We start from the raw sequence: 108,464 nt of genomic DNA, 5'->3' as shown, positions 1-108,464 counted from the left end.
CTGCTTCACAGCTCCAGGGTCCCGGGTTCGATTCCCGGCTCGGGTCACTGTCTGTGTGGAGTTTGCACATTCTCCTCGTGTCTGCGTGGGTTTCCTCCGGGTGCTCCGGTTTCCTCCCACAGTCCAAAGATGTGCGGGTTAGGTTGATTGGCCAGGTTAAAATTGCCCCTGAGATGCGTAGGTTAGAGGGATTAGTGGGTAAAATATGTGGGGGTAGGGCCTGGGTGGGATTGTGGTCGGTGCAGACGCGATGGGCCGAATGGCCTCCTTCTGCATTGTAGGGTTTCTATGATTCTATGATTCTATCCCTGTAACCTTGTGCATTTACCATGCCTAATCCACCTATACTGCGCATTTGGGGTAATTTAGCATGGCCAATCCACCTAACCTGCACATCGTTGGACTGTGGGAGGAAACTGGAGCACCCGGAGAAAACCCACACAGACACGGGGAGAACGTGCCAACTCCACACAGTCACCAAGGCTGGAATCGAATCTGGGTCCCTGGCACCGTGAGGCAGCCGTGCTAACCACTGTGCAGCCATTACTTGTCCAGATGATACAATTTGCTGCGGATCCTACACAGAAAAGTGTGGTGTTAGTAGTATCTGTTCACTTTCTCTCCCAATTGAAGTCCAGTAATAAGTAATTACTAACTGCAGACAAGCCTGGATAAGGCGCGACAGTAAAAATGCTACTAATTTGAGTAATCTACAGTGGTGGGGATATCTCTGCTATCACACTGCGGGAGAAGATCCCGGGTTTGATCTCTGGTCTTCACACTGCAGAGGAAAGGGAAAAACCAGCCACAAATGCTGCTCCCGATTGCAATCCCGACACTCCTTGATTATGCGTGGAGCCTTGATTGTGTGTGGATACCAGATAAGGATAAGGAAAGGCTGATCCTCACAACCCAAAGGTCAAGCAACCATTTAACACTTGTAACCGCACCTGTGCATGAAGAAAGGCCACTTTGTTCATGGCAGCTTTTAGTTCCTTTACCCATCACCTGAAGAGGAAATTGAGACCTTTTTAAATAAATACAATTCAGTCCCAAGGTTTTTTTTAAACAAATTTAATGTCCTTTCAAGTTACAATTAGGCACTGCCTCTAATTACAAACAATAAATATACTAAAATAACTAAGTGCTAAAGATGCATGCAAGCATAGCGCAAACAATTGTGATGGAAACTGGAATGTGCTTTTCAGAACTGACTTCCTTTTATAAAAAAAATAACTGGAGAAAAGAACGTAAGGCAAATAGTTTAGATCGCGCTCTCAGATGTCTACGTTAAGCTGGTTAACATTCTCACTCTTCCTGGAAAGGGTTGGGGACAGGAGGAAAGACACACCTACTAAGATGAACTAAGTCTTGATCTATCAAAGCGGCGATGCACTCAAAAGATGTCATTTGGATTCCAGCTTCAGTCTGTGCCGAAATACTTCTGTCCAAAGTGTGTGGGTGCCACTGGATGGACCTCTGTCGCTAAAATTGTGATCTCGGGAAATTCTTCTATAATAGATTTTGCACCTTTTGAAGGGGGTGGAAGAAAAGTTAATGAATTGCTGAATTTCACATAAGTTGGACAGAAATCTGCTCTGTCCTATTCGCTATAAAGAACACTAAATATATCTTTGCACAACTAACCTCTGTATATTAGTGCTTTGTTTGGGTTGTAATGTCTGCAGTGATTCACTTTAAAGAACCAGCCCAGTGTTACAATTCTGGAGGGACACAAGTCATCACAACAGAAAAGTCAACACTTCCCCAACAATATGCATGATCCGTACCCTCGGCTGCTGAAAACCGATGCACCCACTGGCCAGGTGAATCCCTCAATTGTGTTGGAAGAGTCAGATTCCAGAGTGTGGAGTTGGGTTGGCTCAGACAACGGCTGTTAATGCTGGGGTGAAGGGTCAGGGAGAAACACAAGAGTTTGGATTGGGAGAAATAGAATAGTTTGCTGAGATGGGGAGTGGCAAGTCATAGGGAGAAATTAAACAAGCTGAGGCACTGGGAGGTCAGGGCCCAATCTAAGTCAGTGAGGACAGATGTGCTGGGTGACTCTGACTGGATGTGTGATAAGATGCAGGCAGTAGGATAAAAAGTAAAGTTATAAAGTTTATTTGTTAGTCACAAGTAGGCTTACATTAACACTGAAGTTATTATGAAAATCCCCTAGTCGCCACACTCCGGTGCCTGTTCAGGTACACTGAGGAGAATTTACATAGAACATAGAACATAGAACAGTACAGCACAGAACAGGCCCTTCGGCCCACGATGTTGTGCCGACCTTCATCTGAAACCAAGATCAAGCTATCCCACTCCCTACCGGAGTTCCGGAGGATTGGAGGATTGCGGATGTGGTCCCTATATTCAAGAAAGGGAACAGGGACAGCCCGGGAAATTACCGACCGGTGAGTCTAACCTCAGTGGTTGGTAAGTTGATGGAGAGGATCCTGAGAGACAGGATTTATGATCATCTAGAGAAGTTTAGTATGATCAAAAGTAGTCAGCACGGCTTTGTCAGGGGCAGGTCGTGCCTTACGAGCCTGGTTGAGTTCTTTGAAAATGTGACCAAGCACATTGACGAAGGAAGAGCGGTGGATGTGGTCTATATGGACTTCAGCAAAGCGTTCGATAAGGTCCCCCATGCAAGACTTCTTGAGAAAGTGAGAGGGCATGGGATCCAAGGGGCTGTTGCCTTGTGGATCCAGAACTGGCTTGCCTGCAGAAGGCAGAGAGTGGCTGTGGAGGGGTCTTTCTCTGCATGGAGGTCAGTGACCAGTGGAGTGCCCCAGGGATCTGTTCTGGGACCCTTGCTGTTTGTCATTTTCATAAATGACCTGGATGAGGAAGTGGAGGGATGGGTTGGTAAGTTTGCTGACGACACCAAGGTAGGTGGTGTTGTGGATAGTTTGGAGGGATGTCAGAAGTTGCAGCGAGACATAGATAGAATGCAAGACTGGGCGGAGAAGTGGCAGATGGACTTCAACCCGGATAAGTGTGTAGTGATCCATTTTGGCAGATCCAATGGGATGGAGCAGCAGTATAAAATGAAGGGTACCATTCTTAGCAGTGTAGAGGATCAGAAGGACCTTGGGGTCCGGGTCCATAGGACTCTTAAATCGGCCTCGCAGGTGGAGGATGCGGTCAAGAAGGCGTATGGCGTACTAGCCTTCATTAATCGAGGGATTGAGTTTAGGAGTCGGGAGATAATGCTGCAGCTTTATAGGACCCTGGTTAGACCCCACTTGGAGTACTGCGCGCAGTTCTGGTCACCTCATTACAGGAAAGATGTTGAAGCCATTGAAAGGGTGCAGAGGAGATTTACAAGGATGTTGCCTGGATTGGGGGGCATGCCTTATGAGGATAGGTTGAGGGAGCTTGGTCTCTTCTCCCTGGAGAGACGAAGGATGAGAGGTGACCTGATAGAGGTTTACAAGATGTTGAGGGGTCTGGATAGGGTGGACTCTCAGAGGCTATTTCCAAGGGCTGAAATGGTTGCTACGAGAGGACACAGGTTTAAGGTGCTGGGGGGTAGGTACAGGGGGGATGTCAGGGGTAAGTTTTTCACTCAGAGGGTGGTGGGTGAGTGGAATCGGCTGACGTCGGTGGTGGTGGAGGCAAACTCGTTGGGGTCTTTTAAGAGACTTCTGGATGAGTACATGGGATTTAATGGGATTGAGGGCTATAGATAGGCCTAGAGGTGGGGATGTGATCGGCGCAACTTGTGGGCCGAAGGGCCTGTTTGTGCTGTGACTTTCTATGTTCTATGTTCTATGTTCTATCCTGGTGTGCTCCATGTGCCTATCCAATAACCGCTTAAATGTTCCTAAAGTGTCTGACTCCACTATCACTGCAGGCAGTCCATTCCACACCCCAACCACTCTCTGCGTGAAGAACCTACCTCTGATATCCTTCCTATATCTCCCACCATGAACCCTATAGTTATGCCCCCTCGTAATAGCTCCATCCACCCGAGGAAATAGTCTTTGAACGTTCACTCGATCTATCCCCTTCATCATTTTATAAACCTCTATTAAGTCTCCCCTCAATCTCCTCCGCTCCAGAGAGAACAGCCCCAGCTCCCTCAACCTTTCCTCATTAGACCGACACTCCAAACCAGGCAGCATCCTGGTAAATCTCCTCTGCACTCTTTCCAGCGCTGCCACATCCTTCTTATAGTGAGGTGACCAGAACTGCACGCAATATTCCAAATGCGGTCTCACCAAGGTCCTGTACAGTTGCAGCATAACCCCACGGCTCTTAAACTCCAACCCCCTGTTAATAAAAGCTAACACACTATATGCCTTCTTCACAGCTCTATCCACTTGAGTGGCAACCTTTAGAGATCTGTGGATATGGACCCCAAGATCTCTCTGTTCCTCCACAGTCTTCAGAACCCTACCTTTGACCCTGTAATCCACATTTAAATTAGTCCTACCAAAATGAATCACCTCACATTTATCAGGGTTAAACTCCATTTGCCATTTTTCAGCCCAGCTTTGCATCCTATCTATGTCTCTTTGCAGCCTACAACACCCCTCCACCTCATCCACTACTCCACCAATCTTGGTGTCATCAGCAAATTTACTGATCCACCCTTCAACCCCCTCCTCTAAGTCATTAATAAAAATCACAAAGAGCAGAGGACCAAGCACCGATCCCTGCGGCACTCCGCTAGCAACCTGCCTCCAGTCCGAAAATTTTCCATCCACCACCACCCTCTGTCTTCGATCAGACAGCCAGTTACCTATCCAATCGGCCAACTTTCCCTCTATCCCACACCTCCTTACTTTCATCATAAGCCGACCATGGGGGACCTTATCAAACGCCTTACTAAAATCCATGTATATGACATCAACCGCCCTACCTTCATCAACACACCTAGTTACCTCCTCAAAAAATTCTATCAAATTTGTGAGGCACGATTTGCCCTTCACAAATCCGTGCTGACTAATTTAGTATGGCCAATCCACCTGACCAGCACATTTTTCAGATTGTGGGAGGAAACCCACGCAGACATGGGGGAGAATGTGCAAACTCCACACAGACAGTGACCCAAGCCAGGAATTGAACCCGGGTCCCTGGCGCTGTGAGGCAGCAGTGCTAACCACTGTGCCACCGTGATAAGTTGAAGTTTAGAGAGAGGGAGAGAGAGCACAAGATGGGAGAACAACCAGAAAAGCATTGCGGTAATCAAGTGCAAAGGTGAGAAAGGATATGATCGTCAATATCATACCACTCTGTCCGCCATGGAATCGGAGCGGGCGAGGGGCGGATAATGGAAATGTCCATTGACCTCGGGAGGGTTTTTCCGGTCTCGGGTTGAGCAAGGCCGTAAATCTGCTCGATATCTTTATATCTTAAGAGAGGATACGAGATCAAAAACCAAACTCAAGATCAAATTAGGATGCTGAGATTGCAAACTGTCTGGATGGGCCCAAGTGATGGTTTGGAGTGGGGAATGGACTAAAAGAGAATGCAGCTTGTGGCAGGGATGGAATACAATGCGTTTGGTCTTCGCAGTATTTCCCATGCAGGAAATCACAGCTCATTCAAACCTGCACCTGGATGTCGGACAAGCAATCTAATGAGACAGAATCAATGGATGAGTGAACATGGGACATTGACAAGTCATCGATTCCCGGCTCGGGTCACTGTCTGTGTGGAGTTTGCACATTCTCCTCGTGTCTGCGTGGGTTTCCTCCGGGTGCTCCGGTTTCCTCCCACAGTCCAAAGATGTGTGGGTTAGGTTGATTGGCCAGGTTAAAAAAAAAATTGCCCCTTAGAATCCTGAGATGCGTAGGTTAGAGGGATTAGCAGGTAAATATGTGGGGGTAGGGCCTGGGTGGGATTGTGGTCGGTGCAGACTCGATGGGCCGAATGGCCTCCTTCTGCACTGTAGGGTTTCTATGAATTCTATGAATTGACCCCATACCGTCAGATAATGTCACCAAGAACTAACGTGAATGAGGAAGGGAATCAGGAATGAATCCTTGGGTGAGTGCTGAGGTGACAGTGGGAAAATAAGCCATTGTCAGAGATACTGTGGCAACAAGTGGATAGGTAAGCCTGGAAACAAGGGTTGAATCAGTTTATTTATTAGTGTCACAAGTTGGCATATGTTAACACTGCAATGAAGTGACTGTGAAAATCCCCTAGTCGCCATACTCCGGTATCTGTTCATAGAATCATAGAAACCCTACAGTGCAGAAGGAGGCCATTCAGCCCATCGAGTCTGCACCGACCACAATCCCACCCAGGCCCTACCCCCACATATTTACCTGCTAATCCCACTAATCTACACATCTCAGGACTCTAAGGGGCAATTTTTAACCTGGCCAATCAACCTAACCCGCACATCTTTGGACTGTGGGAGGAAACCGGAGCACCCGGAGGAAACCCACAGACACGGGGAGAATGTGCAAACTCCACACAGACAGTGACCCAAGCCGGGAATTGAATCCAGGTCTCTGGCGCTGTCAGGCAGCGGTGCCAACCACTGTGCCACCGTGTCACCCAAAGGTGCTTGAGAGGAGGGTGGTGTAGTTGATCACAGGGAAGGTAAACCCAGCATGACTGGCCTAAAGGGATAAAGGCCTGCTCTCAATGGGCCCACTTCTATAAGAAGTTAAACATTTAGCCAGAGCTACGCTGGAGTCTTCCAGGCCTGAAAGTTCCATGGGTTCCACATCCACCAATCCACAGACACGGATGTCATTTTCTTCCTGACATCATGGTGGTTAAGTGGTGAATAATCTGGCATATGACACCATTGCTGCCTTCTTTTATGCCCTTTTAAGGTTCTAAGGAATGTCACAGGTCTAATGTAGGAACTCCCAAATAATATCTGAGAGGGAGACTTGGCGTTGCTGAGTGCTGCTTCACTCAAGCCCTGGTCCGTTACTGCTGCGTTTGAAAAAGATTGCGTTATTTAACTCACATTGTGAAATTAAAATTTCAGCTTGGGACACCTTTTGCACCAACTGTCTGGATCCAGAATAGATATCAGAGGAAATGGAAATGCCTGTCTGTCATACCATCCAATCAAAAAAAAAGGACAAACTGAGGCTAATGCCTGTTAAAATCTCTCACATTGTAACTACTTTCACACCTCTCACTTACCATGTGGAGTTGAGAAAAGGCTGAGTAAGATTATGTGGTTTGGCTGCACTCCATGTTCAATAAGAACCTTCACAGCTTCAATAACGGTGTTGCCTGTACCTGCAGAGGAGATAGAGGATCTGCAATTATCCAGGGCGGTGTTGGGGGGACACTCACTTTGTGATACAGCTGGGGTTTTACAATAATCCGAGAGCTTCCCGGCCACTTATACTGATACCAGCTCTTTATTTGCCCATTTCCGGCAGTGGTTAGCACTGCCGCCTCACAGCGCCAGGGACCCGGGTTCGATTCCCGGCTTGGGTCACTGTCAGTGCGGAGTCTGCACGTTCTCCCCGTGTCTGCGTGGGTTTCCTCCGGATGTTCCGGTTTCCCCCCACAGTCTGAAAGACGTGCAGGTTAGGTGCATTGACCCGAATAGGCGCCGGAATGTGGCGACTCGGGGAATTTCACAGTAACTTCATTGCAGTGTTAATGTAAGCCTTACTTGTGACGAATAAACAAAACTTTAACTTTGTTTTGTTAATATAAACTAAATTCAAATTCACTGCTGGATAAGTCATAAACCCACATTCTTTATATTGCTAGTCCGGCAAACTGACCATTAAGTTACCACACCCAATCTTTAAAACAAGCATACAGTTTGCCTCAAAACCAGACTGTCCTTTTGCAAGCTAAAAACAATGATCTTTACTCTTGATTGCAATCTATACGACACTTGGCATTGTTTGACATGTCTGTGGCTGTACAGAGTATGACCAGTCATCTCTAGAATAGCTGGTGGTTGCCTCTCCTGCAGATTTCACTGCTACCCATCATCCCCCCCTGACAGGGAAGGTGTAAGTAGCCCATGCACATGTCACCTGAAGCTACAGTTCAGCATCACATGCTGCTCTCAGATACCTGTTTATCACACTAAATAACTGGGAAGTTTCGAGTGAAGGATGAGATCTGAATTTGGCCGGTTTTTGGGAAGATCAGAATTTCTGATCCAAACTTAAATGCTTAAAGAATGTTCCCGATGGTGGGGGAGTCCAGAACTAGGGGTCATAGATTGAGGATAATGGGTTAACTTTTTAAGACTGAGGTGAGGAGAAATTTCTTCACCCAGAGAGTGGCCAATCTGTGTAATTCATCACCACAGAAAGTAGTTGAGGCCAAAACATTGTGATTTCAAGAAGGAGTAAGACATAGTTTTTGGGGCTAAAGGGATCAAGGGATATTGTGGGGAGGGGTCAGGATGTAGAATTTGGTGATCAGCCATGATCAAAATGAATGGTGGAGCAGGCTCGAAGGGCTGAATGGCCTCCTCCTGCTTCTAGTTTCTATGTTTATCAAAATTACTTTTTCTCTCCCATCCACCATCCGCCACCCCCCCCCCCCCCCCCACTTCCCCCCGCCCCCCCATCCATCATTGGCAGTAAGTTACATCAAGATGTCAACCTTGGCTCAGCAGGGAGTCTCGCCTGAGTGAGTAGGCGAGGATTCCAAATTCTTGAATACAAATTCGAAAATGGAATTGTAGTGCAAACTTGGGAGTTTGCCTCTGAGAATGATTTGTCAGTACGATGTCCAACTATGTGCCAAAATGCAATTACTTTCTAAATCAGTGCAAAGGTTTGTGCTCTCAATAAGGAATCCTGCTTTACATCTTTCCATTCCCAGGTTTCTACAGAAATGAGACCATGTGGTACCTACTCAGTATGGGGTACATTAGAAGCACTTTCCTGCGATAGATGTCAGGTGGGAATTTTGCATAGTACACCTTTGCTTTCTGGGTCTCTTCGTCACTTTGGATGAGGATTTTTCCGATGCGTATCGATCGACAGCAATCTCGCAAACCTTGCTCCATTGCTTCGCCTGCAAGGAGATGAATCTGCATCAGCAACTTCTTCCTCCCAAGGGAGAAAAGTGGAAATATTCATTTTGAAAGACAGTCACACATCAGCCAGCCAGGTTAATTACAAAGGACAAGAACAGTACAGCACTAGAACAGGCCCTTCGGCCCACCAAGCAAGTTGTCCTACCTAGACCAACCGCCTGTATCCCTCTATTCCCCGTCTGTTCATGTGTCTATCCAGATAAGTCTTAAATGTCGCTAACGTATCTGCCTCAACCACCTCACTGGGCAGTGCATTCCAGGCCCCCCCACACCCTCTGTGTAAAAAACATCTCCACTGAACCTTTCCCCCCTTTACCTTGAACTTGTGCCCCCTTGTAATTGGCATTTCTGCCCTTGGAAAAAGCTTTTAATTGTTCACCCTATCCAGACCTCTCATAATTTTATAAACTTCTATCAGGTCACCCCTCGGCCTCCATCTTTCCAGGGAGAACAATCCCAGTTTATTCAATCTCTCCTCATAGCTGATACCCTCCATACCAAGCAACATCCTGGTTAAACTTTTCTGTACTCTCTCCAAAGCCACCACGTCCTTCTGGTAGTGCGGCGACCAGAATTGGACACAGTATTCCAAATGTAGTCTAACCAAAGTTTTACACAACTGTAACATAATTTGCCAACTTTTGCCCCAACCGATGAAAGCAAGCATACCTTATGCTTTCTTCACCACCTTTTCCACCTCTTCTGTCACTTTTAAGGATCTGTGGACCTGTACTCCCAGATCTCTGTATTGTAACTGTTAACACGCTCCTTCCAATAACAATCTCCCAAACTGAAGTGTAGATATTTGTAAACACCTCATGAATTTGTATAAACTTATCCAGCCTAAATATATTCAGCCACTTCTAACAGAGGGTATTTGGTAGGCTATGTAAATAATAAAGTAGTTCAGGAACCACCTGCCCTCGTGGGAAAGTGTGAATCAATTTTCTGGGGAATCTGAATGCAGGTAAAATGCACTGGTAGATGACACAAGATGAAGATATAGCTTTGAGTACAGTACTAGTGGCCGCCCAGCCCCCCACCCCCTCTCCCCCACCCCGCCGTGGCAACAATGCATTGTGTGGAGATCCCGTGAGTGGCCAACAACAAGCCACCTCGACCACTGGGGGGGGGGGGGGGGGGGGGGGGGGGTGGTAGACAGGGATGCCACCCTATGGCTGGTATTTTCCGGCTGTTCCCAAACACACAACGGAGGGCTCAGAAAGTCCCGCCCTAAGTCTTTGTATATATAGTTCAGGGCATCGCAGTGGAATTACAAAAGACAACAGAGAGGAACAGGATAGAGAGCTTGGTATTCATATTTGGCCTCTTTTTGAGGCTGCCATCTCCTCCACTTCTGAGGTTACGCACCGAAATATTCAATATCTCCATTAGGCTAGCTTAATTAATACAAATAAAACCATGTCACGGATGGCAAACACCTTTAATACTCAACCAATGGTGACTTACCACTTCTCATAATACTAACGCCACAGTTTCCCTTCTCAAACTTCACTCCATCGTACTTATGGCCTGTATAAAATTAAATATTAATTGAGGTTAGCATAGCATTAGTGGTCTAAATTCCTCCCACTCCCCTCGAGCACCTCACCTCATCCCATCCATAATGGCAAAACAGACACCACATTGCTTGACCTCTGCTTATTTTCAGCAGGACACTAGGAATCAAGTTGTGCCCAAGCAACACTCAAGTGCTTCATTCTCAACCTCTGAATTAACATGCAGTGGTTTCCTCGAGGGACTGACTCATGAGGGGAAACTGTAACCTGCTTAACCCACCCACTCTCTGCAATGAGAACACACAAGGAGGGTCAACCAATTCAAGATGGCTCCTTTTAAAGCTGTCCCCAACTCATTACTTTGATAAAATGTCTTTCAATCTTAGTGGATGAATCCCCTTCAACTTGCAACCGTTCCTCAAAGGAAAAGCCGTGGGCGACTGTCTTTGGAGTCTGCACGTTCTCCCCGCGTCTGCGTGGGTTTCCACCGGATGCTCCGGTTTCCTCCTACAGTCCAAAGGTGTGCAGATCAGGTGGATTGGCCGTGCTAAATTGGCCCTTAATATTCAAGGATGTATAGGTTAGGGGGCTTAGCGGGGTAAATGTGTAGGGTTACAGGGATAGGTTGGATGCTCTTTCGGAGAGTTGGTGCAGACTTGATGGACCAAATGGCCTCCTTTTGCACTGTAGGATTTCGATAGTTCTATGAAAAAGAATGACCTCTACTTATTTTCAGCAGGACACTAGGAATCAAGTTGTGCCCAAGCAACACTCAAGCGTTTCATTCTCAACCTCTGAATTAACATGCAGTGGTTAAAATAAATTCAGGGTCTCTGAAGGGAACGAGTATTTTGTATTTGAGTACTGTTCCACTGAGTACCTGCCCTTTAAACGACAATAAAAGCACCCTATTGGTAAGTGTTTGCCTCGTCCCTTGCACAGTAACACATTAATGTGGAGTTCAGTGTGCCCTGATTACTGCATTTATATTGTGTAACCAGTCCACACTTTGGTTTCCAGGCTGCAATACTAAACAAAAAAAAAAGCCCATAACTGCATTGCAGGGTCTGTTCTGCTGATACAGCAGCGTCAACAATCTGGCTGTGAATAAAGCCTGACCAACATTCAAACATCTCTACCATGTTCGCCGGTATTAAGCCCTGACAAGTCAGCCAATAGATTACATTTCCTCTTGATTAAATGGCTTAGTCTCGCTCAAAAATAAAAATGGGTCAGTGCGATTACACATCTAGCCTCCTAAAGAAAGAATTCAAAAGGATCCACGATTAACTAACACCCATGGTTTTGTCAAGGATTGTCAGTGTTCTGTTTTCCTTCTAATTCTCACCCATCTCTTTGACTGTGCACGCCCCATGTCTGCACCACTTCTGTGCATTGTCAAAGTCCCATGGAACCATTCTATGATTCCATCTGAGTGTGGCAGGTGCACTGAGGGCCATTTCGACTAACTCTGTTGCTGCCTGCAGGACGGATGGCAAACGATTGGAATGGCAAATGTTTCACCCCTCTTCCTCGTTCAGCAGCTGTCCCCAGCTGCCACCTTGGCTGTTGGACACAGCATTCCTTCCCCTCCCGGAGTCATTTTTAATAAGGTATTCGTAGACAGTTTCCTGTATCTCAGTCAAGCGTAAGTGTGTGCGAGCAGGCCGCTTCTATACAGTTCTGGGGACACCCTCCCCAACCCTACCCTCAGCCAATATTAACCACACAACATATACACTTCCAGAACCAATCAGCAGCAGGAACTTTGCATGATCTTTCCCTGCCTAACCTGCAATTACTGAGGCCAATAGTTCCACCTCCACAGGGTCTGTGAGCATCAGCAACTCATTGGATGAAGGCAATAAGTAGAGTCATAGAACAATGCAGCTTGGAAACAGGCCCTTCGGCCCAACCAGTCCATGCCAGTCCAACCAGTTTTGCACTGGTGCTCTCCCAGTTAGTTCCAATTTCGCACGTTTGGCCCATATCCCTCTAATCCTTTCCCATCCATGTACTTATCCAAATGCTTTTTAAATGTTGCTATTATACCTGTCTCAACCACTTTGTCTGGCAGCTCATTCCATATGCGCACCACACTCTGCATGAAGTTCTTTGCACTCTTTCCATGTTATCAATATCTTTCCTAAAACAGGGTGACCAAAACTGTACACAATACTCCAACTGTGGCCTCACCAATGACTTATACAACTGTAACATAATGTTCCAACTCCTATACTCAATGCCTGACTGTTGAAGGCCTTCTTCACCACCGTCTACCTGTGATGGTGCTTCCAACGAACTATGTACTTGGACTCCTAGGTCCCTCTATTCCTCAACACTCCCCAGGGCCCTACCATTCACTGTATAGGTCCTACCCTGGTTTGACTTTCCAAAATGCAACACCTCACAGTTATCTGTATTGAAATTCATTTGCCAATCCTCGGCCCACTTCCCTAACAGATCAAGTTCCCTCTGTAATTTCTGATAACCTTCTTCGCTATCAATGATTCCTCTTAATTTGGTATCATCTCTCTCTTACTATCATCATTCTCTCTTCCACCTTCTTCCATCGGGAAAATGATACAAAAGTCTGAGGTCACGTACCAACCGACTCAAGAACAGCTTCTTCCCTGCTGCCATCAGACTTTTGGATGGATCTACCTCGCATTAAATTGATCTTTCTCTACACCCTAGCTATGACTGTAACATTACATTCTGCACTGTCTTGTTTCCTTCTCTATGAACGGTATGCTTTGTCTGTATGATGTGCAAGAAACAATATTTTTTACTGTATGTTAATACATGTGACAATAATAAATCAAATCAAATCAAATCTGCGAGTAAGGGAGCTCACAGGACACTGCTAAGTATCTTCATTTAATGCCGGGGGTGTCATGGTGGCACAGTGATTAGCACTGCTGCCTCACAGCACCAGGGACCTGGGTTCAATTCTGGCCTCGGGTCACTGTCTGTGTGGAGTTTGCACATTCTCCCTGTGTTTGCGTGGGTTTCTTCTGGGTGCTCCAGTTTCCTCCCGCAGTCCAAAGATGTGCAGGTTAGGTGGATTGGCCATCTAAATTGCCCCTTAGTGTCAGGGGGATTAACAGGGTAAATATGTGGGGTTACGGGGATAGGGCTTGGGTGGGATTGTTGTCGGTGCAGACTCGATGGGCTGAATGGCCTTCTTCTGCACTGTAGGGATTCTATGATTCTTTCATCTGCTGATTTTGCTGCCAACTACAGACTCACCAACTCCCGTAAAAATCTGTGATATCCATTCTTAACTTAAACAAAAGTGGTTTTCAACCATCAGCAGAAATTAACTGAGAAATCAAAGGAAATCGAACTGAAGATCTTTTTCATGGTCTCGATAGAAATGGAATGGAAATGATACTACTGCCCATCACACCAACATCACTGAGTGGCTGACATAGGTTTGCAGAACAGGCAACATTATTTCTCCCCAACCCTCCCCGAAAAAGTGCCGTGGCCACTCCTTCAAAGAGCTAACCTCTAAATTGTCCAAATCAACACCTTGGCAAGGTAGCTCACTTGCCACCATTACATACCTGAAAATTCAACCACAATGAATGGAAAATCGCAAGCAATGTGCCTCAAGATTTTTCCATATGTGCTAACAATGGGGAAGGCATCCCGCTCCATTATGAACTCAGGAAATGTATCCTGTTGTTCTTTCCATTTCTGGAGCCTGGAGCCTTGCTGCAAACAAGGGGGACAACTGAGAGGGGGAAGATGGCCGTTTTTCACTTCTTAGCTCTAAGACTCTGAGATCCGCCCTATATCCGTCTGCTGTGATCCTTTCAAACGACTGGGGGGGTGGGGTGGGGGGAGGGGAGGGGGGGTCATTCTGACTTTAAGTGACGATGCACGATGCAGGACCAACAATATCAGATCAGATGCCTATTTACATCTCTGCCGACTGCTGTGGAAAGAAAAATCAAGAGAGATATATATACCAGGCGGCTGATTCAATAACACCCGATATATACACCATCACCGTCAAGATAACCCCTTTGATTGCCAAGAAGGTAATGATTGTGGTGCTCTTCGAGGTTTTTGGTCAGTATCTGGCAAAGCAACAAACCTTGTACCAACAGAGGGCCATCTAATTGCTTATTATTAAGGCAAAAAAAATCCCTTTTAATCTGCAGCTTCCGAAATGGCATCTACGCAACAAAACATTTGTTATTTCTATTGTGTGACAGGCACAGTAGTGAAGCAACCAGATTACTGCAGCATCTCTGTTCCATGCTGTATATCTAACCTGTAGGGGTTGTGACTGTACATTCAGTGTACGGTAGCTGGTTCAATCCTTCTTCGACAACTAGTCTGATCTGTAACATAATATTCCCAGTTGAAGGAATGAGTTTGAGTTGTACATATGTATCACAAATGTAGAAAATATTACCCTTTCACTGCGTAATAAATATAAATTAAGCAACAACATCCATTTCTTCTCTCAAAGATTACTGAGTCAAACAGAAGTACCATTCTTATTTCTTTAAAGGCTGGTTACCCTTTGAAATATTATAACATCATTCTAGTAAACCCCACCAAAGTCCTCCTCCTCAACTTTCCCGTGGCGCGGTAGTTAGCACTGCTACCTCACAGCGCCAGGGATCCGGGTTTGATTCCCGGCTTGGGTCACTGTCTGTGTGGAGTTTATATGTTCTCCCTGTGTCTGCGTGGGTTTCCTCCGGGTGCTCTGGTTTCCTCCCACAGTGCAAAGATGTGCGGGTTAGGTGGATTGGCCATGCTCAATTACTCCTTAGTATCAGGGAGACTAGCTAGGGTAAATGTATGGGGTTGTGGGGATAGGGCCTGGGTGGGATTGTGATCGGTGCAGACGCGATGGGCCGAATGGCCTCCTTCTGCACTGTAGGGATTCTATGGCCTTTCCTTTCTTGGGGGAACCTTGACCGAGGAGGAAGTTTGATGGTTTACCAAATTAAAAACACAAATAATGACAGGTTTGTTGTAGCTACTCACCAAGCGATCAGCACAGAATACAAAGTCCCCTCTGCTTGTTGTTCTGGGGGAGGGGGGGAGAAAATAAAGGAAAGGCTATTTAGTAATGGATAAAAACATTCAAAATTTCAGGTATTTGAGCTCATCAAAGTGAAGGCTATTAGGGTAAGGAAATGGAATACTGTCCCATTTTGGCAGCCCTGTCAAAGTGAAGTATCGATGTGGAGAAGCTGGCGTTGGACTGGGGTAAACACAGTAAGGAGTCTAACAGCACCAGGTTAAAGTCCAACAGGTTTATTTGGTAGCAAACACCACTTTTTTTCTTAAGTATCCACAGGACAGCATGGTCGACTGGAGAGTGAAGTCACTTTCCACTCTGCCCCAGCAATGTGCTTCATCTCCAACCTTACAACTCCCCATTGTGCCAATGTCAATGTTACCATTTCTCACTGCAGCTACTCCACGTCTTCTCTGATGTAGAACTACCAACTAGTTCCGAATTAGAGAAAGTTAAGAATTGTGCATTCACGCCACTCAGGAAGTGAGTTAACAGCCACATAGGAGAGACTTTCAATTTATTAGTCCTAGTAATGGTTTTCGTTAAGTTAATTTTTGCTCCGATCTTCTGGGTCAGACACCATTCCTTGTTGAGAGTGTGCAGAGGTGACCTGAGATACCTGCCCATGTTGCACGAATGTCTGCAATTGTGGAATTCCCAACCTAAATCTCTCCGTCTCTCTAACATTCCTTATGATGCTCCTCAAAATCCACTGCCCTTCTAAAGCCGTGGGATCCAAGATGGCTTGGATTTGACATCTCATCTGAAAGATGACGCTTCTGACAGTGCTGCACACTTGCTGTTCTGTATTGATGTGTCAGCCGAGATTATGTCTTCAGGCCTCTGGAGTGGGACTTAAGTCCATGACTTCTGGCTCAGAGGCTCAAGGCTGGCACCTTATTATGAAGCACTGGCACGGTAACAGTGTTAGCACTACAGCCTCACAGCGCCAGGGACCCGGGTACCATTCCCGGCTTGGGTCACCGTCTGTGTGGAATCTTCATGTTCTCCCCGTGTTTGCGTGGGGCTTCCCCCGGGTGCTCCCGTTTCCTTCCACAGTCTGAAAGACGTACTGGTTAGGTGCATTGGCTGTGATAAATTCTCCCTCAGTGTTCCTGAACAGGCGTCGGAGTGTGGCAACTTGGGAATTTTCACAGTAACTTCATTGCAGTGTTAATGTAAGCCTACTTGTGACACTACTAAACTTTAAACTTCTAATTTGGCATGTCAACCAAGACTCTCACCAACTTTTACAGATGCACCATAGAAAGCATTCTTTCTGGTTGCATCACAGCTTGTTATGGCTCCTGCTCTGTCCAAGACTGCAAAAAACTACACAAGTTTGTGAATGTAGCCCAATCCATCACTCAAATCAGCCTCCCATCCATTGACTCTGGGCCCGATTTTACCAACACTTTGCACCCGTTTTCGGGCGCGAAATCGCGGTAAATTCGGGCGTCGGGCCTTTAACGTGATCTGCACCCGAATCCGAGCAAATCGCGACTTTACCGACACCCGATTCGGGCACAGATCCAGTGCGCGCCCGAATCGGGCGGCCCGACAATTTAAATGCATTAGCATGCATTTAAATCGATTTAATGAACCGCGCGCCCAACTCTACCGCCAAATCCCACTTTACCGTCTTCTGGTCCGTTCCGGATCCGTGCTGTAAGCAACCTGCAAAATAAAAATCCGAAGCGGATTTCTATTCTGCAGGGGAACCTCCGAAGCTCTCTCTGCCCTTGTGAAGTCAGTCTGCGGCCACCATCCTTCTCAGAGCGCCCCGATATCCAGCCCACGCCCCCCAGCAGTGGCAATCCCTCCACCCCCCTCACTCTGGCAGACCCCCCCGCTAACCACCCCAGCAGACCAACCCCCTTCCCCTGGAGGCAGATCCCCCCCGATGGGAGGCAAACCCCCCGGCAGAGCACCCCACCCCCTGCTGACACCCCCGGGATCAGACCCCCCTGGGAGGCAGGCCCCCCTCAGCAGACCACACCCCCAACCTGCCTCGATCGCTGGTCTCCCTCCACCATCCTTCTCGACCAACTTCAGTCCTTTGAGAGCCTGCAGCACCTTCCTGGCCACAGACTTGGAGCCACGGCTAAAGTGACCGGGCTTCACACCGTTCCGCTGGCGTCCGCCGTAAATCTTGGTCATGGCGCCAACTCCAACGCCACCCCACAGGTACAGGTGACGCACCGTGGAGGCAGCTCGGGAGTAGAAGGAACACCATTGGAAGCAGTGCAGTGAGGTTAATTTTGGATTGGTTTAGCAAATAACTGGCGGACAGGATGGGGAAAATGTTCTCTGTCTGTACTTTTAGTGCCTGTGGTTCTAAGAGTTAATGATAATTTTAACTGACGATATCAGACAATACTCCAAGCCAGAACTCTCGATGGTATCATACAATTGTGGAATTGGGAACATAGAACATAGAACAGTACAGCACAGAACAGGCCCTTCGGCCCACGATGTTGTGCCGAGCTTTATCTGAAACCAAGATCAAGCTATCCCACTCCCTATCATCCTGGTGTGCTCCATGTGCCTATCCAATAACCGCTTAAATGTTCCTAAAGTGTCTGACTCCACTATCACTGCAGGCAGTCCATTCCACACCCCAACCACTCTCTGCGTAAAGAACCTACCTCTGATATCCTTCCTGTATCTCCCACCACGAACCCTATAGTTATGCCCCTTTGTAATAGCTCCAACCACCCGAGGAAATTCTCAACAGGTGGATTATTTCAAGCTTATCTCTGAGGGTTTAATACTGTTCTGTTTTCCCATCCCCTTGGTTTTGTCTCAAACCAACTACCCCAGAGGGCTCCTTCCGAGTTATCTTTGCTTCCTCACTTTTACTTTGTAGATCTGGTGATCAGAGCTCGTTTTTATTAAAAATGTCTTTATTTTTTAAAAAATAAAAGAAACAACTTTAACCAAGAAGAAAAGCCCAGTAAAGATATATGTTTTAAAAATGATTTTAGTCAATCAGGGTTTGATAGGAGGAATGTGAAGCCGGCAGTGGGTTTGAATGAGGCAGGCATCAGTAGGTAGCAGGTTGACTTGTCCACTTTTCCGCTTTTTTTTTTCTTTCCCGCCTGGGCGCGCTGCTTCAGATTTTTTTTCGAACTGCGCATGCACGGATTGGACCAGAGCCGGCAAAAAGCGTATGGGCGCGCTGCAAAGAGGAATCCGGGCTCAGATCTGCATTACGCCCGGATCTAGCCCTTAGACTCCAAATGGTAAAATCGGGCCCCCTGTCTCCACTTCCCGCTGCCTCGGCAAAGCAGCCAGCATAATTAAGGACCCCACGCACCCCAGACATTCTCTCTTCCACCTTCTTCCGTCGGGAAAAAGATACAAAAGTCTGAGGTCACGTACCAACCGACTCAAGAACAGCTTCTTCCCTGCTGCCGTCAGACTTTTGAATGGACTTACCTTGCATTAAATTGATTTTTCTCTACACCCTAGCTATGACTGTAACACTACATTCTGCACCCTCTCCTTTCCTTCTCTATGAACGGTACGCTTTGTCTGTATAGCGCGCAAGAAATAATACTTTTCACTGTATGTTAATACACGTGACAATAATAAATCAAATCAAATTATTGCACAGAGTTCCGTAAATTCATTTCAACTCAACTCACCCAGAAAACGGGCAGGAAAACCTCCCGTTTTCCCATCCATTGTGCACTTAGATTTATTTTGGGAAAATCGCACCCAAAGTGTTGATGACAATAGCACAATACTTTTGACAAGAAGGTGTCCATAGCCACAGCCTCAACATCAGCGGCAGCAGAGAGGCACAACACAGGTTCCAGAACTTCTCAGTCCTCCTGGTCGGGAAGTATGTGGTGTTCCTCCTGCAGGAAGCCCAGCCGTGTGGCGATTGCAGTGGCGAGGTGGAGCCTACATGAGTCAGCTAACCCTTAATTCTGACGGGATGGCTACCTTGTTGGCCCCACCATCAACACCATTTCAGGTGGCTGGCAGAGAGACGGGCTGTGGATGCTGGGGTGCCCAGGGTCAAGGACGTGATGGGTGGCAGAGGTGTGGGCTGGATGCCACCCCATAAGTTGGCTCAGTGCATGGCAGTGAGTGTCCAGACCACGTCGAGTGCCATCCATGACTGCAAAATGGTCGTGCTTGGACTCGACGTCACTCATGGTCTCCAGGAGGCACAGCTGTGTGGTGCAATCCCCTCTGAGCGTACCCCAAGCCCCGAACCCCTCCCCCACGGTCTGGAGCCCCACAGTCTGAGCCGCCTCATGTAAATGCCCTCCGTGCCCTTTGCCACTGCACGGAGGCATTTCCTGTATGGGCAGCTGCTGCACACCTTCCACTTCCGTGCCCTCACCCTTGGCAGCAGAGATCCTCAATGGAGGTCTCTCTACGGAGGGGTTTTCCCCTTTAACATCGGGGATCTCGGGTGGAGGGTGCTGCATACAGCAGTCCCACACAAACGCAGGTTACATCGGTTCACCAACTTCAAAGAAATCTGCCCTTTTTGCGATCTTGTGGAGTCCGTTGACCATGTTTATAAAGAGGGTTTTAGGCTGCGCTCCCTTTTCAGTTATTTAAAAAATCTTTTTGTTACTATTTTGTTTGCACTTCAGCCCCACACTCCTGATCTATGGGCACCTGGTGCGGAGGGGTTGGAAAGGCGGAGAACCTCCTCGGGAACCTGTTCCTCAGCCTGGCCAAATTTGCCATCAACAGGTCCAGGCAGCGGGTGACAGAGGGCGGGGTTGTCCGACTGGACTGTCTGCCCCTCTACTGCGGCTACATTCGCGGCTGGGTGTCACTGGAGAAGGAGCATGCGGTATCCACGGAAACCATCGAGGCCTTCCATGCCTGTTGGACATCGCCAGGGTTGAAGTTATTGGCCCCTTTTGGTTTGATGTTTTAAGTTTCAGTTGTACTTTATTTTTGTTTCGGGCGGTTCTGCGTTCAGGGGCTGCCCTTCTTGCTTTGTCCCTCAGTTCATTTAATTTAGTTTAATTGGTTTAACTCAAAAGAATGGCAGGGACTAGTGTGTGTACACCCGGTAATGGTTTTACATTGCGTTCTGTAAATAAACTATGTTCCTTTCCAGTCAAGCTTCCTGAGTTATTACAATGCTCCTTGTGTAAAACATCTAATTTATCATTCAATTTTCTTCCAACACTACCGACACCAATGATAGATTTGTAACTACAAGCACTCTAATCCAGTGTTACACTGAACAAACACTGCCTTTCCTTTCCAGACACAACACAAATTTGGAAGCGAAAACCTAAATTTATTACACCAACGTGTTTTCAACTTCAAAATGGGTGTAAGTATCTTACACAACCACCATTACACTTTACTGAAATCCTAGTCACAGCATTAAGATATGATCAGTAAATGTTTTGAACATGTAATTACTTATATATAGGCCTGGTTGTCATTAATAAATGCTGCATTTATAATGATCTTTAATGACTTCATACTCTAATTCTAATGCAGTAATGAAAGTTAGAACAGAAAATAAAACTGGCTGAGTTTACAGCACCTTGGCTCGGAGAGTTCCTATCATCCGGAATGACGAATTAAAATGTCAAAAGGAAAATAAATTGCAAATACTAAAAATCTGATTTATAAAATAGAAAATCTGAAAATACTTAGAAAACCTTACAATTATCTGTAGAGAGAAATATTGACTATTAACCTTTTGTATATGTGTCATTCCACAGACCATATTCCAAGGAAGGATCGAATCATAGAATCCCACAGTGCAGAAGGAGGCCATTCAGACCATCGAGTCTGCACCGAACACAATCCCACCCAGGCCCTATCCCCATAACCCCATACATTTACACTAGTTAGTCCCCCTAACACTAAGGGGCAATTTAGCATGGCCAATCCACCTAACCCGCACATCTTTGGACTGTGGGAGGAAACCAGAGCACCCGGAGGAAACCCACGCAGACATGGAGAGAATGTGCAAACTCCACACAGACAGTGATCCGAGGCCGGAATTGAACCCGGGTTCCTGGCACTGTGAGGCAGCAGTGCTAACCACTGTGTCACCGTGCCACCCCAGGATACATTACCAAAGCCTCAGTTACCTCCCTCTTCTCTTTTTTTTTATTCATTTGTGGGACATGGATATTAGTAGATTCCTAATTCCAGATATTTTTTAATGAATTCAAACTCCACCACCTGCCATGACAGGATTTGAACCCGGGTCCCCAGAACATTAGCTTAGTATCTAGATTAATGCTGGTACAGTGGTTAGCACTGCTGCCTCACAGCTCCAGGGACCTGGGTTCAATTCCTGGCTTGGGTCACTGTCTGTGTGGAGTTTGCATGTTCTCCCCGTGTCTGTCTGAGTTTCCTCTGGGTGCTCCAGTTTCCTCCCACAGTCCAAAGACGTGTGGGTTAGGTTGATTGGCCATGCTAAATTGCCCATTGTGTCCCAGGATGTGTAGGTTAGAGGGATTAGCAGGGTAAATCTGTGGGGTTGTGGGGATAGGGCCTGGGGTGGGATTGTTGTCGGTGCAGACTCGATGGGCCAAATGGCCTCCTTCTGCACTGTAGGGATTCTATGAATAGTCTAGTGATAATGCCACGAGGCCATCACCTCCCTCCCTTGACAGATGTTGGCTGTCCTTCAAAAAAGAATATCCCTGTTCACGAGTTATTACAGATAATCAGTGAATTCACCATCCACATGACTGTCAATTCCAGAAACTGTTAGCATGGAACTTGTGATACTCCTGATCAGCACATCACCATGATTCCTGTAATATTATGGTCTTAATTTCCAATGTTTCAGTCACCACCCCAAACTCCAGTCCCTAGCCAGTGACTCCATCCCCCTCTCTGGCAATTGTCTAAGGATAAGCTAGACTGTTCGCAAGCTCGCCATCCTATTTGACCAAGAATTGAGCTTCCTACACCATATCCTTGCCGTCACTAAGACTGCCTTTTTTTTGTTAGTGTCACAAGTAGGCTTACATTAACACTGCAATGAAGTTACTGTGAAAATCCCCTAGTCATCACACTCCAGCGCCTGTCCGGGTACACCGAGGGAGAATTTAGCATGGCCAATGCACCTAACCAGCAAGTATTTTGGACTGTGGGAGGAAACTGGAGCACTGAGAGGAAACCCACACAGCCATGGGGAAAATGTGCAGACTCCGCATAGACAATGACCCAAGCCGGGAATCAAACCCGGGTTCCAGTGCTAACCACCGTGCCATCTACGTGCACCTTGGTAACATACTTGCCTCAGCTTGTGGGCTGCTGAAAACCTTGTACATGCCTTTGTTACCTCCAGACTCGACTATTCAATGGTGTCCTAGTCAGCCTTCATCAGCTTGAGTTCATCCAAAACTCTAGTGGCCGTATCCTAACTTGCAACAAGTCATTCTTCTCTCACCCCTGGTCCAGAAAAGCCTCAATTCTAATCATTATGTTTACTATGACTACACTTGAAAAAGTACTTCATTGGCTATGAAGTGCCTTGAAACATTCAGTGGTCATGAAAAAGATAATAAAGCCATTATTTTGTTTAAATCACAATGGCCTCACTGTTCCCTATCTCTGTCACCTCCTCCAACCCTACAACTCCAGGAGCTTTCTGTAATTCTTCAAATCTGGCCTATGAACATTCCTGATTTTTATCACTCCACCACTAGCAGCTGTGCTTTCAGCAGTCTAGGACCCAACATCTGGAATTCCCTCCCTCAAGTTCTTTCTATCTTTCGCTATCTTTCTATCTATCCCTCTATCTTTCTCTCCCACTTTGAGTCACTCATTTAAACCTTGTCTTTGGCTAAGTTTTTACCTACCATCTGCTTAGGTGGCATGGTGTTAAATTTGACTGATTACACTCCTAAAGTAAAGGCAAAATACTGCGAATGTTGGAATCTGAAACAAAAACAGCAAATGCTGGAAAATCTCAGCAGGTCTTACAGCATCTGTGGAGAGAGAATAGAGCCAACGTTTCGAGTCTGGATGACCGTTTGTCAGAGCTGTGCATCTCTCCACAGATGCTGTCAGATCTGCTGAGATTTTCCAGCATTTTCTGGGTTTTTTTATTAATTCATGGACATGGGTGTTGCTGGCTGGGCCAGCATTCATTGCCCATCCCTAGTTGCCTGAGGCCAGTTGGGAGTCAACCACATTGCTGTGGCTCTGGAGTCACATATAGACCAGACCAGCTAAGGTCGGCAGATTTCCTTCCCTAAAGGACATTAGTGAATCAGATGGGTTTTTCCGACAATCGACAATGGTTTCATAGACATCAATAGATTCTTAATTCCAGATTTTCTTTGTATTGAATTCAAATTCCACCATCTGCCGTGGTGGGATTCGAACCCGGGTCCCCAGAACATTAGCTGAGTCTCTAGCGATAATACCACCAGGCCATCGCCTTCCCCTTTTTGTTATGCTCCTGAAGTGCCTTGGAACATTTTTAGTGCATTAAAGGCACTGTATAAATGCAAGTTGCTGTTATTTCTAACCACTTCAATCACTTAATTGTGCATATTAGGATTGAAAATTGGATAAAAGAACTAACATTGGTACAATGCTAGATCACACCTTCAGAATAACTCGGACTGCTTCATGTCAACAGACTACTTTTGCTGTGCAGTCGCTTATAATAAAGAAAAAAAATAAAGAATGGTGTATGGTAATTTGCATGGAGGGAATTTGCAACTCTTGGTAACAGAGTGCTGAAACTGTATATCCTGCCACTGGAAACCACCAGTGAACTATTTTTGTTTCCGCTCTTCTACCACTATTAGGCTCACACGTGATAAATCATACTTCTCCCTCATGGGCCATGATCTACTTCTTGCCATCACATTATTGCTGAATTGGGGCCACTGGAGGCAGCATCCACATTCTCCCCTTTGCCAATTTCACCCACAGAGTGGGTAAATGACAACAACAGGTCATCATTTACTTTTCACAAACACACACATCCCCTGGTGTGTATTTCTCCTGGGGAAACCCCCTGTTGATAATTTCAATCAAAGTGATTATTGATTGTCATTTACACCAAAAAGGAAAAGGATTCAAATTTTTTTTTACACCAACAAATATTAATTTTCTGGAAAGCCTGAATGCCATTCTAAAGTATCATGATTTTGACTTTTTTCGATTAATAAAATTTCCTTCAGACCCTGAACCATCCATTATCAAAAAAACTGCTGAAAAAAAATGACTTCAAACTAAACACATGTAATTTCAACTTCACAAAATTGTTCCAATAGAATTCCAAAAATTGGTGGGGGAACGGGAGTCAGACTGTGGTCTGGTATAACAACAATAACAATTTGCATTTCTCTAGCTTCTTTAATGTATATAACCATCCCAAAACATTCCACAATAATAGTCCTTTGTATTTTGTATTGATGCTGCAATTCTAGTCTAGACGCAGCTTACAGCTAGTGTAAGAATGGGTTTCCCTGATACGTACCAGCCAACTCAAGAACAGCTTCTTCCCTGCTGCCATCAGACTTTTGAATGGACCTACCTTATATTAAATTGATCTTATCTACACAATAGCAACACTATATTCTGCACCCTCTCCTTTCCTTCTCCTATGTACTTTACGAACGGTATGTTTTGTCTGTAACAGCTCGCAAGAAGCAATACTTTTCACTGTGTCCCAGTACATGTGACAATAATAAATCAATTCAATTCAGTTTCCCTGACAACTCAGGTATAATAAAGTAACTGAATCATGCCGACCAGAAGGCCCCAGGTTGCATTCCTGATCTGCATTGTTAGCCATCTCAATCAGGACTAGAATGGCTGTTAGTGGTGGGCAGCACATGAAGGAGAAGAAGCACATGGTTCTTGCTCTTGTTTGCTAGCTCCACTGAGCTCTGCTGGAACTGTACCTCTCTCAAGGAAGCTCTCCTGAGAACAGCTTCAAACTCAGCTATGCTGCTCATTCTCCTACCCTTTGCTGGAATACTAAGTGGCATGGTGGCACAGTGGTTAATACTATTGCCTCACAGCGCCAAGGACCTGGATTCGATTCCTGGCTTGGGCCACTGTGTCTGCGTGGGTTTCCTCCGGGTGCTCTGGTTTCCTCCCATAGTCTAAAGACACGCTGGTTAGGTGCACTGACTATGCTAAATTCTCCCTCAGTGTACCCAAACAGGCACTGGAGTGTGGCAACTAGGGGGTTTTCACAGTAACTTCATCGCAGTGTTAATGTAAGCCTACTTGTGACAGTAATAAATAAACTTTTTACTTTACTGAATAACCTACAATGGCTCAATGCCTGGGCTTTGCAATATGAAGACTGTCCACCTCTGGGTGAGATATTGGAGGGTTCTTGATGCCCAGTCAACCACCTCCAGCAGAGTAGAAAACTGACAAAGGAAAAAAAGAGGGGTGCACAAAAACACTGACATTCCCAACAAAATGACTCAAACGTGAACAATTATTTTTTGTTTCAGATTCCAGCATCCACAGCATTTTGCCTTTATCTTATGAACTACCGCTAGGTTCAGATAAAATATTGGGCTGATAGCAGGGGTCAACTTTTAAACCAAAATACCCCTGGATTTAGATAAGCAAAAATAAAAACAGTTAACCTCCAAATAACTTTAAATTTATAAACAGAAAATGCTGGAAAGTCTTAGCGGGTCTGACAGCATCTGTGGGGAGAGAATAGAGCCAACGTTTCGAGTCTGGCTGACCCTTCGTCAGAGCTCTGGATGGCACATTAGGTGCTGCCCCACAGTGCCAGGGACCCAGATTTGATTCCCGGCTTGGGACACTGTGCGGAGTCTGCATGTTCTCCGCATGTCTGTGTGGGTTTCCTCCGGGTGCTCCGGTTTCCTCCCACAGTCCGAAATGCGTGCTGGTTAGGTGCATTGGCCATGGTAAATTCCTCCTCAGTGTACCCGAACAGGCACTTAAGTGTGGCGACTAGGAGACCTTCGCAGTAACTTCATTGCGGTGTTAATGTAAGTCTACTTGTGACACTAATAAATAAACTTTTTTCAAAGTAAAATACAGAGGAAAGGGGGGTATCATTTATCCAAAGTGTTTATCAAATAATTCTACCCAAATAAGTGCATGGATCTCTAATGCTGCACATGTACTGAATTCAAAAGGGAGGGGGGGAAAAACCCTGATAAAAGGTGTGATCTCTGAAAACACAGTTAACCGGTCAATCATCACAAGACAGAAAAGAACACACATACTCACAAAAACAGCAAACGGTGCAATAATAAGACAAAAGTACTGGCAAGGACAAGCAGGTCTACAAAGCATGGGATGGGGGAAGAGAGATTTCCAGCAACCACTGAAGGGTGATTCTATATTCAGGATAATAATATCCCCTGTTCCAGCGACAATAAAATGATTGTGGATCTCCCCAGCCGCGCAACAATGAGGAAGAGACATTTGTCAAGGACTTTCTGGCTGGCCTCCTGCCAGCGATGTATGGGGGCTATAAAGTCTCTTCTCCCTCCAGCAGCCTGTCCTGTCCCCACTGAGAGGAGGCCTGAAGCACACACACTACACACACACACAGGGAGAGAAAGGCCAGCCCCGGCATTGCCTGTCTCCTCCACTTACTTGTCCCTGATGATGGTCTGCAGCTCCCTGATCTGATCGTTCATGGGCAGCAGTTTAAGCTGCGCCGCGATGGGCTCGGGCTCCGCGCTGCCAGCGAACCTCACTTGCTTGGGCAGCGGCGAGTGGCTCTGCTCGGAGTTGTTGAGCTGTTGCTGCTGCTGCTGCTGGGCATTTTGGCAAGGCATGATGCTGCTGGCAATGGGAAAATCAGTTTCCATAGACAGGAACAACCTTCCTGTCTCGCCCCCCCCCCCTCTACCACTCACTCACCACCCCCTCAACCAACACACGTTTAATCCCCAAATCTGTCAGATTAAACCAGAGTCCGGACCCAAAGAAACACTCCACGTTTTCTCTGCTGCCTTTGCCCCTTATTTCCTGGCTCCACCTGCTGGCTCCAGTGATATAACGAGTCGGTGACTCATTCACTGCAGCGTCACCATAAATACAGCGCATTTCCTGGAGATCTTTTTTTTTCTCAGCACGTTGATTACAGTATTCTTGATGCCACTTCTTTTCTCCCTCAGTATGGGCCATCCAAGGGTGGCACAGTGGGTTAGCACCACTGCCTCACAGCGCCAGGGACCCGGGTTTGATTCCTGGCTTGGGTCACTGTCTGTGCGGAGTCTGCACGTTCTCCCCGTGTCTGCGTGGGTTTCCTCCGGGTGCTCCGGTTTGCTCCCACAGTCCAAAAGAAGTGCTGGTTAGGTGCACTGGCCATCCTAAATTCTCCCTCAGTGTAACCCGAACAGGCGCTGTGTGGCAACTAGGGGATTTTCACAGTAAATTAATTGCAGTGTTAATATAAGCCAACTTAAATAAACTTTTTAAGTGAACATGATCAGCAGTGGCTTTTTCTCTAAAGGAAAAGATTTTAAAACTTGTAAATACTGAAGAATTTTTTGACTAATGCAGCCTAATTGTTGTTACTGTGTTCAAATCTTTTGTTTGATTTGATTTATTATTGTCACATTAATTAGCATACAATGAAAAATATTGTTTCTTGCGTGCTGTACAAAGCATGCCATTCATAGAGTACATAGGGGAGAAGGAAAATAGAGGGTGCAGAATGTAGTGTTACAGTCATGGCTAGGGTGTAGAGAAAGGTCAACTTAATGCAAGGTAAGTCCATTCAAAAGTCTGACAGCAGCAGGGAAGAAGCTGTTCTTGAGTCGGTTGGTATGTGACCTCAGACTTTTGTATCTTTTTCCCAATGGAGGAAGGTGGAAGAGAGAACGTCCGGGGTGCGTGGGGTCCTTGACTATGCTGGCTGCCGTGCCGAGGCAGCGAGAAGTGTAGACGGAGTCAATGGATGGGAGACTGGTTTGTGTGACGGACTGGGCCACATTCACACCCCTTTGTAGTTTCTTGCAGTGTTGGGCGGAGCAGGAGCCATACCAAGCTGTGATACACCTGGAAAGGATGCTTTTTATGATGCATCTGTAAAAATTCACACATTGATTGTATTGATATATTGTAGTTCATTGAATTAGTAAATATGGATTATTATTATATCCATGGAACAATATTAACATTAATTCTTTGCTTTACTGCAAAGTAGAATAGTTGGGGAGGTGGTGGTGTAGTGGCACTACTACACCATATGGTCCCATATGGATGGCTGATCTAAATGTTTAGAGCCCATGGGATCCAGGGCAAGTTGGCAAATTGGATCTAAATTGGCTTCTTATTAGGAGGCAAAGGGTGATGGTGGATGGCTGCTTTTGTGATTGGAAGTCTATGACCAACAGGGATTGGTGCTGAAACCCTTATTGTTTGTTATATACATTAATGGCTTGAATGTGAATGTAGAAGGTATAATTCGTAAGTTTGCAGATGACATGAAAACTGGTGGTGTTGTTGATAGTGAGGAGGATAGTCTTAGGCTACAGACTGATGCTGATCGGCTGATAAATTGGGCGGAGCAATGGCAGATGGAACTTAATCTGATAAGTGTGAGGTTTTGTATTTTGGGAGGTCTAATAAGAGTCAGATATTCACCATGGAATATTGAGGAATAAAGGGACCTTAGTGTAAAAGTCACTGTGTGTGCGGAGTTTGCACGGCCTCCCCGTGTCTGCGTAGGTTTTCCTCCGGGTGCTCTGGTTTCCTCCCACAGTCCGAAAGACGTGCTGGTTAGGGTACATTGTAAGAAGTCTCACAGCACCAGGTTAAAGTCCAACAGGTTTATTTGGTAGCAAATACCATAAGCTTTCGGAACGCTGCTCCTTCGTCAGATGGAGTGGAAATGTGCTCTCAAACATTGCACAGAGACACAAAATCAAGTTGCAGAATACTGATTAGAATGCGAATCCCTACAACCAGCGAGGTCTTAAAGGTACAGACAATGTGGGTGGAGGGAGCATTCAACACAGGTTAAAGAGATGTGTATTGTCTCCAGACAGAACAGCTAGTGAGATGCTGCAAGCCCAGGAGGCAAGCTGTGGGGGTTACTGATAATGTGACATAAATCCAACATCCCGGTTTAGACCGTCCTCATGTGTGCGGAACTTGGCTATCAGTTTCTGCTCAGCGACTCTGCGCTGTCGTGTGTCGTGAAGGCCGCCTTGGAGAATGCTTACCTGAAGATCCAAGGCTGAATGCCCGTGACTGCTGAAGTGCTCCCCCACAGGAAGAGAACAGTCTTGCCTGGTGATTGTCGAGCGGTGTTCATTCATCCGTTGTCGTAGCGTCTGCATGGTTTCCCCAATGTACCATGCCTCGGGACATCCTTTCCTGCAGCGTATCAGGTAGACAATGTTGGCCGAGTTGCAAGAGTATGTACCGTGTACATTGGCCATGCTGAATTCTCCCTCAGTGTGCCCGAACAGGCGCTGGAGTGTGGCGACTGGGGGATTCTCACCGTAACTTCATTGCAGTGTTAATATAAGCCCACTTGTGACACTAATCAATAAACTTTAAACCTTCCTGAGCTTGCAGCAGTGCTGGGTGGGGTGATGTTGAGGTCACTGCTGCCTGGTCAGCTGGTGCTGGGGGTTTCCCACAATGCCGCGGGGCGGGGCTAAGATGGCGGCGCTGTGGCTGTCTGCGCGCTGTCGGCTCCAGCTGCAGAGGCGCCGGCTCGCTGTGCTGCTGCACTCGGCCAGCTCCCACCCCGACCTGAGGAAGCACGGGGGTCCCGCCGACAGGCACCGGCAGGTGAGCAACTCCGGAAGGGAGAGAGAATGGGGCGGCGGGGTGGGAGAGTGAAGGACGGTCAGTCATTGAGTGAGTGAGAGGGGACCGACAGCAGCAAACTCCCAGTGACCCCCACCAGGCAGGGCCACCCGGAGAGACAGGTCAATAACCGTGCCCTCAGCCCCAGGAAGCACTGACTGAGGGGTGGGGTTGGGGGGATGGGATGGGGGAGGTTCAAACAGAAGTTCCTTTCAGTTTTTGCCTATGTGCTCTCAATCAGGTTTCTGTCCAACAAACTCCTCCTCCACTGGGCAAGGTTGGGAATTTCCACTCAATGGCTAAGGAGGTGGAAAATTACAGTGTGATCATTGAGCCATCAACATACTAAGTTATCACGTGCAATATGTTCTTTAAAATCAATCTTTTTTTATCTTCTATCTAGAGGGTGTGTTTAAAATGTGTGTGGTATTCCCAGATTGTGCAAAGTGTTGTGTATTGTGTGAGTTTTTAAAATGGATTTGTCACAACTAAGACTTCCTGTGGTTGTCATCAGGAAGTGCTTGTAATCTGGCTCATTTTATCTTTTAAAAAAATTACTTTTGATAATCTTCCGAGCAGATACTTGGCTGTGTTTACTTCTAAAATTTGGTGTCCTGAACTTTTATATTTTGTTCAGTCCTGATGGCTGAGGAAATGGCTTGCCATGAATGCACTGCCTGTTACCTAGAGGCGATAATGTCAAATTTGTACAAAATGCCCAGTGATAGATGATAATGTATGACAGGTTATTCTCAAAAACAGATGGAGCTGTATATCTCTTGGTGACATCACTCAGTTGTAATTTGAATGTGTCCCTTTGCAGGTCAAAGGCTAATATAGTGGGTTGAAAGATCACAAGTTAGGAAATAATTTTCCTGTTCTCCATAGCTGCTGATATTTTGTGGAAACCTTTAATACACAGCAAAATGTCATTATTGAAACTTGTAACTTGAGAATACCTTTTTCTTTCAAATTTGCTTTTAGAGTAGTTTTGTTATAAAAGATTTTCATAGTCTTGGTCAACCTTTTCTCTTTGAGCATAGAATCATAGATTCCATCATGCAGAAGGAGGCCACTCAGCCCAGTGAGTCTGCACCAACTCTCCGACAGAGCATCTTACCCAGGCCCGACCCACTCCCCAGCCCTATCCCTGTAACCCTACATATTTATCCCCCTAACCTACGCATTTCGGAACACCTAAGGGGCAATTTAGCACAGCCAGTCCATCTAACCTGCACACCTTTCGACTGTGGGAGGAAACCCGAGTACCCGGAGGAAACCCATGCAGGCACGGGCAAAAGTGCAAATTCCACTCAGTAACCTTATCAAGATCTTATACGATAACCGTATAAGATCAGTGATCTTATAGAAGTCTATAAAATAATGAGGGGCATAGACAAGGTAGATAGTCAATATCTTTTCCCAAAGGTAAGGGAGTCTAAAACTAGAGGGCATAGATTTAAGGTGAGAGGGGAGAGATACGAAAGTGTCCAGGGGGGGCAATTTTTTCACAGAGGGTGGTGTGTTTCTGGAACAAGCTGCCAGAGGTGGTAGTAGAGACGGGTACAATTTTATCTTTTAAAAAGCATTTAGATAGTTACATGGGTACTTTGGGTATAGAGGGATATGGGCCAAATGCGGGCGATTGGGATTAGCTTAGGGGTTTTAAAAAAATAAATAAGGGCGGCATGGACAAGTTGGGCTGAAGGGCCTGTTTCCATGCTGTAAACCTCTATGACCTGAGGTTGGAATCAAACTCTGAGTTTGTGTCTTTATATGCCCTGTTTGTGAACAGAATTCCCACTCACCTGAAGAAGGAGCTTAAGGCTCTGAAAGCTTGTGGCTTTTGCTACCAAATAAACCTGTTGGACTTTAACCTGGTGGTGTTAAACTTCTTACTACATTTTCTGCCATATTGGAATAGGTGATTTTTGGTTTCAAGAGAATGTTTTGCTGGAAATATAGTAGCTGAATTAGAAGGTGTGGCGTCCTTGCTGGGTACTTTGAAGTGGAATAATAGAACGGCGGGCAGTCTGGGAACCGGACCATGGATGAGAGGCAGAGGAGGAGGGTGACAAGAGGGTGAACTATCTTTAGCTCTATAGAAAAATTGAGAACAAATCAAGCTAATACACTTTGGTCAATAGACAGGCTTTGAGCAGGACAGGAAATTTAAGTGGGGAGTTGTAAGAGAGGTAGGCACATGACTGAAAGGTTGCTAGCACATTTTAAGGGAAGAGGGTCAGTGATTAAGCAATACTGGGAGAGAAGTTAAAGGAAACCATTTGAAGAGGGAATTAATAATGGCAGCTTTGAAAAAGAGAGGCAATGTGGTTCAGTAAAAGGAGACTGAGCAATGTTGGCATCGGGAGAGCTGGGAAAATGATGAACCACATTCTCAACCTGGAATACAACCTTCAATGATTTGTGCATGAATACCTCCAGTCTGTGGGAGGATATGATCATGGAGAAATGGTATATGAATTAGGAGCATGCCAGTTTGTCCCTGGAGCCTGCTCCTCCATTTGATAAGGTGGTGGCTGATCGGATTGTGGCCAAAACTCCACTTTGCTCTCTACCCCCTATATCCATTGAGGAACGATGTCCTTGCTATAGAGGGAGCGCAGCAAAGGTTTACCAGGCACATTCCTGGGATGGCGGGACTAAGTTGGTTAGGATTATGTTCGTTGGAATTTGGAAGAGTGAGAGGAGGATAAAATTCTAACAGGATTAGATAGGGTAGATTCAGAAAGAATGTTACTGATGGTGGGTGAGTCCAGAACTAGAGGTATTAGTTTGAGGATAAGGGGTAAACCTTTTAGGACTGAGGTGAGGAGAAATTTCTTCACCCAGAGGGTGGTGAATCTGTGGAATTCACTACTACAGAAAGTAGTTGAGGCCAAACTGTTGTGTGATTTCAAGAAGGAATTAGATATAACTCTTTGGGCTGGGGGGGAATCAGGATATTGAATTTGATGATCAGTCATGATAATGAATGGCGGAGCAGACTCAAAGGGCCAACTGGCCTACCCCTGCTTCTATTTTCTATGTATGTACTGGTGCCCATGAAATTAAAACCCCATTTCTCCCACCATAAGACATAGAAGCAGAAGTAGGCCGTTCAGTCCATTAGATGTGTTCGGCCATTCAATGAGATCATGACTGATCTGATGAGGTAATCCTCAGCTCCATTTTCCTGCCTTGTTCACTAACTGATTAAAAATCAATCTATCTCAGCTTGAACATACTTAGCAACGCAGCCTCTACAGCCCTCTATGATAAAGAATTTCACAGATTCACTACCTTCTGAGAGAAGATATTCCTCCTCCATCTCTGTCTTAAATAGAACATAGAACATAGAACATTACAGCGCAGAACAGGCCCTTCGGCCCACGATGTTGCACCGACCAGTTAAAAAAAAAACTGTGACCCTCCAACCTAAACCAATTTCTTTTCGTCCATGAACCTATCTACGGATCTCTTAAACGCCCCCAAACTAGGCGCATTTACTACTGATGCTGGCAGGGCATTCCAATCCCTCACCACCCTCTGGGTAAAGAACCTACCCCTGACATCGGTTCTATAACTACCCCCCCTCAATTTAAAGCCATGCCCCCTCGTGCTGGATTTCTCCATCAGAGGAAAAAGGCTATCACTATCCACCCTATCTAAACCTCTAATCATCTTATATGTTTCAATAAGATCCCCTCTTAGCCGCCGCCTTTCCAGCGAAAACAATCCCAAATCCCTCAGCCTCTCCTCATAGGATCTCCCCTCCATACCAGGCAACATCCTGGTAAACCTCCTCTGCACCCTCTCCAAAGCCTCCACATCCTTCCTGTAATGTGGGGACCAGAACTGCACACAGTACTCCAAGTGCGGCCGCACCAGAGTTGTGTACAGTTGCAACATAACGCTACGACTCCTAAATTCAATCCCCCTACCAATAAACGCCAAGACACCATATGCCTTCTTAACAACCTTATCTACTTGATTCCCAACTTTCAGGGATCTATGCACACATACACCTAGATCCCTCTGCTCCTCCACACTATTCAAAGTCCTCCCGTTAGCCCTATACTCAACACATCTGTTATTCCTACCAAAGTGAATTACCTCACACTTCTCCGCATTAAACTCCATCCGCCACCTCTCGGCCCAACTTTGCAACCTGTCTAAGTCTTCCTGCAAACTACGACACCCTTCCTCACTGTCTACCACACCACCGACTTTGGTCCCCCCTCTATGTCATCTGGTCCGTGACACGCTCACAAGGGAAACAACCTCTCAGCATCTACCCTGTCAAGCTCCTGAGAATCCTATGTCTCAATAAGGTCGCCTCTCATTCTTCTAAACTCCAACAAGTATGGGCTCAACCTCTCCTCAAATGAAAATCCCTCCATTCCTGGGATCAACCGACTGACTCCTCCAATGCCAGTCTATCTTTCCTTGGATAAGGGGACCAAAACTGTTCACAATATTCCAGTTGCATAATAATTAGTGTCTTGTGTGGTTTTAGCAAGACTTCTCTAATTGTATACTCTATTTCCTTTGAAATAAAGCCTAATATTCCATTTGCCTTCCCTATTATCTGCAGAACTTTGTGATTTGTGCATGAGACCACCCCTCCCCCAAATCCCACTTGTGCTGCAGCTTTCTCCATTTAAATAATATTCAGCTCCTTTATTCTTCCTACCAAAGTGCATAACTTCTTGTTTTCCTACATTTATATTCCATTTTCCAAGTTTTAGTCCACTTACTTAACCTGTCTATATCCCTCTGTAGACTCTCTGTCATCTTCACCACTTGCCTTCCCACCTATTTTTGTGTCAACTGCAAACTTGGCAATAGTACACTTGCTTCCCTCATCCAAGTCATTGTGGCCCAGCACTGATCCCTGTGGCTCTCTACTGGCTACAGGTTGCCATCCTGAAAATTCCCCTTATTACAACTTTCAGTCTTCTATCAGCCAATCCATTGCAAGTTCCTCTCCAGAGCAAGTGTCCTGAACCCTGTTACAGGCCACACAACTTTCAGGACTCCCACTCTTGGTTGCAGAGAACTGTGTCTATTCCTTGACTGTACTGTCTCTTGCTACCACCGCATTCCTATTTACTTGAATAGCTTCCTGTATCATGGTCATTTGCTTTCCCACCTTCCAGCTCCCACTCTTATCCATTTAAGATAAAATAACCTCAAACCTGTTGGACAATTGAGAAGGCTGAGGCTTCTCCACTTCTACCATACTTGCCTCACTCGCAGTCCCATCCTCCTGACAATAGACCAAATCGGAAGACCCTAACCTAAGGGATGTACTGCCTCCTGGAATAAAGTGTCTCTCACTTTCCCCCTCATTAATCGCTAACAATTTGTCCAGGAATAGATTTAACATGGACTGACAGTTTTAATTGACAAGAACAGAGACATGGTGCATAAAAAAACTGCACTGTCGACAACTATGTGCTTTTGGAGGTTTGTAATTCTCCTAGTCTGGCAACACATGCTTGATGATATTGTTACATCATGGTTGCATTATCAGCATGTGACATGATGCATGAGTTTTTTTAAACAAAGCACCTAATTACTGTATTTAATGTCAGTGTTTAAGTTGTGAAGTTGATTGTAGTATGCAGATGCAAGGTTTTTAATGGGTTTATGTTTTAAAGTGAGAACTTTTCCTATATTTTGAGTGAATTTTATGTGGATATATTCCTTGTGAAAATGTACTTTTTTGAAACCACTTTTGTTCTACTTCATCTACACACTGCTCCTTAGTGACGTCATTCAAAAGCACAGCATTATTTTTCACATGTATGATAACCTCCAACTCAAACCTCACCACCACCACCCTGTAAAGTTATCCACTTTAGTGGCAAAAATTGGAAGGCAGATTACTATCTGGCCATAAATTGAGAGGGGAATGTGCAACAAGACCTGGGTGTCCTCGTACACCAGTCACTGAAAGTAAACATGCTTGTGCAGTGAAAAAGGCAAACGGTATGTTGGCCTTCATAGTGGAGGAGCAGGGGTGTCATGTTGCAATTATACACGGTCTTGGTGAGGCCACAACTGGACTATTGTGTGCAGTTTTGGTCATCTCCTCTGGGGGATTTGATTTGATTTATTATTGTCACGTGTATTAACATACAGTGAAGAGTATTGTTTCTTGCACTATACAGACAAAGCATACCGTTCATAGAGAAGGAAAGAGAGAGTACAGGATGTAGTGTTACAGTCATAGCTAAGATGTAGAGAAAGGTCAACTTAATGCAAGGTAAGTCCATTCAAAAGTCTGGCAGCAGCAGGGAAGAAGCTGTTCTTAAGTCGGTTGGTACGTGACCTCAGACTTTTGTATCTTTTTCCCGAAGGAAGAAGGTGGAAGAGAGAATTTCCGGCGTGCATGGGGTCCTTGATTATGCTGGCTGCTTTGTCGAGACATCGGGAAGTGTAGACAGAGTCAATGGATGGGAGGCTGCGTGATGGATTGGGCTACATTCAAGACCGTTTGTAGTTTCTTGCGGTCTTGGGCAGAGCATGAGCCATACCAAACTGTGACACAACCAGAATGAATGCTTTCTATGGTGCATCTGTAAAAGTTGGTGAGAGTCGTAGCTGACATGCCAAATTTCCTTAGTCTTCTGAGAAACTAGAGACGTTGGTGGGCTTTCTTAACTATAGTGTCAGCATGGGGGGGACCAGGATAGGTTGTTGGTGATCTGGATATCTAAAAATTTGAAGCGCTCCACCCTTTCAATGTTCTTGTTCTAGAGGGAGTGCAAAGAATATTTACCAGACTGATTCCTGGGATGTCAGGGCTGACTAATGAGGAGAGATTGAGTTGGTTAGGATTGTATTCGCTGGAGTTCAGAAGAATGAGGGGGGATCTCATAGAAACCTATAAAATTCTAACAGGACCAGACGGGGTAGATGCAAGAGAGATTTTTAAAAATTATTCACTCGTGGAACATGGGCATCGCTGGCCAGCAATTATTGTCCATCCCTAGTTGAGAGTCAACCACGTTGTTGTGGCTCTGGAGTCACATGTAGGCCAGACTAGGTAAGGACAGCAGATTTCCTTCCCTAAAGGACATTAGTGAATCAGATGGGTTTTTCTGACAATCTACAATGATCTCATGTTCAACAGTAGATTCTTAATTCCAGATAGTTTTTTAATTGAATTCAAATTCCACCATCTGCCGTGGCAGGATTCGAACCCAGATCCCCAGAGCAATAACTGAGTTTCTGATGGCACTCCACGCCGCCGTGAAACTCATGCACTGGCAGCAGGACCTGAAAAACCCGCTAACACGAACTCCAGAATTCCCCCTGTACGTTTTCAAGAAGATGGAGCATGTGGGGCAAAGAAGATCGAACAATAAGGGAAGGGGGGGAATCAGGCTATTGAGTTGGATGATAATGAATGGTGGAGCAGGCGCAAAGGGCTGAATGACCATTGAAGGATAGATAGTTATACTTCCAGTCTGTTTGTGTGCCTGTTCTTGCAACTTGCTTTAAAATATTAGCTTTGGTTTATAATAAGGTTTGGTAGATAATAAATCAATCACTGAGTTTATTGAACGCAGAGTGTGGTGAATTTGTGGAACTCGCTGCCCATAGCGTGGTAGAGTCTGAATCATCTAATAGTTTCAAGGAGATGAATATATTTCTAACAAAAGAGGATAAAGGGATATGGGGAACTGGTGGGGAAGTCGATTTGAGACCAGGGAGAGATCAGCCATGATCTGATTGAATGACGGAGCAGGCTCGAAGGGCTGAATTTGCCTACTTCTGTTCCTATGGAAGACATTAGGTTAAAAGTATCTTTATTCTGGCTTTAACAGCAGTGAAGGTAAACAATTGGCCATTTTGCTGAGTGATTTTAAACTAATGGTGTGACCTGTGAAGTAGTGGGGTTGGATAAACTGCACACTGCTCCCATCCCACTCGTAATGGTTTTTATTTTCCTGTAGCATTTTTCTATTTACTCCCATATTTATCAGTTGGGGAGCTAGTGTTTCTGTGCAGATAAATGGCATATGGAGATTTTAATTTAATCAGATGGCAATGTGTCTGTCTGATCATTTCATAGTAAGAAGTCTCTCAACACCAGGTTAAACTCCAACAGGTTTATTTGGCAGCACTAGCTTTCGGAGCCCCAAGCCCCTTCTTCAGGTGAATGAGAACTCGTGTTCACAAACAGGGCATAGAAAGACACGCACTCAATTTACAAGATAATGGGTGGAATGCGAGAGTTCAGCAGTCATGGGCATTCAGCCTCTGATCTTCGGGTAAGCGTTCTCCAAGGCGGCCTTCACGACACACGACAGCGCAGAGTCGCTGAGCAGAAACTGATAGCCAAGTTCCACACACGTGAGGACGGCCTCAACCGGGATCTTGGGTTCATGTCACACTATCTGTAACCCCCACGACTTGCCTGGGCTTGCAAAATCTCACTAACTGTCCTGGCTGGAGACAATACACATCTCTTTAACCTGTGTTTAACCCTCTCTCCACTCACATTGTCTGTACCTTTAAGACTTGATTGCCTATAAAGACTCGCATTCCACCCATTATCTTGTAAATTGAGTTTGTGTCTTTATATGCCCTGTTTGTGAACATGAGTCCTCACTCACCTGAAGAAGGGACTTGGGGCACCGAAAGCTAGTGCTGCCAAATAAACCTGTAAGACTTTAACCTGGTGTTGTGAGACTTCTTACTGTGCTTACCCCAGTCCAACGCCGGCATCTCCACATCATGATCATTTCATAGCATTGGTGTGAAATTTTAATGTGGAAATTCTAAGCTTTATGAACAGCCCTGTGTAAATATGCGAGGGTGTGTTTGGAGGGTAGATATCTTCAGGAAGAAAACTAGCTACATTGAAATAAAACAAAAGATAAGGAAAACAAGAAAATGCTGGAAATACTCAGCAGGTCAGGCAGTGACCTTGGCAAGAGGAACAGTTAACATTTCAAGTCAGTGACTTTTCATCAAAGCACAGGGATGATCAGTTGTAATGATTTGGCAATTCCCAATTTCTGCATTAGGAATTTTCTGGCAACTCGAATTAGATTGAAATTCATATGATACCCTTACCCCCACCCCGCCTCAAGAAGTATGTCGAAAAGCAGCCAACTTTGAGCATCCACCTAAATGTACAACAAGTACCAGCTGATCAGATATTTTGGACTGCCACATTGCCATTTTGTGGCACTTCAAACAATTCCAGGAACTGCATACAGGTAGGTCTGCACTGCAATAGCGTTTTGAACCTTTCTTGTGCCTTAAATCAAAAATCTAAGCACTAATATAACATCACTGACCTCAGCATTATATTTTCTGGGCACAAAGGACATTCAACATCTTACTGGATTTTACAAAATAGCATTGCTAGTTTGAAAACTATTTTGTTCAGATTTGTTTAAACAGGTCTCTTTCATTTACCTTTTTTGAACAGATGACGGTTGAAGTATTCTCATTTGATGCCTTTGCACCTGTGTCGAAATAATCCTTTTCACTTGGTGTCTGCAGTTTTAAACTAACTGTTCCGTCATGTTTTTTGAACATTGTAAAGCAATTTTAATGTAAAGGTCATCTTAAATGCAGTATTAAACTTTGCAATCAAATTTGCTTAAAAAGTTCCATTTCACTTTTCCATTAGTATAACATCTACAGGTTCAGACTTCTAATGAAACCACTCTTATTTTTGATTCATTGCTCTATGCTTTATAGATTGGGATGAGTTTTAACACAGGCTATGAATCTATATTGAGAAAATGCATTTTTCCCTTGCATAGCTACCACCACTGAAGCTTCACAATCTACTGATGGGAATTAAGTTTCTGGTATTGACAGATTTGTTTTTTTCCCTGCTATTTCAAATATTTAGATAGTTTGTCTTTCCATTATATTTTCTCTAGTAAATTACATTCCTGTAATCCTTGGTATTGGCCTATGGCATTGCTTTTGGCACATTGTGGATGCCTTTGTGCACCAACAATATAGCCTTTAGAAAGGAATAAACTCATTAACGATAGTCAGCATGGTTTTGTGAGAGGGAGGTCATGCCTCACTAACCTGGTGGAGTTTTTTGAAGAAGTGACTAGAATGGTTGACGAGGGAAGGGCCGTGGATGTCGTCTATATGGACTTTAGTAAACCATTTGACAAAGTCCCTCATGGTAGGTTGGTGCAAAAGGTTGGATCTCATGGGATAAAGGGGGAGGTGGCTAGATGGGTGGAGAACTGGCTTGGTCACAGAAGACAGAGGGTGGTAGTGGAAGGGTCTTTTTCCGGCTGGATCCCTGTGACTAGTGGTGTTCCGCAGGGCTCTGTATTGGGACCTCTGCTGTTTGTGACTTATATAAACGATCTGGAAGAAGGTGTAACGGGGGTGATCAGTAAGTTTGCGGACGACACGAAAATAGCTGGACTTGCAGATAGTGAGGAACATTGTCAGAGGCTACAGAAGGATATAGATGGGCTGGAAATTTGGGCAAAGAAATGGCAAATGGAGTTCAATCCAGATAAATGCGAAGTGATGCATTTTGGTAGAACTAACGTAGGGGGGAGCTATACGATAAATGGCAGAACCATAAAGGGTGTAGATACGCAGAGGGACCTGGGTGTGCAAGTCCACAGATCCTTGAAGGTGACGTCACAGGTGGAGAAGGTAGTGAATAAGGCATATGGCATGCTTGCCTTTATAGCACGGGGCATAGAGTATAAAAGTTGGGGTCTGATGTTGCAGATATATAGAACGTTGGTTTGGCCGCATTTGGAATACTGCGCCCAGTTCTGGTCGCCACACTACCAGAAGGACGTGGAGGCTTTAGAGAGAGTGTAGAGGAGGTTTACTAGGATGTTGCCTGGTATGGAAGGGCTTAGTTATGAGGAGAGATTGGGTAAACTGGGGTTGTTCTCGCTGGAAAGACGGAGGATGAGGGGTGACCTAATAGAGGTGTATAAAATTATGAAAGGCATAGATAGGGTGAACGGTGGGAAGCTTTTTCCCAGGTCGGTGGTGACATTCACGAGGGGTCATAGGTTCAAGGTGAGGGGGGGAGGTTTAACACGGATATGAGAAGGACGTATTTTACACAGAGGGTGTTGGGGGCCTGGAATGCGCTGCTGGGCAAGGTGGTGGAGGCGGACACACTGCGAACGTTTAAGACTTATCTAGAGAGCCACATGAACGGAGTGGGAATGGAGTGATACAAAAGAATGGTCTAGTTTGGACCAGGGAGCGGCGCGGGCTTGGAGGGCCGAAGGGCCTCTTCCTGTGCTGTATTGTTCTTTGACTCCGATGGTAAACTTCGAGAAATTGCTGTGGCACAGAGCCATACAAACTGATAAACTCTTTCATTACATACTTGTTTACTAGAAATAATCACTAACCCAACTTTGATAACCAGGACTCTGAACTTTAAACTCGGGTGATGTCTCATTGCAGGTACTGGCGATACTTCACTATATTTGAGAGAAATTCCATATTGCCTGGCTTCCATAAGTTCTTAACTACAGAATTCCTTCTGTGAAAGAAACACTTGCATTCCTAGAGTACTTTTCACAGCCACCAGATCTTATTGAGCACTTTTCAACCAATTAAGTGCTACAGAGTAACTGTAATGTAGGAAGGAACAGCAGCCAATTTGCACACAATGTGATAATGATCAGATTATCTGTTTTTTATGTTGATTTGAGGGATGAATGTTGGCTAGGACACAGGATAACTTTCCTGTTCCTCTTCAAAATAGTGCGTGTAATTTTTCTATACCCATCTGAAAGGGCAGATGAGCTGGACCCTCAGTTTAATGTCTTATCTGAAAATGGCATCCCTGGCAGGGCTCCACTGGAGTGTCAACTTTGATTTCTGTGTACAAATCCTGGAGTGGGACTTGAACCCGCAAATTTCTGACTCAGGCAAGAGTACTTTCCACTGAACCACAGATTAAGGAAGTATTTCGAACTTTACTGAGTAAATAGCAACACAACCCCTGTATTAAAACATAATAAAGAAATTATGCTTGGAGAATTACGAAGTATTAAACTGCGGTATACCATGAGCAATAAATGCAGAAGATGATATCTCAAATGTTCATACAATCTGCTGCAAATAAAAAAATTCTATAATATCGAAATGATTTAAACTGCAGATTTTCTAAATGTATAATGCAGATTTCTGAAAGGAAATTGTAGATAATTCTTCAAGAACCAAGAAATATTGGAATCAGCATCTGCAACCTCTGAATGAGTCTTTGTCACCTTAACCAAAACCACTTTGCTGTAGCAAAATAATGCTCTGTGTTGTATAGTATTATACTCCTCCCTGTCAGCTATCATTTTGATTTGATTTATTATTATCACATGTATTAGTATACAGTGAAAAGTATTGTTTCTGCATGTTATACAGACAAAGCATACCGTTCATAGAGAAGGAAACGAGAGAGTGCAGAATGTAGTGTTAGTCATATTAAGGGTGTAGAGAAAGATCAACTTAATGCAAGGTAAGTCCATTCAAAAGTCTGACAGTAGCAGGGAAGAAGCCGTTCTTGTGTCGGTTGGTACTTGACCTCAGACTTTTGTATCTCTTTCCCAAAGGAAAAAGATGGAAGAGAGAATGTCTAGGGTGCGTGGGGTCCTTTACCGAGGCAGCAGGAAGTGTAGACAGAGTCAATGGATGGGAGGCTGGTTTATAAATGCGAGGTTATACACTTTGGAGGAAATAATAACAAATGGGATTACTATCTCAATGGAAACAAATTAAAACATGCTACCGTGCAAAGGGACCTGGGGGTCCTTGTGCATGAGACGCAAAAGCCCAGTCTGCAGGTACAACAGGTGATCAAGAAGGCAAATGGGATGTTGGCCTATATCGCGAGGGGGATAGAATATAAAAGCAGGGATGTCTTGATGCACCTGTACAGGGCATTGGTGAGGCCGCAGCTGGAATACTGTGTGCAGTATTGGTCCCCTTATATGAGGAAGGATATATTGGCATTGGAGGGAGTGCAGAGAAGGTTCACCAGGTTGATACCGGAGATGAGGGGTTTGGATTATGAGGAGAGGCTGAGGAGATTGGGTTTGTACTCGTTGGAGTTTAGAAGGATGAGGGGGGATCTTATGGAGACTTATAAGATAATGCGGGGGCTGGATAGGGTGGAGGCGGAGAGATTCTTTCCACTTAGTAAGGAAGTTAAAACTAGAGGACACAGCCTCAAAATAAAGGGGGGTCGGTTTAAGACAGAGTTGAGGAGGAACTTCTTCTCCCAGAGGGTGGTGAATCTCTGGAATTCTCTGCCCACTGAGGTGGTGGAAGCTACCTCGCTGAATATGTTTAAAGCGCGGATGGATGGATTCCTGATCGGTAAGGGAATTAAGGGTTATGGGGATCAGGCGGGTAAGTGGTACTGATCCACGTCAGGTCAGCCATGATCTTATTGAATGGCGGGGCAGGCTCGAGGGGCTAGATGGCCTACTCCTGCTCCTATTTCTTATGTTCTTATGTTCTTATGTGATGGATTGGGCTACTTTCACGACCTTTTGTAGTTCTTTGCGGTCTTGGGCAGAGCAGGAGCCCATACCAAGCTGTGATACAACCAGAAAGAATGCTTTCTTATATCATGACCAGATTATCTGTTTTTGTGTTGATTTGAGGGATAAATGTTGGCTAGGACACAGAATAACACTCCTATTCTTCTTCAAAATAGCGACAATAATAAAATAATGTGACAATAAATCAAATCAAAATGATGGTTGACAGGGAGGAGTATAATACTATACAATATGTAAATAATTTTTCCTCTTCAAAATCTTTTTTCATATCATCCACCTTGCTATGAGTGAAGCTAGTAGAGATCCACAAGTATCTTTACTATCATATTACATCCATTGGAGTCTGCATCCTCTCTCACTGCTGGCTTCCTAACACTTCTGTCATCCTTAAACAAATGCCAGGATAACGCATACATCTAAACTATCCATACCGACAAAATTACTTGCCTTTCAATCACTCTAAGACTAGATAGTACTGCTCTGCCCTTTCAGTAGTTGCTCAATTTTATTTTAAATTTAAAATTGCTTAATAAATTTTAAATGCAGCCTTATGCCTGGTTTAACCCTGTGGGAAGCCATCTTTCTGGTTGCTTTTACCCTAGTCACATAGGTTAAAGTCCCCAATTACTTCTCTCATTGGTATGCTAATTTTTGTATCAAAATACCCCTTCAGACAACTTATCAATCCCCCTTTTGATAAAATCCCAATTTAATTTTTTAATCTGAATTTTCCCCAATTCTTAACAGCATTGGCATGAATAGAAAATTGGTTAGCAGACAGGAAACATTAGAAACAAATGGATCTTTTTCAGAGTGGAACACGAGGCCATATGAACCATATAGCCATATGAACGGAGTGGGAATGGAGGGATACAAAAGAATGGTCTAGTTGGACCAGGGAGCGGCATGGGCTTGGAGGGCCGAAGGGCCTGTTCCTGTGCTGTATTGTTCTTTGTTCTTTGAGGTGACTAGTGAGATCCTGTAAGGTTTAGTGCTTGGGCTGCAGTTATTCGCAATATATATCAATGATTTGGAGGAGGGAATCAAATGTAATATTTCCAAGTTTGCTGATGTCTTAAAACTAGGTGGAATTGTGAGTGGTGAGGAGGAAGTAAAGAGGCTTCTAGGTGATTTAGATTGATTAAGTGGGCAAATACATGGCTGATATAACGTGAATAAATGTGAAGCTATCCACTTTGGATGGAGAAACAGAATGATGAGTGTTATTTAAATGGTAATAGATTGTGAAATGTTGATGTACAAAAGGACCTGGGTGTCCTTGCACACGAGTCACTGAAAGCAAGCATGCAGGTACAGCAAGCAAGAGGGCAAATGGTATGTTGGCCTTCATTGCAAGAAAAATTGAGTACAGGAGCAAAGATTTCTTAGCTGCAGCTGTACAGGGCCTTGGTGAGACCACTCCTGGAGTAGTGTGCGCAATTTTGGTCATCTTTACTAAAAGGATATAATTGCCATAGAGGGAGTGTAGCGAAGGGTCACCAGACTGATTCCTGCGATGGTAGGATTGGCACATGTGAGAGTTTGGGTCAGCTAAGCCTGTGTTTACTGGAGTTTAGACGAATGAGGGGACTTCATTGAAACATATAAAATTCTGATATGTCTAAACAGACAGGCTGCAGCAATGATATTCCCCCCTTGCTGGGGAGGGTTCTAGAACAAGGGCTCAGTCTCTGGGTACAGGGTAGGCCTTTTAGGCCTGAGATGAGAAGTTTATTTACTCAGTGGGTGGTAAACCTGTGGAATTCTCGACCATGAGGTGGTGGTGGCCAAGTCACTGAATTATATTTAAGAAAGAAATAGATTTCTATATACTATGCTCTAATAGTTATAAATACATTTTGCTCTTAAAGGTATAGTCCTTGCTTCTGGCTCCCAGTGTAGCCTGCTATCTCCCAGCCGATTTTTAAAAAGAGGCTTTCATTTAAATAGCAGGTTTCACAACCACAGGACATCTCTCAAGTGCTTTACAGCCATGGCAGTACTTTTTGAAGTTTAGTCACTAATGTAATATAGGAAACATGACGGCCAATATGTATACAGCAAATACCCAGAAACAGCAACATGATAAGGACCAGATAATCAACAATTGGGCATGGGGTAGGGAGAGAAATGTACAGCATGGAAACAGGCCCTTCGGCCCAACCCGTCCATGCCGACCAGGTTTCCTAAACTGAACTAGTCCCATTTATCTGCGTTTGGCCCATATCCCTCTAAATCTTTCCCATCCCTGTACCTGTCCAAATGTATTTTAAATGTTGCAATTGTACCCACCCTCTACCGCCTCCTCTGGCAGCTCAGTCCAGTTACACACCACCCTCTACCGCCTCCTCTGGCAGCTCAGTCCAGTTACACACCACCCTCTACCGCCTCCTCTGGCAGCTCAGTCCAGTTACACACCACCCTCTACCGCCTCCTCTGGCAGCTCAGTCCAGTTACACACCACCCTCTACCACCTCCTCTGGCAGCTCAGTCCAGTTACACACCACCCTCTACCGCCTCCTCTGGCAGCTCAGTCCAGTTACACACCACCCTCTACCACCTCCTCTGGCAGCTCAGTCCAGTTACACACCACCCTCTACCACCTCCTCTGGCAGCTCAGTCCAGTTACACACCACCCTCTACCACCTCCTCTGGCAGCTCAGTCCAGTTACACACCACCCTCTGTGAAAAGTTGTTTTAGATTGGCCTTTTTAAATATGTACTCTTTGTTTAAAAGTTGTGCTTGTGTATTGCATGCTTTTTATAGTTGTAGTCAATTGCCTATTGGTCTTGCTAAATCCATCATTCTTTACTGTAGAGGACAGAAAATGCAATTGTTGTTGGAAAAATATAGGCGCTATAACTTACAAAATGGAGTGGTATCCTTCCATAATATCTCAAATAGTATGCTATGCTGCAATAAGCTTTTGTTCACCCTTGTTAACCTGCTAGATATTAACATTGCCATTTAATTTTGTGACAAGTATTGCTACCATCACTTAATTTGAGTGATATTTAGCTGGTTAATTTTCTGGCTGGTTTTTTTAAAAAAGCCGTATCTCTATTTACTAATAATTTTGGTGAACCTTTGGGGCAGCAGCAAGGTTTAAACTAATAGTTTCTGTGTATGAAAATTGTTGATTCTTCTTTTGTGTTGTTCTTTAGGCTTCTCCGGCATATTTAAGATATGGGACCTTGCAAAATTTGGGAGGGGAAACTGGAAGGCACATACTGGGAGCTGCAAAGGTTGGGTTTTGATCTGTCATTTATCCCCAGTTACTGTTAGGGAGAATATCTTGTGATTGGTTATTGTAAATGTATATGATTTGGCCAGCGGCAGCAAGTCGTCTTTAGGAGAATTAAAAAGTTTATGTTTTGCAAGCAAATTTAGCTCATTTAGTTACGTAATTTATTTTGACCTATTTTCTTCTTAATACATAATTTAGTTGCTGGCTGTCTGCAAAGTACAATTTTTTAAACCTGGAAAGATGAGACTCCCTATGGAATTTTCTACCTTTTCCAATTACTTCTCATCACCACTGAACTCAATTACTCAAATAACTTGCACGCAGAACTCCATTAAGTTTCACTGACATTGGGCAACAAGGATAAACATGAAGGCAATCCAGGCTAATGATGGAATGGTATAACCATCAAACCTGTGCTGGTTCTTATAAAGAACAATCTAGTTAATCTCGTTTTTCCAATTCCTTTTCCAAATACCTGTTTTTTTTTGGAAGCTGCTACTGAATCAGCATTCAGGACCCTATCAGTGCATTACAAATCTTAACCACCTGTTCCTTGAAAATTAAGTCCCCCATGTCATCTCGAATTCCTTTGCCCAGTCACCTTAATGCTCTGTCTAATTATTTTTCTCTTCTGCAAAAATCAGCACCTCTTCAGTTTGGCTGAGATTTGAGGAAGGGATGTAGTGGACTGTTCATGAGGAGAATGTCCCATTCCTTCAGGAATTGGTCTTAATGTTGGGGATAAACCTCAGAACCTATAAGCCAAACCTTGTCACCTAGTCTTTTTATTTTATTTGACTAATTCACCTTTCACAACATTCCTCAACCATGGATAAGTACTCTTGTGTTATATTGAACTGCACAGAATGGGAAGGTTCCAGTCAACCGAGTTGGTTGAATTTAAGTGAGGCAGCAGCACACGTGTTATAATTGGCTTCAATGGTTAATTCTTTGGGCTTGCATATTTTGAATGGCTTGGATGAATTCCTGAAGGCCTGCCAGCATTTGCAGATGTTGCACTCAAATGTGAATTGGTTTCTTAAAGGCAAGGGAATATGACACAAAAGACAACATCTTAAAGCTTTATTCTACTCAACCTTGCAAAATACGTACGATTGGAATTCTCTTGCCCGACTGCTGGCATGTCAATCAATCTGCCATGTCTAAGCTACCAAGATTCAATCTAATCATTTGATATAAATAATTTATGGCATTCATTGCAGTATATTGCTTGAAACATTTTCAGGAAGGAGGAATTTGATTTGCAATTTTCACTAGTTGACCTTTAAAATCAATAAATTACTAGAATTTATTCAGTGGGCAACTCATATATTTCCAATTATATGGCAAGGAATAATGTGTCTCACTGCAACTGGAGGATAATAGTCTGAGGTTGAATAACCACAAATAAAAGGAAGACATGAAGGTGTTTATTCATTCTCAAATTTTATTGACTAGTTCAGAAGTAATTGTGTGCAAACTTGCTGGGCAATTGTTGTATTTGTTAAATTACTATAAATTAGTTTTCAATCAGACGTCGATATACAGGTTTAGAATATGGCTACTTAAAAACCACCTGATGGGTAAATGTGTAATAATTTCCCTGTCTTAAAATTGTTTTCTCTGATCTTTACAAATAAAGTTGAATTTTGCCTCCTTGTCCATCAACAAAACGAAACCTACTCCTGGTTTTTCAATTTTGTGTAAACCATTTTTGAGCTGTTGTATGTTTAAAATGGTTTATGATTCAGAGATGTTCAGACACATGGGACAGAATTTTACCATCCCGCCCACCACGTGAATTGTAGTGGACACGGACCATGCAACGGTCTGTTGGCCTTGGGGCAAGTGTGGCCGGAAAATCCTGTCTGCCAGCTCTATTCATCCCTTGAATTTCTTTTGTCACCCGTACTATCGGTCAACCTAGACTAGTGTGTGCCACCTCCACACACACCCCCCCCCCCCCCCCCCCCCCCCCCCCCCGCTTCATTTCAGTGGGCCACAAGAGTGAAATTGGGTGTGTTCGCTAACTATGACCCTTGAATAAATTTAATATACACCAAATATTTCGTAAATTATAGAAAATGCTTAATCATTCATACATTAAAAGAACTGTCATTAACTTTAAGCGGTTAAAAACAAAATATATATTTACATTTGATAGGACGCAGAGGGAGCGCAAGGCTTCCACAGTCAGTGTGTGCCGTCAGCACACACATCACTTGTGTGTCTTTGCTTTAAGTGTGTATCACGTTAGCCAAGCAGTAGGGAAAAATCTGCACGAATGGAAACCAGTGGAATCTGGCAAACCTGTGTGTGGGCAACAATTGGCAAAGTGTCTCATGGGCCACATGTGGCACCTGGGTCGTGCATTGCCCATCACTGCTATGGATTGGACTTGGTCTGGAGACAAAGGGCGACAGGAGGAATTTTTCCCCAGGGTATCAATGTATAGTCCTGGCAGTTCAGAACAGCATTGGCATAGATTAAACTACTCACCCTCCTTTGGGCTGTCAATGCTTTGGAAACTGGAGGGGAGGCAGTGATCTCTAACCTCACAATATTAATCTAGCCATTCTAAACATAATAAGTGCTGCCACTGCTGATGCTGGAGGGCGCCACAGTCACATTCATTGCAGTGAGAAAACATGGGTGAGGCCTCTGTCTTGCCCTCCTGCTACTTTCTCACCTTCCCTCTAATAGATTGTAACTGAATTTGCCATCTGTTAAGCTTCTATACACATTGTATTTTTTTATATAAAAAGGAGCTGGAATGAAGTGCTTTCCTTGTTTAAATTATGCATGAGCAGCACTCCCAAGTTAATTTTCATTTTTTTCCCTGATTTGTTTAGCTCCAAGAAAATGAGCTAATTAAAAACCAATCCCTATCAAAATCACATTCAAGGAGGGCGAAGCAATGGTTGGGTGCTAGGATGCCAATGTTTGACCTTATTTTTCCTGCTGTTGTCATTGTTTTTCTCCGTTACTGGTTAAGCAGTGAGCAAGGTTTGAAAAGCAGGAGCTTCTGCATCCTTCCACCATGGATGTTTCGGCTGTAGATTGGAACGTAAATGATATGCAAGACGTTTTGTTGCAAGTCTGGTGTCCAATGTGTACATCATCAATGGTTCTGTCCCTAAACGTACTTCAATACAAAAGTCAATACCTTGAGTGTTATCTAATTTCGTACTTGTGCCTTTGCGTGTTGTAAAATCTGCTTGTATAACTTGCTTTACTTTTGTTTTCAGGGACACCAGTGGTTGCAGTTGATGAGTAAAAGGACAGGCTGGCATGGACATGCTGGTGGAGGCCTTCACACCGACCCCAAAAATGTAACTGTTGTGTGTTTGTGGTTGAGCATAAACTGTCATTGCAATTTTATCTTCAATTCTGATGCCCAAGTCTTATCTGAAATAGGTATTGTTTTCATGAAAGGGTGTTTGGTGTGTAATTTGCATCCTTGTAAACACGTCGGATTTAGTTTAATGATGTTTCCATGAAGTAACTTTTGTTATGCTAAAGGTGCTATAATTCCCATATCGCGATCCTTAACAGCATAGATTGTATAGATGAAATAAGAGTGTAATCTCTTAATTAGACTAAAAAAGATGGAGGGGAAGGACAACAAATAAGAAATAGGATTTTAGTCATGAAACTGTTTTGGTGCAGTTAGTGGATTTGATTTAGGAGGAAGGCTCGCCTGAAAACCTGGTTTTGCAGATCATGTTAGCGGGTAGGAGAGTGCAGCATATGCACCAAAATACTTCTCATTTTCATTGTAAAGACCTAATTCTAGCATTATTGTAAAATCCAAACTCCAGCATTACTTGAGTTACTGGCAAAGCAGTTGGATTTTGTTGACCACAAATTGGATAAGACAATTTAAGAAGGTGCATAGAACCATTGAGGGTTTATGGCACAGAACGAAGCCACTTGGCCCATCGGGTCTGCACCAGCTAAAAAGAAAAGTTACCCACCATCATCCTATTTTCCAGCATTTGGTCCATAGCCCTGCAGGTTACAACACTGAGGTACATTTCCTGACACCTTTCAATGAGTTGTTGCTATCCTTTGCAGATAGTCAGAACCCCACAATCCTCTGGGTGGAAAGAAAATCTTCATCTCCCCTCTAATAATTCTACCGATCACTTTAAATCTATGCCCCCTAGTCACTGACCTCTCTGCTAAAGTATATTGGCCCTTCCCATCCATTCTATCCAGGTCTCTCTCAATGTTATACATTTCAATCAAATCTGCCCTCAGCCTCCTCTTTCCAAGGAGAGCAACCCCATACTATCCAATCTTTCCTCATAGCTGCAATTTTCCAGTCCTGACAACAACCTGGTAAACCTCTTCTGTACCCTCTCTAATGTAATTACATAATTTCTGTAATAAGGTGACCAGAACTACATGCACACACTACTCCAGTTGTGGCCTAACTAATGTTTAGAATAGTTCCATCATAACCTCCCTGCTCTTATATTCTACACCTCTCAGCTAATAAATGAAAGGATTCCATATGCCGCCTTAACCACTTTTATCAATCTGTCCTGCTATCTTCAGGAATCTGTGGACTTTGCTCCAAGGCCCCTCACTTCTTCTACACCCCTTCAGTATCCTCCCATGTATTGTGTAATCCATTGCCTCGTTTGTGCTCCTCAAATGCATCACCTCACACTGCTCTGGGTTGAATTCCGTTTGCCACTTTACTGCCCACCTGACCAGTCCATTGATATCTTTCTACATGCTGGTATACAAATGCTGTTCTGTTGCTCACACTTAAAATTCCTTCTATCTTGTGTTTCTTCTCTTCCTCAGTGAGCAACTTTACCCTTTTGCTGTGGCCTTATAAAGTCTACCCATGAGTTTCAGGCTGGTATTCAGTTTGTTTTCTTCATTCTTGAATGGAGGCATTATATTCGTAACCCTCCAGTCCTCTGGTACAACATTTCTATCCAAGGATATTTGAAAGACTTCATTCTGAGTTTCATCAACATTTTCAGCAGTGCTTCCTTATCTATAATTATTCCATGTAATTGTTTCAACTCCCTTATGTATCTTTTAATTCACACTGAGGCATGCTTCTGTGAAAACCGTGAAAAAGCATTCGCTACCATTCTTCCTCCATTAGATTCTTCTTTTCTCTCAATTATGTTATTCTTTTTAACGACTTAACATTGTTGATAAAATCCTGTCCTATTTCCCTTTTATATTCCTTCCCAGTCTGTCTTTGTGCTCCCCTTGGCCTCTCTAATCTTTTGCTTCTCCTTTTCTATTTTCTATTTTCTTTTATGTTAATCCTGCAATTAATATTACAATTCACCCCCCTCGCAACCACAAATACACACGCACGCACATGCACACACACACACACACTTCCAGGTTTATTTATCTGGCTTGCTCCAAGTGTTACCATGGAAGATCTGTTCGTTTAAAGCACAAAAATTCTTAAAATTGACAGTTCCAAAAAAGCTTGTTTTTAAAATCAGAGAATGTTCCAAAATGTTCCAAAATATTAAACTAACTTAATCCAGATTTCATGGTCTGTGATGAAGCAGCAATGCTTGTAGTTGCCTTAAAGGACGCTGTTCATCTTGTGATCTCTAGCATGGATTTCCCCTTTCCCAGTGCAAGCTTGAATTTGGTACCAGGTCTTTAGGTGTCCAGTGCCTGTGGTGTCATCAGGGAGGGCAAGCAAGAAATCACACAACAAACAGAGAAGTAAAAATCACTGAATTTCTCATTTTGATCAAAATTTAAAATAATTGGGACAAAAGTAGAAGCTTCAAATTTTAAAAAATTAAAAACATTTTTAAAAATAAGAAAACATCAAACTGGAGAAATTTGACATTCCACAAATATAAGATTAGGTTTTCAGAGACACATTGTTCAGCAAAAACAGAAAATGCAGGAAAACCTGATGAAGGGTCATCCAGGCTCGAAACGTTGGCTCTATTCTCTCTCCACAGCTGCTGAGATTTTTCAGTATTTTCTGTTTTTGTTTCAGATTCCAGCATCCGCAGTGTTTTGCCTTTATACACATTGTTCATCAGTAGTTATGACCTTAGTACATCATTAAAAATCCAATTACACTTCATTCAACCAGGTGTAACTTTTTCAAAGGTTTTAAACCTCAAAACTAATAGCGTAAAGGAACAGATTTTTGGCAGCTTGGTGCCTTCTACTTCATCGCAGTATGTGGGACACACCGTGTGGGGAAATATAAAGTCACTGACAGTTACTTCTGGGTTTCTGTGTTTAATCGAGTGTGCAGGCTCCTGAAGTTACTGAGAGTTTCAGAGGAGTAATGACAGTGAACGCTGACAGTTCATGTTGTAACTACTACAAAATCCAGGCCATAGTTAGTTAGTATTGCTGCACATTATTTTTAAGTCTGTTAGTTAAATTTTTGCCATTTCATACAGAATATGGTAAATAGTTCCTGTGCAAATATAGAAAATGTTATACAAAGTGTAGGTTTGTGTTGTTTTTGGCAAAGATGGGCAGCACAGTGCTTAGCATTGCTGCCTCTCAGCACCAGGGCCCAGGTTCAGTTCCCCGCTTAGGCCACTGTCTGTCTGTCTGTCTGCACATTCTCCCCATGTCTGTGTGGGTTTCCTCCGGATGCCCACAGTCCAAAACACATGCTGGTTAGGTGCATTGGCCATGCTAAATTCTCCCTCAGTGTACTCGAATAGATGCCGGAGTGTGGTGTCTATTTTCACAGTAGCTTCATTGCAGTGTTAATGTAAGCCTACTTGTGACACTAATAAATAAACTTAAAGCTGACTATGAATTTTTAAAATCACTATAAAGGACTACCATCTCTCAATATCCTAGTATTTTTAAGATGCTGTGTCATTAGATTCCTTTTTTAAAAATTGTATGATTAAAAATAATTTTAAATACTTTGTTTAATTCATTTTTGATTATTTTTATACCTATTGTGCTGCAACATGACTTGCTGAACCCAACTATTAGTTAAATTTGCAGTGATACAATTCTATACCACAAAAATGACTTAGCAGCTGCAGCTTCTGTTAAATAAGATCATTTAGATTGTCCGCTCAGTCACCCTTGCAAACTAGAAATGCTCGTGACGTCATTAGCCCTTGCTAATCCATTATTTAAGTTTGAAAATGTCCTAATTTTGTAAAATTTATCTTTCAGTTCAAAGATGTTGATACAGGAAAAATCCTCACAGCTATGTTTACACATGTTTGGCCAAAAGATAGGCCTGATCTTCGTGCCAGAGTGGCCATATCTCTTGGTCTTTTAGGTGGGGCAAAGGTCAGTAATTTGTCGTATTTTAAGAATATGCTGTGCTTTGTAACAATTTTTATTGTGCCCTCATGCCCTCCAGCTTCTTTGTGAATGTATAGCTTTTTCAATAAATTCCTTTACAGTAATGCCATTTCATATTTTATTAATCCAGCATAGTGAACAGCTTGATCTTCTCTTTTATGTCGGTTTAAATTGAGGGAATTTAGTCCCATTGTTAGCAACAAAGCCAGAATGAGACTTCTCTTTGCCAAGGGTTATGTTGCACATTAGTGGAGTTGTTATAACTCCATTTCCACAACTAAGTAAATTATGTTCACTTCGCAATCTTGCTGTTTGCATTTGATCAACTTTGAAATGGGTAGGTTGACATTTTAATCTCCCAACTAATATATCAGGTTGGGAGTTCAAAATGGAAGATCTGATTTGATTTATTATTGCCACATGTTTTAGTATAGTGAAAAGTATTGTTTCTTGGCATGCTATACAGACAAAGCATACCGTTCATAGAGAAGGAAAGGAGAGAATGCAGAATGTAATGTTACATTCATAGCTAGGATGTAGAGAACGATCAACTTAGTGCGAGGTAGGTCCATTCAAAAGTCTGATGGCACCAGGGAAGAAGCTGTTCTTGAGTCGGTTTGTACATTACCTCAGACTTTTGTATCTTTCTCTCTTCCACCTTCTTCCGTTGGGATAATGTTCGGGGTGCGTGGAGTCCTTAATTATGCTGGCTGCTTTTCCGAGGTGGGGAAGTGTAGACAGAGTCAATGGATGGGAGGCTGGTTTGCATGATGGACTGGGCTTAGTTCACGACCCTTTGTAGTTTCTTGCGGTCTTGGGCAGAGCAGGAGCCATACCAAGCTGTGATACAACCAGAAAGAATGCTTTCTATGGTGCATCTATAAAAGTTGATGCGAGTCGTAGCTAACGTGACAAATTCCTTAGTCTTCTGAGAAAGTAGAGGCATTGGTGGGCTTTCTTAACTATAGTGTCAGCATGGGGGGGGCAACAACTTATGAAAATGAAATCTAAAAGGAAGTGGGTGATTGCTACTTTTGGTCAGAAAAACAATCCATGTTTTGTTTGTGGGGTGGGGGTTAGGTGGCGGGGGTGGAAATTGTGTTGCTTCTCAGTTCTCCTGCAGAAGGTTATGCTTTAAATGCAGCTTTAAATTGTGATTTTTTTTTTTTTGCCCAGCCAATAATGCAATGTGTTCTCCATCACAAACTAATGATTTGTGCACAAAGATGCACATTAACTGTTCAAGGTGTGTGGGAAAAGGAATTGTTGTGATTGTGAGCAGAACGGCAGAGGATAAAGCTCTTGATCTTGTCTATTGCCCATCATAACTCTGTCCTCCCCACTCCCCAAAGTTATTAATAGAGTTTAGTATGGTGGTTGATTTTCTGATCTACGTGTTGAAGCATCATTTCTCGTAGCTAATTAATGAAGGCATATTGGCATCCATTGTTGTCAAGTCTTGGCCTTGTTTGCCTTGTTCGACGAAAGTACTTTGTGGAGGCCGGAATCTGAAAAATAAAAAGGCGAGGGGGACAAATGTACTTACAACTCTCCACAGAAATAGGATTTTATGGAAAAGTTCCATTCGTGCCGCAAAGGCATAGAAAATAGAGTCTGCCTAAGACAACCTTTTCTCACTCTGAGAGAAGGCTGGGGAGCGACACTAGGTAAATTGCTCCTTCGGATAACCAGTGTAGCTATACCAGACCAAATGGCCTGTACTGTAAACTATGATATGATTCCATGAGACACAAATGTTAGAAATATACAGTGCGAGTTGTTAGCATCTGAATTAAGAGAGGTGAATGTTTCAAGTAGACATCTCTCCTCGGAACCCTTAGAGGTCTATCCACAATGTTAATCTCTTTCAGAATCTCAGAGTGACTTTAAACGGGGATGTTTACTTTTGACAACAAATGGAGTCTTAATTTTTAATTATGTATTAGAAGATAGTGCACTATATTTGCCAAAGTTATCCTGATCAAAATAGGAATTATAATTAAAATCTGCAGTCTGTCCAATTATTGCTGAAACCTTTTTCCTGTGCTTTCATGGTAAAACGCAATTTTTCTCATTAAAGATGCGTTCCAAAATGATGCTGGTATTCTATTTACAGTTATCAAGTGTAGTTATTTGAAATTAACTGTATACCCTGTGCCCTGAAATACTAACTTTATTCACGTGGGAATGTAATTTACATAATATCCACATGACTGCATTGCCCCTAGGCAATTAGGTCTTCAATCCTCATGGAATAAATCTCATTATACGATGCACTGTGGCATTCTCTGTTTTCTACATGTATGGAATCTTTTTATTACAAGCTCTATGGTGATCCTAATTTTAAATGTTAATCTGAATTGATGTGCAGGTTTAAAACTTGTTTTTTGTTGCTGTCCTGATGTATATTTTATTTATAACTTGATCTCTAATTTAAGGAATACAGTCTCTTCCACTTGAAAATGCATCACGTGATTTTAGCATGTGACTATTTTTCTCATCTGTTTCTATGGAAGCTTGCTCTCTTGTGTATATTAAGTATGCGTCTGGCAATCTATATGCACAGTAGGTCTTTTAATCTGTTAATTGTTCAATTAAGCAAGTTGACTACTGTGTACCTCACTAGCGAGTGTTAAATTTCATCATTGGATTAGTTAACCAAACAAAAATCCAATGCTTCTTGACATTCCCTATTAATGCCACTGGTAGTCTTTAGATATTCCAAGAATAATTCATGGTTTCAACCTTTGCCATTAGCTATCAGCAAGCTTGTTATTGGGCATCCATTCTACTGAGCTTTCAACAACGAGAGCTTATATTTGTATAGAATCTTTAATCTAGCAAAACATCTCAAGGTTTCTCTCAGGAGTGTTATCAAACACAATTTTTGACACTGAGCCACAAGGAGATATTAAGACAGGTGGAAGTCAAAGAGGTAACTTTTAATGAGAATCTTGGAGGAAGAGGGGCTTAGGAAGGAAATCCCAGAGCTCTGGGCCTTGACGGTATGGCCACCAATTATAGATCAATTAAAATTGGTGATGCACAAGAGACCAAAATCAGAGGAGCGCAGATATCTTGGAGGATCCTAGGGCTGGAGGAGATTAGAGATGGGTTGGGGCAAGGCCAGTGAAAGATTTGAGAAAAAAATGAGAATTTTAAAATCTAAACACTGATTAACCTAAGAGCTGGTGTCGGGTCGGTAAGCACATGAATGATGGGTCTGGGTGAACAGGGCTGGGTCTGAGTGAGGACCATGGGCATCGGAGTTTTGGATGTCTTTTACTGCAGATAGAATGTGGAAGGCCAACCAGGTGCACGGTGGGATAGTCCAGAGTTATAGGATGTTAACCAAATTTGGGTTCCAGCATAAACCTGTTACTCTTATTTCATGTCTTGTAATGTGAGCCAGGGCTATTTCTGGCTGCATTTAACAGTTGAATGGAATCCATTAAAATACAACTATTGGGGTTTATTTTCCTCCTTTTAAGCAGTATTGCCTGGCCTTTGTTACCACCCACTGTAGTCATATTTAAAGTTAGGAACTTGCCACATTTCAAATTTGCTGCCATTGAGGCTGCCATTGAATCACTGGTGATATGTTGAACATTTCTTGAGAGTTGTCTTTAAGCAAGGCATTGTCTGGGACTTGGTCATCAGTAAATGATAGAGTACTGTGGCTTTATGGAGTTTTACATGGGTTGGATGGAAGAGATGTTCACTTGAGACTTGCAGGAAGTGACTGTTTTCCTTAGCTTGTGTTTGATGTACTAGAATTTAAAAGCACAGAAGTGCTATTCAGCCTAACAGTAGATCTATGCTCTCCCACTTCATCTCCCCCTATCCTACATCTTTTTCTCCCTTCTGTATTTACCTAGCTTCCCCTTAGATGTGTGATTTCTCTTCTCTCTCTTCATGGCACGTTTTGCTATTTTCTCTGCTGCTTGTTCCTGAGAATTTTGAGAGAATCTGAAGACTCAGCTTATAACAGGTTCTGCTGAGGCAGAAGGGCTTTTGAGTAATGTTGCCACTCAGTAATTCAATTAACTAGTGTGATTCTGAAGTGGAATGTGTCAACGTTTATTTTCCAAAATCGCTTTTCTCACTATCAGAGGCAGCTGGTAATTCCTAATTTACCTGGGAAAATCCTGATGTGAAAAATTTTCCAATAATTTCACATCGCAAGCGGCATCCCTACAGATTCTGAAGTGTTTATTTTTGCTTGCTTTTAAAATCATGCATTATGCTCTTGTTCATATCCTATCAGCAAAAGTGGGTGGGAACATAGCAAGAAATGAGTCCAACATCTGTGCCTACAGCTTACTGGGCGACTCCTATCACTGACTACATCTGCAGAATGTGATCACATGGAGTTATTTTCTTTCCACCATAGGCCTCCCAAAGTTTAATTCGTCTGGCACTATTAGAAAATGAGTGACTGTGCGCTTTCTAAAAAATCAAAATCCACAGCTGCCATTTTCTGAGTTCCTGTTGTGAAGTAAATACAGAGGAACAATAAAATTCATCATTTCTCTTTTTTTTTAAATTCTTGCCTCTTTCTGGCCTAACAGTGATAGAATGATTCCAGCATAAAATTCCACCATTTGGCCCATCTAATTTATGATTTCTGAAACTTGGAGGGAAACTGAAAGAACTTGGGGGAAATAGACCTGGATCTACTGAATATTGCCCTTGGGCATCTGTTGGTGACATGATAAGGAATGGCATTAGCAGAGGCCTGTAATCTGTAGGGTTGGTGGGGGTTACAATTTTGCCCTGATTTAGCAGTATACAGTAGGTACCTGCATCAAGCTGTGAGATTTTTTTTAAATGTAAAGACTGGCATTGTATTTTTATGATTGTATTATTTGTTTTAAAATAGGACAACCAAGGTGCAACTGTGTACTTTAATACATATTAAAGAAGCTGCAGCTGTCAGCCTCTTTGTTGTTAAACGCAGACATGTAAATACAGTGAAGCAATGATAATACTAGCATCAGCTGCCAGCTATTAGATGTTACAGTGAATTAAATCTTCACTGCCAACTTTCTACAGCACTAAGGACTTGACATTTCAAAGTGCCTCCAGGACCTTTATTCAGGAAGCTGTAAATCAGTCAAATTATTCACTAGGTATAGTGTTCAACCTTTTGTAATGTTTGTTCCTGTGTCTTCGCAGCTCATGAATATAATGGTTCCCTTCATGTTTAAATATGCAGTAGATGAACTCAACCAAATGTCAGGTAGTGTTTTGAACCTGAATGATGCAACTAGTACAGTCATCACCATGGCAACAGCTGTCCTTATTGGCTGTAAGTAAAATATTTTAATTTGCTTGACAGATGTTGACTTTCTTACAGTGCAGGTTGCAATGAGTAGCAAATGTTTCTGGCAAGAGAATTGCAGAGATTTTGTTTTCACTTTGCATAAATTTATATTATAATGTGCAGTAGGATCTTGATGTAGTGATTTGAGTTTACAGATTATATCAAAATACATGTAAATCATGTTGCTGTTGCGAAAAGAAGAAAGCGAGGTAATGTGGCAGGGTGCTATATCTGAAAGAATAATGGTTTTGCAGTTTAAAATGTGTATTCTCAAACAAACAAGTAGGGTGGGACCTTGAGTCCACTTCAGGATGACTCATTACTTAGTTTTGCTTCTAAGATCAAGTGTAGTATCAACATGCTGTATTTGGTTGAAGTCATTAGGTTACATTTTAGCTTCATTTGAAGCAATTTTTTAAAGCGGCATCTCGGCCTTTTGGCTAAGATGCAAATGAGATCAAGCCTTGGAGGAGGTGCAATGCCTACCCCAATCAGCTTGGATCATGTAGATCAAGCCCAAGACAGGAGGTGAGAGCCCTGTCTTGTCAGCTTGGATCGGGAATGTCTCAACTTGTTGAGACTCTGAATTGGACTTGATTTGATTGAATTGGATTTTTTTTTTAAATTACTTAGTTTGTTTCGCTGTTGTGGTAGAAGCCGTAATGGTGTTGGAGAACCATGTAGAATAAAAGCAGGTTTTTCCACCAAATAGCTTGTGTTGGCTTTTTGCTAGAGCTATCCAATTAGCCCACTCCCCTGCTCTTTCCTTAGAGGCCTGAAATTCTCCCTCTGTCAAATGGATATAGACAGAATTGGATAATATGGAGAAGCAAAATAGGTAAAAAATGCATGAGGCTATTGCAGCACAACATGGAATTTACAGCACAGACACTGGCCATTCTGATCATTTCACTTTGCTGGATCCATTTTTCACACAGAATCAGCAAAGATCTTGACCAAATGTCTTCTGTGCCAATTATACCTTCATTTTGACTGAATGCTTAGCATTTGTCATTTCTTCTGATATTTCTCCCTTAAGGGTTTTGTTGAGATGCAGTTACCCACTTGCAAGTTGTCCTCCGGTATCTTATCCAAGCCGCAGTTAGTAACATATGAATTTTAATGGGGAATATTGGTGGTCTATTCCAATAAAAGCATTTGAGATAACAGTTATTGATCAACATGAGCATATTATTGTCGGACTCCCAGGGCAGTGCAGAAATACTTCTCTTTGTTCTTTGGAAAGTACAGCACAGGAATAGGCCCTTCGGCCCTCCAAGCCTGTGCTAATCGTGATGCCCTAGCTAAACAAAAGAAAAAACCTTCTGCCCTTACTTGGTCCATATCCCTCTGTTCCCTCCCTGTTCATCTACCCATCCAGAAGCCGTTTAAATGTTGCTAATGTGCCTGCTTCCATCACCACCCCTTGCAGATCGTTTTAAGCACCCACCACTCTCTGCGTGAAAAACTTCCCCCGCACATCTCTCTCAAACTTTCCCCCTCTCACCTTGAACCTGTGTCCCCTTGTAATTGACAATTCCACCCTGTGAAAAAGCCTCTGACTATCCACCCTGTCTATACCTCTCATAATTTTGTAGACCTCACCCTCCATCTTTCCAGTGAAAACAATACTAGTTTATTCAACCTCTCATAACCAACACCTTCGAGTCCAGGCAACATCCTGGTGAACCTTCTTTGCACTCTTTCCAAAACTTCCACGTCCTTCTGGTAGCGTAGTTACCAGAATTGCAACAATACTCCAAATGCGGCCTAACCAAGATTTTATATAACTGCAACATGATTTCCCAACTCTTGTACTCAATGTCCCAGCCAATGAAGACAAGCATGCCATATGCTTTCTTAATCACCTTGGCCACCTGTGTTGCCACTTTTAGGGAACTGTGGACCTGAATGCCCATATCGCTCTGTATGTTAATATTCCTAAGGGTTCTGTCATAAGGAGAGGCAATGGCCTAGTGATATTATTGCCAGGAATCCAGAAACTTAGCTAATGTTCTGGGGACCCGGGTTCGAATCCTGCCACGACAGATGGTGGAATTTGAAAGCAATAAAAAATATCTAGATGACCATGAAACCATTGTCAATTGTCAGAAAAACCCATGTGGTAATGTCCTTTAGGGAAGGAAATCGGCCATCCTTACCTGGTCTGGCCTACATGTGACTCCAGAGCTACAGCAATGTGGTTGACTTTCAATTGCCCTTGGGCAACCAGGGATGGGCAATAAATGCTGGTCAGTCAACGACGCCCATGTCCCACAAATGAATAAAAATAAATTTACAGTATAATCCACACCTAAACTTGATCCTCCAAAATGCATCACCTCACATTTGTCCAGATTAAACTCCATTTGCCATTTCTGTGCCCAAGTCTCCAATCTATATCTTGTTGTATCCTCTGCCGATCACAGGTATTATCAGAAACTTTCCAATATCTATTCTATCCTGTGATGAGGCCATTTGTAATGTACTCCTTGTGACCCCACTGGATCAACTAAGTTAACGGTTTTTGAAATTGTGTTTCTTTTAGTATGTGGCGTTCAACAATCAGTAAAATAATGGTTATGCTGTATTTTTGCAATGCATGTGTGACAAAGACCACAATCTCTCCATGTAGGAAGTAACCTTGAAATGATATATGTTTCAAAAAGCCAATTCAAATCTTCTAAAATTCCTTTGCAGATGGTGTTTCAAGAGTTTGTGCAGCCGCCTTCAATGAACTTCGGAATGCTGTCTTTGGCAAAGTAGCTCAAAGTTCTATCAGGCGAATAGCCAAAAATGTCTTCCTGCACCTGCACAACTTAGATTTGAGTTTCCATCTCAGCAGGCAGACGGGTGCACTCTCAAAAGCCATAGACAGAGGGACTAGAGGTATCAGCTTTGTGCTGAGCGCCTTGGTGTTTAATCTAGGTCCCACCATCTTTGAAGTACTGCTTGTCAGTAGCATCCTGGTAAGTTTTGCAATTGTTTGATCTGGTTTTGGTAATGAAATAGTGCAAGGGATATTCAGCCACTAATGTCCTACTGAATTACAGAAACCATTTCTTGGGGAAGATGAGAAAATGTTTTGTTAAATTTCTTTGCACCTTTTGCAACCTCGGCCATTGTGTACTCCCGGCTGACAAGAAGTGAGTAGAAAATCTCCTGGATCTTCTGCCAATATTGTCATATTTTTGATCAAGGAAAGTAAAATGAAAGAGTGAAGGTTCATAGGCAGGCGCTGCCAAGGTTGAAAACTAACTGGGTAAATCAGAAATTTGTGTATCGATGACATTGAGTTTTTGGGAACCGAGGGTTTTGCAGGAGGAAGGAAAATTGAATGAGACAAGGAATGCTGTTGGCTTGAGGTCCCAGCAAAGAATGAGTTAAAATAGATTGTGATTATTCTTAATTTCAATACAATTATAATGTAAGAGGAAGGAGAAGATGCAGATTTTTTTAAGGAATGAGAGGAAAGCTTAGCTGAAGTTGGCAATACCAGTTTTGATGCAAAATAGAGGGTGATTAAAGGTAGTCACGGAGAGGGAAATTGGCTAGAAATTCAAGAGCAATTGCCCATTTGGAAAACTAACTTCTTTGAACTCCAAGAATGTGAGGAAAAAAATAGGACAATTGTTCCTGATATGATTGCAAAACTCTAGTCTTAGGACAATTTATTCAGACTGGCAAAAATGTTGGACATAAACAACGGAGCTAAGCTGCTGGAAATCAGCTTTAGAAATGGAAATTTGCTGTCAGACAGGGATGGAGCGACTGTTATTAGCTGCCAGGTGACATGCAAAGCTGGCCTTGGATGGCGTCCTTTTCCTAGGTATAGATGTTGCTTGGACATTCAAGTTGGAAACATAGGGCGCATAGGGAATTGCAGGCTGACTCTTCATTCTCCCAGTCCACAGTACACCATTGCCCACGACCATTGACCATTCCTGCTGATACAAACTGGGAAATTAGTCTGTGTCTGGGGAAACATGAATGTGATTGCTTTCATGGTGTGGAAAGCAACTTTTTAAAAAAGGTGTGCGATGTTTAAAAATGTTTACCGAATACAAAATACCTTGCATCATCTTAAGTGACTTCCATCACAAACTGAGAGTAATTGGTGACTGGAGGCCACTTCGCTTCTCAACTCAACCGTTGTGAGACAGTAAACATCTCCATTTTAAAAAATACAGATAAAATAGATGGGGAAGATTAGTATTACGGTAACAACTGAGGTTGGTCAGCATGTTTTCATGATTCAGTTGTGATTTTCAAAAAGAGAATAAATTTGCTGAGCCACGGGTAAAGGGCAGGGCAGCAGGACTAATGGAGTTGCTCTTACAGAGGTGACACAGGCACAACAAGCTGAATGGCTTCATTCTGTGCTGTAACAATTCTTCTATCCATTCTATGATGTTAGCCAATCCATAGCATGAAACTAAATTTTGGTCTAGAACTATTGTGCAGTCAGTAACAGTTTATATTAATCGTCCTGAAGGAAGAAAGATCTTGCGTTTATATAGCACCTCATCACATGCTTTGGAAGTACCAAAGTACTTTACAACCAGTGGATTGAATGAAGGTTTTTTTCCCCAAAATAAGAAAGAGCTAGGTCCAATTCATTGACTCTTTCTCACTTGCATCGAAATACAATAATCCGGCACTTGTGTCTAATAAAAGTTTATTCATAAACACAGTGGATCAAATCAGTGTTTATGTTGGAATACATTATTCAAGTTTGTATGCAAAAATCTGCAATTTCCAAAGTTTTGTTTTGTTTTAATTATAAATGTGGGATATGACTATAATAAATGCTAAATTCTGAGCTGGGAATGTTTCACCTTTTTAAATGTTTCTTACAGTATTATAAATGTGGTGGACAATATGCATTGATAACGCTGGGGACTTTAACTGCGTATTCAGCTTTTACTATTGGCATCACACAGTGGAGGTACTACAGTAATGTTAAATTTGTTAATTTCACAGTTTCCTTCATGCCTGCCAGTGCCTTTACTCGGTAACTTTGCAATATTAATGTCTCATTTGCAGGACTCGATTCCGAATCAAAATGAATGAGGCTGATAATGATGCAGGCAATGCTGCAATAGACTCACTCCTGAATTATGAGACTGTGAAGGTAAGATGTACTGAATTGTGCGTTTTTACGATTTTGGACAGTCTTGTATTGAAAACAAAAGGAAAATCCAGCTTTAAGATGACACAAATTGGATTGTTATATTCCCCTTTTGTTACAGTTCTCAGTAATGTAGAAGTGTTGTAAAATAATTAACACCTCCAGCATTTCCTCCAGCATTAATAAAACTGTATAAATTGAGTTTGCATTTCATTTGACTTCCTTATGAACTCTGGGCTATTTAATTTGTGTATTTCAAAGTTTGTGATTGTTAGAATGTCCAGAAATAGATATTAAACAAAGTTGGTAAATTCAGTTGTTGCAGAATCTCCAGAATCAGTGACTGTTTTGGATGCAGGAGTTATACAGTGACCTCGCTCTGCAATGTAGGGATTCTGTGAGAGGGTCAACTTTCTTGGGGAAGATGAGAAAATGTTCTGTTAATTTTCTTTGCACCTTTTGCATCTTCAGCCATCGTGTACTACTGGCTGACAAGAAGTGAGCAGGAAATCTCCTGGATGGTCTTAGTTCTTGTCCTTAGTTTTTAGATTGTTGCCAGACTGGTGGATGGAAATGGCTGGTCTTATTGCAATCTATCTTTAACAAATGTTGGTACAGCATTGACCAAAATGAGCCCTCTCTCTGAACAAGGTTCACCAGTAGACCTGTAGCAGGACATCTACACCATTCCACAAACTGCTCTCCTTTAACGATGACAATGCATTGGCTGTAAACCTCTATGACCCTGTAACTAGAGCTCTGGCAGGAAGAGAACATTTGGATTCTGTGCATCAATGTTGAGGAAGAGAAAATTAAACCAGGTTCCTGCTGCCGATTGTTATGCAATGAATTCTAAAGCTGGTCATTGGATGACAAAATTGGTTTTGGCCATGATGCCCCTGTAGTTAAATTGCCCTGTAGCCAATGCACAAGTGAAAAATTTGGAAGGCTATTAGAGACTGACATCCATAACATATCCTGGCAAAGATCCAATGCCTTTGGGAAAAGAACAAAGCAGAAAACCAAAGAATAGGTGAGAGTAACTTTAGTGTACATCATTTGGAAGAGGCATTTCTTTTTGAAGAAAGCCTGTCATAAAGTTATGCTTCTAAATATGTTTCTTGTTTTCTCTAAACGCAAGTTTTTTTTTATTGTTCAAAACCCATTCTAAATTAACATGAGTGCCATGGTTTAAATTTCTCACAGTATTTCAACAATGAGAAATATGAAGCAGAGAAATATGATGGATACTTGAAGACTTATGAAGCTGCATCTCTGAAGACAACCTCAAGTCTTGCAGTACTGAACTTTGGTCAGAATCTTATCTTCAGCTTGGGTCTGACTGGAATCATGTTACTTGCAAGTCAAGGCATCCTCTCAGGTACTTCAGTCAAACTGGCTAATGTATTTAAAGATATATAGCCTGCACTTTTGGATGAGTTGCCCTTTGGCGTAATGTTCTTCCCTTTCCTGTTAGTTAATGTATGATTTGTACAATTCATTGACAATGTGTTGGGTCCAAGCCAATAGCTTCTTGAGTATTTTTGGAGCCGCACTCATCCAAGCAAGTAGAGAGGATTCCATCACACTCCTAACGATGGTGGACAGATTTTTGAAAAGTGAGTTATTCGCCTTGGAATTCCCAGCCTCTGACCTGCTCTTGCAGTCACAGTATTTATATGGCTGGTCCAATTTCGATTCTGATCAATGGTAACCCTCAGGATGTTGATGGTAGAGGACTCGGAGCGAGAGTAATGTCATTAAATGCCTTGGAGATAGGGATGGGTTCTTTCTTGTTGGAGATGGTCAATGCCGAGTGTTTGTGTGGAGTGAATGTTGCGTGTCATTTATCAGCCCAAGCCTGAATGTTGCATTTTGACATGGACTGCTTCAGTATCTGAGGAATTGCAAATGGTACCGAATATTGTGAAATCATCAGTGAACATCCCCATTTCTGCCCAGTTAAATTCACCACCGTTGAGCTGAATAATGCAAACATTGTTATGCACTATTAAGATCATATTCATATTGCTTATATTTCTTCAAGTTGAATTGAATTTAAATCAATATAAAACCCATTCTTTTATAGGTGCGCTAACAGTTGGTGACCTGGTGATGGTAAATGGACTGCTTTTCCAATTGTCTCTTCCCTTAAATTTCCTGGGCACAGTGTATAGAGAGACACGACAGGCGCTAATAGACATGAACACTTTGTTTACCTTGCTGAGTATTGACTCAAAGATCAAGGTAAAGTGATACAGTTCTTGAAAGTCAACAGTATAGTTCTCTTAACTCTCAGCTTTTTAGCCAGAAATTGTGCATGTATTCCATAAATTAATTTGAAAATCTTTAACTTGAAATTGTTTGTTCAGTTTTTATAAATGTTTCGATGGCAAATTGGATGTGTGTCACCTTATGTTTTTAATTTGCCCTGAGTGTTGCTCCTGACTCAGTAAAACAACTTTTTTGGGGGGGCTTTTTAGGATATTGCAAAGGCTCCAGAACTTCAGATTTCTCCTGTGAAATCTACAATCACTTTTGAAGATGTTTGCTTTGAATATATCAATGGTCACAAAGTCCTTGATGGAGTCTCCTTTGAAGTTTCTGCTGGGAAGAAAGTGGCAATTGTCGGTGGCAGTGGTTCTGGGTAGGTGATCATTTACACTGGCAATCTTGGCATTTTAAATTTTTGTTTTTTCAGTTTATTCATCTCTTGAATTTTGAATGCTTTCCTGACATGTGCGCCCCCCCCAGCCTCACTAATGGACAGGAGTTGCTCAGTAATGATCGGTAGTGGGGCCCTTTTTTAACAGACTTCTTGTCTCACTAATACTGCTTAGTTCAATATATCTAAGAAGTTGAACCAGGGACTTCTCTAACCAACGGTAGTCTGTAGCTGCTGCAATTTTTCTTGTTCCTTTTAGTTTTCCTTTCATTTGAAAATCAACCTTTTAAAAATGTTGTTTTGGTTATTCATTTATCAATAGTTGGCCTCTGACCAGCAAAGCATTGGTGATTTCATCTGCTAGCATAGGGGTGTCAGATGTCTACGTCATGTTCTGAATACGTTTTTTTTTAAAAACCCAGACAATTTGGAAGGCCAAACCTACGGTATTTGGCTTCCGCAATTAACTCCATAGAATCCCTACAGTGCAGAAATGGCCATTTGGCCCATTGAACCGGCACAGACAACAATCCCACCCAGGCCCTATCCCTGTAACCCCACATATTTACCCTTCTAGTCCCCTGACACTAAGGGGAAATTTAACATGGCCAATCAACCTATCCCACATACCTTTGGACTGTGGGAGGAAACCAGGGCATCTGGAGGAAACCCACGCAGACATGGGGAGAATGTGTGGAGTTTGCACGGTCACCCAAGGCTAGAATCGAACCTGGGTTCCTGGCGCTGTGATGCAGCAATGCTAACCGCTGTTCCACTGTGCTGCCCTAACTCCATTGATTCCAACCCTCTTCCTGACCATTTTCACAATTTGAACTAAGTCATGCAAAATCCTTGGTATTGTCATCTTTGTAGAAATGAGCTTCAAACTCTATTACCTAGTGTATTAATTTTTACCACCTGAGTATCAATATCCTGCGTCCTTACCTCATTTCTCGTACTATCAAAGTTTTTATTTGTGTTTCTTTCACTTCTTGATCCAATTTCTGTAATTTCCTCCTTGGAAAGTTTCTTTTATCACCTTTCCTGAACTCCCAATGTTTCACAAGCACATAGCATATCTCCTGCTTCGCACTGAGACACTCTTGTCCTTGGGTGCCTCTTTGTTCTTAATCCCTAAAATGCCCTGGTCTTATAATCACTCTAAGAAGTTTAACAACACCAGGTTAAAGTCCAACAGGTTTATTTGGTAGCAAAAGCCACACAAGCTTTCGGAGCTGCAAGCCCCTTCTTCAGGTGAGTGGGAATTCCCACTCACCTGAAGAAGGGGCTTGCAGCTCCGAAAGCTTGTGTGGCTTTTGCTACCAAATAAACCTGTTGGACTTTAACCTGGTGTTGTTAAACTTCTTACTGTGTTTACCCCAGTCCAACGCCGGCATCTCCACCTTATAATCACTCCACAGTTGTTTAACCCTTTGCCTCTGGCCTTTTGTGCACCCCACTGTCTTTGCTCCAAAATTGATGTCAGAATATTCAGCTGCCTTGACCCAACATACTCATTCATTAAACCTTTCTGCCTCGCCACTTCTTTCTCCAGTTTCAAAATCATCTTCAAAGTTTATCTTGTTGACCAAATTCATCCAAAATTTTAGGCTTGAAGGATATCCAGAAACAGTTTAATTTGCCGGGTAATTAATTTACATGAGTAAAAGTAATTCAAAATTTTGAAAATGTGTTCTAAGTAAAGTACTGGTCTACCTATCCCTATCTTGTAAGACTGTACTGAGACAGCAGTGTACTAATGTTCATAAAACAAAGGTTTTTTAAAAAAAATCTGAAACAGAGTTCCCTAATACTGTTAGGCATTATATTGAACCATTTATGTTGTTTTCCTTCAAATGTCAAATAATGTTATGCAAAGCTGTACATTACATAGTCTAATGCACAGAAAAAGACCTCTTGGCCCACTGGTTCACATGAACTCTCTCCTACCTCTTTTTCGAACTCTTATCCGTTCTGTTTGAAGGTCATCGACCTGAAAGGTTTACTGCATTTTCTCTTTCCATGAATGCCGGTCCTGCTGAGAATTTCATTGTTTTTCCGAGCAGCATATCTTTCTATTCCTTTCCCGTCTAACTTAACCAGTTTCCTCTTAAATACATATATGTTGTTTGTCTCAGCTACCCTCTCTGGTAGTGAATTTCATAATCTTGCCACCTCTTGGGGAATTCAGAGAAACCTTCTCTGTGCACTGCAGAGGCCACCCGCAAGAATATTATTAAAATCTATTGCTGCTGGAGAGGCTGAAATCAGCACACTGAGCGAGGGCCACTGTGCAAGCACTGATCTGTCAGTGCCAAGACCGGTGCATGTGCAGTGGCCCTGCACTGACGGCCTCCAGATTGCCGGCCAGCTCAATCTCCTGGCCCCCTCCCCGACCATTCCTGGGCCCATCCCGGCCCGATCGCCAGTCTCTTCTTCTCCCCCCCCCCCCCCCCCCCACCGATTGCCTCCTAGGCCCCGCCCTCCCCATCAGGCACTGCCCCATGCCTGATGGGCAGTGCCAAGGTACGCCCTGGGCATTGGCACTTTACCCTGGGGCAGTGCCAGGGGGCACAGGCTGGCACTGCCAGGGTGTCAATGCCTTTGGGGGGCATCCCCATTCCCCCGGCCCCTGAGCCGTGAATGCCCCCCCCCCCCCCCTTTCACTCCAGTGGGATCTGGCCGCTAGTTCCCTGAAAGTGGGGAGTTACTGTAAACCCCGCTGGAGTGAAATGCTCCCAAAGGCGGGGAAGAGGCTAGCAGGCCCATAAACTTCAGTCTCGGCCTGCTAATTCCATTTAAATCACATGCAAAGTAAGATTAAAATTATTTCCGGGTCTCCCCACCGATTTCCAGGGCAGAGTAGATGCCGCTGGAAATCTGGCACTGGGAGACACTATGCTGCATGCCACCCGCAGTGAGATTCTCCTGGCCTGCTGTGCTAAAATATTGGCGCAGCAGGATGGGAGAATCGCAGCCTTTGACTCTGTCCTCACCCCGTCAAACTCTTCATATTCTTGAAAACCTCTAGCGGTACCCATCATTCTCCTCCTTTTCCAGAGCAGAGTGCCCCAGCCTGGTCAACCTTTCCTAATACAAGTATCCTCACGGTTTGGTATAATTCTAATCTTTTTTGTGCCTTCTCCAGTGCCTCTGTACCCTTTTTTTTTTAATCATATGGAGACCAGAACTGTGCACAATATTTCCAAGTGTGGACCAAGGTTCCATTCAAGCTTAATGGAACTATTCTGATTTTTTTTTAAATCTATTCTACTGGAAGTGAAGCAGAGTGCTTTGTTTGCCTTTTTTTAAATGGGCTTATAACCATGTCATTACTTTTAGCAATCTGTGTAACAGTACACCCTAGATCCTTTTGCTCCTGTCATTTGGACAAAGCAGTCCAGCCAAAAAGCATCACCTCACACTTAACTATATTGACACTTATTTGCAAATTACAGGGCTATTCTCCAAGTTTAAGGCTTGTTTTTTGTTGTATTCTTCCTCCGTATTGACTATGTCCCAAAATGGTGTCACCCGCAGATTTTGAAATCATACTTCTGATTCCCATGTTCAAAACATTTTATGTAAATTGTGAACAGCAGTGGTCAGTGTGGAATGCTCCTTCCTACTTTTTGCCGATCAGAGTAATTACCCATAATTGTTTTCTGTTTTGTAGCTAACTTTCTATCCTCTCTGCTATTTATCCCCTGACTCCACATGCTCTTGCCTTAGTCATAAGTCTATAATGCAGTACCTTGGTGAAAACCTTTTGAAAATCCAAGATGTATCCACTGAACTAGTCTGTTCATCTGTTACTTCAAAAAGTTCAATATAGTTGGTCAATCCCTGTTTTATTTTAATTTTTATAATCAGATGTTCTATTGTATCTTTTAGTCAATAATCCATTATTTATTACACAAATGTTAAGTTAACTTATCTTTAGTTCCCTGGGCTTAGATTCATATATTTTAAAACCGACAGAGAATATTATCCATCTCCCAGTCTTCTGCACTATTCCCTTTTCTAAGTTTTAATATTTAAAGTTTATTTAATAGTGTTGAAAGTAGGCTTCCATTCCAATTGTCCTTGCAAAACGCTGCATTGAAGTTACTGTGAAAATCCCCTAGTCGCCACACTCCGGCACCTGTTCGGGTACACTGAGGGAGAATTTAGAATGGCCAATCCACCTAACCAACACGTCTTTCTTCTATGGGAGGAAACCGGACCACAAGGAGAAAACTCACGCAGATGCCCCCCCAAAGGCATTGACACCCTGGCAGTGCCAGCCTGTGCCCCAGGCACTGCCCCAGGGTAAAGTGCCAACGCCCAGGGGGCACCTTGGAACTGCTCATCGGGCATGAGGCAGTGCCTGATGGGGAGGGCGGGGCCTAGGAGGCAATCGGTGGGGGTGGGGGAAGAGACTGGCGATCGGGCTAGGACGGGCCCAGGGAATGGTCGGAGGGGGCCAGGAGATTGAGCTGGCCATGGAAAACGTGCAGACTCTGCACAGACAGTGACTCAAGCTGGGAATCGAAACTGGGTCCCTGGCGCTGTGAGGCAGCAGAGCTAACCGCTGTGCCACCAGATTTGTGTAATTGTCTGGCTCCAACTATTTAGATGCATGAATGCAATCCATCCGAGGTTTAATTCTCTCAAGTTTGTATTGATTGTCCCCATCACCGCCCCCTTCTGTCTTAAATGTCTTTAACTTCTTTGATCTCTGCTAATATTTAGTCCATCCTGCATGCATCAGTATTTACCAGCGAGACTATCCAATTTATAATTCTATAAAGTCATGGGAAAAAAATCCTCTAATATTGATCATTTAATTTAGTAGATTCATTTCATGTTATGCCAAAAATTTGTCTTATATATTTGTACAAATTTTACATGGTTTAGGAAAAGCACAATAGTGAGGTTGCTGTTCCGTTTCTTCGAACCTCAGAACGGGAACATTTACGTGGCTGGTCAGAATATTAAAGACATCAGTTTGGAAAGCTTGCGCAGAACCATTGGTGTTGTACCACAGGTAAAAATAATTGTCTGCTAATGTTTTTCAGCGTTATTCATTCAGCAAAATGCATTGGGTGATTTAAATGTTTATGTTTAATGCTATTGCGAATATCTAGTTCATGGTTCATATTAAACTATTAGAAATAATGTTTAGTTCTGGGAAGATCATTCTTGTAAAGGCAAGGTAATTAAAGGGTTGGGCTTTAGTAGTTACCAGAAAACCTAAAGAAATGGCAGTTCAGAAGATTATCGATTTTTGTTTAAAGTCAAAATAGAAGAGATAAGAGTTATAAAACATCAAGTGGGCTTCCCACTTAGCTGGAGAAATTGTATATAAGGGGTCATTAGCCCAAAGCAATCTATGTTGTGACAGAAACCAAAAGAGAAAATGCTGGGAAATCTCAGCAGGTCTGGCAGCATCTGTAAGGAGAGAAAAGAGCTGACGCTTCGAGTCCAGGTGACCCTTTGTCAAAGCTAAAGGGCATAGAAAGTGGGAGATGTTTATACTGCCGGGTGAGGGAATGGAAGATGAGTCATAGCCGCAGAAACCAGGGTAAAGGGCTGCTAATGGCAGTGCATAGAGAGAATAAAGGGTGTGAATGGCCAAACTCACAGATAAGTTGGCCCAGACGACCTGCACGGTAAGCAGAGTAAAACCCCAGCTTCATCGACTGCATGGAAGGCAGATGAGGCTTAATCTCAGTTTGAATCTTGAGGAACAAAAACTTGAAGCTTGCCGAGTTTGAATGTAGTGGGAGAATTTACAGTGGACTTCCTAAGTGCCTCGTTGCAAAATAAAGTATCCAGCTGATTAGCTTGGAAGTATTGGAAAAGTAACCAAAATAAGGGACTGAGGCATCCGTAGTCAAGTGATGGTAAATGAAAGTTTTACTTCTGAGAATGACTGGAACTGAGAGAGGTTCTCGAGAGGACCGTGGCAAACTTGTGGATGGCCCCCTGTAGAAGTAAATAACTTGATTGATGTGTCTTAAAAGAGAATTCTGCAGAGGAAGTAGAAAGTAAACCAGAATGCATAACATATAGTTCTAAACCATATTGTTGTGCAAGTCTTTTATGTACAATAAAGTTTTTTTTTAAAAAGTGAAATCTTGTGGCATCGTTCTATTGGCAAGGTATTTGGATTTATTTTTAATCCTAACCCGATTTGATATACATGGACAGTGGTGGGGGGTGAGCACAACTGCCATGCTAAGAATTCACAGAAGAATTGTCATACTCGATGATTAAATAGCATATCATTCATTGCTTTATGAATATTGTCAGCCAAGTTGTTGAATGTTTCTAGTTGCACAGCAATGGTCTGAACGATTCTTGCTTTGGGCTATCCTAACTTCTGAAGCCCAACTTGAAGCTGAATACAACCACAGATGGTAGGCTGCTTTTTTTTTCTGGTTTGGAATAATTTAACTGCATAAATACATTAGTTATGTTGCATTCTTGTGAATTTTGTCTTGCATGCTAATCTTCTGAGGTTTCAAAAATGTGTTGGCTATATGCAACAATTCTTTGATTTAGTGCATCTTTTAGTTAGGAACCATTTTGAAGTCTTGGCCGGGCCACTAGATGGAGTGTTTAAATGCTGCAGGCTTTGTACAGAAGCTTGTCTCTAATGGGCTTTGCCGTTTGAAGAGTTCAGAGATAATGTTGGAAAAGCTAAGACCTGCTTATTGGCTCTTATCATTTCAAATGGTAGCTTCTTTGAACCATTTTGGAATAGCTTTCTACGTTAGAGGTGCTATGTAACTTCAAATTAATTTTGTTTTCAAAAATTTACTTGATAGGTGTGCAATGTCTCCAAGTAGCTTTTTCATTCTGAGCTCGGTGTATCTAACACATTGATTACACTAGGAATCCTGTGATCTGGAAGGTACCCACTTAGTCTCTTGTATGGTACATGACCAGACGGGCCCATATAGTTCGAACTTCCATCACTCGTGTTTGCTGAATTCACTGATTGTGGCAAATAGATTCTTCAAATAATGTCCCTAGGGTGTGAAGGAAATAAACCAGCCAGGATTTCTGTTCCTAATCAGTGTCCAGTGTTTGCTGGAGAAAGCATGGGTGAGGACAGGGTTGAGATTTATGATCAAATATCCTACCAGAATTCATAATGTATTGTTTGCACAATGGCCATTTGGCTTTGCTAAAGGCTTGTTGAAATCTGCGGAGCCATGGCTTAGAAGAGAGAACATTTTCAAGGAAAGAAATAGAGGGGACTACAATTGATTGAAATTTCAATGAGCTATAAGAACCACTCGGAAGAGTACACTTGAATATACCACCATGTCTTTCTCGTCGCTGCTGCTACAAGTGACATAAAATCTGTAGAACGAGCAGCGTATTAAGCAAAAATTGGAAAAACAATTTTAAATTTGAGTAAGTTCTTTATTTCAGGACTTCTTGAAATAGTTTTAAAACTATAAAGGAAGATTGGTATACAAAATGCATTCCATTCTATCCCATTATGGTCTCGGTGGAGGCATTTAAAGAGAAGTATGCATGTCCAGTAATTAACTGAAAGCGCTACAGCACAAGATTGCACATTTTTAATCAAAAACAAACTTTGTGTGTTTTATGTGTGTATATATGTATTAAAGCAAACTCCACTGAATCCAGTTTTACCTCAACCATCATCCCCCAATCTTCCAAGAGTTCCTTTACCTTATGAAATCTGAAAGCTCATTCACTTTTATTGGACCAACCCAAAAATATGTCACAGCCCTTTGACATTCACCTTAATTTCTCCTTCTTGTTCCAGCTATTCTGTGATGTGACATTTCTTAGGAATCCTTCCATTAGTTTTTAGCTGAACGATCCTCCAACTTTTCTTCAAAACGCATGACTGTGGACTGCTTAGCTGAAACTTGGGCTTCACTGCACTCTTGCTTAGACTTGGGGATTTAAATATCAGAAACACCCCTGGTTTCTAATGACCCTTGGTACTGCTGAGTGTCTGTGCAGATGCTGGTCTCACAGCTGATTCTCAGCTCTTGGCAGATGCTTTCTCTCTGCCTGTTCCAAGCTGACTGACTTTCTGCCACAAGGCTGACTGCCTTTCACTGCAAGAACTACTGTAGATTTCTTCCACGAGCTTCAAGCTAAGTAGATCTTCCTGCTGCTTTGCCCCTCTCAAATTCCAAAGCTGCAAACTGAGCTCAATCCCCCACCTGCATTCTGTGCAATGAATGATAAAGTTAGCATTTTCTCGGCTTGATGTGGTTGCTGGGCTAACGTTTATCATCTTTTGCTCTCCAACTCGGACTGCAGCCTACACAAGGACAAAACTGCAACTGGCTTAGTTGAGAAACAACCAGATAAATTAAACACACAAACTTTCTAAACCCCATGGTCCATTTCCATAACAATATAACATAATGTTTCAAACAGAAATGATTTTTTTTACCTCCAGAACAAATATTTGATTATATGATTCATTTTGAAAAGTTTATATCTCTATTGGAGTTTTATAACCCTCTTTCCCAAAATTGCTGACCCCATCAAGAAACGCTCTTCTTTATGAGTTTTTAAACTTTTTTTTAACTGGGAACTATGTAAATAATTTAAATCTTTTGTTGATATGTGTAGACCTTCTGGCTCCATTTAAGCTTAGAGGTGGGTCATCTATTGTTCAGTATTTTACCCTTCTACTTCTGACTTGGTAAGATAAACCATTGGTTAGCTTGTAACTGTAATTAACCCAAGTTTCTTTGATTTTCATTTATTCTGAGGTTGTTTATCGGTTTCTCAGACATTGCCATTTATCTTGCATTTAACTTTTAGTTTTAGTAACTTCCAAAACACATGCATTATGAACTAGATATTTGCAACAATCCTTTCTCAGTAAGCACTTTCGAACTACTGCAGGAGTAAACCAAAGCTGTCTTGTACGTGAATTAGTGTATACGTCCTGATCAATTTATTTTGTCTTTCACCCCACTGGGTATCCAAAAGGCTTTCTGTTTAGACAACAAAGTGCTTCCTTTGACCTCCATATATGGTTCATTGTATAACTCAGTAAGAGTTTTAACATCACCAGGTTAAAGTCCAACAGGTTTATTTGGTAGCAAATACCATTAGCTTTCGGAGCGTTGCTCCTTCGTCAGATGGAGTGGAAATCTGCTCTCAAACAGGGCACAGAGACACAAAATCAAGTTACTTGATTTTGTGTCTCTGTGCCCTGTTTGAGAGCAGATTTCCGCTCCATCTGGCAAAGGAGCAGCGCTCCAAAAGCTAATGGTATTTGCTACCAAATAAACCTGTTGGACTTTAACCTGATGTTGTTAAAACTCTTACTGTGTTTACCCCAGTCCAACGCCGGCATCTCCACATCATTGTATAACTGCCATGGGACATATACACAGAAGGAGCACACTTGAAATGTGTGTGTGTGTGTGTATTATTATATATGCAAAAGCTAGATGCAATGGAACACTACACAATTTGCAACGGTTATGAGTTACAAGTTTGGGTCTGTGTTGGATGTATATTGCATGTATTTGTTTAGTATTTCTGATAAAACCAAATGACAAAATTAGATGCTCATTAAATGAAAATAAACAACAATCGGCATTTCGGAGATTAATATTGATGGCACTATCTAAAATGAGTGCAAAAATTAGTATTTCTCATTGTGCCTGAGTGCAGAGACCATTTTGATTGGTTGTTTCCTGGTAGTCACATGAGGTCAAAGACAGCGTATGTTTAGTGTGTTTTCTGTTTTAATAGTTGAAGGTTAATAGCTGTTGGAGATTAAATATTCAGTGAGGCATTTCTATCTATTTTATCGCACATGAATTTCATTAGTTTATAGTCATACATGTTTAATACATAAAAATGCATAATAATATTCATTAGTAACTGAAACGTAGCGCCAATCCTCATCAAGTGAAAACTCTTGTGTAACCTCTTGTGGCTTTATGCTTTATAGGGAGCCAAATGGTATTTTAAGAATTATTTATTTGTTTCTGTTGCAATTAATTCAGAAATTAGCTATAGCTCTTTGGGCTAAAGAGATCAAGGAATATGGGAGGAAGGGGAGATCATGAGATTGAATTTCATGATCAGCCATGATTAAGATGAATGATGGAGCAGGCTCGAAGGGCCGAATGGCCTACTCTTGCTCCCAGTTTCTATGTTTCTATCTGCTTGCTGCTGCATGGATTTCTCCAATGCATCTACCTGACAACATTCCTGAAAAATGCAGTGGAGACTATGCCAAATGGTCTCTTAGCAGAGAATGAGGAGAAAAGTTTATATGACCTGGTCAAACATTCCTTCCTATTTGCAGAAATAGTGAACCCCAATATATATTATTTCTAAAATGTATTTTTGGAGATCAAGGAATCACTGAAAACAATGAACACTTGAAGTTAATTTGGGTAGGGAGAGATGGAGATGTTTATGGTTATTTGTGTTATGCTCGTGATACAAATGTATTTAACTATCATTCAGTAGTTATGTACATTTGGATTTATATTGCTTTTTTCCATTGATTTCTAGGATGCAGTCCTGTTCCACAACACCATCTTTTACAATCTTCAGTATGGGAACATTAACGCAACGTTGGAAGAAGTGTATAATGTGTCTAGGCTTGCTGGCCTTCATGACTCCATTCTCAGGATGCCTAATGGTTATAACACTCAGGTTGGTGAACGTGGACTAAAGCTTTCAGGTGAGTTAAAGGAAAACTGGAAATTGTGATTGGAGTGCGTAATCTTGTGCTTGAGTTAAATTGCTGTTAATACTTGTAGCAGTGCATTGGTGATTTGTTGAATATGCTTTCTGAACTCATGTTCAGCCAGGCCAGTAGGTGGGGCTCCCTACCAGCATGACAACTTGAATTGGCTGTCATATATATGTGGAAGTATTGCTACTTTTGACTGACTAATAATTGGGAACCATATTATTCCAGCTTCCATTGGGCATAGCTGTCATCATAAGTGGTGATGAATAGCTAGAAAAGAATAAATGGGTGAGGTTGGAAAAATAGTGGGCCAGCAGTTGAATTGGATACCAAGGGTTAAGTCATTTTGAATTTTTCTGTCGGTTATGTTCAAATAAATGTGTTTGCAGCCATGGCAATGTGAAGTATAGATTGATTGCTGCCAGCTCTGGTTCATGCTGTGAAGCTACTGCTTTCTGCTCCTAGTGTGCAATCCAACTGAACCCTGAGTAGCTTTTGAAGCCACTTTGGTTGCATACTTGAGAACAGCTCCCCAAAACTGGAGTTTGATTGTGACCTCGCCTCAGAGTTAAGCTGTCATTTTGGCATCTCTGAACCAGGAATCACTTTGCATAATATGTCGATTTAGACAAACTGCCAGTAGAATCTGTACTGCCGGCTGATTTTAAAGTTCATTTATTAGTGTCACAAGTAAGGCTCACATTAACACTGCAATGAAGTTATTGTGAAATTCCCCTAGTCGCCACACTCCGGTGCCTGTTCGGGTCAATGCACCTAACCAGCACGTCTTTCAAACTGTGAGAGAAGATGTGTAGTATTTAGAACTGTTTAACTGCATTCAAAAAAGTCGAGAATTTGAATTTATGTATTTACGAATGTATTTTGGGAAGCTATGTCATCATTGGCGAATTGAAGGAAGTTGAGTTAGCTTTTTTCCAATTTTTTTCCTTCCTGCTTGACACTGTTTTTCTTCTTGGTAGTATTGTAAATGATGAAGGGGACAGTGTAGAATAGAACTTCAAAAGGACAAGATGGTGGAGTGAGCAGATAGGAGGCAGATGAAGTTCAATGTGGAGAAGTTTGAGGTGATGCATTTTGGTAGGAAGAACATGGAGAGACTATTCTTAAAAGGGATGCAGAAGCAGAAGGAGCTGGGTGTATAGAGCAGGACAGGTGGAGAGAGCAGTTAATAAAACATGGTATCCTGAGTTTTATTAATAGGGGCATAGAGTACAAGAGCATGGAGATTATGCTGAATTTATACAAGTCACTAGTTACATCTCTGCTGGAATATTGTGTACAGTTCTGGGCACCAGACCATAGGAAGGAAGTGAACGCATTGGAGACAGTACAGAAGAGGTTTACAAGCATGGTGCCAGGAATGAAAAACTTCAGTTATGTGGATAGATTGGAGAAGTTGGGACTGTTAGAGAGAAGAAGGTTAAGAGGAGATTTGATAGAGATGTTCAAAATCATGAAGGGGCTGGACAGTAAGGAGGATCAAAAATGAGGGGGATCAGATTTAGTGATTTGCAAAAGAAGCAAATGTGGTGTGAGAAAAAGCTTTTCACATGACGACTGGCTTGGGTCTGGAAATGTGGTGGCGGCAGGTTTAATCGAGGTGCTCCAGGGACATTAGATGATTATTTGAATAGAAAAAACATGCAGGGGTATGGGGGTGGAAGCAGGGGGATGGCACTAAGTCATGATGCTCGTTTGGCAAGCCAGTATAGACACAATGGGCCAAATGGCATCCTTCTGCACCATAACTCTGATATCTCTTCTACCCTTCCCAACCCCAGTGCAAGTGCTATTAGATAATTGACAAGATTTTTAAGCTCAACATTCCAAATAAACTTTAGAACTCCTATAGAAAAGGTTGGTTAACTAATTAAACCTATTAAAAACATGGAAATATGTTTGTGCTGGGGAGGAGATGGCCTTTCTGATTTGATAGTTTTCCAATTTCAGAAAGATCTTTTTGTATAAATGTTATATCAACTAATTTCAGTATTTGTGAAATTTGTAGCAGCCACAACTTGCTAATATTTATCAGTCACCCACATTGCTGTGGATCTAGAGTCACATATAGGCCAGAACAGATAAGGATGACAGGTTTCCTTCCCTAAAGGACATGAGTGAACCAGGTGGGTTTTTCCGACAATGGTTTCATTAGACTTTTAATTCCAGGTTTGTTTTTTGAATTCAAATTTCACCATTCTGGCCTGGTGAAATTCAGTCCCAGGTCCCCAGAGCATTGCCCTGTGTCTCTGGATTACTAGTCCAGCGCGTGTACAATTATGCCACTGCCTTCCCTTTTTTTGTGCAATAAAACCATGCAGTGCAGAAGGAGGCCAATCGAACCACCGAGTCTGCACCAACTACAATCCCACCCAGACCCTATCCCCACAACCCCATGCATTTACCCTAGCTAGTCTCCTAACACGAAGGGGCAATTTAGCACGGCCAGTCCACCTAACCTGCACATCTTCGGACTGTGGCAGGAAATCGGAGCACCCGGAGGAAACCCACACAGACATGGGGAGGACGTGCAAACTCCACGCAGACAGTTACCCAGGCTGGGAATTGAACCCAGGTCCCTGGTGCTGTCGGGCAGCAATGCTAACCACTGCTACAGTGCTGCCCAATAGTATTTTAATATGTTTAGTGAAAATGTGAATACAAGATGCTGATCCCAGTCATTTTCTTATTTGGAATCTTTTGCACTTGGATACAAATCAGGTCATAAAAACTACCTCAGATGCATTATTTTTATGAAAGCTTAAATTAAACCAGGAAAAGTGCAGTTCAACATGTAGCTTCACACTGCCAAATGTAATGTGATGCCTTGTTTTCTTTAAATGAAAAGGCAATTGTAACCATATTGTCTTTTTACTCATCTCTTTACACAATCAACTGTTGTATTTATTGTACCTGATGATGTGGGAAAGCATTACACTTCAAATTGTCACAGGAAATCTCTCCTACATTAAGCAGTGACTACACTTCAAAAGTATTTAATTGACTGCAAAGCACTTTGCGACATCCAGTGGTCATGAAAGGTGTTTTTTAAAGTTTATTAGTGTCACAGGTAGGTCTACATTAACACTGCAATGACGTTACTGTGAAAATCCCCTAGTCACCACAGTCCGGCGCTTGTTCAGGTACACTGAGGGAGAATTCAGCATGGCCAATGCACCTAACCAGCATGCCTTTCGGACTGTGGGAGGAAACCGGAGCACCCGAAGGAAACCCACGCAGACACGGGGAGAATGTGCAGACCCCACACTGACAGTGACCCAAGCCAGGAATCGAACCCAGTTCCCTAGTGCTGTGAGGCAGCAGTGCTAACCACTGTGCCACCCCTTGCTATAGAAAAGTAAGCCTTTTCTGTCTCAAGTGTGCTGGATTTGCAAAATGTCAGTGACATGTGCAAAAGTGTTCATTAACCAAACATTTTTAACTGTCTCAAATATATTCATAAAATAAATCACTATTTTACCTTAAACTGACTACAACTTTCTTATCTGACGATTTGAAACTCGAGGCCATTTGCAGAATTTGGTTCATTCAAGCATTCCTGGGCTTTAGTTTCATAAACCCCAATCTCAGTGCCACTACAAAATGGCTCCTATCTTGCTGCAGGATCAAAAATAGCTAAATGTGTATTACTGGAACTTGTGAAAACCATTCAGATGGATGGTAAGATTTACAGGAGAGCAAAAATTGAAAAGAGCAGACTTGCATGAACAACGATTCTAGACAAGAAATAAATAAAATGGAAAAAAGCAGGATCTTTTTTTCATCAGCATTACCTTGTGCGAGCCGAAATTGTTTCTTTAAAAACTGGATCTCTTGTCCTTTACTCAATATTACACTCACCTAACATAGACCCCAAATAACAATTAATTGCAATGAATTTGCTCTCCTTGCTGAAGCACAGGTTGGGCCCACAGTAGAGTACAGAAAATGTTTATCTTCATTTCTCAATAAACAGGGCGGCACAGTAGCACAGTGGTTAGCACTGCTGCTTCACAGCTCCAGGGACCTGGGTTCGATTCCCGGCTTGGCTCACTGTCTGTGTGGAGTTTGCACATTCTCCTCGTGTCTGCGTGGGTTTCCTCCGGGTGCTCCGGTTTCCTCCCACAGTCCAAAGATGTGCGGGTTAGGTTGATTGGCCATGTTAAAATTGCCCCTTAGTGTCCTGAGATGCGTAGGTTAGAGGGATTAGCGGGTAAATGTGTAGGGATATGGGGGTAGGGCCTGGGTGGGATTGTGGTCGGTGCAGACTCGATGGGCCAGATGGCCCCTCTCTGCACTGTAGGGTTTCTATGATTCTAGATTCATAGAATCAGCAGAACCATTTTGTGTTCTTCAGTAGTCTGAATGTCTTGGATTGACCATTTTTCCTCCAAATTATCTAATTCATCCAGAATATGTGACTCCAAGACAAACTCAATTTACAAGATAATGGTTAGAATGCGAGTCTTTACAGGTAATCAAGTCTTAAAGGTACAGACAATGTGAGTGGAGAGAGGGTTAAGCACAGGTTAAAGACTTGCATTCCAACCATTATGTTGTGTCTTTATATGCCCTGCTTGCGAACAGAACTCCCACTTACCTGACAAAGGAGCAGCACTCCGAAAGCTCGTGGCATTTGCAACCAAATAAACCTGATTGACATTAACCTGGTGTTGTGAGACTTCTTACTGTGTTTACCCCAGTCCAATGCCGGCATCTCCACATCATGACTTCCTAATCAACCCACATTTTTCCATGTGATTTAATTCTATCCTAATAATTGTTTCTAGAAACCTGCCCACTATTGAGGTTAAACTGACTGGTCTGTGATTGCTGGGGTTATCCTTACAACCATTTGTAAATGAGGGCATAACACTTGCAATTCTCCAGTCCTCTGGCACCTCCCTGGTATCTAGAAAAGACTGGAAGAGATTATGGCCAGTGCCCCTGCGATTGATATCTCCCTTGATACCAAGCAATGGAGTATAGCCTATATTCTTCCCTTGAACACTTCACATTTCCAACTTTGACACTTGAAAACAATAGGAAGTAGTGTTTGGTATGCTGAACTCTTTGGTAATATTTTAATCATACCCTGCCAACCATTGAGAGAAACCTTTATTTCCAAAGCAAATGCTATGGATGCTGCAATCTGAAATTGTAACAGAAAATACGCCAAATACTCAGCAGCTCTGGCAGGAACTGTGGAGAGGAAAACCAGCTTGCCATTTCAGATTGATAATCTTTTATCAGAAACCTTTATTTGCTTGATTATGATCAATAACTCTGCTTAGTTCTTTCAGTTGAAGCAGCGCTCTCAATTTCAAACCCTAGCCATTTACACCATAAAGTCTACCAGGTTAAAAATGCCAATTTTGTTAGTGTTGGGTGATACATTGCTGTATATGTAAAACACTACATCCTTGTCATTCCTTTCTTAGTCCAATCTGGGGATCCAGTGACATTGTTCACAATGCAGCATAAATCCATGCTGATTGTAACTGATAAGAATGGTAAATTATTTTGTAAAGTAGTTTAACCTTCAGCACATTAAAATGTGGCATTATATGAAACCAACGGGGAATATGATGACATTTCATAGTCTTTTAACTTTTTATTCATTTTTTTTCTCTTTCTCCAACCTTGTGCATAATGCTTGTGGAAGAACTGAACCATTGTAAATGGACCTTTTGTCATTCATACCCTGAGGTAAATGTAAACCGATGTTTCTTTCAGGAGGAGAAAAGCAGAGAGTTGCAATTGCTAGGGCAATTCTGAAAAACCCTCCAATTATCTTGTATGATGAAGCTACATCATCTTTGGATTCCATTACTGAAGAGGTATGCCTTTGTTTCTGGTCAAATGTCGCTCTAAAACAAAATCACTGCTCCCCAGTTACAGCACATTTCAACTCCACAGTATTTGAATCAAATGTCCATTTTAGCACAGTGGGGTAGCATCCCCACCTCCTGGAGTAGAATTTCTGGGTTAAGTCCAGTACCAGGACTTGTTAATGCAGTTCAATGGGCTGATAATCAGCTCGGGAATCCTTCCACCACTTCTACTATTCCTCAAAGGGAAAAAAGTGCGTGTGTGAGTCTGTGTGCGTGCATGTGTCCGTGCCTATGTGTATGTGTGTGTGTGCGCGCATGTATAGATAAGCTAAAAATAAGCTTTACAATATTGAAAATAATATTGAAAATATTGTAAATCAACATCAGGAGTAAATGACATAAGCTAAAAATAAGCTTTACAATATTGAAAATAATATTGAAAATATTGTAAATCAACATCAGGAGTAAATGACAAATAAATTTAAACTTCTCCATTTTATTACAGATGTATAGATTTCATAGTTAGTCTTTGGTTTTCAACTGTCTTTACAATGTTAAGGGATTAAATTTCTGCTCTTCTCCACAGAATATTCTCAGTGCAATGAAAGACTTGGTGCACCAGCGTACATCTGTGTTCATCGCTCATAGGCTCACTACAATTGTTGATGCAGATGAAATACTGGTTCTGGATAAGGTAGGGAAACAACCATTTTAGAATATTTCCCATAACTAAATTATCTTTGAGTAGAGTTGCTCACAAATACCAAGAGGATCTTTGTAATGCTACACAATATGATGGGACATTCCTTATTTCAAGTGACTGTCCAGCAGCCTGACTGAAAGGCTACCCAGAGGAAGAGGAGGGGAAACCACTACAGGAATGACTTACAGGTCCATTAAAACAATTGAACCTGCAGTTTTAATAAAGCCTTTAGTACCTGTTTGATGCTTGCGTAGTCTCGCTTCCTTTACTCTTTCTCACTATGAATTCCAGCTCTGGCAACATCCCATGGTTTGCAGGCTGTGAATCTTAGATCTGTCAAGCTGTGAAGGAGGCAGACTGAAAGTGGCCACCTGTGGCCACAGTATGAGTGAATACCATTGCCCTACAGTGTTTTTTAAAAAAGTATACTCGGGTTTCTTTTTACATTTCCTTTTTTTTTGCAGGTACCTTCAGAGGCTATGGCACCTGCTGTGTAGTGTCACTTAGCTAAAATGGTCACGTTAATTTTCATAATATCAACTAATGTATTTATATTTGGATTTTGTGCACTTTGGTTATAGGGTGCTATAATACTTTTATGTGCATCATTTGCAAATATATTCTGAATAATGATTATTGATTTTCATTATAGCACTCATTTCCTTGTCAACTGACATAAAATTGAGTTTGGGGGCTTTTTCAGTCAGAACTTGACTGTATCGGGATGAGTTAGGAGAGAAGTGAGCTCATATTAAAGGTTACCATGCTTCATACTATCCAGAGGAAGAGGAGGAGAAACAACTACAGGAATGACATAAAATTATGGAACGTGCAGTTTTAATAAAGCCTTTAGTACCTGTTTGATGCTTGGATAGTCTTGCTTCATATAGTTTGATGTCCTGTCAATCCCAATTCCTCTGAAATGGATCTTGCTCATAGAGGAAGCTTTCATGTGATGGTTTTCTGGGATTCTAATACAATCTCTAAATGCCCAAATATTAAAGTTTGTTTATTAGTGGCACAAGTAGGCTTACATTAACACTGCAATGGAGTTACAGTGAAAGTCACATAGTCGCCACACTCCGGCGAGAGGGAGAATTTAGCATGGCCAATGCGCCTAACCAGCGGATCTTTCAAACCGCGGGAGGAAACCCATGCAAACACGGGGAGAACGTGCAGACTCCGCACAGATAGTAATCCAGGCCGGAAATTGAACCCAGGTCCCTAGCGCTGTGAGGCAGCAGTACTAACCACTGCGCCACACTTCAAATAAGGAAATTGGTATTTGAAACCTGCTAAGTACATAGTCATACTTTTTACTGTAAATTAATTCCAGTAATTTATGGCTTCATTTAAACAAAAATATAGATCCAGTGGAGGAATCTAACTTTAAATTGTTTACGTAACAGGTTTGCATCAATTGATCCTTAGTCATACCTGATTAGAAGTTGTTCATTTAAGGTCAATACAATGCTTCTGGTATTTTTCTGATTCCTTGTAATTCGCTACAGGGCAAGATAGCAGAGCGTGGAACCCATCAAACTCTCCTAAATAATCCCAACAGTCTCTACTCTGAACTCTGGCACACCCAAAATAGTAGAATATTCAACACACATTCCTCCAGTCAAGAAGAAAAGAAGGAATTGTCATCCAAGGAAGAGGAAAGGAGAAAACTATCAGAAGAAATTCTGAACAGTGTTAAAGGTTGTGGAAACTGCTCTTGTTAAAACTTCTTAGAACTTTTGTACTGGACATTAAACTCTGCTGACAATTTGCACTGGAAATATCATTAGATGCTAATGCACAGGTAGACCATTTTGAATAGGACAGCTGATGAAACTACTCTTTTTAGGGAAGGATTTTATTTTTTTATGGTAAAATGGTTGAATATTTTTGATTGGTAACCCTAATGTGTTGAAAGACCTTTCGTGGAACAGCAAATCAAAATCTCATTTAGAGATGGATCATTGTGGGTAGCATCCATACATTTTTCTAAATATTAACGAGGCAGGTGTGCGTTACTGGTGAATTGCTGCAATGTAGTGGTTAACCAATACTGTATCAGTATTAGCATGAACCACCTCAGGAATTGTCAGGTGAAGCTAAACCTTTGTTTGATTTTTCAATGAGTATGTTCTGGACTGAGAAGTAGATTTATTACAGTCCGTACAGGGGTAAACACTTGGGTACTATGGCCTTCTTACCTATCATAGTTTTTAATTGGGACAGTACTTGGGATACCAGAATGAACAGAGGAACTAACTTGGGAATGAGGCAAAGCTGAACACAAAAACAACATTTACCAATAATGCACATTTTGAACTTTGTTCGCTGCCATATTGATACCTCGAATGATTTAACCGAGGCACGCTAATTTCTTAATTAATCTGAGATGTGCCAATGTTTAATGAAAGGCCATCTGTATTTAAAAAGGTTGTAAAAGTATCTCTTTTTCCTTGGCTTATCTGTTCAACTGTATTGCCTTGATGTATTTGTCATCCTGTTCATTGAACATCCAAACTTCTATAAAATCTGTTTTTGTCAGACATCCAGTTCTACTTTGTTATCCTTCACATTAAACCCCTGTATCACCTTTAATTGGGAATGAAGGCAGAGCTGTGTGGTTAAAATATGCAATTAAGGATGTCTGAGATTTTTTTTATCTCCACCCTGCCCTCCCTTCCTCCCTATTTTTGTACCTCACAGAGAAGGTTTTGTCTCTGTCAGCTCTCCCCAGGCAACCCTTTGAGAGTCCACGACCTTGGCATGTCGAGAAACTTTAGTGTAGTCTGGAGGTTTAGCACTCTGTAATATAACCCACCTTGGCACTAATCTCCTCTGCACTGGGCAACTAACAACCGCCTTTAAAGTTATGGTCATGAGAAAAAGGCGACATGTATTTTGTGATCATCGGTAGTCTGAGATGGTGTGGATTTATTTTGCGGTCTTGGGGAAGTTTAAATGTACCAAAACCCCATTGTATTAATCTGTAAGAATTAAAACTAAGCAATCTGTTCTGAAACTGTCAAGTTTTTCTTTTCATATTTCTGTTTCTACAGAGTATTATACAATCTTTTTATTCTCCTGTAATTGAGATAATGTTTTTAAACTTGCTGTAATGGATTTAAACTAAATGGCACAGTTTATCTGGCAATCTGGTCCCCAGACAGATAGGAATATTAAGTTGTGGTGCGCACATGATTTCACTGATTTGTTTCCTTTTTCAGCACTGTTATCAAATGTTGACTCAAAATAATTGCTTCTTTCCCTCCTATAAAATGTATTTGAGTTGTGCCTTTGCTGTTGTCTTTCTATGGTGGGGTACGTTGCTGTACTATTGTATCCAGATCGCTGCTTAGTCCATTGTATTATACTAGTTTGCACCTCTGAGCACAAGTTAAGGTGTGCGTGTACTGAGCCAAAACTAGGCAAGGTCAAGCTTGGGATTGCTGTTTGGAGAGGATATTCATTTAGTTCTGCAGGCCTTGTGGTACAAGGTTATTTTGTAAGTGCTGTAAGATCTATGAGTGCCTAACTGTCTTCACTCATTTGGCTTTGGCTGTAACTGATTTTTGTTCAGCAAAAGAAAATTACATTGGTTCACCTTTCAATTTTTTTTATTGTTCCTGTTCGTTAATATTGAGATTAACATGTCTAATATCTGTTGCAATGTACATTTACTTGACCTTTTAGTTATGTAACCAGGCCTGTAAACTAACATACAGTGCTCTAGGTGCAGGCAGCAATTTACACCTCTAAATTGACACACACACACAATCATGAAAATTTAAACACTTGTTGCGGTTACTCCAGAATTGATGTAATCCAATAGTGTTTTGAAATCTGCACACTTGTGCAGACTTTCCTAGGTATTTTTACTTCCACTCTTACAAAGTCACATTTACTATCTCAAATCTTTTCTAAACACATTTTAAACATTTAAATTAATGGTATGGGTGCCTCAGTAATTTGAATCCAAATACCTCATCAGATATGGTTTGATTCCAGTTGTAAGCCTAACTTGCTTATGACTTTTATTTGTGAGCTATCTGACCCTTTCACTTGTGGAAAATTAACCGATCTTGTAAACATGCTAAATGATTTTATTTCTAACGACACTTGGTCGATTTTGTGAACAGATTCGCTTAAAACTGATGCAGCTATACAGAAACTACATTTGCCCCTTTTTAAGTATCAAACTTGATCTGATGTATAAATCTTTAAATATATTTATTTGTAAGATGTGATTGTATAACGAGTGTAAAGCCAATATCCAAACACCTGTCATAATTGGATAAATACTAAGTACAAATGTATTTATTTCTGCAAACTATGCTATATTTTCATTCTACTTGATTGAAAATAGGAACAGGAGATGAAGGATGTATTTACATGTGTACTAGGGTTCCATGATCACTTGATCAAAGTGGTGAAATGTTTAGCGTTCTTTTACTTGTAAACCATTTAAAAGTTTACCCAGTATTCTTCGTCAAAGCCTGAATGCTGTTTATGGGTCTTTTTTTTAAGCAACCAGTTATGTTTTCAAAGTCTATTTCACCTGTAAATCCTGGAATGTGTTTGCAGAATTGGTCGGGCCAAATAAAATCTTGACCGTATCCATCGAATTTACTGTGTCTTGTATTTCACCAACTTTGCAACTATCCTCCTCTTCCTAATGGGCACAAAGTATACTTAAGTTTTCAACTTCACAGACTTCGGGTTGCATAAGAAAGAAATGCCTCACTTTTAACAAGTCAGTAGAGCAGCAGTAATATCAACAAATAAATCGGTTAAAAATCACTTTAAATTAAACTTGTAAGCTTTCTGAACAAAATAACGTTTAAAGTTTATTATTGTCACAAGTAGGCTTACATTAACACTGCAATGAAGTTACTGTGAAAATCCCCTAGTCGCTACACTCCAGTGCCTGTTCGGACACACTTGAGGGAGAACTTAGCACGGCCAATGCACCTAACCCACATGTCTTTCGACTGTGGGAGGAAACCGGAGCACCTGGAGGAAACTCTCACAGACACAGGAAGAACATGCAAAGTCCACACAGGCAGTGACCCAAGCCAGGAATCGAACCTGGGTCCCTGACACTGAGGCAGCAGTGACAACCACTGTGCTACCATGCCACCCAGAGTACATGGATGGAGTATGTCAGTAAGATTTTATATTTTTGCATTTGAAGCTAGCCGCAAGTTACTGTCATTTTGGAAATTTATCATAGAGCAATATTATTGTATAATACTGCATTTTGTTACATGTTCAGGTGTATGTCATGCAAATAGCAAATGACCAAACTTATTACATTGGTTTTAAGGTTGCCTGGTTTTTTAAATCTTGCTCATCGTGCCTAATTATCAAACATGCACAATAACATTGAACCTTTTTCATAGTATTTGGTAGCCAGCCCTCCTCTGCCTCAAAGGGAGTCAGATGGATCCTGTTGAACATGGATACAGTAGCATAATGGTTATGTTAATGGACTTTAATCCAGAGGGCTAATGATTTGAATACCTGAGTTCAAATTCCACCCTGCAGCTGAGGGATTTGTATTCAATTAATTAAATAAGCCTGGAACGAAATGCTAGTATCAATTACGATCAAGAAACTATCGAAATGTCTCGTAAAACTGACCTGGATCAGTAATGTTCCTTTTGGAGGGGAAATCTGCCATCCCTGCTCTTGTCTGACCTATATGTGATTTCAGACCCACAGGGGATGTGGCTGTCTCTTAACTTGCCACTGAAGTGGTCCAGCAAGCCACTTCTTTGTTTAAAAAAAAAAGAATCTCCGCCACCACCAACTCGAGGACATTTAGGGAACAGAAATTGTCCATGTCCCCCTAATGAATAACAAAAAGGAACAATTAGCTGTTAATATTTGGGGCTTTTAGACAAATCAACTGAATCAATTTTCAACAAAATAAAGAGCACAAGTAAATTTTAAAAGAATTTATTAGTTCGAGGAAAAATCCAAGGCTCATTTTAGCAGGGTCAGAAAGAAGTAAGATTAATGTGATGCAAGACTTCAAACACCCCATGTATTTGTGAAACATGCAAGTCTAAATTTAATTACTGTGCAAAATACATTTTTCATTGTGTTTTAGGTACTTTAAAACACTTACATGCATTAACTGTAAATTGATAATTCAACCCAGGACTTAATACAAGAATGGAATAAACAAATCTTGGTCTCCTTGGGATTGCTGGCAGAAGATTCTGTTCTCTGAAGAACTAGCAGTTTCATCAATCTAAATAATTAAAGTCTTGCAATAGGTTTATGGCATCTATTAACACTATTAACTCTTAATGTAGATGGCAGAATGATGAACAGCTGCAATCTGAATGCAAAAACAAGAGAAAAACAAAAGTAAAACCAAATTTACGCACAAGGCATCAACCTAAAATGTTGACTTTCTCCACAGATGCTGCCAGACCTGAGTGTTCTAAGCATTTTCTGTCTTTTTAAAAAAATCTGAATTCCAGCAAATGTTTTTATGTTGTTACACCAAGATGGAAGTGGAATGAGCGAAGGATAGAACATTGCACTTAGGGAGAAGGAAAGGGTGCAGAATATACCTATGTATTCTATGAACAGTGTGATTTGCCTGTGTATTACACAAGAAACAATTTTCATTGTTTCCTGGAACATGTGAAAATAATAAATTAAGAATGTTCAGTCAGAAACTGGGAAGGCAACACAGGAGGCTGGTGTGATTGATTACATTATATGGTGCCAGACCTCAAAGGTACAGATGAGCCCCATATTCTCTCTCATTAAGGTCACTCTGGCACAGATAAGATAGTCATGATGTGGAGATGCTTTAACCTGGTGTTGTTAAACTTCTTACAGATAAGATAGACAATGAGTGATCCCCAAAAATCTCATCGAGGGAACAAGTAGTGGATCTCCAAAAGATAGCTTTGGAAAATGCAGAAAAGGAAACTGGTGAAACTAGCAAGAGGTTGGTGGAGTAAAGGGAGAAATCAGTTGCATGAATCAATCTTGGACACTAGGGGCTCCGTAACCACAAAGTGAAACATTGGGGGTTATTCTTTGACCTTGCCACGCCTGGCGCAGATCGCACTGGTCCCAGAGAATAAAGCACAAGTTTAAAAATCAATTTTGTGCCCGGTGCCAGTTTGTGAGCCTCCTGGTTTAAGGGCCCCTGACAGTAGCTGCACTGTAGCACAGGGTATAAATCAAGAAATGATGAGAGCTTGTATACAATAATCATGGAGAGATTACCTGCACCTTATTTCCTGCATCCGAGGGTTTTATAGGAAGTGGCTGCAGAGATAGTGAACGTATTGGCTTCCAAAATTCTGGAAAGGACCTAACAGATTTTAAAACTGCAGATATAACACCACTGTTCAAGAAAGGGAGGCTGGAATCCGGAAACTATAGACCAGTAAGTCTGGTATCTGCATTGGAAGCAGTCCAGGGAAGGTTCACCGGCTCATTCCCTGAATGAAAAGATTTGTCTTATGAGAAAAGATTAAGCTAGTTGGGCCTGTATCGAGTGGAATTTCGAAGAATGAGAGGTGATTTTGTTAAAACATGAGATCCTGAGGGGGCTTGACAGAGTGGATGCTAAAAGAATGTTTACCCTTGATGCAAAGACCAGAACTAGCCACACAGATTACATATAAATGATATCCCATTTAAGATAGACATAGGGAGAATTGATTTTCTCAAAGGGTTATTAGTCTATGCAATTACCTTCCACAGACAGCAGTGAAGGCTGGGTCATTGAATATTTAATGATGGAGGTTGATTCCCTTGTTAGTCAAGAATCTACCCAAGGATATCCGGGGGAGGCAGGATAGTGACGTTGAGGCCACAATCAAATTGGCCATGATCTTATTGAATGGCAGAGCAGAGGGGCCGAATGGTCTACTGCTCTTAATTTGCATGCATGTATGTATAATATCGAATGGGGAGCAGGCTCAAGAGCTGAATGGTATACTCGTGTTCCTGTTCTGATTTCTTATGATCTTGTTAAAGGCCAATGATTTCAGCCAAAGGACAGTACAGTAGGAGTTCCTCAGTCTAGAGTACTACCTGGAGTACTGTGTACAGTTTTGGTCATCTTACTTGAGAAAGGATATACTGGCACTGGAGGGGTGCAGAGGAGATTCACTAAGTTGATTCTGGAGTTGACAGGGTTGGCTTACGAGGAGAGACTGAGTGGACTGGGACTCTACTCATTGGAATTCAGACGAATGAGGGGAGATCTTATAGAAACAGATAAGATAGAAGCAGGGAAGTTGTTTCCACTGGCAGGTGAAACTAGAACTAGGGGGCATAACCTCAAAATAAGGGGAAGCAGATTTAGGACTGAGTTGAGGAGGAACGTCTTCACACACAGGGTTGTGAATCTGTGGAATTCTCTGCCCAGTGAAGCAGTTGAGGCTCCCTCATTGAATGTTTTTCAGGCAAGGATAGATAAATTTTTGAACAGTAAAGGAATTAAGGGTTATGGTGAGCGGGCGGGTAAATGGAGCTGAGTCCATGAAAAGCTCAGCCATGATCTTATTGAATGGCGGAGCAGGCTCGAGGGGTCAGGAGGCCTACTCCTGCTCCTAGTTCTTAGGTTATGTTCAGCTGTTTCATCAGTTACTTTCTCTCCAATATAAAGGCATGTTTTCCATGAGAAACACCTTGGATACCTAAGTAGTTTATGTCCACATGCAACAAGACCTACACAATATTCAGGCTTGGATTGATAGGTGGCAAGTAGCATTCATGCCACACAAGTGCTAGGCAATGACCATCTTCAACAAGAGAGAATCTAACACCTGCCCTGGACATTCGGTGACATTATTTTTATTCATTCATGGGATGTGGGCATCGCTGACTGGGCTAGCATTTATTGCCATTTTTGAGGGCATTTAAGAGTCAACCACATGTAGAGCAGCATCTGACCAGGTTAAGATGGCAGATTCTCTTCCTGAAAGATATTAGTGAACCAGATGGTGTTTTCTTTTTAAACGATAATCAACCATGGTTTCATGATCATCATTAGACTTTTAATTCCAGATTTCTATTCAATTCAAATTTCACCATTTGCTGTGGTAAGATGTGAACCCTGGTTCCCAGAGCATTCCCCTGGGTCTCTGGATTATTACTCCAGAGATAATACCACTATGCTACTGCCTCCCCTACATTACCATTGCTTAATCTCCCTTTGACATTCAATGGCATTACTATCCTTGAATCCTACACTAATGTCATGCTGGTGGCTACCATGCTGGAGACTGAACATGATCTGCCATTTAAATACTGTGACAGGAAGAGCAGCTCAAATACTGGGAACTCTGTGGCAAGTAACTCACTTCCTGAGTCGCCAAAGACTGTTCGTTATTGACGAGGCACAGGTCAAGCGTGTAATGGAACATTCTCCACTTGCCTGTGTAAGTGCAGCTCCAACATTCAAGAAGCTTGACACCATCCAACACAAAGTAGCCTGTTCAATTAGCACCAGATCTCCCATGTCTCTCCACTATGGGTTTATCTACGACACTATATGGACTGTAGCAGTTGACCAGCAATACCTCTATTGCAGTTCAGGATGAACAATAAATGTTGGCCTTACCAGCAATGCTCTCAACCCTTGAAAGAATAAAAAAGATAATGACGAGAATAAAACATAGCAAAAATGGAAAAGTTGAGTTTAAGTTATGATAGGAAGAGATGGAAGCAAAGGAAGAGAATAGAATAGTAATTATACGTTGTTTGAGTACAACGTGAATGTCTATCTTGTCTTTTATAATGTTGCAGAATCATTATTTTTTTAACAAGATCATTTTTGTTCTTTATAACTAACACAAACTAACATGTATTTTTGCAACAGCTTATCATATCTCTCAGAGAAGCCACAAAGTGTCTCACATATGTTGAATTGCTTTGAAAATGCAATTGCTGTTAAATAGATGAATTTCTACCTTAATTTAAATTTAATGTTAGTTCTACCCAGTAATTTTCTTTGCATCCTATTGTGTGACATGTAGCATTAAGTGAACAGGTAATTTATTTGCTGCAATCTGCCAATGATACTTATAAACTGAGATTAAGTATGACAATCTGAAGTGATAGGCTTTTCTCCTCACCTTCTTACAACTTCTTTGTTTGGCGCCTTCATATTGCGACATTACCACAATCAGACATTCATTCTTTGAGTTAAATTGTAACCTTATCACTCCATGGCACACTGCGTGAAGTGCATCATTTTTACCTTGAGAAATAAAATGTAGTCACTGGGGTTGTCTTTAAAGAGGAGACAGAGATTATTGGAGAAATTAGATTTCAAAAGTGATCCCTTAATTTTGTGCCTGTTCTGAATTTGGTAGGCACAGTAAGAAGTCTCACAACACCAGGTTAAAGTCCAACAGGTTTATTTGGTAGCACATGGTTCAAATACACAGATCAGTCATTCATTCCACCTACTTACATCAACACAATGCTTAAGTCTCGAGTGCAGTGTGTACCCAATTTCTGGGAATGAATTAGGGAAGTGATAGACTTTGTTTACATTGCACCTTTGGCTGGTGAATCAGGGATCAGTGATAACTTCCATTGATGTAGCGCCTTTAATGTCCCCAAGGTGCTTCACAGGAGCATTGCTGAAACAAAATGAAATGGGTTTTATAAAGTTGTGAATTATGCAGCAAACCCGCTTTCAGAAAGGCAATGCTTCCTTCACACAGGCTTTGGCATCAGATTTTAAAATAAAATTGCATCCTGAGTTTGTGCTCAACCAATGGTAGCCACGGCAAAACTGGTGGGTTTATATTGCTGCATTTCCCCACATGAGAGCAACAAATGGCCCCATGAGTAAATTATATAGATGAAATTCCTGCATAAAATGTATGAGCCATTCGGGTACATAAGTTGGGCAGCACAGTTGCCTCACAGCGCCAGTGACCTGGGTTCAATTCTGGCCTTGGGTCACTGTCTGTGCTGAATTTGCACATTCTCCCCATGTCTGCGTGGGTTTCCTCCGGGTGCTCCAGTTTCCTCCCACACGCCAAAGTTATGCGGGTTAGGTTGATTGGCCATGCTAAATTGCCCCTCAGTGTCAGGTGGATTAACAGGGTAAAATACGTGAGATGATGGAGATAGGACCTGGGTGGGATTGCTGTCGGTGTAGGCTCGATGGGCCGAATGGCCTCTTAAATGTAATTTTCCAAACATTCCAAGTCACAACTGACTGAATAATAGAACAAAATGTCAGAGGGAATTTGATTGTGGCCTAAGTATTGATGAAAAGAAAAATCAGATAAAAACTGGTCAGTAAGTCAGGAATTAGAGGGCACAAACTCAAGGTTAAAAGAATGCAGAGGTCAAGAGTATTTTTGTTTTTCTTAAAGAAAGATTGTCAAGGTATGGAATGCATCAGAAACATCTACAGAAGAACTTTCAAAAAAGAAAATGGATAAATGTTAAATAGAAATATAAAGGATATAAGAAAAAGGCAGAAAAACACTGTACAGAAACTTGGCATGGGTGTTGTTTGTTGGCCTTTCTCTGCTGTTTAGTTCCATTACTTTTAGACATGCCACCAAACAAGTTAGAAGCAGGAATGAAAACAAGTATCAAGAAAGTATAAAAATAATTCAAAATATAATAGCTGCCATTGAAGCATCTACAAAGCGAAGGCGAGCAAAGAATCTTTTCAAAAGATCTTTCAGCCAGCCCAGCCACCATTTTATTCTCAATAATCAGAGGTTATTGTGCTAAATAAAATCTTTTTAAAATACTGATATTAAAATTGTACGGAGTGTGTTTTACTGGACTTAGTGAACTTTTCAATCCATCCGCGACGTCTGCTTTACTGTGTTCTCCAGGTCCTGTATAAAGAAGTTCTGTAAAGTTCTGAAATGCAACGTTGCTCTGCTCTGCAGGTTGTCTGAATGGACTACAATTTCCACAATGCACAAGTGCACATTACCAGACTGATCAACAGCATTCTGGGAGTTGTGGGCAAAGACTACCTTGCTTTCCAAAGTATTGGCTGTTATGTGGAGTATTATTAGGAAACTATGGATCTTGCTATCAATCTGCTGTTTTAAGGACATCCTAATCTTCTAATTCAAGACAATTTTTGCCTCCTCCACATAAAGCCATCTGAATGATGGCAAATAAAAATGGCCGGAGGTGGGGAAGAAGAAAAAAACTTTGAACATTTGTAATCATAGTTCCTGGCAGTCCTGTTGAGACCAAATAAGCCATACAATTCCATTTTCAAGTTTGCTAATGACACCATCGTAGTGGGTCGGATCTCAAACAATGAGACAGAGTACGGGAAAGAGATAGAGAATCTGGTGAATGGGTGCGATGATAATAATCTCTCCCTCAATGTCAACAAAACGAAGGAGATTGTCATCGACTTCAGGAAGCGTAAAGGAGAACATGCCCCTGTCTACATCAATCAGGATGAAGTAGAAATGGTCGAGAGCTTCAAGTTTTTAGGTGTCCAGATCACCAACAACCTGTCCTGGTCCCCCATATGCCGACACTATAGTTAAGAAAGCCCACCAATGCCTCTACTTTCTCAGAAGACTAAGGAAATTTGGCATGTCAGCAACGACTCTCACCAACTTTTACAGATGCACCATAGAAAGCATTCCTTTTGGTTGTATCACAGCTTGGTATGGTTCCTGCCCTGCCCAAGACCGCAAGAAACTACAAAAGGTTCTGAATGTTGCCCAATCCATCACGCAAACCAGCCTCCCATCCATTGACTCTGTCTACACTTCCTGCTGCCTTGGAAAAGCAGCCAGCATAATTAAGGACCCCATGGACCCCAGGCAAACTCTTTTCCACCTTCTTCCGTTGGGAAAAAGATATAAAAATCTGAGGTCACACACCAACAGACTCAAAAACAGCTCTCCCCTGCTGCCATCAGACTTTTGAATAGACCTACTTTGCATTAAGTTGATCTTTCTCTACACCCTAGCTATGACTGTAACACTACATTCTGCACTCACTCATTTCCTTCTCTATGAATGGTATGTTTTGTCTGTATAGCGCGCAAGAAACAATACTTTTCACTGTATACTAATACATGTGACAATAAATCAAATCAAAACATCTCAAGGCTTGGTGTTTAAAATTTTGTATCTGTAATTCCTCTTGCACCATTCAGGCAAAAAACAAAAATGAATTCATCATCAGCACCCACTTAAAAGCAGAAAAATGTTGATGTGCAACAGCATGTCATCCAGAAGTGTAGTAATGTGATGTAGAAAATGCCATGAAGATGCAAAAATTCAGAAAATAAATGGTTTAAAAATAATTTGCTCAAATATATTTTAAATGTGGTTCAATTACAGTCATGTGTCTGTGAAAGAGTCAATTCTAACTAAGGCTCATAAACACATAGACCTCAGCATATTATAACTGAAGGTTAATGTTTTTGTTCTATTGATATTATGTAAATCCATAACTGCACACTATCAAAATGAACAGTCCAGTGTGGTACAATTGCCACACACTAAACTAGATGCAATTTAAGATTTGGATACTGAATATTTTCTTATGTATTGAATTTGATGATCAGCCATGATCAAAATGAATGGCGGAGCAGGCTCGAAGGACCGAATAGCCTACCCCTGCCTCTAGTTTCTATACACACTATTGTAGAATATTACATGGCATCTTAGTCCGTTGAACCATTTCACAACAGGCCACAATGCCAGCTTAACAACAGCCAAATACGGGAACTTATATAAAATAGATAGAATGCAGAAAAGATCCTGATGAAGGGAAAACTAATTTTGTTTTTATTTTCTGGCATTTTGGGGGCAGAGAGGAAAGAGGGATCATAGTGAAGATGAATAAATTTCCTACGGTGCTTGAGGCCTGGAGCATAGTTTGATATTTGCCAGTCCTGCTACAATCTAAATACAAAAGCAGTTCACCCGATGATTTGATTTGATTTGATTTATTATTGTCACATGTATTGGGATACAGTGAAAAGTATTGTTTCTTGCGCGTCATACAGACAAAGCATACCATTCATAGAGTACAAAGGGAAGAAGGAAAGGAGAGGGTGCAGAATGTCGTGTTACAGTCATAGCTAGGATGTAGAGAAAGATCAACTTAATGCGAGGTAGGTCCATTCAATAGTCTAGTGGCAACAGGAAAGAAGCTGTTCTTGAGTCAGTTGCAAACGGGACTCGAGACCTCAGACTTTTGTATCTTTTTTTCTGATGGAAGAAGGTGAAAGAGATTATGTCTGATGGTCGTGGGGTCCTTGATTATGCTGGCTGCTTTTTTGAAACAGCAGGAATTGTAGATGGAGTCAATGGATGGGTAGTTGGTTTGTGTGATGAACTGGGCTACAACGGATTAATTCTAATTCCTCATTCATTCACTATGAGATACACATTTCTTCTTCCTCTTCTTTCTTGGACTCATAGTCCCCATCACTTGCCCTCCCCATGTCACTTAATGTTTTGTGACCAGATGCCCTTTTTTTACGTTCACAACCCTTTGTAGTTTCTTGCTGTCTTGGACAGAGCAAGAGCCATACAGAAAGGATGCTTTCTATAGTGCATCTGTAAAAATTGGTGAGAGTCATAGCGGACATGTTGAATATCCTTAGCCTTCTGAGAGGCGTTAATGGGCTTTCACAGTTAATGTATTTGAAGTGCAGTTACAGTTATTATATAGGCCAATGAATCAGATAGGTGCCTGTTATTTCTTGGTAAACAGTAATGAGTTGTGTGATGGATATTTTTGAGGATGAAATGGTTCACATCAAATGCATGAGCCTCATGTCAACAGAGTTTAGTTTTTTAGTCAGAAATGCTGAAAAAAATCACCTTTCAGATATTTTTTCTTTGAAGACAGTGGTCAAAGGAACAATTGCTCAAATGTCATTCCATCAAAGCATGACTGTAATGATGATTACATGAAATGCTAATGAACAGCTAAAAGCAGATTGTCTGAGACCAATCAAACATCTGCTATATTTCTTACAGTATACAATGCAGTCCATGCCTCAATCAAAGCAATGTTATTTAAACTGAGGCCCCTGCCTTCCCCTTGCACTTAGCAAAGGCGGAGCCTCCATTTTAAATCCTATTTCAACTCTATATCAACAATGACAGATATTTTATTTTTAACACAGAACTGCAGGGAATATATTTCCCATCTTTTAGAGAAAAGCTTTAACAATAAGTACACTCAGGTGGGATGTGACATAAAAAGATTGGGTTTTGATGCAGCAGAATCCCCAAAGGCGCAAACTGCTGTATAATGTTTTTAACGATTTGAAAATCAAAGGCAAGTTCAGGTCTGGGAATTGGAACAACGGTAGAGATTCTAAGCCAACAGGGAAATCCAGCGATGTGTCCAAGCTCTGCCAACAGGAAGCAATCCAAGTGGACAGGAAGCAGACAGAAGGCACAGAGGAGATGTCAGGAGTAATTTTTCACTCAGAGGGTGGTGGGCGAGTGGAATTGGCTGCCGTCAGTGGTGGTGGATGCAAACTCGATAGGGTCTTTTAAGAGACTTCTGGATGAGTACATGGGGCTTAATAGGATTGAGGGTTATAGGTAAGCCTATATATAGGCCTAGGTAGGTAGGGACATGACTGGCGCAACTTGTGGGCCAAAGGGCCTGTTTGTGCTGTATTTTTTCTATGTTCTATGTTCTATATTCTAGAAGGCTAATACTGGCAGAAACTTGGCTGTTTTCCGTCCCTTTTCTGTTGTGAATCCCCCACCTGGATCATAGTTGCCATTGGGCATCATTGCTTTTATTATTAGCACTGGCCAAGCAGTTCACTCGAAACCAACACAATGCTGAATGAATGATTTTCATACTTATTTGTATTCGCCCAACATAGATATCATCCTGTTGTACATAATCCCAGTACACACATAATTTTAAAGACTTTTTTTTTGTAAAAGACTGATTTATGTATCATTATGGAGCCATAAGAACTGTATTGCATCATTTAAACTAAATTTCTACAGAACATAGATACAATATAGCTGAAGCATCAGTTTGGTATGGCTCTTGATCTGACCAAGAAACTATGGAAGGCCATGAACAAAGCCCAGTCCATCACGCAAACCAGCCTCCCATCTGCTGGTTCTGTCCGTATTTTCCGCTCCCTCAGAAAAGCAGCCAGCATAATTAAGGGCCCCACGCACCCCAGACACACTCTCTTCCACCTTCTTCCATCGGGAAAAAGATACAAAAGTCTGAGGTCGCGTACTAACCGACTCAAGAACAGCTTCTTCCCTGCTGCCATCAGACTTTTGAATGGACTCACCATATATTCAGTTGATCTTTCTCGACATCCTAGCTATGACTGTAACACTACATTCTGCACCCTCTCCTTTCCTTCTCTATGAACGGTATGCTTTGTCCATATAGTGCGCAAGAAACAATACTTTTCACTGTATCCCAGTACATGTGACAATAATAAATCAAACCGAGTCAAATGATATAATTTAGAGGTTTTAATTTGACAGCTCTGTCTTATAGCCTAGCTAGACCTAAATTTTTACCCTCTCCTCCCCCCCACCACCAACCGTGACTACTTGACCCATATATCTGATTAAAACATCCTGATGTGGAATTCTTATGAGCAGATACAAAAGCTGTTTCCGTCTGGATTATTTAGATATGTTTGGCAGCACACAGACACTCGCACCATTGGCCTTGCCTCGCGTATGTTGTTCTTTCTGGCAAATAAAGCATAGGTTGTCAGTCAGCCTATTTGAATAAGATCCATTGTAACTATCCCACCTATTTAAGGAGATAAGCAATTCTGAGCAGGCGGTTAAAAAATATTTTCAATAGATCCATAAGTCGGTCCATTCAAATCATTCAGTTTTTGTGTTTCTAGCTGAGGTTATTGAATGTATTTCAACTGGATTGTAACTGAGTCACACCTTACTACAATTAATATTGAAGGTGTAAGGTGTGCAGCAACTGCAGGTAGATTAACAGGAGTTTATACATCTTAATTATGAGAGAGCACCTGCCCTTTTTATCGTCATCTTGCCACAGATTTTTCTTTTTTTTTAATTTGAATTGCCGTATCAGAAAATGTTTGCTCAGAACGTCCGACAGCTGATAAAGTGACACATTGTTAATTTTGTTTCGTTTGTAGAATTGGATCAGGTTTGGAAATCCAATTTTAAGTTCTGGCAGGTGAAAGCCGCTGTTTTCTTTTGTCTGGTTTGCACATATGTCACTTTTGGCATCAAATCCTCCCAGCCCTCTTCCTTTGTCAATTTTCGACTCTTCTGGTAAGTCCGCAAAAGGGATTGACTTATTTTTAGACTATGTTACCACAACCACTAAGCATGCTAAGTCTAGAACCAGAGGGCATAACTTCAGACTTTTTCTTTATTCATTTGTGTTGTGGGACATGGGCGTCGCTGGCTGGCCAGCATTTATTGCCCATCCCTAGCTGTTGAGAGAATAGTTAAGAGTCAACCACATTGCTGTGGCTCTAGAGTCACATGTAGGCCAAACCAGGTAAGGATGGCAGATTTTCTTCCCTAAAGGACATTTCGTGAACCAGGTGAGTTTTTACAACAATTGACAATGGTTTGACGGTCGTCAGCAGATTCTTAATTCCAGATAGAATAGAATCCCTACAATGCAGAAGGAGGCCATTCGACCCATCGAGTCTGCACCGACCACAATCCCACCCAGGCTCTATTCACGTAACCCCACATATTTACCCTGCTAATCCCCCTGACACTAGGGTCAAGTTATCTTGGCCAATCAACCTAACCCACACATCTTTGGAGTGTGGGAGGAAACTGGAGCATCCAGAGGAAACCCACGCAGACACAGGGAGAATGTGCAAACTCCACACAGTCAGTGACCTGAGCCAGGAATCGAACCTGGGTCCCTGGCACTGTGATGCAGCAGTGCTAACCACTGTGCCACCCTGCCACCCTAATATTTTTAATTTGAATTCAAATTCCAATATCTACCGTGCTGGGATTCAAACACAGGTTCCCAGATCATTAGCTGAGTTTCTGGATTAATAATCTAGTGATAATACCACTAGACCACTGTCTCCCCTGTGGTATCTTGACTCATGATTTAAGATAGAGGTGAGGAAGAATCCCTTCTCTCAGAGGGTGGTGAATCTGTGGAATTCTTTACCGCAGAGGCCTATAGAGGCTGGGTTGTCAAGTATGTTGGAGACTGAGATAGATAGATTTTTAATCAGTAAGGGGATCTGAGGGTTACGGGGAGAAGGCAGAAAGGTGGAATTGTGGATTATTATAACAGATCAGTCATGATTTCATTGAATGGTGGAGCAGACTCGATGGGCTGAATGGCCTAGTTCTCCTACGTCTTATGGTCTTATGGTCTAAGCAGCTATATTGGCACTACAGCCAAGTCTGATTCTGATCCCAAACAAAAACAGAAAATGCTGGAAAAACTCAGCAGGTCTGGCAGCATCAGTAGGAAGAGAAAGCAGAGTCGATGGATAGAGTCAATTTGATGCTCTTTCAGAACTAAACAAGAGGGAAAATGAGTTGGATACTGTACTGTACCAGAGGGGTGAGAGAGCTGGAACAGTGACTAGTGAGAGCGGCAACAAAGATCTAGCAGACTTTGAACAAGAGACAGATGGTCTGGGGGTGGAGTGGTTCGCATTGAGACAACAAATGTATAGGATATTTTTAAAAAGGGATTAAGATGGAAGAGAAAGGTCACAGTCTAACACTGTTAACCTCAATGATGAGTTTTGTATGCTTAATTGGAATATGCTGGTTAGGTATATTGGCCATGCTAAAATTCTCCCTTAGTGAACCCGGACAGGCACCGGAGTGTGGCGACTAGGGGATTTTCACAGTAACTTCGCTGCAGTGTTAATGTAAGCCTATTTGTGACACTAATAAATAAACTGCTTCTGATCCTGCCTGGTTCCCACACGTACATATTTCTAGCAGATGATGCGGGAAAGTTATCAAGAACGGGAACTCTCTCCCCTCAACCCAAAGGTATTGAAATGTCTCCATTGACCACCATCCCCCTCCCCCCCACTCCTGGACAACCCTCGCCAAAACCACACGAGTTTAGCACAGGGATTGAATTAGATCCCATTTAGATTCGTTTGGTTCAGTTATTCTGTACAGATACCAACCAAGCTAATTAAGAAGCTCCACACAGTTTTTAACCTATGATAATCAAGTGCTCAACTGTGCTCCTTTTTTCTCTTAAGCTAAATGCTTCTCTTATTGCATTCTCATGACGGTAACTCCTGGTAAGCCACATATTACTCAATTTATTTTCTATAAGTCTGCTGCTGAAAAAAGGCTGATAATAATACGTAAATGACTTACCACGATAATGTGCCTGTTGCATAACAATTGAAACTCATTATAATAATTTTTTTCATCTTTTGGAGAACAACAGCTGGCAGCAAACTGCTTCTGCAGTTTATGATATTATCATGACTGTTCAATTGAGTTATTGCTTTGTACTTAACTGCCATCTATCTATTACTCTATATTTATTGCCCTAATATAGTGGAGCTAAAACTGAGTTACTGTGCATTTAAGTCTTTGGACAAGACTAAACGTAGCTGAACCATAGTGGGTTGCCAAGTGTTTATACGTGTGGGGAAAATTTTTATTTGATTTCTGTGGGAACATTAACGGAAGATAGTTGTACAAAACACCTGCTGCAGTCAGTGTGTACATGTTACGGATTACACTCTTTGTCCTTATACAACAGGTGTTAGACAGTAATATCTTGGACACTTCCTGCTGCTTTGAAGATAGTCTTGTGGGAAGTGTGCATGTTCACAACTGCAAGTCGCCGTGCCCTTTGTACACTGGAGATCTATTATTCTTCTATCACCTGATCTATGCATCAGAGAATTTCAAACCAATTTCTGTATGACAGATCCTATTTTATGGCATAAAAGAAACATTTAGTTTTATAAATGCTTCCAGGTGAAAGCATAAGGTAGCTACAACTATTGTATATTCCTTTCATTGTATAATTACTTGGAAAAAGTGTAGCATAATAAGTCTTTCTAAATAAAACTTAAATTCCTTTCCCTTGCCCCAGTTCCTGGAGGCACCAGTTCATGCAGCCTATGTTGTGACATGTCGTTAGTCCCTATGTGGCTTCTATGTTAAGTTCTACACTTTCTTTATCAGGCCTCCATACATTTTCTTCCAACAAGGATTATTGATTTGTGATCTTAATCTGCAACTGTGGCTCAGCTTCACTCTCCTAACCTGTGTGTGTTACAGCATGGTAATCAACAGATCCAGTATGGTCTGTATCACTGAGGGTATTTACTAACTGAAGTACCAAGGAGCTCTGACATTCTAAGTTATGAAACTGTCTATAGATAAAAGCAAAATATTACAGATGCTGGAGTCTGAAAGGAAAACAGAAATTGCTCGAACATCTCAGCAGGTCTGACAGCATCTGTGGAGCTCTGATGAAGGGTCATCCAGACTCGAAATGTTGGCTCTATTTTCTGTCAGACCTGCTGAGATTTTCCAGAAGCCTGTCCTTCTATGTGCCTAAAAGTTTTCACTCAGCCTCATGAACAAGCTCCATCATTTAATTGGATCGTGGCTGATTCGCATTTCTCTCTGTTTATCCATCTTCATTCTTTAAAGCTTCATACCCTCGCTCTAACAAAAATCTATCAATCGCCATTCTTGACATTTTAAATTGGCCGAGACATGGATTTTCACTACTCCTTGGGTGAAGAAACGCTTCCTGAATTCACCCATGAACGATCTGGTTCGAATGTTAAGGTTATGCTGCCTTGTTCAGGACTGCCCCACCAGCTTTGCTGGTTTTGGCAGTAAACAGCCCAGTATTGTGGCGATTTGAGGCAACGTGGTCCCACGTGATCCAATGTGATCCTACTATTTCTGGTGGTACAGGCTATTTATTTTGGCTGTTGTCACCATTGGAAACAACTTAAGACACCTGCCCAAGGCAACCTTTTGGTTGCCAGAAATGCTCTTATCCTTTAAGACATGTTATAGAAACATAGAAGGTAGGAGCAGGAGGAGGCCATTTGGCCCTTTGAGCCCACTCCACCATTCATCACCATCATGGCTGATCATCCAATTCAATAGCCTAATCCTGCTTTTATCCTGCTGTTATGTAATATTGGTACCAGTATCTATATTCCTCCTTTTTAATTTTGGTAGAATTTTGGTATTCCACATTAGGCTCTTCCGAGACAACAGAAAATGGATTTTTAAGAGAAGGAGCAAAGAATGAACAAATGAATAAACAGCCTCGATCTTCAGTAAATACCTAAGCAAATCCACAGGGCAAAAATGTTGATAACTGGAGACAGGGTTTTTTTGGGAAGAGAAGAACCATCCTTAGAAAAACTTCAAGATATAAACATTTACTATCAGTGGAAGGTAAATTGTATTAAAATATAATAATCTCTGAGATTTGTATCTTTCAGTGCCAGTAAGACTTATAACGTTTTAAACCTGTGTCAATCACACAATATATTGCTCTGATGAAAGGTCATCGATCTGAAACATGAAGGGGGCGATTCTCCCAGCCCGCTGCCTTCCTCTAGCAGCACAGTAGGCTGGCGAATATAAGCGGAAGCCGTGTAGCGGTCTTCCGCTGGGCGCCATGGCCTCCGCTCATTTCTGGCTACTGGATTTCCGGCGTCATCAGCTCCGCACCAGAAATCGGCGCAGAGCTGATTAAAATATTTGAATTCTAATTTAATCTGATCAGCGGGCCCAGGATGGAAGTCTCCGTGTCCACTAGCCTCTCCCCGCCCCCACCCCGCCAGGAGTGTTTCACTCCAGTGGGGTTTACAACAGCTCTCCACTAACTGGGAGCTGGACGCCCAACCCTGCTTGAGTGAAGGGGGGCCATGGAGCCCCCCCAGGAGGTTGGGGGTAAGGGAGGGGGGTGCCCCCTCAGCATTGCCAGCCTGGCAAAGTCAGTCTGGCCCCCTGGCAGTGACAATGCCCAGGGGGCACCTTGGCACCGCCCACCGGGCATCAGGCAGTGCCAAGGGGGAGCAGAGGGGTGGGGTCTATAGACGGGGTCTTTGGATGGGAGATTGTGGGGGCGGGGGGTGGTGGGGGGGGGGGGGGGGTCACGCTGCCACACTACACTTTGGATCAGTGACAGAGGGAGGAAAGGACTGATTGGGCTTGGCTGTTGGGGTTGGTGGGAGGGAGGCGGGGAGATCGGGACTGCCGGGAGTGGGGGAGTGGGGAGATCGAGGCAGGCTGGGGCAGGGCGAGGGGAGGGTGTTGGGGCTAGCCTGGACATGTCTGGGAGGTCAGCAGTCAGGACTTGGGGGAGTAGGAGTGGCAGTGATACAGGGTCACAGGGTTGGCCAGTGATCAAGTTAGCCAGCAATCGGGAGCCCGGCAGTGTGAGGCTACTGTGCATGTCCTGATCTCCGCTCTAACAGAGTGGCGAATGCGCATGGCCCGCTCAGCACTATGTTGCTTGTATCTTCAGCGAGAATAGGCCCCCCCCTGGATTTTTAACAAAGTTCATGCTAGGGCACTCTGTGATGCACAGAGTGTGGGAGATTCATTTTGAAAATTCCGCTGACAAAACCAGCTGAATTTACTCCAGGTTTTACGCAAATTTGGCATTTTGAATTTTTTTGGGAGAATTCCACCCGAACTCTGTTTCTCCCTCTCCAGATACTGTCAGACCTGCTGGGTATTTTCAGTATTCTCTGCTTTTATATGTGATACATTGGTGCAGTACATTTCTTTACTCAGGCATTGGAAAAAAATGTTTAAACTGCTGTGGAACTTCAGATAATATTAGAAAGCATGTTCCATAGCCCGAACCATCCACCAGCAATGGCAGGAGAGATCAAATATGGCCAACACAAAAAAACAATTGTTTCAGTTTGCTCCTATCCTTTCAATCAATTTCCTTTCATTTTGATGGTTTCTTTTCCCCTTTGTACAGTTTCTATCTGTGACTCCTGTGGCCATCCACTGCTTTAGGTATCAGCCTTGGCTCAGTGATAAAGGACATAGATCGCTTAGATAATCAATATCTTTTCCCAAAGGTAGAGGAGTCTAAAACTAGAGGGCATAGGTTTAAGGTGAGAGGGGAGAGATACAAAAGGGTCCAAAGGGGCAATTTTTTCACACAGAGGGTGGCGGGTGTCTGGAACAAGCTGCCAGAGGTAGTAGTAGAGGCGGGTACAATTCTGTCTTTTAAAAAGCATTTAGACAGTCACATGGGTAAGATGGGTATAGAGGGATATGGGTCAAATGCGGGCAATTGGGATTAGCTTAGAGGTTTAAAAAAAAGGTGGCATGGACAAGTTGGGCCGAAGGGCCTGTTTCCATGCTATAAACCTCTATGACTCTATAACACTCTTGCCTCAGTCAGATTGATATGATTTGATTTGATTTATTATTGTCACATGTATTAACATATAGTGAAAAGTATCGTTTCTTGTGCGCTACACAGACAAAGCGTACTTTTCATAGAGAAGGAAAGGAGAGAGTGCAAATGGAGTTTTACTATCATAGCTAGGGTGTAGAGAAAGATCAACTTAATACGAGGTAGGTCCATTCAAAATTCTGATGGCAGCAGGGAAGAAGCTGTTCTTCCCT

General features: G+C 42.3%; 2 protein-coding genes across 4 annotated transcripts; one reads left to right on the top strand and one right to left on the bottom strand.

Moving 5' to 3' along the window:
* Window positions 1-1,066: 1,066 nt before the first annotated feature.
* Window positions 1,067-27,562, bottom strand: uprt (uracil phosphoribosyltransferase (FUR1) homolog (S. cerevisiae)). Its single transcript, XM_078210419.1, has 7 exons — window positions 27,164-27,562; window positions 15,544-15,586; window positions 14,819-14,888; window positions 10,481-10,543; window positions 8,827-8,988; window positions 7,132-7,230; window positions 1,067-1,530 (listed from the first exon to the last, which is right to left on the bottom strand). The coding sequence occupies exons 1-7, from the start codon at window positions 27,379-27,381 to the stop codon at window positions 1,424-1,426; spliced, it is 762 nt and encodes a 253-aa protein (XP_078066545.1). The 5' UTR covers window positions 27,382-27,562; the 3' UTR covers window positions 1,067-1,423.
* A 2,542-nt stretch (window positions 27,563-30,104) lies between these two features.
* abcb7 (ATP-binding cassette, sub-family B (MDR/TAP), member 7) lies at window positions 30,105-89,466 on the top strand. 3 transcript variants are annotated; one of them, XM_078211898.1, is made up of 16 exons: window positions 30,105-30,322; window positions 47,059-47,139; window positions 50,390-50,473; window positions 54,312-54,431; window positions 59,625-59,757; window positions 62,473-62,741; window positions 64,632-64,720; window positions 64,819-64,906; window positions 66,110-66,284; window positions 66,993-67,150; window positions 67,387-67,550; window positions 72,468-72,597; window positions 78,102-78,273; window positions 84,043-84,146; window positions 84,727-84,834; window positions 86,355-89,466. In XM_078211898.1, exons 1-16 carry the CDS (start codon window positions 30,170-30,172, stop codon window positions 86,568-86,570), a joined length of 2,244 nt encoding a protein of 747 aa, XP_078068024.1. In that variant the 5' UTR covers window positions 30,105-30,169; the 3' UTR covers window positions 86,571-89,466. The 3 variants fall into 3 exon arrangements, with proteins under 3 accessions (XP_078068024.1, XP_078068025.1, XP_078068026.1); XM_078211899.1 differs by lacking the exon at window positions 47,059-47,139; XM_078211900.1 differs by lacking the exons at window positions 30,105-30,322; window positions 47,059-47,139 and having other exon boundaries at window positions 50,454-50,558.
* Window positions 89,467-108,464: the final 18,998 nt, after the last annotated feature.

This window comes from Mustelus asterias, chromosome 4, assembly GCF_964213995.1.
Source record: "Mustelus asterias chromosome 4, sMusAst1.hap1.1, whole genome shotgun sequence".
Classification (NCBI taxonomy): Eukaryota; Metazoa; Chordata; class Chondrichthyes; order Carcharhiniformes; family Triakidae; genus Mustelus; species Mustelus asterias.
Note: the sequence above shows the minus strand (reverse complement) of the source record. Positions and strands in the feature narration are given on the sequence as shown.

What these genes read in the sequence shown, in the direction of transcription:
- uprt (XM_078210419.1), bottom strand. Translation starts at nt 27,381, where the DNA reads ATGGAAACTGATTTTCCCATTGCCAGCAGCATCATGCCTTGCCAAAAT. An exon ending in TCTAATGTACCCCATACTGA is followed by an intron (nt 7,231 to 8,826) that starts GTAGGTACCACA and finishes TCTCCTCTGCAG; the next exon opens with GTACAGGCAACACCGTTATT. An exon ending in CCTTTTCTCAACTCCACATG is followed by an intron (nt 1,531 to 7,131) that starts GTAAGTGAGAGG and finishes CCCCTTCAAAAG; the next exon opens with GTGCAAAATCTATTATAGAA.
- abcb7 (XM_078211898.1), top strand. Translation starts at nt 30,170, where the DNA reads ATGCCGCGGGGCGGGGCTAAGATGGCGGCGCTGTGGCTGTCTGCGCGC. An exon ending in GTCTTTTAGGTGGGGCAAAG is followed by an intron (nt 54,432 to 59,624) that starts GTCAGTAATTTG and finishes GTGTCTTCGCAG; the next exon opens with CTCATGAATATAATGGTTCC. An exon ending in ATTGGCATCACACAGTGGAG is followed by an intron (nt 64,721 to 64,818) that starts GTACTACAGTAA and finishes TCTCATTTGCAG; the next exon opens with GACTCGATTCCGAATCAAAA.